General features: G+C 53.2%; 40 protein-coding genes across 40 annotated transcripts in view; 19 read left to right on the top strand and 21 right to left on the bottom strand.

The window, feature by feature from the left end:
• Positions 1-1,098, top strand: part of BDZ83DRAFT_395091 (cytochrome b5-like Heme/Steroid binding domain-containing protein) — a 1,369-nt gene extending 271 nt beyond the window's left edge. Inside the window, exons 2-3 of the mRNA XM_060502813.1 lie at positions 1-245; positions 332-1,098. The exon at positions 1-245 is cut by the window's left edge and continues 115 nt beyond it. Coding sequence (XP_060363269.1) covers positions 1-245; positions 332-838 — 752 coding nt within the window. The 3' untranslated portion in view covers positions 839-1,098. The remainder of the gene's footprint in view (positions 246-331) is intronic.
• Positions 1,099-2,060: 962 nt separating this feature from the next.
• On the bottom strand, positions 2,061-3,067 carry BDZ83DRAFT_581309 (uncharacterized protein; the record flags this gene model as incomplete). The annotated part of the gene is made up of 3 exons (XM_060505444.1): positions 2,061-2,361; positions 2,598-2,937; positions 3,019-3,067. The coding sequence occupies 3 exons, from the start codon at positions 3,065-3,067 to the stop codon at positions 2,061-2,063; spliced, it is 690 nt and encodes a 229-aa protein (XP_060363268.1).
• A 7,026-nt stretch (positions 3,068-10,093) lies between these two features.
• Positions 10,094-10,609, bottom strand: BDZ83DRAFT_581273 (CENP-S associating centromere protein X-domain-containing protein; the record flags this gene model as incomplete). The annotated part of the gene is made up of 2 exons (XM_060505439.1): positions 10,094-10,141; positions 10,214-10,609. The coding sequence occupies 2 exons, from the start codon at positions 10,607-10,609 to the stop codon at positions 10,094-10,096; spliced, it is 444 nt and encodes a 147-aa protein (XP_060363267.1).
• A 444-nt stretch (positions 10,610-11,053) lies between these two features.
• On the bottom strand, positions 11,054-13,489 carry BDZ83DRAFT_626891 (ADP,ATP carrier protein). Its single transcript, XM_060508596.1, has 4 exons — positions 12,973-13,489; positions 12,648-12,669; positions 12,453-12,529; positions 11,054-12,296 (listed from the first exon to the last, which is right to left on the bottom strand). The coding sequence occupies exons 1-4, from the start codon at positions 13,012-13,014 to the stop codon at positions 11,487-11,489; spliced, it is 951 nt and encodes a 316-aa protein (XP_060363266.1). The 5' UTR covers positions 13,015-13,489; the 3' UTR covers positions 11,054-11,486.
• A 4,251-nt stretch (positions 13,490-17,740) lies between these two features.
• On the top strand, positions 17,741-19,890 carry BDZ83DRAFT_626885 (uncharacterized protein). Its single transcript, XM_060508595.1, has one exon. It carries the CDS (start codon positions 17,808-17,810, stop codon positions 19,641-19,643), a length of 1,836 nt encoding a protein of 611 aa, XP_060363265.1. The 5' UTR covers positions 17,741-17,807; the 3' UTR covers positions 19,644-19,890.
• A 1,328-nt stretch (positions 19,891-21,218) lies between these two features.
• Positions 21,219-22,013, bottom strand: BDZ83DRAFT_581362 (NADP-dependent dehydrogenase-like protein; the record flags this gene model as incomplete). The annotated part of the gene is made up of 1 exon (XM_060505449.1): positions 21,219-22,013. The coding sequence occupies one exon, from the start codon at positions 22,011-22,013 to the stop codon at positions 21,219-21,221; it is 795 nt and encodes a 264-aa protein (XP_060363264.1).
• Positions 22,014-27,573: 5,560 nt separating this feature from the next.
• On the top strand, positions 27,574-30,776 carry BDZ83DRAFT_581344 (calcium-translocating P-type ATPase; the record flags this gene model as incomplete). Its single annotated transcript, XM_060505446.1, has 2 exons — positions 27,574-28,201; positions 28,252-30,776. 2 exons carry the CDS (start codon positions 27,574-27,576, stop codon positions 30,774-30,776), a joined length of 3,153 nt encoding a protein of 1,050 aa, XP_060363263.1.
• A 1,988-nt stretch (positions 30,777-32,764) lies between these two features.
• Positions 32,765-33,348, bottom strand: BDZ83DRAFT_581420 (uncharacterized protein; the record flags this gene model as incomplete). The annotated part of the gene is made up of 2 exons (XM_060505457.1): positions 32,765-33,115; positions 33,178-33,348. The coding sequence occupies 2 exons, from the start codon at positions 33,346-33,348 to the stop codon at positions 32,765-32,767; spliced, it is 522 nt and encodes a 173-aa protein (XP_060363262.1).
• Positions 33,349-33,871: 523 nt separating this feature from the next.
• BDZ83DRAFT_753710 (short chain dehydrogenase) lies at positions 33,872-34,711 on the bottom strand (the record flags this gene model as incomplete). Its single annotated transcript, XM_060514384.1, has 2 exons — positions 33,872-34,598; positions 34,650-34,711. The coding sequence occupies 2 exons, from the start codon at positions 34,709-34,711 to the stop codon at positions 33,872-33,874; spliced, it is 789 nt and encodes a 262-aa protein (XP_060363261.1).
• A 1,147-nt stretch (positions 34,712-35,858) lies between these two features.
• On the top strand, positions 35,859-39,286 carry BDZ83DRAFT_394431 (Hsp70 protein-domain-containing protein). The gene has a single exon (XM_060502811.1). It carries the CDS (start codon positions 36,026-36,028, stop codon positions 39,140-39,142), a length of 3,117 nt encoding a protein of 1,038 aa, XP_060363260.1. The 5' UTR covers positions 35,859-36,025; the 3' UTR covers positions 39,143-39,286.
• A 1,649-nt stretch (positions 39,287-40,935) lies between these two features.
• BDZ83DRAFT_720842 (eukaryotic aspartyl protease) lies at positions 40,936-42,447 on the top strand (the record flags this gene model as incomplete). Its single annotated transcript, XM_060512313.1, has 4 exons — positions 40,936-41,182; positions 41,268-41,379; positions 41,436-41,560; positions 41,621-42,447. The coding sequence occupies 4 exons, from the start codon at positions 40,936-40,938 to the stop codon at positions 42,445-42,447; spliced, it is 1,311 nt and encodes a 436-aa protein (XP_060363259.1).
• Positions 42,448-43,398: 951 nt separating this feature from the next.
• On the bottom strand, positions 43,399-44,032 carry BDZ83DRAFT_720841 (uncharacterized protein; the record flags this gene model as incomplete). The annotated part of the gene is made up of 3 exons (XM_060512312.1): positions 43,399-43,711; positions 43,810-43,893; positions 43,965-44,032. 3 exons carry the CDS (start codon positions 44,030-44,032, stop codon positions 43,399-43,401), a joined length of 465 nt encoding a protein of 154 aa, XP_060363258.1.
• A 4,524-nt stretch (positions 44,033-48,556) lies between these two features.
• Positions 48,557-49,361, bottom strand: BDZ83DRAFT_394296 (ribosomal protein S25). The gene is made up of 3 exons (XM_060502810.1): positions 49,273-49,361; positions 49,143-49,171; positions 48,557-48,949 (listed from the first exon to the last, which is right to left on the bottom strand). The coding sequence occupies exons 1-3, from the start codon at positions 49,273-49,275 to the stop codon at positions 48,709-48,711; spliced, it is 273 nt and encodes a 90-aa protein (XP_060363257.1). The 5' UTR covers positions 49,276-49,361; the 3' UTR covers positions 48,557-48,708.
• A 389-nt stretch (positions 49,362-49,750) lies between these two features.
• BDZ83DRAFT_653253 (40S ribosomal protein S5) lies at positions 49,751-50,667 on the top strand (the record flags this gene model as incomplete). Its single annotated transcript, XM_060510602.1, has 3 exons — positions 49,751-49,890; positions 50,050-50,233; positions 50,350-50,667. The coding sequence occupies 3 exons, from the start codon at positions 49,751-49,753 to the stop codon at positions 50,665-50,667; spliced, it is 642 nt and encodes a 213-aa protein (XP_060363256.1).
• A 973-nt stretch (positions 50,668-51,640) lies between these two features.
• On the bottom strand, positions 51,641-52,567 carry BDZ83DRAFT_581352 (acetyltransferase; the record flags this gene model as incomplete). Its single annotated transcript, XM_060505448.1, has 2 exons — positions 51,641-52,029; positions 52,102-52,567. 2 exons carry the CDS (start codon positions 52,565-52,567, stop codon positions 51,641-51,643), a joined length of 855 nt encoding a protein of 284 aa, XP_060363255.1.
• A 2,148-nt stretch (positions 52,568-54,715) lies between these two features.
• Positions 54,716-55,042, bottom strand: BDZ83DRAFT_581297 (heavy-metal-associated domain-containing protein; the record flags this gene model as incomplete). Its single annotated transcript, XM_060505443.1, has 2 exons — positions 54,716-54,879; positions 54,955-55,042. 2 exons carry the CDS (start codon positions 55,040-55,042, stop codon positions 54,716-54,718), a joined length of 252 nt encoding a protein of 83 aa, XP_060363254.1.
• A 1,065-nt stretch (positions 55,043-56,107) lies between these two features.
• BDZ83DRAFT_581393 (transcriptional repressor TCF25-domain-containing protein) lies at positions 56,108-58,279 on the bottom strand (the record flags this gene model as incomplete). Its single annotated transcript, XM_060505454.1, has 1 exon — positions 56,108-58,279. The coding sequence occupies one exon, from the start codon at positions 58,277-58,279 to the stop codon at positions 56,108-56,110; it is 2,172 nt and encodes a 723-aa protein (XP_060363253.1).
• A 1,087-nt stretch (positions 58,280-59,366) lies between these two features.
• Positions 59,367-61,405, bottom strand: BDZ83DRAFT_720837 (Scd6-like Sm domain-containing protein; the record flags this gene model as incomplete). Its single annotated transcript, XM_060512311.1, has 4 exons — positions 59,367-60,770; positions 60,976-61,216; positions 61,273-61,308; positions 61,389-61,405. 4 exons carry the CDS (start codon positions 61,403-61,405, stop codon positions 59,367-59,369), a joined length of 1,698 nt encoding a protein of 565 aa, XP_060363252.1.
• Positions 61,406-62,681: 1,276 nt separating this feature from the next.
• BDZ83DRAFT_753700 (uncharacterized protein) lies at positions 62,682-63,350 on the bottom strand (the record flags this gene model as incomplete). The annotated part of the gene is made up of 1 exon (XM_060514383.1): positions 62,682-63,350. One exon carries the CDS (start codon positions 63,348-63,350, stop codon positions 62,682-62,684), a length of 669 nt encoding a protein of 222 aa, XP_060363251.1.
• A 2,134-nt stretch (positions 63,351-65,484) lies between these two features.
• Positions 65,485-66,577, top strand: BDZ83DRAFT_753699 (3-oxo-5-alpha-steroid 4-dehydrogenase; the record flags this gene model as incomplete). Its single annotated transcript, XM_060514382.1, has 3 exons — positions 65,485-65,521; positions 65,593-65,817; positions 65,907-66,577. The coding sequence occupies 3 exons, from the start codon at positions 65,485-65,487 to the stop codon at positions 66,575-66,577; spliced, it is 933 nt and encodes a 310-aa protein (XP_060363250.1).
• Positions 66,578-66,855: 278 nt separating this feature from the next.
• On the bottom strand, positions 66,856-68,456 carry BDZ83DRAFT_720835 (uncharacterized protein; the record flags this gene model as incomplete). The annotated part of the gene is made up of 3 exons (XM_060512310.1): positions 66,856-67,032; positions 67,057-67,702; positions 68,398-68,456. The coding sequence occupies 3 exons, from the start codon at positions 68,454-68,456 to the stop codon at positions 66,856-66,858; spliced, it is 882 nt and encodes a 293-aa protein (XP_060363249.1).
• A 295-nt stretch (positions 68,457-68,751) lies between these two features.
• Positions 68,752-69,451, top strand: BDZ83DRAFT_581295 (uncharacterized protein; the record flags this gene model as incomplete). Its single annotated transcript, XM_060505442.1, has 2 exons — positions 68,752-68,903; positions 69,046-69,451. The coding sequence occupies 2 exons, from the start codon at positions 68,752-68,754 to the stop codon at positions 69,449-69,451; spliced, it is 558 nt and encodes a 185-aa protein (XP_060363248.1).
• Positions 69,452-69,827: 376 nt separating this feature from the next.
• Positions 69,828-71,072, bottom strand: BDZ83DRAFT_394054 (class I glutamine amidotransferase-like protein). Its single transcript, XM_060502809.1, has one exon. The coding sequence runs from the start codon at positions 70,963-70,965 to the stop codon at positions 70,084-70,086; it is 882 nt and encodes a 293-aa protein (XP_060363247.1). The 5' UTR covers positions 70,966-71,072; the 3' UTR covers positions 69,828-70,083.
• A 277-nt stretch (positions 71,073-71,349) lies between these two features.
• Positions 71,350-71,874, top strand: BDZ83DRAFT_626819 (uncharacterized protein). The gene has a single exon (XM_060508594.1). The coding sequence runs from the start codon at positions 71,396-71,398 to the stop codon at positions 71,630-71,632; it is 237 nt and encodes a 78-aa protein (XP_060363246.1). The 5' UTR covers positions 71,350-71,395; the 3' UTR covers positions 71,633-71,874.
• Positions 71,875-73,034: 1,160 nt separating this feature from the next.
• Positions 73,035-76,561, bottom strand: BDZ83DRAFT_394036 (RAM signaling pathway protein). Its single transcript, XM_060502808.1, has 3 exons — positions 75,802-76,561; positions 75,632-75,743; positions 73,035-75,567 (listed from the first exon to the last, which is right to left on the bottom strand). Exons 1-3 carry the CDS (start codon positions 76,194-76,196, stop codon positions 73,129-73,131), a joined length of 2,946 nt encoding a protein of 981 aa, XP_060363245.1. The 5' UTR covers positions 76,197-76,561; the 3' UTR covers positions 73,035-73,128.
• A 4,911-nt stretch (positions 76,562-81,472) lies between these two features.
• BDZ83DRAFT_702587 (RecQ family ATP-dependent DNA helicase) lies at positions 81,473-83,233 on the top strand (the record flags this gene model as incomplete). Its single annotated transcript, XM_060511462.1, has 4 exons — positions 81,473-81,654; positions 81,751-81,869; positions 81,941-81,975; positions 82,031-83,233. The coding sequence occupies exons 1-4, from the start codon at positions 81,575-81,577 to the stop codon at positions 83,231-83,233; spliced, it is 1,437 nt and encodes a 478-aa protein (XP_060363244.1). The 5' UTR covers positions 81,473-81,574.
• Positions 83,234-84,771: 1,538 nt separating this feature from the next.
• Positions 84,772-86,282, top strand: BDZ83DRAFT_581381 (glutathione-disulfide reductase; the record flags this gene model as incomplete). The annotated part of the gene is made up of 2 exons (XM_060505452.1): positions 84,772-84,920; positions 85,022-86,282. The coding sequence occupies 2 exons, from the start codon at positions 84,772-84,774 to the stop codon at positions 86,280-86,282; spliced, it is 1,410 nt and encodes a 469-aa protein (XP_060363243.1).
• A 348-nt stretch (positions 86,283-86,630) lies between these two features.
• Positions 86,631-87,155, bottom strand: BDZ83DRAFT_753692 (uncharacterized protein; the record flags this gene model as incomplete). The annotated part of the gene is made up of 2 exons (XM_060514381.1): positions 86,631-86,745; positions 86,803-87,155. The coding sequence occupies 2 exons, from the start codon at positions 87,153-87,155 to the stop codon at positions 86,631-86,633; spliced, it is 468 nt and encodes a 155-aa protein (XP_060363242.1).
• Positions 87,156-90,531: 3,376 nt separating this feature from the next.
• Positions 90,532-92,127, top strand: BDZ83DRAFT_720829 (uncharacterized protein; the record flags this gene model as incomplete). The annotated part of the gene is made up of 8 exons (XM_060512309.1): positions 90,532-90,658; positions 90,712-90,731; positions 90,784-90,820; positions 90,876-90,943; positions 90,998-91,249; positions 91,314-91,435; positions 91,488-91,549; positions 91,598-92,127. The coding sequence occupies 8 exons, from the start codon at positions 90,532-90,534 to the stop codon at positions 92,125-92,127; spliced, it is 1,218 nt and encodes a 405-aa protein (XP_060363241.1).
• A 731-nt stretch (positions 92,128-92,858) lies between these two features.
• Positions 92,859-93,992, top strand: BDZ83DRAFT_626788 (uncharacterized protein). The gene is made up of 2 exons (XM_060508593.1): positions 92,859-93,098; positions 93,197-93,992. Exons 1-2 carry the CDS (start codon positions 93,058-93,060, stop codon positions 93,798-93,800), a joined length of 645 nt encoding a protein of 214 aa, XP_060363240.1. The 5' UTR covers positions 92,859-93,057; the 3' UTR covers positions 93,801-93,992.
• A 74-nt stretch (positions 93,993-94,066) lies between these two features.
• On the top strand, positions 94,067-95,527 carry BDZ83DRAFT_626785 (ribosomal protein S8e/ribosomal biogenesis NSA2). The gene is made up of 3 exons (XM_060508592.1): positions 94,067-94,171; positions 94,468-94,542; positions 94,610-95,527. The coding sequence occupies exons 2-3, from the start codon at positions 94,479-94,481 to the stop codon at positions 95,164-95,166; spliced, it is 621 nt and encodes a 206-aa protein (XP_060363239.1). The 5' UTR covers positions 94,067-94,171; positions 94,468-94,478; the 3' UTR covers positions 95,167-95,527.
• A 2-nt stretch (positions 95,528-95,529) lies between these two features.
• BDZ83DRAFT_626783 (TBC domain-containing protein) lies at positions 95,530-99,364 on the bottom strand. The gene is made up of 4 exons (XM_060508591.1): positions 98,808-99,364; positions 98,341-98,683; positions 96,090-98,281; positions 95,530-96,033 (listed from the first exon to the last, which is right to left on the bottom strand). The coding sequence occupies exons 1-4, from the start codon at positions 98,922-98,924 to the stop codon at positions 95,971-95,973; spliced, it is 2,715 nt and encodes a 904-aa protein (XP_060363238.1). The 5' UTR covers positions 98,925-99,364; the 3' UTR covers positions 95,530-95,970.
• A 3,585-nt stretch (positions 99,365-102,949) lies between these two features.
• On the top strand, positions 102,950-115,902 carry BDZ83DRAFT_393459 (HECT-domain-containing protein). The gene is made up of 7 exons (XM_060502807.1): positions 102,950-103,249; positions 103,334-110,594; positions 110,649-111,194; positions 111,249-111,311; positions 111,363-111,524; positions 111,585-115,295; positions 115,357-115,902. Exons 1-7 carry the CDS (start codon positions 103,202-103,204, stop codon positions 115,761-115,763), a joined length of 12,198 nt encoding a protein of 4,065 aa, XP_060363237.1. The 5' UTR covers positions 102,950-103,201; the 3' UTR covers positions 115,764-115,902.
• A 1,203-nt stretch (positions 115,903-117,105) lies between these two features.
• BDZ83DRAFT_581392 (ribose-phosphate diphosphokinase) lies at positions 117,106-118,586 on the top strand (the record flags this gene model as incomplete). Its single annotated transcript, XM_060505453.1, has 8 exons — positions 117,106-117,173; positions 117,246-117,275; positions 117,376-117,402; positions 117,494-117,624; positions 117,714-117,808; positions 117,882-118,207; positions 118,261-118,298; positions 118,360-118,586. The coding sequence occupies 8 exons, from the start codon at positions 117,106-117,108 to the stop codon at positions 118,584-118,586; spliced, it is 942 nt and encodes a 313-aa protein (XP_060363236.1).
• An 818-nt stretch (positions 118,587-119,404) lies between these two features.
• Positions 119,405-120,686, bottom strand: BDZ83DRAFT_753686 (ribosomal protein S6e; the record flags this gene model as incomplete). Its single annotated transcript, XM_060514380.1, has 4 exons — positions 119,405-119,500; positions 119,562-119,729; positions 120,049-120,498; positions 120,681-120,686. 4 exons carry the CDS (start codon positions 120,684-120,686, stop codon positions 119,405-119,407), a joined length of 720 nt encoding a protein of 239 aa, XP_060363235.1.
• A 232-nt stretch (positions 120,687-120,918) lies between these two features.
• BDZ83DRAFT_626780 (chromosome transmission fidelity protein 8) lies at positions 120,919-122,075 on the top strand. Its single transcript, XM_060508590.1, has 2 exons — positions 120,919-121,874; positions 121,930-122,075. Exon 1 carries the CDS (start codon positions 121,155-121,157, stop codon positions 121,602-121,604), a length of 450 nt encoding a protein of 149 aa, XP_060363234.1. The 5' UTR covers positions 120,919-121,154; the 3' UTR covers positions 121,605-121,874; positions 121,930-122,075.
• A 1,186-nt stretch (positions 122,076-123,261) lies between these two features.
• Positions 123,262-125,177, top strand: BDZ83DRAFT_393393 (family 10 glycosyl hydrolase). Its single transcript, XM_060502806.1, has 3 exons — positions 123,262-123,958; positions 124,015-124,650; positions 124,716-125,177. The coding sequence occupies exons 1-3, from the start codon at positions 123,731-123,733 to the stop codon at positions 124,953-124,955; spliced, it is 1,104 nt and encodes a 367-aa protein (XP_060363233.1). The 5' UTR covers positions 123,262-123,730; the 3' UTR covers positions 124,956-125,177.
• Positions 125,178-125,398: 221 nt separating this feature from the next.
• On the bottom strand, positions 125,399-127,084 carry BDZ83DRAFT_753683 (uncharacterized protein; the record flags this gene model as incomplete). The annotated part of the gene is made up of 2 exons (XM_060514379.1): positions 125,399-126,938; positions 127,035-127,084. The coding sequence occupies 2 exons, from the start codon at positions 127,082-127,084 to the stop codon at positions 125,399-125,401; spliced, it is 1,590 nt and encodes a 529-aa protein (XP_060363232.1).
• Positions 127,085-128,372: 1,288 nt separating this feature from the next.
• Positions 128,373-129,784, bottom strand: BDZ83DRAFT_720820 (putative diphthamide synthesis protein-domain-containing protein; the record flags this gene model as incomplete). The annotated part of the gene is made up of 2 exons (XM_060512308.1): positions 128,373-129,526; positions 129,589-129,784. The coding sequence occupies 2 exons, from the start codon at positions 129,782-129,784 to the stop codon at positions 128,373-128,375; spliced, it is 1,350 nt and encodes a 449-aa protein (XP_060363231.1).
• A 1,053-nt stretch (positions 129,785-130,837) lies between these two features.
• BDZ83DRAFT_753681 (uncharacterized protein) lies at positions 130,838-131,489 on the top strand (the record flags this gene model as incomplete). Its single annotated transcript, XM_060514378.1, has 3 exons — positions 130,838-130,849; positions 130,941-131,033; positions 131,243-131,489. Coding segments are annotated over 3 exons (352 nt in total), but the record flags the coding sequence as incomplete, so codon positions are not given.
• Positions 131,490-131,510: the final 21 nt, after the last annotated feature.

The following is a 131,510-nucleotide window of genomic DNA, read 5'->3' as shown; positions in this document are numbered from 1 at the left end:
ACGCCATCGACTCGGACGCACCGCTCGTCACGACAGCAGACAAGAAGAAGAAGAGCAAAAAGTCCAAAAAGGACAACACCTATACGGACGAGTACAGCCCCTACCTCGACATCCTCCGCCTCCTCAGCTTCTTCTTCCTCGCCTCGTGCGCCCTGAGCTACCTCCAGAGCGGCGGCGAGAGCTTCTTCTGGGGCCAGAAGAATAAGCCCTGGTACATGAGGCCCGACTACTGGAAGGCCAAATGGGTGCGTAACCAGAGTCCCTTCCTCCCACATTCTCAATGACAGACAGCCAAATCGAACGAAAGCTAACCATCGTAACACAAACACAGAACGGCCCCCTCTACCTGACCCCCGAAGAACTCCTCCAATACGACGGCTCCGACCCAACAAAGCCAATCTACCTCGCCATCAACCACACAATCTTTGACGTCTCCGCCAACCCGCGCATCTACGGCCCGGGAGGCTCCTACAACGTCTTCGCTGGCCGCGACGCCTCCCGCGGCTTCGTCACGGGCTGCTTCGTCGAGGACCGCACCCCCGACATGCGCGGCGTCGAAGACATGTTTTTGCCGCTCGACGACCCCGAAATCGACCGCCACTGGTCGTACGCCGATATGCAGGCCCTCCAGGCGGAAGAACGCGCGGCTGCGCAGCAAAAAGTGCACGATGCGCTGAAGCACTGGGTCGATTTCTTTAGCAAGAGCGACAAGTATGGCGAAGTGGGCAAGGTCAAGAGGGAGGATGGGTGGTTGGAGAAGGAGAAGAGACGGCCTCTTTGTGAGCAGGCGCAGAAGGGGCGTGTGAAGAGGGTTGTTCCCGGACAAGAGAAGAATTAGAGGCCAGCCGAGACTGAGGTTCTACGGATGCTGTACCACTTGCCGGAATTTGGTGTTTGTGTCGCAAAGATGATTCACTGTAGTATACTAGGGCGGGAGAGAGAAAGAAAGAAAAAGGCTGCCTTTCGTATGACATGAAGCGGTGGACCTTTTGCGATGTCCGATACCTGCTCTGTTTTTTTTTTCCCTTTTGTGGCATATTCATACGGGCGACGTCTTCCATCAAATCGGTGATTTGCTCCCGTCATCATGTGCAAGATCATGCCTGCTGGGGAAGCGGTCAAGTCCGTAATCCCCTGGCTGAGGAATATCGTTTCAAATAGCTCCGGACTCGAGTCCAAGTTTTCGCTGGTAGACAAATTGCACTCATGGCACTAGTTTTCTTGATGAGCTGGGCCCTCCTGTGCTAGGCCACCTTCTTCTCAGCATTGCAACCCACAACCGCATCTGCTCGCTTTCGTCGCTGGTGTTTGAAGGGACGAGGTACTTGTAGAGACTTGAGTGGGGGTTCTCAGTTCGACTATCCTGATGTGTTGTTGGCAGACCATAGAGATACACTCAATATATGTAGAAAAAGGAGTTCAGAATCAGGCATCTGAGGTCTTGCCATGGTCGGTGCTGAATAACACGCATTCTCAAAGTGAGAACTGTCGCAGTCGAACATCAGTATGCACCGGCTCTGGTAGAGATCCTTTTGAGGTGACGATATCCTTTTACTCGCTCTCGTGACACTCGGCGTGTACAGGAGACAGTAAAACGGATGCTCATCCTGAAGTGAGAAGAAGTTAATTAATCTTAGTTGCTTCATCTAACCTCAAAGTACGAGGCTGATTCCAGGCAATGGAACAAAATCCTCTCGCGCAGTATTCGAGTTCTCGACAAAACGCACATAGATGGACTGGAATCAACAATAACTCGATTTAGATGCTTATAGCAGCAAGTATGCGATCACACCGTTTTCCCAGCTCGTGACCCCCTCACAGGAATACGAGGTGTCCCGTCTAGTTTCGTTTCGTTTTTTTCTCTCTTCATACAGGATATGCCACCCATGAGTAAAAAGGAAAAGTGAATGGTATTAAGTTCATCATCACAAAAAATGTTTGTTTACACCGTAGTAGTAGTAGTAGTAGTCCAGAACCAAACTCCTGGCCCGTACCCTCTCTCCAATAACCCCACCCTCTTGAACCGATCCCGAAAAGCACATGAACAGGTACTAAACCTCTTACATGAGCAAGAAGGCAGCGCCGAGAGCGAGCAAAAAGGTGCCGGGTGCGCTGAGGGAGACGGCGCCGGCGGTGGGAGGAGACGACGGGGTGGCAGAGGAGCCGCCGCCGTTGTTAGAGCCTCCGTTGCCGGAACCGGAGCCACCGTTGCCGGAGCCGCTGCCGGCACCGCCGGTGGGGGAAGCGGAACCGCCGCCGTTGGAGCCGCCGGCTGCGCCGCCGCCGGGGATCTGGGCCTGGGCGACGTTCTTTGCGGCCTTTGCGTAGTTCTCAATGGAGCGGGTTGCGTTTGCCTTGGTGCTGTGGTGGGGAGTGTGAGGTTAGCATGGTTTGTGACGTTCCCGAGTTGGCTTGTGTTTTTTTTGTGTGGGTGTGTGGAAGAGGGTGACGGTGGTGTTCATGCGTCTTGTGTCATCGTCCGAAAGCTGAAACAGGGTACAGCCTCGGGGACAGCATACGCCAACCAGGAAAATGCCGACACTTTCGAGGAATTGCGGTGGGAAGTGCAAATGACTAAAGCAGAGAACAAAACTCACTTCTCGTTGATGACCATAACCATGCCGTTCTGGCAGTGCTTGCCCTGGGAGCAGTAGAGCCACATGGGCGTGGTGGAGTTGACCATGACGGTGAAGACGGGGATCTGGCCCTTGGCGGCGGAGGCGGCGACGGGCTGGTAGCCAGAGTAAACGCCCTTTGCCGAGGTGTTGACGTTGGAGATGGGGATGCACGGGTTGTCAAAGGTGGACTGTACGACGGAGTGGTTGCCGCCGCGGAACTGGAACTGAACCATGGAACCGACAGGCGCGTTGATCTTCTCGGGGAAGAACTTGAGTGTGTTGTTGGTCGAGGCGACGGAAACGACCTGGACGTCGACGGCTGTGTAAGGGGTTATGTATTAGTCGACTGTCCTGCTTTCTCCTATGCCATGCCTTCATTCCCCTCTCCGTGAAAGCTTACCCGAAGCGACAGCGGCCAGAGCCGAAACAACCATAGCTGAGATATGCATCGTGAATTTCGAGTTTTTCGGAAGAAACCGGGAAAATAGTGTTGTGAATAGTGGTTGTCGAAAAGACGGAGTCGAGAGAGTGACTACTAAAAAGTTGGAGATATTTCGAAGAAATTGGCGACTCGCGCTCTTGGTAGGACTAGCCTCTGGAAAAAGTTGAACAAAATTAAACGTAAACGGAAGAATAAGAAAAGAGAAGCAAATAGGAAATCCCGCCTCGAAGAAGTTGTCAGTGATGGAATTTCTAAAAGAAGAAGGGAACTCGAAAGGGAGGGGGGTGCGAGGGGACGGCATGAATTTAAGCAACCTTCGGGGTCGTCCCAAGAATTTGTGTCGCACGTCTCGACAACGACGAGATGCCAGAACAAGGGACCCTCAGACCCCTGCTCGGGCGGCCGTCCTAGCCTCTACCCTAGGTGGTGCCTGGGGTGGTCGTCTTGCATCTGAACAACCGTGACAACCAGAATGATGCCCACCCCCGACGGCGCGACATCAGTTGTGTACAGCCGACAGGGAGATAAGGCGACAAGGCGAAGGGATGAGGCATGGGTGGGCAGGGCCTTTGGAACGTGTGGTGGTGTTGCACTGGGGTGCGAGTGGTGGAGGCGAGAACTTGAAGCGAGGCGAAGGGACCATTGGCAGCATCGTGTGTGTGTGCGATTTGCCATTGCGAGGAGGGTAGGAAAAAGGTCAGGGGTGTGTGAGGGAGGCTGATGCAGCAGTGGTTGAAACACGTTTTGGCCATCACAGCCGGGCCATGGGTGTGAGAGCCTACCCTGCATACCCGCCGTACTATGTATGTCTCTTGTGTGCTGAAATTGTGTGTGTATGGACATGAGGATAGGTCAATGATGGACTTGTTGAGTGCAGCCCAGCACAAGCAGAAACACATCAAGACCCGACCTTGCAGGAGATTGCCTGTCTCTTCTGCCATTGAGAGAGAGGAAGAGCCTTGCTTTGCACTTGCTTGCTGCCCTCTGTCGCCGTCGGTGGATTCTTTTCTCAATGCTTGGCAGACAGGATAGGACATGCAGGTCAATCTGGCTTATACCACCCAACAGTAGCTAATAAGATGGATTTGCCGCAAGATGCCGTGTAGGGAGCCCTTGTTTCCCGTGGCCAGACTTGTCAGAAGCGTGGATGGATGATGGATGATGGAGTAAGTAGTACGGGGAAAACCCAAGCCAAGACGCGCGGAAGGACGAGAGTCCAGTAAGAATTGGTGGAAGCCGTTCCAGCCGATCCTTCTCCTACTCCGACATCTTCCAGGGAGAGAAATGAAGGGATCTGGATACGTTGATCCGAAGGATACGCAACATGGTTGGAGTTGCTTAGACCTTGGACTAAGATACACGGAGTCGTAGTCGTAGTTGTGGATGGATCGTTGGGCGCACTACGCCACGCCACGCCACGCCATGCCGCGGCATGCTCAACGTCAACTGATGATTGACGGGCCGGGGATGAGACCAAAGAAGACAACCTGAAGGTTGAGAGAGAGCGAGAGACAGGAAAAGACGGCAATTGGGTTTCGTCAACGCTGGCGGTCTATGCCTTAGCACGTAGTAGACACCTATTTGCGGCTTACGGCAATTCGACGCCCAAGCTCTGGTATGCCTCACGGTGAGGTGGGTTGTAACGTCAACGTCGTCAGAGTTGGGACCAGACCGATCTTGACAGCATGAGCAAGGCCAGACAAGACAAGAAAAGAACAGCAGGTGTAACGGCAGTTCGTCCGCCTCTAGTCCTGTAACGTGTTGGGAAGAAAAGTCATCTCATCAAGACATCAGCCCGTTCTGCCCGTCAAACCACAAGCCACGACTTTAGCGCACTCGCTTTCAAGAAAAACTCACACACCTACCACCCAACATGTCAGACGAGAGAGTGGGTGTGCCTGTGGCGTGTGGTTGTGTGTATGAAGACTGGACTGTGAAGCGACGGTCACATTTCGCCTATGCGTATCCGTACTTGCAGCCTGATGTTCGCAACCAGTCTCGATTGATCGTTGAGGAGAGTTTGGAGAGGAATGAATGGTGAACCCCGGCGGCACGGCGCAACTCTGCAACGAGACCAAGACAAACCAGCATCCTCGAGGCCCCACGCCCCCCGGTTGATGGAGGAGGGAAGAGCCCTAAGTTACTGGCTGAGAATCAGGAAAGCAGAAAAAAGTTGAGACTGACGAGGAGAAGCACGGGGAGAGTACGGAGCAGTCTGTATGTACGGAGAAATGTAGCGCGTGTCAAAAGCGAGTTGACCTTGTTCAAGTTGTCGGACGACGTCGAAGCCGAAATAAGGTTGAGGCCCTGGGCACGGTCCATTCGAGGACCCAGGTACCTTTGTACCCATGTATTCCCGTACCCTCAGTCTTTAGATCTCCGCTTCATTCGACTCAGAGGGGCCTTGATTGGTTAAAGTACCCGACTGGTCGCCAAAAGAGGCTGGCGCTCGGATGTGCTTCACCTTTCTCCTTCAGCCCTCTGACACTTTCGCGACGTACCCTGTTTCATCCACTCCGTTCCTCGACGTTTCCCCCAGGAACTACCCATCTCATTCTTGCCATTCTCGCCATTTCTTCACTTCTCCTCCGCGTTCGCTTCCATCTTCATGGATCTTACTTACACAGACAGACAGACACCATCATGGATCATTCTCCATCATGGATCATAATGGACAATGGTTAATGGATGACATGGCCTCACTAACCCTTCCCGTCCGTCCTCCGTCCTCCGTCCTCGTCCCGGACCACATTGCGTCCCAGCCTCTCTCTCTTGAGTCTTAGCACCGCTCACCTATGCGCCATTCTACCCGTTGCCGTGACGTCGTCCTTTCTGCCCTGGCTAAATGAATTGCCCAACCGTCTCACTGTCTCTCCCTGTCTCTAGTATCCGCCAGTCTGGAGCTCTAAAAAAAAAAAAAAAAAAAAAAAAAGTCCGATTCCCAAATGAAGCGCCCACCAAAAGCAAACAAACGATCCATGCCCCCGGCTCGCCTTGGCCATGTCAAGTCTGCTCAAGACTCCAGCTAGTAGACTAGTCAACCCATCCCGGTGCACCGCCGTTGCTTGTCACTCCTCGACCACTTCTCAAGTGCTCATCCAACTCATCCCATTGTCATATCAGGTCTGTGAGTCTTAACCCAAACGATCAAGGCACACACACACGCAACCCTCGACTCGCCTAGCAGCAAGAGTCGTACTATGATCTATCCTCGTCCTGCCACACTTACGGCCATGCCTCGGTCGTCACAGAAGATCTGCCCCAAAATGCAGAATGGAGACATTGGCGTCTGATGTTCTCGTCTGCCTGTCATCTTCCTCGTTCCATTTCCTCCCATCTTTTCTCCTCGTGCCCGCGGCCAACGAGTTACGAAGAGTGTCTTTAACCCGTGGAGAAAAAGAAGAAAGGAGGGCATCCCCTGTCTCGCACTGTCACTCAAAGTCTCGAACCACGGCGATGCTGCTCTGAGTAGTAGCACCAGCCGCGGCAAATATTGTTATTACTGGCCAAGGTATCCGTACGCAAGATTCGCTTTCCCGAGATCTGACATCCCGGCCTCCACATCACACACTCACACACACCACCGCCTTTCCTTGGTTCCCAAATATGGCACGTCTTCATGCCCTTTCCTGCCTCTGCCACGCCCACAGCGGCTTCTCCGACCTTCGAGTCTTACTTGACTCTCTCGTGACTCTCAAGCCGACGCCTGACCTGCATCTCATACCTCACCTTACGCAATCGCAACCCGCGGTTCGCGGTTCGCTGTGACTAGGAAGAACACGGTGTCCCTGAGATATTCACCTGCATTATCTTGTTCTTCATCGCTCTTCCCCCGACTCCACGTGCCCTCCTCCATCCGCTAATTCGCCTATCCGCGTAGATCACTCATTCACCGCCCGCCATGATGTGCCATCCAGACCCAAAGCTAATCACACAGATTCCAGGGGAAACCTCACGGAAACTATGGCCCCTTTCCCGGAGCCTGGAGGAGGCCATCACTCCCCAAGACCATATAGCCACCCTTTTGATGTACCTCCCAAGGGACCCTCTTTCGCCCGCCGTCTAGCCGAACAGCACGTTTCGTCGTCTAGACGACTGTCACGAATCTCTCCCCTGACAAGTTGACGTAGCCAGTCGGGGCAACTACTCCCCCGTCTCAGAAGAAACGAAACGCTTCGTGGCCCTGGTATCGATCAACGGTGGAATCGAAATCAATCAGCCCCCAATTCAATGACACTCTACTCCGTACGGCTCTCCCCTCTTCATCCATCTCACTCTTACATTTCACTCCTACAAGTTCAAAGAACGTCTAATAATAGTCAACGGCTTTTGGAGGGAGAAAAAGTCAGAGTCGCCTCCGTTCGTTATTGTCGAGAGTTCAACCCATGGATGAAATGACAGGTTTATTCTCGCTCTATTCGGAAACCGTAACCAGTGTTTGGACTGATCTTTTCTCTCCCCTCCTCTCTCCTCTCCTCTCTTCTCCAGCGTCATCCCATCTTCTCTCATCTCCCAAAAAAAGAAAAAGTCTCCTTTCAATGCACCGCCGCCGTTCCTACCCAAGATCTCGGTCAGCGTGCCGTACCAGTACGAGAATGTCAACGGTCCTCGCCTCCTCGTCTCTCCCTCCTCCCTTTCCCTGTCAGAAATGCAAGGCAGGCCAGCCCGGGCAAACAAGCAGACTTTTTCACTACCCCAGGGCTAACCTGCGTCAATCACCCATCGCCAAGAATTTTCAACTACTCATGTTTCGCGAGATAGGTGAGGTTCGAAAAGAAGCACCGAGTCTTCATGGTTGATGGCAAAAAGAAGATTGGGCCAAACCTTTCTTCAACACGCACGATCCCCCCACCACCAAGTCTAACTCGCCTTCGCCGAACATGTGCTCGCATTCACAATGGACGGTATAGACTCTCCCCCTACATCCACAGGCTATATCCCAGTGGAAAAGAAGGTAGCAGAAGGACAGATCCGATCGCGAAGGCGGGGACTTTGCTTCCCCCCAAGATACTATTTGCTTTGGCTCTGCCAAGGACCGGAGAAAGTCGTCAATTTTTCTGAGACTCTTCACTTGAGTCTCCGACCACTTGGCAACTGATTTCATCACCCCAAGTTGGCATGGCTTGAGAGATGCCCATTTCAAAGTCAGCCTTGGCGAGTAGTACGATTAAACCGTATGGCTGGTGCTTTGGTGCCAACTAAACCAAGTCGTGGGATCGAATCCCGCTTCAAACGTCGAGGTGTGGTTTCAATAGCTTTGCCTTTTAGTGAAAGACGGAACAGACCCCGATGATGACTTTTCACGTCTTCATCTTAATCTCTGTCGCTTTAGGGTTGTGGCAACTCGAGTATGGCATTTACAATATGGGGGGCCAAGACAAGTTGTCCACGAGCCCTCAATATCCCCCAGGTACCAAATCCAGAACCGTCATGAAATTAACATGAAATGACAGTTCCTGGCCAAACCCCCTCATACAGATACAGCAGCATCGCTACCGGAGGTATATTTCTCTTTAAGAAGGGTTTTGCCTTTCTTGAGACTAACACAGGCACCACCTCTGACTACCTACGATGATTGAGTGACTAATAGACTACCAAGCCCAAGTACTCTCATACTGTCCTTCTCGAGGCTACATCAATCTTTCATTGAACGACAATGAAATAAGCCACAAGACACGTTCCATGCTCGTCTAACTTAAGATCCTTCGTGAAAGACGAATGATCATTGGATTCCCATCAAGTCGAAAAGAGCCAGAGCGGCCCGCCTTGTGGAACTGGTTTCAACCCCAGACCAATTGCCTCAAATCGTAAGAATGCGGCTTTCCAGCGATCACGCCGTTCTCTAGAAACACCTGTCTCTTGGACAGTTGTTTAGGAGGAGACTTCAACACAAGAGAGAATAGGGATTCCACAGTCGAACGAGGAAAGGCCTCAAGTCCACTGTGTCAGCGTAGCGTTTCGTCCCAAGGTCCCCTCCCCACCAGACGTGAAGAGCCTCATCCTCGAACAAGAGAAAAACGGTGCAATTTTAGCCGATGGTTAGTCAAACTGAACAGGCACGACGTGGTAAGAGAGGCCATGACTTTGTTCCATTTCTGTTTGTCTAGGTAGTATACCCCCCTTCCGCTCGCCCCTTGGCAGACCATCCCACTCCAGGGCCTTTGACATCTCTGGCGTCTAGTCTGCCGTTTCTTCTGAACCTCGCCCTAGTTACATTGTTGAGGCAACATAAATCTCGAATGGCAGTTGACTACCGTTCGTGCTGGTTTTACCGCTGTTATAGCTTTTCCCGGTTTTTCGGCATTTTTATCCGCTTTCCCTTGATCGACCGGCCTGCGGTAGTAACACACCGTGATTGCGCCGCGCACAAGCAGGCCGGTCCAGACACTGCGTGTTCTGTAGACCGTAATGCGTCAGACAAAGACCGGGTGCTCTGGTGTCAGAATGGCCGTGATTGCCAGTCTCCCTCTGCATCATAGTCAATATGCCTGATCATTGCAGCTTGGGCTGTGCTCCACATGATCGACCGGAGCAAAAGCGTGGCCTTCCCGACAGACTACATCGGTCTTTCACGGCTTTGCAGAAATCAGTGGGAAAGACCTGTTCGTAGCTTCTCCACGGACATGACCGCCGCAAGGCTCATGGAGATCACGACGTTGTGTTGTGCAGATCCGACAACAATGCTGCGGTATTTGGTCGACAATGACACCGATCTCCATGTTCCATGTCGATGCCAAGATGGATTCGGGTAGGGCTGTTTTGGCCTTCGCTTATGGTCTGTTCTCTGTTCGATGAGCGCCTTGAGATATCCGGAATTGCAGCATGCTTCGTCGAGAGAACAGAAAGGTAGCGTCGAGTTGATAGCTTCGTTGCCGCAAGTCATCTGCCAGGCACAGGCCCAAGGGCTGAGGCCAACAGTCCTTCATGCCCGACCGACCAACACTTCTCGTCCCTTGAAGGCTGTAGTGTAGTGTAAGAGAAGGGGTATCGTTAATCGTTTCGTCATTTTCTCCTATCTCGCAAGACTCCCACGCTAGAAGTCCATTAGCAGTTGGGGTGCAATCTTTTCCAAATCCTCAACCTATCATCAACCAGTCAGCCAACAAGTTCCCTCTACAAATGAAGGGGAACAGGAAATCCGAGAGCCACTAACCTCAAGAAAGCCGCCAGGCCTCTCATGCACACACCTCGCAATCGCCTCCCTCACAAAGATATCCATATACTTCCCCGCCGCCAAGTTAGCGTCCTTGCTGAGCCTCGTGTCGTCCTTTTCAAAGAACTCGTGCAGCAGCCGCGTCAGCAGTTCGGGCGGTATCGTATTGTCTGGACCTTCGTTCTCAGCCTCCTCTTCTTCTTCTGCTTCCTCCTCTGCATCGTCCGCTTCTTCGCGCCGGCCCCGCGATGCTGGTGCGTCGCTGTCGGAGAGCTCGAAAGGTCCCGACTTTTTCCGTGCCGGCTGTTGCGTTGCCTTGCGCTTCGCGCCCGCGGCTGGCTGCTGGGCTTCACCAGGGCGGCCGCGCTTCGCTGGATCGACTGCTTGTCTCGGCATTTTCGGTGCTTGTTCGTCTCGGCTGGTGTTGCTTCAGGCAGTAAATAATAGTAGCTAGACCGAGGTGGTGGTGTCAGATCAGTAGTGCTGCGCGTGTCGGATACAGCAAAAGAGATTCCACGTGTCGACGGCGTGATAGCCCACTTCTCCAGGTAAACACAGGGCGTGAGGTGTCAGAGGTGCATCCGCTGAACGGCGAGATTCGATCCGGCCTGGGAATCAGGCGATCAGGGCGGGGAGCACGTGGGGGGAGGATTTGTAGATGGAGCGGGACGTGACTGTCACTGTCACTGCGGAGTGCAGGCGCGTCTGGGCGGATTAGCGACAAGAGCTCCATTGGCCAATGAGAACGCGAACAACAACCACCCAGCACCATCATGCACATTAGGTTAAGTCCAGGGAGGGAGATATTTGCATTATGTCACAGAAGGCAATGGCAACACATTCGTAGAATCAAAGAAATCTTCCTATTGTACCGCGGAAGTCTATCGTCATGCAATACCAAGGAAAATCCACCCCAGGATCGACTAGAAGCCGGTAAAGTCCAGCGAGGACAGGTGTTGCGTGAACGAGTGCAATCGGGAATTGCTTTAGTGTACAAATTACAGTGGATTAGGTAGCAAGCAAAGCTCTTCAGGTCATGTAAGAGAACGCCTTGCCGATGCCAGTCTAAACCACGAAGGACTGGCCGATCCAGGCGGGCCACGTCTTGTGGTGCCTGCATCCAAAGCCCCTCCGCAACATCCATCTTCCCCATTTTGTCAACCGATTCCTCATCTGATCCTAACCAGTAACGAATCCCCACAGCCCGGGTATTCGCCAACTGCCCAACCCGCCACCAGTGAAGAGTTTATACACGAAGAAGTGTCAAAGGCATTTAGCCAGAGCCACCCTTGAAGGCCTTGCCGAAGAGCAGAACCTGGAGCTGGTCGTAGATGGACAGGACACCAGCACCGGCAACACCACGGAGAATGTTGGCACCGGCACCCTTGAAGAGAGACTTGACACCCTCCTTGGCGATGATCTGCTTACCAGCGTCGAAAGAAGACTTGTACTTGACGGCCTCACCAGAGGTCATCATCATGCGACGACGGATGGTGTCAAGGGGGTAAGAGGCGATACCGGCACCAGTGGTGACGAGCCATCCAAGGGCGAAAGAGGCAAGGAAGTTGTTGGCGAGGTTACCGGTAAGGACGACGGGCTTGATGGAGTCGTACATGCCGAAGTACAGACCACGGTAGACAACGATACCAGCAACGGAGGGCATGAAACCACGGTAGAGACCGGCAATACCGTCGGAGGCGAGGGTCTTGCGGTAGACGTCAACGAGACCGTTGAACTGGCGCTCACCACCCTTCTTGGCGGACTTGGCGTCGTTGGCAAGACGGGTACGGGCGTAGTCGAGGGAGTAGACGAAGAGCAGGGAAGTGGCACCGGCAGCACCACCGGAGGCCAGGTTACCAGCCATCCACCAGGCGTATCCGTCACGCTCCTTCTTGAAGCCGAACATCTGCTTGAACTTATCGCGGAAAGCGAAGTTCAGGGCCTGGGTGGGGAAGTAACGGATGACGTTGGCAGTGTTACCACGCCACAGGGACATGACACCCTCATCGGCGGCGGTACGGCGGAAGCAGTCGGCGATACCGTCGTACTTGCGGTCAAGACGACCCTGCTTAAGCATCTCATCCTATGAGGCTGTTAGATGCAGTCCGATTGACAGGGTACTAGCAGCTTAGATGGCCAAGGTCACGTGTCATATTGGATAACTTTTTCGACCGGGGTGACCCGGTCCGTCCTTGGCCGGCTAGCTGTCCAGATTGATTGCGCAGTCATGTTTACTAACCTGGTTCTGGATGAGAAGCTTGATACGCTCAATGGGAGCGGCGGCGGTCTTGGAGACAGCGGCGGAGACACCTCCCACTGTAGGAAGCAGTTAGTGATTGTTCTTTGTGGTTATCGCGGTACCGGGATCAGCCCGCCGAGGTCGGAAAGCTGATCGATGGCAAGTGCCGATATCGAAATGGGTTGTGCAACGTACTAAGGAAGTCGGCCACGAAGGGCTGTCAGATAGGAGTTAGTAAATTGATTCATCCTGACATTGATATTGATATCCGAAGGCAGGTCAAAGTAAGCCAGCTCCAGCGAAGTCGTTCCATCAGCGACGATAAGCTGTACAGCAAACCATTGTCGCGTCAAGTCCAGCCCATCAGATTGAGACTCGCAATGTCTCGATGGAATCCATAGCTGGGTGCTATGGCCATTGATGGTAGAATGATGATGGAAGGAAGCGACGTCGCCGGTGAGGTGCATTCTTTTCCCGCAGCCTCGGATAACAATGAAGGGGAGGATGAGTTGTAGCTTACCGGCATGCCCAGGACCTTCTGCTTTTCGACGGGAACAGACATCTTGGCTGTGGGTTTCTTCTCAAAAGATCAACCTCAGAGAAAAGAATGAGCGGAGATGGACGGAGGAATAGAAGGGGATGAGAAGACGGAAGAGCGAGTCGAGAGAATTTAAGTGCTCCGACGGCAGCAGGTTTGAGGGAGGGAAAAAAAAATTCCTGCAGGGTGGCCGAAGAAGGAACAGCTTTTGAGCGAATCTTTCCGGGCCGCGCTAAGAAAGGAGCACCGACCACCCCAGGCCGGGCTCAGGGTGCGTAAGAAGTGGACAAGAGTGGGTCACTCCTCCTCCTTCTCTTTGCTGGCCCTCCAGACTTGGTAGGGAAAGTGCACTGGGTGGCTCTGGTGCAGGTGTCCTCTTTCCCTTCCATGGGTGGGCACTGTGGCACTGACTGGGCAGGCGCGGGTGGGTTGCCCCCTTCCGCTGCTCCAACCCCCAACTTCACTGTGGGAAGGTGCAGCAGCAGCAGCAAAGGCGAAGTTTTTCTTTGGCCCGGCAACTCAGACCAAATCCTGTGGCCTCAGGCCGAAGCGCTAGTTTGCCATGGAATTGAGATACCGGTTCACCCCGAGATTTGCACGGGGACTCCGCGGCCAATGTGTCTGGCTACGCTTGTCGTCGGGAAGCTGGACGGCAGCATCGTCCGCCAGACTTCAGGTCGTTAGTGCTCACTGGCCAGGAACTCTGGGGAGAGTCTGTCACTGAAGCTTAAAGCTCTAGACTCGAGATCCCATTTCGATATTCCCAATATTGTCTACGGTGTTGCAAACAATAGGGGCATGCATACGAGTGTCTAGCACCACATCGGCAGAGTCGATGGCATCAAGGTGCCCGACTTGGGCTAGTCAAAGGGTGCGGAAGAGCATACGGGGTGGACGGCCTGGCCCTTGTTCTAATGAGATTTCATTCCAAGCCTCGTTGTTCATCTGGAGGCCACTCGAGCTATCCCACCTCTCTTGTTCCAGAAACATCGTCATTAGCATCTGCGATATGGCCATGGTATGGTAAAGCATCACTGCAAAGTGGTACCCTCGCTGCTTCTGCTGCCAGCCGGGCAACCTGAGGCCTAGAAGCCATCTCCAGCCTGCCATGGCAACCAGACATTACCGACGGATATCTCATCCGGCCCCGTGGCATCAAAATCCCCCTTCATCCCGAACAATACCTCCATGTCCCGGCGCCAAGCCGCCCAGCTTGGTTACCTGGGCCGGGCACCTCTACAGGCTACTGTTTACATACAGCATAAGCTCGGGGGATCTCTTTGCCTGTGTGCTTGTCAGCTCCTTTGAGCCGCCGCCGCTAGTTCTCATTCGCAATTCGCAATCCGCCAATCGACCTGCATCCGCCGTCCTAGACAGCCGAGCTTAAAAAAAGAAAGAGACGCAATTCACAGGCCCCAGAATCCAGGGGCATGCCTGGCCCGGCCGAGTCAAGGCCCTTCGCTTGCTTCGGGCCAATTCAGCGAGTCTGGCTGGTCTCCCAGTGCGCATCCTCTTTTCAAACTTTTTCTTGCGCGTACCCTCTCCGCAGACCAGGTAAAGAGAGTGACATACTCGTGTACAGTAGTATCCGTACTGAGCAATCGAGGACCGCAAATGGGACACTCACATGCCCAAGGCTGGGCAAGCGGCTCTCGGGTCAGGGCTATGAGAAGAGCTTTGTTTACATTTGATTCGATTCGTACAGGCTCGACAGAAGCGCCGTTTGGAAATGACGGGGCAGATCTATGGATACGGCCCACGACAGCCAATATAAATTTTCGCCATCCTTGATAAGGGAGAGGGATGCGTTTTCGCCTCTTTGACCCTTGGATGCACTTGATAGTTGATAAATTGATACAGCTTTCCTTTTATTCGCATGCCCTACGTGTCGACATCGCACCTGAAGCAATTGACTTTTGTCAGTTCAGCTGGAGTGCTGACCCGGCTGGCCGAGCATCAACTCTGGCGAGACACATGCAACAAGGCCCGGATGGTGGCTGAGAGGTGATGTTGTCATCTTGAAGAAAGTACCCAACTTCAAGTATCCTCAGAACAGACGTCACACTGTCCTTACTCGTACCGGCAGCATCTAAAACTGAGGGCGGCGAGGCCGGTCTGGGAACCTGTCAGCTCTGTTACACTGAAGCGTTTGCGAGCGATCCGAATGGTGCCAGGCCTTCTTTCACTTGAACCATCAAGCACGCATAGCTGAGAATCTTTCCCAGATGGAGCCGGCGGTACCAAATGTCTTCGACGAGGAGAACTCTCGGGCTAGGATGCGATTCCGCAAGCTTCGGGGCCCCAAGAGCGGGAGGCCGGGAGACCGGGAAGAGGGATTGATGGAGACGATTGGACGGAATGCTCCCATGTGGATTGCTCCTCTGCCAGCTCAGCTTTCTCCTATTTGGACATGGGGAACCGTGAAGGAGAAAAAATATTAACGAGACCGATCGGTCTGACTAAGGAAACGAGGAAACAGGGGATAGGTACATTGGCATCTGCAGCCTGCCCGCCTCACCACCGACGACATGACGATGTGCTTGCCAGTTGCCAATTGCCACGCACATGCCATGCTTCGAGCCTGCAGTTTCCTGAACCGGGCTCCGTTTTCTGGCTAACACGACCTGAGGCTAACAGAAGCGCCGGCGGGCCGCGAGCAGCCCCGGTCTTCTCTCCCCGTGCACCTTCTTGTGCCTTTCACTGATGCCTTGGCGCCTCATTCTTATCTGCATCGGACTTGCTGCACGGTGCCATTGGCTGCTTACTTAAGCTGTACCCAGCCATGGTCCTCGGATGTACACTAAACACCACGTGATACGATCCAAAACTTCAGCCTCGTCTGCCTCCAAGCTGATACGCTGCCTGCACTGCGGCACTGCGGCACTGCGTCCTTGGTTCGTTCCGCCCGCTGCGTGCTCCAGATTCCGTTCTCAATTCCCCATCCTCTCTCCAAACCTTGCTAATCGACCAACAAAAAATTTCATCGACCGCCCAGCGGCCCGCCAACAAGCAATACTAGCAATAATCCCACCTCCAAACATCTTGCATCACGTGACCGAAATCGGCGAGCAGACGAAAAAAACACCATCCATACGACACGACTTTTGCGCGCGACGACGAGTGGCTCCCCGATAGCCACCCCTTCCTACCCCTGAACGCGTGCAAGTAGATGCCTCGGCCCACCAAGAGCTCCTCATAGAGGCTGTCAGTACGTCCCGCGACGCGCGACTCTCAGCCTTGTGACGTCTTGATAAGATGACACTTGTCTAACGTCTGAGATGCAGACCCCGGCGCCCATCCACCTTCTCCCGAGACGCGACGGCTCCCTCGATCACTGGCGAGGTGGGCTTTGGGGCATGAATAATCCGGCCGCCTACACTCCTCTCGAGTCCTTGTTTCTGTTCCAAGCTGTCCTTAAGCACGGCGTCGAAGCCACTGCCTTTGTCAAGGTCTCCGATCTTCTCGTCAACAACTCGTTGATCAAAGATGACAAGACATATGACGCTAAACGACTGAGCCCGGATGCGCTTCGACAACTCTTCCTGCACCTGCTGCAGGAAGAGCTGAGAATCGAGAATGCGACGACCGATAAGCCCGATGGCGCGTCGCCAACTTTGAAGAAACGCAAGCTCAGTCATCCGCCGCTACCCACGCTTAAGGAGGTCAAGGAGCAGTCACATAGGTTCCCCGGGTTGGTGGATCGACTCTATGCAAGATATAAGGAAAATGTCGTCAGGGACATCAGGGAAGATGAACGGCGCATCGAGACGCTTGCCAGAGATATCAAGATCCTTGAAACGCAAGAGGCTATCGATCGAGCCAAAGCGAACACACCCCGTCCAGTCGCACCAAACGGGTCCTCAGCGCCCAAGCCTATTCCGACACCTGTCCCGGTTCCCTCTTTGATTCCGACGCCCGGCCAGGTCGCCGCTCAAAACCAAGCCAAGCGATCGACCCCGACGCCTCCCGTTGAGACTCCGCGACCGATTAGGCCTGCGAACGGACAAGGCTCCGTTCCGACGCAGACTCCAGTACCGATACCGAGACATGTACCACTGCAGCCTCAAGCAAACCCACGGCCACCAACGACCGTTGCGCCAGCTCCACCACCGGCCCTACAGCCTGCGCCAGCAAGACGAGATGTGGCTCCGCCAGCAGGCGCATTCCAGCCATCACCTACAGTGCCTACAGCGCAAGCTGCATCTGCTGCTGGGGCATCTGTTGCAGCACCTGCTAGCGGGCCAGATGCCAAGCAGCATCAGAATTTGAAGCCTCCCAATAGTGCCGGCCAGGTCTTGCAGCCCCCCGCTGGTGCTGGGCATCCGCCAGTTCGGCCCGGTCAGTCGACATCGCCGGTCCCTCTGCCGGCAATATCACCACGGCCGGAAAACATACCCAAAACTCGGGTTCCAACACCAGGAACGCCCGCTCAACCCTCAACTCCAGGGACTCTGAAGTGGGAAAAGCCATATCAGCCTGCGGCACCGGCACTTCAGCCACAGGGTCGCCCTGTGCCAGTTCAAACTCCAACACCTCCTGCACCTTCTACCCCAAATCAGGCACATCATCCTGCTCAATGGTATCCTCAGCCAACAGGACAATATCAAGGTCCTCCGCAGCCTCCTCATGTTCCAATGCAAGCAAACCAGGCACAGAGATATGCGCAGCAATCGCAGCCGGTGCTAGTAGCACCTCAACCCCAGGCTCAGCCTCAAGGACAGGCCCAATCTCATCTTCATCCTCAGGCTCAGGCTCAGGCTCAGGCTCAGGCTCACACGCAAGCTCAGGCTCAGGCTCAAGCCCAGGCTCACGTTCATATGCAACCCCAGACTCAGACACCAGTCAAAAGCCAGAATCAGCCTCAGCCTCAAAAGCATCATCAACTCCCGACACCTCAGCCTCAGCCTCAGCCTCAGCCAAAGGGACAGCTGGTGGCTCCAGCTCACTCAACGCCGACCAAGGAGCCTTCAGAGAGCTCTGGGAACCTACCGCGCAGAGGCCGCCCACCAGGCCCGTCGGTTACGCCTTCTGCGCGGCCACACACTGTCCAGCAGCCACGACCTATTGCTGCAGCATCGCCTACCCCATCTGCTAGTCCTTCAGGGCAGACAGCCGTTCCTCCGAGATGGCAGCAACCTCACCCTTCCCCCTATGCACAGCAGCAATTCAGCCCTACACCAGCTCCGGCCCCAGCCCCGGCACCATCCCAGGCGAATGCTAAGCCAAATGATGCTCAAAGGCGGGTCAGCCCTCCCTTCAACAAGCAACAGCCCCGACCTGCCATTCCTCCTCACCTGGTTTCGCAAGTTGCTGCTGCTGCTGCACCTCCGGCACAACGAGCCGCGAATACCCCTATCCAACCGCCACAGACGCCTGTCACAGCGCCTCCCAGCTTCCTTCTTACTGGCTCCGGAACTAAGTGGACTGTGACTTCTACGCCTTCAACCCCTCGGCCGGGTGCATCAGACAAGGAGGCTGCTAGTCCCGCCTTTGAACCACTGAGCCCTGTGCAGCAAGTTGCGCCGTTGCCGCCTGCGCCTACACCTACACAAGCACCGCGGAAGCCCAGTCCCAAGCCGACACCCGTACCCATTCCAGTGCCGAAGTCAGAGACGAAAACTCCCGGCCCTAGAGGCCGAGGCCGACCGCCACGCAGTGCGCACAAGGTCCGTGCCGACAGCACACCTTCGGTTGCGGGTACGCGACGAAGTCAGTCGGTCACGTCGCAAACTGACGAGTTGTCGATGGATCATCATGAGCTGGCGCCCAGAATTAAGGACGAGAACGCCACTCCTAGAGTCACTCCTAGAGCAACGCCGAAACCGCAAGATGACACGGGCGACACAACTGCTGACGAAAGCGTGCCGAGTCGGCGCAATATGATTACACCTAGTAGCGTGTCATCCCGTCTTGCTCATAAGCGCAAACGTCAGGACACTCCAACCGAGCCACTCGCACCGCCGACAGCCCCGACTCACGTACTATGGACACGCCAATTTGGTCGGGTAAGTGCTGCTGCGCTTGATCAGATTGGTGCTCACAGGTTTGCGAACCAATTCGCGAACCCCATTCGAGAGCGAGACGCCCCTGGTTACAAGACTCTGATCATTCAGCCACAAGACATCAAGTCTATTCGTGCAGCCATAACACATGGCAACAGAGCAGCTACTGAGGCCGCCAAGGCCTTGCCAGATGGTGACCCAGGCACAGGCTCTGTTCTTTTGCCAATCAGTGACGATCTGGTGCCACCAAAGAGCATCATCAACAGCGCCCAACTCGAACGAGAGCTTGTGCATATGTTCTCGAACGCCATCATGTACAATCTGAACCCGAGTCGCGGGCCCGGTTCAGCTTTCATGAAGGGCGGCAGTGCTGCTGATGGGGCTGATGTAGTGGGATACGAGGTTGACGAAGATGCCGTGGTGCGTTCTACAAGGATGATGTCTATGGAGGTCGAGAAGATTATAGGAGAGCTCCGTAACGCGGAGAAGGAGCGCACAGGTCAAGCACCCTCGACCTCTGGCAACACGAGGCCGGCTAGCGTCGCTACTGGTGAAGATACACCAATGGCGGAAGACGACGTTGATGAATTGGCGGGTGACGCAGATATAACCTCGTCAACAAGGAGACGGCGCGTGGGCACGAGGAACTAGAAGCTGCCGCGCATCGCACGCAAGCTTCGTTGATTGGTGTGTTATTTCTTTTGCAAGCTGTATGTCGGGGGCCTAGAAACGGCCTCTTTGTAGAGAAGAAGTGTGTAGGATACTCTGAGTAGTCCTTAGCGTCTACTTTCGTATGATAATGTTACCAAGCAGCCCAAGTGTGGCTAAGCCAGTTAACCCAGGGTTCCTCGTCGTTGAGCAATTTTATGATGTGACTCGCTAGGAATAGAGATACGTAGGCATAGAAGGTGACATGTGCTCAAGCTCCGTTGTCGAACAAGAGGTGTCTGAATTCCATGTATTCAAACGGGCCGGTCTCGTCTTCCGCCTCGTAGCCCCTTTGCATCATGACCTTACCAAAGAATGTACGACAGGTATGTTCGAGATGGGAAGAACAGCACCGGGAAGTCTGTAGGATCGAGCGATTGGCTAACCATACGAAGTGTTATATACCGAGGGTTCCAAAAATAAAAAGACCAAAACTACAAAAGAGTTCACCCCCCCGGTGGCGAATGGGGGCTACATCTCTGGGTGCACATGCTGGGACTCGAACACGGGACCTCTTGAAGCCTTCACCGATTAGGCTGTTCGTGGACTTCAACCACTCCCCCACCCAGTCAGTTTTGACCTGACCCCCCAAGGGAGGCGCCTGCTGGCTGGTGGCGGGAATAGACCTGGAGGGCTATATGAGGGCTTCTTTGGTTGTGGTGTATTCGGGTGTGTGTCTTCAGGAGTGTATTCGGGTGGTGGTGGAAGGAGCCGAATCAGGGGCAGTTCCTTCCTCCCTAACTACTCAAGCCCTTTTGCCAGTATCTTTCGGTCGAGGATGGTATAGGTGTTGAGGTGTGTCTATTTGGCTCTTAGCGTATGATATGAAAGGAACCAGACGTCCCGAGTAAAGTTTTGTATGATCGGGTTTATCCAGTAGTTCTCTTTTTCCTTCTTATCTTCAAACATGCAGGTTTTGTCTTTTTCGAAACTACAAGTCTAAGTAATAGAAATCAAGCTCACTACAATATAATGAGGATTTGATAACTAAAATAAAGGAACTATTTATAGGTTATATAATAGGTCCACGTTTTGTAAGTATCATATGTAGAAGATATCTATTGGAACTAACGTACGAAACCTTGAAGTGGGAACCGTTGAATCGTTGGCCCGAAAAGCAAGTCAGTAAGAAGTCAACAGAGGAAGTTCTTAGGACGGATGATTGTAAATTTGGATAGAATGTCCCTGAATGACCTTGTCTACAAAAATTGAACGAAGTAAACACACCTATCGCCTTTCAGGAATCTAAGGCCATTCTCTCAGAAAGACAGCGTAAAGATAAAACATAGTATTTTTCCTCAAGATGTGGAGATATTTTGGGTAATGACTGACCCCTTGAAGGATTACAATACACGCGTTGTAAATCCAACCCGAGATTACCCTTGAAATCTCTTACCAAGTTCTCGACTACTCAGATACTCAGAGTAGAATATGAGAGGGAAATCACTCAAAATAAGACATCAGGTCAAGTCCCAAAAGAAACCTTCAGCTTCCCAAGCCAACATCCCAAAAGCCCAACTACCATGGGACGGACGTCCCATTGCACAAAAAGAACCCCCCACTATCAGCACTCTTGAGCCCAGCCAACAGAGACAATATACCCCCCGCACTATCCTCCACCTCGACCGTCGCCCCAGGCCCGCCAGAAGCAGTCTTGACATGACCCGGATCGACAGCCACCGCCACGATCCCTCGGCCCCTCAACTCTCGAGCCTGATGCACCGTCAGCATGTTCAGCGCCGCCTTGCTGATGGAATAGCCCGCCAGCATCCCCACGCGGCCGTCGCTGGTCCAGCCCAGGCTGCCCGCGCCGGAGGTGATGTTGGCGACCACTGCGGCGATCCTCCCTCCGCCCTCGTAAGCAGCATCTACGCCGTCCTTTTCGCCCTCGTCCCTGGCTGTCAAAAAGGGTAGCAGGACCTGCACCAACCTCGCCGGGCCGAGGACGTTGGTCTCCATGTGCACGTCCAGCCCCGTCTTATCAAGCGTCAGGCTCGTCTGGTGCGCAAATTGCAGCGTCGCGGCATTGTTGATGAGGAAGTCTACTTTAGCCGGCGTCCTGCGGCCCTTGTTGAGAGCTGCTGACAGTCGGCCGGGGAGCGTGGTGATGGATGCCTCGGAGGAGACGTCGCATTCGAGGATGTGCGTCGTGGCGGTGTTGGAGGACCGGATGGCTTCGAGGGCCGAGAGGTCTGTGGAAGGGGCAGTGGAGCGGACCAGGGCGATGACGGTGTTCGATGGGGATCTGCTTAGTTGGTTAATGTATTCCAGGCCGATGCCAGCTCGGGCGCCGGTGACTACGTATGTTGGCATGGCTTTCCACTTGCGGCGGAAGTTAGGAGAGGGAAAGGTTTGGTTTGCTGCGTGGATGATTACTCTTTGCCTAGTCTGAAGGATGCGTATTGTACACGATTTTCGTGGCTTGGGTCAACTCACGACTTCAGCATTCCGAAACACTACCATCGTATGAAGACCCATTAGCCTATATAAAAAGCAAACATTATGAGGAGATAGTTGAAGTCATTTGACGAGACTCAAGACGGATTGGTAATACAAAATGCTCAGTAAGCTCTGGTGAGATCAAGTCTGAATTGCCTAAATTCAACCTGCATAAAGGATCAGTCGTCAGCGACCATATGATCCAAGCTTACAAAAGATGTCAACGTTGGCTGAGTAAAAGGGACTTGGGAGCGTATGTGCTTGGGAAATGGTCATCTACTACTTTCGAAAGGAGGTAGTGACTAGGACATCCGATGGGGCTCCGGCGATGAGCCCGATAATTGTGGAGACCCGACCGGAGATGTGTGCCGGATGTCACTGTCGAGGCCGGAGTGGACTATAATTCTACCCGTACCAAGGGCCTCATGCATGCATGGTCAATGGCAATGAAAGGGAACGGTATGGCCCGGCGTCGTGCGAATCTCCGCGCGCATCGACAGATCATACATAATACGGAGGCGAAAACGAGAAGTCACAGAGTCATTTGGATTGCTGCGCCAGCGCCAAGACCAAATCAGGGGCAAACCGGGGTGGCGATTGGCAAGTCTGAGTCGATACGGATACGTTTGTGTAGTACGAAGACATCACAGCTGGAGCCGCAGAGAAAGAAAGCAAGCGAGCAAGCAAGCGAGGGCCGTGAGGAAGAATCTTTGTTCTGCGGCAGTCTTGGTACTCGAGGCAGTGTTTCTTGCCGTCGGTATTTTCTTCGAGGGCTGGAAGCAAAGCGGCGGCGGGCCTGGTTTCGCGTCGCTTGGCGCGCCGATTGGGCGTATTTTGTACACCTATCACGGTCGATCACCTTGCATGCCTTTGGCGGCCGATCAGTGTTTTGCTATGAGAGAAAAAAAAGGATGCTGCCAGCTGTGCCAGCAAAGTGGCGGTCGGTCCATTGGGCTTGGCTGTCAAAGTTAGGCTAACCTTAGTTCACCTCGTTTCTATGTAAGTAGGTTGGGACCAGACCGCCACGAAAAAAAAACCCTAATGATCCAGCCACAACGAACCCAGACAGCCGAATAACCTTGGTTTGAGAGCGTGAAACTGTCTGTTAGGAGGAACTACCGTATGGATGGGATGGAAACCCAAGTCAAGAAGCTGCGATGAATTACACTGCAAGCTTGGAAAACGGAGAGAAATAACTGGCTGGAACATGCCGTAGCGGGAAGATCGGCGCAGGTTTCCGAATGGAAGCTTCAGTGCCGCCTTCAGGTTCTTCTAATCTGACGTCAGAGGGAAAGGAGTGCAACCCCTGGCATGGAAAAGGTGCTTTCGGAGCTTTCCTCGTGGAGGAACTGCACTAAGAGAGAGGTTGCTCGATAATAAGGTTTTCTTCTTCGTTTCCCGGGTGTGGGTGTGACTGACTGGGGGCCGACTATCAAAACAAAACCAAATTAGGCCGTTCTCTTGGCATTTTCTGCTGCAACACCTGCGCCTCACTCTCTACTTGATCGTTCCAGCTGTTGTTGCACGTGTAAGTTGGTCTTGGTTGTGTTGTTCAGTGTGGGTGTGCCAGCTCTCAGAGGTATTCGCTGGAATTCCCGTTCCATCAGACCATCGTGACACCCCACCAGAGCATCGAGGCACATGGCTGGTTTGCTTGGGGCTTCCCTTGTTTTCCCTTCTCTGTAGCAGGAGAAAGTGAGCAAGTGTGTGTTCTTATGTGATTTGAGATGATGTCAGTTTAAAGTCTTGGCAGTCTCCCACATCCCCCATCCCCCGCCCCTTGCTATGTATGTGTGTGTTTCTTGAGTCTGCCTGTGGTCACTGAAGGAACTGTGGGAGACAAATCGGAAGAGGTGGAAAACGACAGAGGGTGAGACGACCAAGGGAGGCAGTGCAGTTCTCGGTCCTCACAAAGTCTTTCTCCTCTCAAATCCTCCAACAGCCAAGTCTTTTGCTGCTCATCCGAGCCCAGAATCAGTCCAAGGATGGGCGCATCCCAAGACGGTAGTTACCTGTTCGTACCTGTGACAGCGCATTCGCAGTACGGTGTACCTGACGGGGGGCCCTCTGCCTGCCGGCGTTTCTGTTCCGGGCTGTTCTGTAGTCTGTAATCGTTGGGTTGTCACTGGCTCCGGGTATGCAGAAGGCCTGGACTCTTCCGGGTGTGGGTGCCATAATGAGAATCCCTCGACGCGGGATGGCTCCCATGGTTGCTCCAATGATGATGAGATGCATCCATTATCCATAATTCCTCATGGTTGAGAGTTGAGTTTGGGACACCGCTGCATGGCAAAGGCCAAAATTGCTTGTTCGTACCCGATCTGACCTTGTGGGCACGGCCACACAAAACGTGGAGAAGCTATGATGAAAGTTGGGATGGAAGATGTCGCCCCAAAGATCGTTCTTTTTGCCTCAAAGGCTCAAACGGTTGACAGAACCTAAGCGCATCTTTTCTGTCGCTTCGCTGTGTTGCTCGGGAGTGCTGCTGAATCAAGATGGCCGCTGTTAGGTTCCTGCCAAGAGGGCCGGACTGTGGCTCATCTCTCCTTTGCGGTTGGCGGCCTCCTTGTTTCTTTCCTCGGTTGTTATAGAGAAACTTGAGAACGGAGGAAGACAAATGTCTCGGCGGCATCCAATCTTTGCTGGATTCATTCGGGTCTTCAGGCGACAAATGGATCAGTCCACTGTTTCTGGGGGCTCAGAGTGGCCAAAGCTCTTCATCCGGTGAAGCGAACACCGGGCCCGTGGTAACTGGAGCGGTAACTGGTCCGATGCATTGTTCTTCACCTCGGTCAACGGACATGTGTTGGGCCCCGAGTTTTGTCATAAGTGAGTGAACAAGAAGATGAGAGTGTGAGTGAGAGTAAGAGCGAGGACTGAGAGGGAAGTGAGTGAGTGAGATGAAGGTCAAATAAGGTATCCGCACACGTGCTACTGATACTGCTATTTTACCCAAGTGAGGTAAGGTTATAGCCCATAATCGATAGTCAAGAGGAGGGCGACCAAAGAGGGAGAGCGAGGTCCTCGTATCTAACCTGATTGAATGCTTTTATTTTGATAGATTGAATGTAATTCCACCACCCACCGCAATTCAAAGACATGGCTTGGCGCACCCCCTGTACCACTTGAACAGCACTTTCAATATCCAATGAGCTGCTCCCCGTCTTGGCGATGAAATAACCCGTCACCCCGAGTACTTTGCAGATTACCCTTATGATGTGGTCTATTCTCCATGAGCGAATAGTGAGCGAACAGTGAGTGAGCAGTGGCAGCAAAGAGCGCGAATTAACGTAGATGACCACTCGCCTGCACGTTTACGTACTGGGCGTGAGCGACGTCTTGGCATCTTGGGATTTCCTTGGCCTTTGGTCGAATCACCGACAATGGTGGCTGTGTAAGTCTCCTGTCCTGATGAATGCTCTATAGCCCAAAGTACCTCACCCGTTGGCTAGGCGGCCTAGAACTTGCCAAGCCCAGCTGGTGAGGCACCTACGATGTCCAGACTCCAGCGGCGTGTTGTTTCTTCTCCTTCCCCCATGCTTCTCGTCCCGAGCTTGCAACCCTGTTCCATCATCAATTCCATTGTAACTTGCTTGACGTGGGTGAAGCTGGCGGCTGTTGCGGGCGCTTGACCCGTTGTTGATTGCTGCCCGTTGTCAGTCCACAACCGACAGACCATCGTCCATCACCACTATCACGCAGACGCTTCCTCTCATTCTCACACCCACGTCACTACCTAATTCTCTTTCTTTTCCTCACCCTCGGCATCGTGACTTCATGTACCGATGACCGTTGTCTTTTCTGCCCAAATCTGCCCTGCCACAGCCCACACCTCTATCAGTCCCCCATCTCCTCTTTTCATCCAACTTTGATCTTCCATCATCCGGATAGACTCGCCGGAAGACACGTAACGAATCGATACCTCAACGGTCCAAAAGAGAAAAGTCAACGCTTCACACAGCCCTGTTCTATGGCACCTTGGATGTCATGACCCCATCAAACCTAGCGTGACGCCTTCTCCAGATCACCCTCGCCTGAGGTTCTACGTCTGGACATATCAACTAGCATCCAGGTCCCATCTCGCAACCCGCATTGCTGGCACCAATAATTCTCACCGGGAGGTAAACGACGAACCGCCACCAACAACCAGCAGCGAACAAGCTTCAGCTCAACAAGCTCCCTCACCTCGATCCATTGTTTTCTCTCTCCCTGCCTCCCTTTTGACACTAATCTACACCGCCTCCCAATCCGAACCGAATCGTCAACTTCTACTCAGCCCGCAGAGGTGCTACACTCGATTGCCACTCGCTGAATAACTGGCTCCCTCTTCTTTGGGTCCATTTACATACTCCGTGTGTAACATCACCATCCTTCTTTGTTTGCACCACCACAACCCGCGCACCCAAAGTTGTTCTGCAGCTACCCATTCACCAACGCCCATCGCAGAAAAGCAGCTGCCAATCACTGCTCCTTCCTTCCCCAAAACGAGGCGGACAGACCGTCACTGTCCTGGAATTTTTCCACATTGTCCTCCAAGCTCCTACCGCTCCCCAGGAACGCTCCTTGGGACCGACGAGGCAGAAACGCCAACCAAACCCCAAAGATTTACACCAAGGCATCACCATGCCACGGAATCCTTCTCCGTTAAGGCGGCCACGGGCGCCTACTATCACGCTGGATACTTCAGCCGTGAACGACCAAGGTATGACGCCATATTGCATTTCTCCTCCCTGGACCGGTCATGAAATAATCCTTCTCCCACCGTGTCCAGCCGGGCCAAACTAACCAGGGTTGCGTTCGAATTACAGAAGACGACCAACGCCAACAAATCACATCGTCACCATCTTCATCGGATCACGGCGATGAAATCAATAATACGTTATCAGTGCCCACGAGAAAGTCGCGGTCCCAATCTTGGGATTCGAACAATACGACATTAGCAAAGTCGAAAACAAATGAAGGTACTGACAAGGACACTGCACACCTTTCCAGCTCTCCCAAGGGCTACGGCGCAAACCCGGACGAAGCCCTGGCACCGAATCCAGGCGAAGAGGCGTCTTTCCATGTTGACAACAACCCGTTTGCCTACACGCCTGGCCAGGTTTCCAAGCTCATTAACCCCAAGAGTCTAGATGCCTTCGTCGCTGTTGGAGGTCTTGTTGGCTTGGAGAAGGGTCTACGGACAGACAGGCGCGCCGGTCTGAGTCTCGACGAATCGAGACTCGACGGCAGCATTAGCTTCGAGGAGGCCGTCGCCGCAGGCAAGAAGCTCCCGTCGTCCTCGGACGCTGTGCCAACGGATGCGCTTCAACAGGATGCCGCCCACCATGGCGACGGTGCCGGCAAAGGCTTCGACGACCGGAAGAGAGTATTTGGGCAAAACATTCTGCCAGAGAGGAAATCGCTATCACTACTGCAACTCGCATGGATTGCAATGAAGGACAAGGTTTTGATTCTTCTGAGTGTGGCCGCCGTCATTTCTCTGGCACTGGGATTGTATCAGACTTTTGGAGCGACTCATCATGGAGACGACACTGCCAAGCTCGAGTGGGTTGAAGGTGTTGCCATCATCGTCGCTATCACTATTGTCGTGGTCGTCGGTTCACTCAACGATTGGCAAAAGGAGCGGCAATTCCGGAAGCTCAACCAGAAAAAGGAGGACCGCATCGTCAAGGTTATTCGATCCGGAAAGCCCGCCAACCTCTCGGTTCATGACATTCTTGTCGGAGACGTCATGCTTTTGGAGCAGGGTGACATCATCCCTGTGGATGGTGTTTTCATCGATGGGCACAACGTCAGCTGCGATGAATCGTCTGCAACTGGAGAGTCGGATCTTATCAAAAAGGTACCGGCAGACGCCGTCATGAAGGCGCTGCACGAGGAGGAAGTGAACCCCAAGAAGCTTGACCCTTTTATTATCTCTGGAGCGAGAGTCCTGGATGGTGTTGGAACATTTCTGGTCACTGCTGTCGGCCAAAACTCGAGCCATGGCAAGACTATGATGTCCCTTCGCGACGATCCTGGAATGACTCCTCTCCAGCTCAAGCTGAACATTCTTGCGGGTAAGTTAATTTTGTGATCTAGCTGAGGAGCTTGCTAACAACACTTTCAGGTTATATTGCGAAGCTCGGCAGTGGTGCCGGTCTTCTCCTTCTTGGTGTCTTGACGATCGAATTCCTGGCTCACCTTCCTAATAATAGCGACTCCCCCGAGGAGAAGGGCCAACGCTTCTTGCAAATTCTCATCACATCCATCACCATCATCGTCGTCGCAGTGCCTGAGGGTTTACCCCTGGCTGTTACTCTCGCCCTCGCCTACGCTACAAAGCGGATGACCAAGGAGAACAACCTCGTTCGCCACCTGCAGTCCTGCGAGACAATGGGCAATGCGACTGTCATTTGCTCCGACAAGACTGGTACTTTGACGGAGAATGTCATGACTGTCGTCGCTGGCACTTTGGGTACAGGCAAGTTCCGCTTTGTCGCCTCTGACGATCAATCATCCGAGACCAGCCAGGAGGATGGGGAGTCGGATGTACATGCTGCTGGAGATGACAAGAAATCCCAAACTACCACCGAAGTCCCAATGTCGAAGCTTTCATCCGCAATCGACGCGGCTTTCAGAGATCTTGTCAAGCAGTCCGTGGCGATGAACACGACTGCTTTCGAAACGGAGGAGAACGGAAAGCAGGTATTTGTAGGCACGAAAACCGAGACTGCCCTGCTCGACTGGGCTCGCCGATGCTTTGCCCTTCAGCAAATTGCCATCGAACGTGAGAACTGTCCCGTTCAGCAGCTCTTCCCATTCAACTCGAAGCGAAAGGCTATGGGTGCCGTTGTGCGCCTACCGAACAACAAGTTCCGTTTCTTCGTCAAGGGTGCCCCTGAGATCCTTTTGGGACAATGCACCAGCGCCGTCTCCGACCCTACGAAGTCACCTATGACTGCCTCAATGGCATCGGATCAGCAGGAGCACATTCGCCAAATCATTACCGATTATGCCCGTCGCTCCCTCCGCACGATTGCCCTCGGATACCGCGATTTTGAGCAGTGGCCCCCCGAGAACGCCCGCAAGGAGGAAGGCTCCCAGAACATTGAGTTCTCCAGCATCTTCAAGAACCTAACGTGGCTTGGTGTTGTGGGTATTCAGGATCCCGTCCGAGCTGGCGTTCCGAAGGCCGTGGAGGACTGCCGTACTGCCTCTGTTTCCGTCAAGATGGTTACCGGTGACAATGTCGAGACGGCAAGAGCCATTGCGAAGGATTGCGGCATTCTTACGGAGAAGGGTAAGGTCATGGAGGGAATCGAGTTTCGCCGCATGGACGACCGCGAGCGTGTCAACATCGTTCGGGATCTGTGTGTATTGGCACGATCCAGCCCCGAGGACAAGAGAATCCTGGTCAAGGCTTTGAGAAGTTTGGGCGAGGTCGTTGCCGTAACTGGCGACGGCACGAACGATGCGCCTGCCCTGAAATCTGCGGATGTCGGTTTCTCTATGGGTATCACCGGAACTGAAGTCGCCAAGGAAGCCTCCGATATCATTCTGATGGACGATAACTTCTCGTCAATCGTCAAGGCCATGGCCTGGGGCCGCGCCATTAACGACGCCGTCAAGAAGTTCTTGCAGTTCCAGATCACAGTCAACATCACTGCTGTCGTCCTCACCTTCGTCACCGCCGTAGGCAGCGAGACCCAAGAGCCCGTCCTGAACGCCGTCCAGCTTCTTTGGGTTAACCTCATCATGGATACCTTCGCCGCCCTCGCCCTTGCTACCGATCCTCCTACCGAGAGCATGCTCCACCGCAAGCCCGAGGCCAAGACCGCCGCGTTGATCAACACGCCTATGTGGAAGATGATTATCGGCCAGTCCATCTACCAGCTCATTGTCACCCTGATCCTCCACTTTGTTGGTCCCAGCTTCCTCAACTACCCCAGCGGCCAGCAAAAGACGCTCGTCTTCAACGTCTTCGTCTTCATGCAGATCTTCAAGCTCATCAACTCGAGACGCATCGACAACAACCTCAATATTTTTGAAGGCATCACTAAGAACAAGCTATTCGCGCTCATGATGTCCATCATGGCCGGCGGTCAGGTCCTCATCGTCTTCGTTGGCGGCGCCGCCTTCAAGGTCGAGAAGCTCAACGGACCGCAATGGGGCATCTCCATAGTCCTTGGCATCATCTCGATACCCGTGGGCGTCCTCATTCGCCTCTTCCCCGACTCATGGTTCGTCGCCATCGTCAGCCCCCTCGTGTGGGTGTGGTCCAAGATTCCCAAGTGGAAGCGCAAGAAGAAGACGGACGAGGAGGACAGCGAGCACCTAGGCGCCGGCGGTGTCAAGGATGCCCTGCTCGAGATCAGGGACGACCTCGCCTTCCTCAAGCGCATCAAGGGAGGCAGAATCAGCCAGATCAGCGAAGTCATTATGAAGCCCCGCGAGTATCGCGAGAGAACGCGCAGCCGGAGCGGGTCCAGATCGTCGAGCAGACATAACGCGTCGCCTATGAAGGCCGCCCTGGGCATGCCCGGTATCTTGGCGGCTAGCGTTGGAGGCTTGTCGCCTGTTGAGCGACCAGTGTCACACGACAGCCGGAACACGGATGGAGAACGCGATCAGGAGGAGAGTCGCAAAGACTGAAAGGTTGGAAAGGAAACCAAGGCAGGTCCTCATCACCAGGGTCTTCCGCGGTGAGCCTTTCAACATGCATTGGGTGCCCCCCTGGTGTGAGGGACATCTAACCCTGTTTGTCTATCTTAGCGTGTGTTGGCTTTTTTTCTTTTCTTTTACCCTTCAATGTTACGAATGGCCCGAACCGATCGAGATCCGACCTGTACTCTTGCCCTTAATTTCCTTGGACCGATCGAGAGATATGACATAACCACCCCCTGTACGATAAATTCCACCAACCAAACCAAAAGATATACACACGCCTGATAGACCCGACGATCGTGTACGGTGCCGGACCGAGAGAGACAGAGAAATAGTTAATCCAATGATACCAATTCTGCATCATTCAATGACTTTATGCAAAGCACGCAAGTGACTAAGTATGTGTGGTGCAGAAACGTGTCCCATTTACATTTCTCTGGTCGGAATAATCCACCTCTATATAAAAGACGTCTGGTGAGACAATACACAACGTCACGTCCAACAAGGATTGATGTAACAGATGTATATACGTAAGTGGGAGGGAGAGTAGCTGGTTCCCTTATACAAACGACCAAAACACTACAAAAAAGAAAGGTAAGCAAGATTGACCAGAATAGCAAAAGAGTTCACCCCCCCGGTGCTGAACTGGGGGCTACATCTCTGGCGCTCATGCTGGAAAATTTTCTGGGTGCGCATTCCGGGACTCGAACTCGTATGCGCTGAGCCTGTCGTCGAGTAAGGCTGGTTGGCGATTTGATTGTCGACCTTAAACCACTCCACCACCCAGCCAGTTTGACCTGACCCGTCGACCTAGACGGGCGCCTGCTGGCTGGTGACGGGAATGGACTTGGAGGGGTATATGAAGGGCTTCTGCCTGTCTGGTGCGTATTCAGGTCAGGTGGGCGGGCGGTGATAGTGGAAGGTTATGGGATGAAGGTTTTGGGCAGGTATGGTTGGCGCGCCCTGCCTGCCCTCCAGGCCCATTTTTCGGGAGCAAGTCGTTGAGTCTGGTTCAGGGATAAGGAATGAAACGACGCCTTAGACGTATAAGTGCGCGTTCATATGGTACCTTGTCTTTCTCTGTCGAAAAGTGATGGCGTAGTGCTTTATAGAATCAGATATTTCCCTAAGAAGTGGTGCTCTTAACGGCCTACAACAAGACTACTAAGCAAACACCAAATATTCGTTGTGCTTTCATTACTAGCAACTCGTCGTCTTACATAAACAGCTTCTTCAAGATGTGAGGGGGCGTTCACTATTGAGAATCTCTGTAGAATAATTCAACATGACTATTGATGCTTTGTTCTTTAGGTTCGAGAGGACTGTGTAGCTAGCTGGCACCTCTAGTCTATGGTCCTGCTCTGTTGCGATTGATTATATAAGTCAACAGGATATCACAGGCTGAAGGATTATTATTACCAGACGCGCTACGGATGCGTTCAAATCAGTTCTGTTGAGATGGAGGGACTTGAGGAGGTGATTAGCGTGGTAGGGGGCATCCATAGTCTTCTACGATGGGCGAAGGCAGCTGTGGATTAAAGCATTAGACCACCCTGTCGGTCGCAAGTTGGATGTGATACACCATGGAATAAGCATCCAGAGGCGTCGGCAGGCTCATGGTGGCCGAAAGGGGCCTATATGTTTCGGTCTGCGAGAGATGCCAGCCTGTCCACAGAATTTCAGACCAAACCAGCCCCCAGCAGAGATCCGACTTTTGTTATCCAAAACGAGGATATGCTTACATGGCTGTACAAAAGATGGGTTCTGTGGTGTAGGGGCAGGCTTTTAGCAAACTCGACTGACTACCTAAGACGGAGGTCCAATTTGTGATTAGATAGGAGTGAGCTAGCCGTCAGACACGAAGTGCTCTTTCAGCCAGATGTGTCACGTGAGAGAAGTTTGCATAGGTATGACAAGTGATGGAAGGGTTTTGCGAGGTCATCCTACCTGAGGTAAACACGATCAACTCAATACTTTCAAGACTCAAACTCTGGCCAACTTTGCATCTCAGCAACAAGATCCGCAAAATCCTCATCCCCCGCCTCCGCCCTCTCCTTAAACGCCGCGTAATTGTCCTGAGCCCACGCAAGCTCATCGCCAGCCAACGGTGTCGGGAAACTGGCTTTCAACCCGGCGATGAGCTCCCCGGTAATAAAGACCGACCTCAGTTCCAGATCCTGAGGCGGCAACTCGCCTTCTTCATCTGCCGTCCCCGGGTGCACGATCCGGGCCCATGCGGCTCGGATCTCGTAGCACAGAGAGGTGAAGTCCTCCTGCGTCCGGGAGGATCCTCGTCGGACGCGCCCGACGATGCGGTTTGATTTGCGCTGGGGTTGGGATGAGGATTTAGTGGATGGGTTACTCTGTATACGATATGATGGGGACTCACTTGTTTCCCGCCGACGTAGGATGGCGTGTTTGATGAGTCTGTGAAGATGATGTTTATGAACATCCTGGGGACGGTGAATTTGGTGCTGTGTATCGTGGTGATTGACTCGGCGAGGTCGTCCCTCTGGCTTTGGCTTAGAGGGGTGGCGTGAGATATCTCGTACAGAGGCATTGTGTGTAAGTGCTATCAAAGGTTGCTGGAAACAATCACGTCTTACTGAGGATGTTTTCTTCTTTGGTGAGGGGTTATGCTAGTTGGAAAACTTCACGAGGAGAGTATTTGGAGGGAATGTCAAGATGGCTTTGGGCTTGTTTCGTTCGACACTAATGAAGATCATGTGTAATCACATATCGGGCATTACACCGCGGCCCGGCAGCTGACAACAACCCCGCAGAAACCCTTCCGAAGCAAAAGTACGGTCGAATTCGGGAAGAGTAATCACAAAATCTCAAAATTGTGGAGATGTAAAGTGTTTCCATCGCAGAGATGATTTTCGCATCTTGAAGATATGCAGGAGATGACCTTCGTTCCTGGCGGTAATGAACACCACAGAGTGCGGTGCCCCTCTTGTCCATATCTGCGCGGTTGACTTGGATACAATGCTTCAAGGCCGCTTTCATTACAGCTATATCCATAGTGCTCCAAGCAACCAAATTCCATTGAAATTAAGGAAAGAAAAGAGGAGGCCGAGACTTCACTTTAGCCCACCACTCAGCAAAATGCTTTGGCCAGTCAAATACCCAGTCTTACACAGCATCAATACAACATTAGCACACTCCTGCGGCGTCCCCAGCCGCCCAACAGGGATATTTTTCACATCACCAGGCGTGCCCTCCACACGCTTCTCGTTGGGAATCATTCCCGTGTCGCCAATCATGGCCGGTGCGACGTCGTTGAGCGTGACGCCGTCCTTGGCATGCTTGGACGCGAGGTTCTTCATCAGGCCCGTCATGCCGGCCTTGCTCGCGGCGTAGTGACAGCCGTTGATGCCGCCGCCAATGGCCGAGATGGAAGACACGAAGACGATACGGCCCCAGCCCTGGGAGACCATGTGAGGCATGGCGAGCTTGCACAGCAAGAAGGAGGCGCGCAGGTTGATGTTGATGGTGAAGTCGAACTCTTCAAGGGAGATGTTCTCCAGGTAGGGGTTGGCTTTGTTGTTGAAGCCTGCCGTGCCGGCGTTGGATACGAGTATATCGGGGGTATGGCCGTGTTCATCTATGATATTCTGAAAGAGTTGTTCGATGTCCGTGGTGGAAGACATATCCACTACATGGCATGTAACGTCAGTGTCGTCGTTTGTTGAGTCCCGAAGCTCAGTAGCGAGGTCTGTGATTTTGGCCAATGTATTCTCGGATGAACATGTCAGAGCTAGACGCACTCCATTTTTGAAGAGCTCTCGAGCGCAGGCTCCTCCGATTCTGGGGTTGTCAGGCACCAACTTGCTCGATGAGGTTGTCGCCTCAACTCACCCACCAGAGGCACCCGTCACCAAGGCCAGTCTGCCTCTGACTTCGTTATCCACATGAGCCATGGTGACTGATTGGCCTCCACTTGAGCGACTATTGAAGTCGGAGCCTCCTAAAGGATATAATCCCCGAGATATTCCACCGTGATGTGCTGATGGCAGTTCTTGTTCCTTGTCGGTTGGTGTGGTTGCAGCTGGGAGGTTATGCAAGGGAAGCTGGATTGTACCCCGCCATAAGTTGCCCCACTGTAGCTTTATTACCCCGCGATCTCCAACGATGTGAATGGCAAAGGGAACTCAGAGAGATTGTATTTCCGATTTCGGATGATGTTGAGTAGGACGTTTGATAGGAGTAAGTAGCCGTAATTAGTGTCATATATGCAAAGTCTTTCGTGCGAGAATTGAACTTCAAATTCGTACTTTACTATGTAATTCCATACTGAAACACTCAAGATGAAGGCTCGGCATTCTACCTGTCAGTCAGGCCCTTTCACAAAAGGTGTAGTTTGCCTGGTCGACTCGAAATGGGCTGGCTGTCTCATCTCGCTCATTGAATCTGAGCAACTCGGTTTTGTTGCTAAGAAAGTCTGCCTTGTCTCCTGTGCAAGTGTCTCATCCTACAAACAACTCTGATGTAAGACTGTCCTGTTGGCAGTGGGATAAGACAGTATGAGCTGCTTAGGGACACTTGTCCACAAACAGGCCGATAGTAACATGTTGGATCTGCGGTGACTGACCGCTCCGTGATGGTGTCATAATCCACGTAACCTTTAGGTAATTCTCAGTCCGAAAGAGTGTCCATGAGTTGCTTGGTCAAACAGGAATTGAAGATGAGAAGCTGGGCGTTGGCCCCTTTAATGTGGCTTGAAAGCATTAAGTGGACCTCACGCTCCACTCTTCTCGGGACAACTGCCACAAATCCCAGTGCTTATTCTTATCGCACCAATGGAAAGCTTATCGTATGGTCAGCCTTGCATTTGGGGGGAAGGCGCCACAACTTTTTTTTCTTACAGCTGTCCTCTTCGCCAGGACAGGTAATCCACTAGAAGGTACCCAGCCCGAGGACGACCTGGACCCAGTCTGGGGGGGAGAACGGTACCGAACCCAATAGAGGACACCTTCACGAATCTCCATTCAACGACGCTCCGTTGTCCATATTTGTGCTCCTGGGTCGCCATTGTCTCAAGGAACTCTCCTTCTTTTTTTGACTTCTCCTCTTTTTGTCCTTGGGTATTTCTCGCTCTCTTGATTTACAACACTCCTGCGTCTCAAGTCTCATACTGGGACTCGTCTAACAATCCGTGTTAGTTTCGACCTCTGTCACTCCCACACGAACCTGCCTAGACGACCCTCCACAGCGCCATTGGGCGCAAACCACACATGATGGCGCAACGAACATTCTCGCCATTGACAGTAGTCCTTGGCTGCGTCTTCTTCTTTTCCGCACACGTCTTTGCCGTCTCCGCCGTCCTTGGTGTTGACCTCGGTACCGAGTACATCAAGGCTGCCCTCGTCAAGCCCGGTATTCCTCTCGACATTGTCCTGACCAAGGACTCGCGCCGCAAGGAAATCTCCGCCGTCACCTTCAAGCCTCTCCAGAGCGGCCCCAAGTCCGGTTCTTACCCCGAGAGACTCTACGGCTCCGACGCCATTGCCCTCTCCGCCCGCTTCCCCCACGATGTCTACCCCAACCTGAAGACCCTCCTCGGCCTCTCCGTCGACGACCCGATTGTCCAAGAATACGCTGCCCGACACCCTGGCCTGCAGCTCGAGAAGAACGAGGCGCGAGGAACCGCCGCTTTCAAGAGCAAGGTCTTTACCGAGGAAGAAGAGGCATGGCTGGTTGAGGAGCTCTTGGCCATGGAGCTGCAGAGCATCCAGAAGAACGCCGAGTCTGCTGCTGGAGCTGGTACCTCTGTCCGCTCCATGGTCCTGACGGTCCCTCCTTACTTCACAACCGAAGAAAAGCGCGCGATCCAAGCTGCCGCTGATCTCTCTGGCCTCAAGGTCCTCAGTCTCATCAGCGACGGTCTTGCTGTTGGTCTCAACTACGCCACCTCCCGCCAGTTCCCTAACATCAATGAGGGAGGCAAGCCTGAATACCACCTGGTCTTCGACATGGGTGCCGGTTCCGCCAAGGCCACTGTCATGAAGTTCCAGGGCCGTACGGTCAAGGACGTTGGCAAATTCAACAAGACCATTCAAGAGGTTTCCGTCATCGGCACTGGCTGGGACAGGACTCTGGGCGGTGACGCACTCAACTACCTCATTGTCGACGACATGGTCGCCCAATTCGTCGAGTCCAAGGGTGGAAAGAAGATCTCTGCCGATGCCGAGAAGGTCAAGGCCCATGGCCGCGCCATCGCGAAGCTGACCAAGGAGGCGGAGCGTTTGCGCCATGTTCTCAGCGCCAACCAGCAGGCTGGCGCAAGCTTCGAGGGGCTCTACGAGGATGTCGACTTCAAGTACAAGCTCACTCGCCCTGATTTCGAGAAGATGGCTGAGACTCACGCCGCGCGTGTCGACGCCGTTCTCCTCGGAGCTCTGAAGACTGCTCAGCTTGAGCTCTCTGACCTGACCTCTGTCATTCTCCACGGGGGTGCTTCCCGGACACCCTTTGTTCAGAAGCAGCTAGAGCAAATCGTCGGCTCCGCCGAGAAGCTTCGCAGCAACGTCAACTCTGACGAGGCCGCCGTTTTCGGTGCCGGTTTCCGCGCTGCCGAGTTGAGCCCCAGCTTCCGTGTCAAGGAGATTCGCATTTCCGAGGGCGCCAATTATGCCTCTGGCATGAAGTGGACCAACAACAAGAACAAGCTCCAGCACCAGCGCCTGTGGTCCGCCGTCTCCCCTCAGGGCGGCGTTCCCAAGGACGTCACTTTCACCAACCACGAGGACTTTGATGTCACTTTCTACCAGCAGATCGAGTCTGCCGAGAAGGATACTAAGGTTTTCTCTACCAAGAACCTCACCGCCTCCGTCGCGGAGCTGAAGGAGAAGTACTCCTGCGTTGACAGCGACATTCACTTCAAGGTCGGCGTCAAGCTGAGCAGTGAGAGCGGCGAAGTTGAGGTCACCAAGGCTACTGTTGAGTGCGAGGCTGAGGCCCCCGAGAAGGAGGGCTTTGTCGATGGCGTCAAGAACCTGTTCGGTTTTGGCAACAAGAAGGGAGACCAGAGGCCTCTTGATGGAGAGGAAGACGACGAGTCTTCAACTACGGAATCCGAGTCCTCCACCACCGCCTCAACCAAGACTGAGTCTACCACCGCCTCCTCATCGCCCGTTCCCAGTGACCCTGCGGCTGATGGCAAAGAGCCCGGCCCCAAGAAGAAGGAGCTCGTTACCGTTAATGTCGAATTCACTCTCGAGAAGGCCGGTCTGCCTGAGCTTTCCCGCGATGAGCTAGTCAAGTCCAAGGATCGCCTCAAGGCCTTTGAAGCTTCAGACAAGGCCCGCCGCCTGAGAGAGGAGGCCCTTAACCAGCTCGAGGGTTTCACTTACAAGGTCCGCGATCTCCTCGAGAGCGACTCCTTCATCGCAGCCTCTACCGCCGAGGAGCGTGCCACTTTGGAGAAGAAAAACAGCGAGGCGAGCGACTGGTTGTACGAGGAGGGTGCCGACGCATCCCGCGACGAGCTCAAGAAGAAGTACAAGGAGCTCAACGACCCCGTCACCAAGATCCAGAAGAGAAGCGAAGAGTCCGAGAAGCGCCCTGAGCTCATCAAGGCTCTCAAGGAAGCCCTCAACTCCACCCAGACCTTTGTCGGCACAATCAGGAAGCAGATTGATGAGTACGATAAGTGGCACGCCTCGGCAGCCACCGAGTCTTCCTCCAGCACCTCTACCGAGACCCCCTCAGCAACTCCCTCTAGCGATTTTGACGGTCTCGAGGATGAGGACTCCACCGGCAAGGAGCGCACAATGGAGGACGTCGTGAAGGAGAAGGGCCCCGTCCCACCCCTGTACAAGCGCGAAGACATCGAGGTCGTTGAGGACGTTTACGAGACCACCAGCAAGTGGCTCAAGGAGATGGAGAAGAAGCAGGACGCCCTTGCCGCGACTGCGGACCCCGTCCTCCTCGTCAAGGACCTTCAGGCCAAGCGCGACAAGCTTGACAAGGCGGGCATGGACCTGGCCATGAAGGGCGTCAAGAACATGGAGGGCAAGACCAAGAAGGCGAGCAAGGCGGCCAAGGCTGCTAAGAAGACAAAGTCCACCGCCACAGCCTCGACCTCCGCGACCGCCTCCCCCGAGGACGGCAAGAAGTCTACCACCACCATCCCCTCCAAGAGCTCAACCACCGGCGAGGCCCCCGCCGGTCGGACCGTCGAGCTTCCCGGTGGCGGAAGCTACGTCCAGTTTGGCGGCAGCGACGGCGACACGCCCAGCGAGGCGGAGATTGAGGAGATCCTCAAGAAGTTTGACCAGTCTCAGCAGGCCCAGCAGGCCGCCGCCAAGGAGCAGGAGCAGGGTGATGCGTTGGAGCACGACGAGCTTTAGAGACAATTGGATGGATTGTAGATCGGTGGGAGACAGAAGACGGGCTTTGAAGTTTTTTTGCGCATACCATACCTAGGCGTTTCTACAGATAAAATGAAATTACAGACACATCAAGACGACTGCCAACTTCCCTTTCGGGTCGTGGCTATGTTCCTGTGCAAACTGAGTGTCAACGAGGCGGACAGCGTCGTGAACGTCAATTTCGCCTCAACTCGTACGTTTCCACAGCCTCGATCTCGACGGATCCCACTGTTCACATGCTCCAGCAGCAGCAGCAGGAGGAACCCTTCAATCGTGCCACATGAGAGTCGAGTCAGGCAACCGAGTACCCGAGGACCAAAAGCCACGAGAAAGCAAACGTGTCCATTGGTGACCGGTGGCCAGTTCATCAAATCTTTTCAACATTATCAAACGTTCTACAGATGGCAGCACCGCCACCTCGCCTTGCCACCGTCCGCCTCGTTTCCCAATTGCTTTACGGTTGGTATTCTCATGATCAGAAGGTTTTTCAAAACTTCTTACTACGAAAGTCGACAAGTAAACACATATCAACATTCCTAACCACGAGAGAAGGCAACCCGTAACACACATACGACCAACACCGCCCATGGTCCCGTCGGCAGACCACATATATCTTACCCGTACCACCCAACAACCCAATCTCGCCGAAAAAGTTACATTAGTCACCTGTCCTGTTGTCAGCCTTTCTTAACGATCTTGTAGCGCCCCGGGGCAGAAGAGTATGTAGCTCCCGACATAGCTTCAACGGTCAGCTCATTGGTGTTAGCCTCGTTCAAAGTGACTACAACAAGGAGGAATCCGGTGCAATCCTCGGACAAGTTGTTTGCTATAGTAGAGACCTATATTTGTAACCTCGAACTTACGAACCGCTGCTACATTACACCTCTCACGTGGCTAGCTTCTTTCTTCTCTAGTTCCTTCGCCCCAAGCATGGTGCTTGTCCTCTCACTTTCGGTATTCGGTGTGCACCGGTGTAAGGCGAGACCCCCGCGCCCCTTGTGATGAAGTCTCACTCCAAATTGCCCATCACAATCGAACCATGCATAATCTGCCTTTTGTTCTTGTCCCATCCCAATTTCTCATTTGAGTCACCAAGGGTATGGTGAGGATGTAAGGGAGAAACCGAAGGGGATACGGGCAAAAGGTCCGGAATAGACAGCATGGAACCCCATGACCAACAAGTCGGTAACATCAACCCATCGGCTTCCCTTCCGGCCATTCTCATTCTTCGTCTTTCTCTTCCTCCTGCGCCATCTTGTACTTCTTCTTCTTCCTCCTTCTCCAAGACAAAAAAAAGTTGAAGACGGGTATGCGCACAACCCGGCTCTCTTTTTTTTCCCCTCCCCCCCGGCCGCCGCCTCAAGATCCGCGAGGTGACACATGTTGCACTCTCATGTAAGGAACGGTAAAAGTCACGCAAAGAAAGGGGGGGGGCAGGGGAGAGGCAAAGGAAATACCCGAGAGAGTGAGAAAGTGAGAGCGACTGAGAGAAAAACAACAAACAAGATCGTGTTGCGACATAGTCACTAGTTGTGTTAGCACCAAGTCTCGGTACGAAACAAACATATTGCCTTGTCAACACTTGTCCCCCGGAACTGAAGAAAATAGAATCATACATCCGTAAAAGCAGAAGCTGGATGCATATAGAAGCAGAAGGTCCCCTCCCCCTTTTCCCAGAAGAGAACCTCTCTGGCATCCTCATGTAGATCAAAGCCTTTCGAACCAACCTCGATCGCAAAAGACTCCCATCCAACATCTGATAACACGCAACGATGATCCCCTCCGTCGCCTTCCCGCTGCTATGGTCGGCATTGGCACACGCCATCCCGACCGGTCCTCAACAACAGCAACGCGCCGAGCTACCGGGCCTTCAACGCCGCAGCACCAGCACCCTCACGGTCTCCGCCCGGTCGAACCCAGACTTCATCCTAGACGGCCCGGCCGCCCTCGCAGCCGCCTACGAACGGTGGGACATGCCCGTCCCGGAGTCGCTCGCCAACCACAACATGTTGACCCGGCGCGAGGGATACGAATGCAAGTCCCTCTCCCCTCGGAACCGCAAACCCCCAAAGTAGACCCCAATGCTGACCCCGTCCATATCTAGCCGCCGTCGTTGCCGCAAAGAGTAGCAATGACTTTTACTGGCTGACAGACGTCTTCGTCGGGTCAGCGATGCAGAAGATGCCCGTCATCATCGACACAGCATCATCCGACTTGTGAGTCCTTTCCGTCCTTTGAACTCTTGAAAATTCCCAACTCACACGACGAACAGCTGGTTGATGACCACCGACACCGAGTTCGGCGACGTAGCCGTGAATGGCAAGCCCGCGCTCTACGACCCCGCAAAGTCTGCGTCGAGTCAAGAGATCTCTGGCGCATCTTGGGAGTCATCGTACAGTACGTTCTCACTTCATCCCACCATCGCCAAGTGTCCCAACTGACACACAACCGCTATAGTCGACAAGTCCACCAGCTCCGGCAAGGTGTACATAGACACCGTTGGCTTCGGCCTGGTCACGGATAACAACCACTTCACCATCGCCAACACAACAGTCCAATCCGCCGTCAACGTCGCCCCGCGGTGGGCCATCGAACCCAAGATCAGCGGCGTCATGGGTCTCGCCAAGAGCAAGCCTTCGTCCGTCAAGCCCGGTATGCCGTCCATGCTCGATCGCCTCAAGCCGGCGCTGCATTATGAATGGATCGGTATCGACATCCGAGCCAATTCGAATAAGGGCTTCTTCTCCTTTGGATACGCCTTGGGCACGGTGGAGACCAACGAGCCGCCCGTGGACGACGACGAACACTGGAGTTTCGAACTCAAGGGAACGCGCACGAGCACCATGGACAGCAAGCAGTGGAACGTGTTCAAGAAGCGTAACATTGCCACCATCGATACTGGAAGTAGTTTTGTGCTTCTTCCTGGCGACATGGTTGCGAGTTACTATGCTAGCATCCCGGACTCGGCTCACGACCCAAAGCTGAAAGCCTGGGTGTTCCCGTGCGCTTCGGCCGCGAGCATTCCTGACATGCTCTTCCTTACGGCAGGCGACTACGTAGGCACGATTCTCAAGGAGTCTATCAATCTTGGCCCTGCGCCGGGGAGCTCCGAGATGTGCTTTGGTGGGATTCAGAAGAGTGCCACTGATCGTTCCATCTTTGGAGGCGTGGCCCTCAAAAGCATGTTCGTCCAACTGAATTATGGAGCTTCAGGAACCTTCGTCAGCTTTGGGCAAAAGAGCTCGTATGATGTTTGCGCGACGACGACAGCCTGCCAATCATAAGAGTTCGAGGCAAAGGCTACTTCGTTAGCCAAGGTTGGCAGAGGGTCCAATATGTCATCCAAGTGGTGTTCGTAGAGTTCCTCAAGATGTCGCCTAGCTAGAATAATCAGTTCATCCATTCGCGTGCACAGCTCTGGTCACAAGGGAACCACAAAAATGAGATGCCGCGTGCGCGCAGATGCACGACTCAAAGAATCCGGAATTTGCACAAGGTGAAGCTAGTCGTGTAATTCGAAAACCCGAGGATACTGTGACTAGGCAGCCGTGGAAAATGCTCACTGTGCATCTCGAACGATTGAGGCAATTTAAAGGTGAATTTCCACTTCATCGTCTGGTATATACAGATGTCCCTCTTCTCTCAGGGACGCGCCATCAATGACCAGAGGCAATCAATCCACCTTGGATGATCCGCTCAGGCATGCTCAAACTCCATGAAACTTGGTGAAAAATGCGTAACCACTCAGGCTCGTAAGAGAAGAAAAGCCAACTGCAAAAAACATATTGGGGTGCTGAAGAATTCATGCTTCCAAGTCTAGGAAGTGCTCTGGGAAATGTAGCGAGCGGCGCCCCGTCACGGGTTGTGGTAGCCGGCATGGGTATATGCCAAAGGTGAAGACCCTTTTCAGTCATGCTCAAGCCGAGAGTGCAACATTGCTACTATAGCTTGGTGAAGGCCTTAAATCGAGGAGTGCGGGTATATGCGAGAATGAGCTCGAGCCGGTGCAAGTAGTCTGGTTGTGCAATCTAAAAGGGCAAGTCTACCCTCATGCCTGGTCGCGGTCGCCGTCTGAGTGAGCAGAAAGAAGCATCAGTCAGCATTTTGTGATCTCAATTACATATGTGACTGGTGGTTTGCTCAGTAGAGGCGGTGGTGCTGGAAGAAAGAGAAGAATCGGGCGGGACGTGGTATCATGGGTATTTGTATGGGTTGTGTGGGAAACATGCAGCGATCTAGTGTCGGGGTGGGCGGTCGTCAAGGTCATCCTTGCCGACGAATTCGTATTCACCTTCGCTGGCAGTAGGCGTGGGCGGCATGTTCGCCGAAGACGGGGCATGAGGCTGGTTCTGGCGCGCCGTACCTGGTCGTGACCTGGCCTTCTCTTGGGCTTCCTTTGACAATGCTGATGCAGCATCTCCCGCGGCAGCAGCAGGCTGTGTGGCGGCTTGCTTGTTGACGTTGTTGCTCTTCAACCGCTCCTCCATCTCGCGAATGCGACGCTCGAGAGCTTCAAGCTCGCTAGTCTGGCTCTGAACATTCTGCTTTCTGTCACGATTCTCTTAGTTTTCTGACTTTACTCCTTTGGGTGTAAAGCTGCATGTCGTAAGGTGAAACATGATTCTGGATGATGCGGCTCTACATACCGTTGGTCAAGCTTCTCGTCTGTGACGGGTTCGTCGAGGCGGAAGATGTCGGCAAGCTCCTGGGAGAAGGAACGAGCAATGGTACTGCGCGACTGCGGGTCAGCGACGCATCTCGGAAGGTTTTTGGTTAACTGGGGCGGGCCATTGGAACGCACGATTGAGGGCGGCGGCCATTGGGCTGCCAGTCGAGGTCGAGCTCAGCGTCGGTCATGTTGTGCGCCATTTCGTGTGTAGGAAGGAGCTTCGGATAGGCAGAGGAGTTGAGATTGTGAGGTTGCGAGTGGGAGAAAAGACGACTCGCAATCAGGGACTGGAGACGGTTGGGTTCGTGGTCGACCAAAAAGGGAGGATGATCAGCGGTTAGTGGTTGACAGTGTCGACAGGGTGCGTGTCACACCGATGTGGTAATCCAAGCAGGCGGGTAGTAATGTGTGGTGGATAAGGGGCGGTAAGGCGAGTTGGCTATGCAATGCTCTAGAAGCAAGATGGAAGATGTCGAACAAGTGCGGTGGTGGTTTTGTCGCGAAAGATGGATGGAGCAAGGCACAGGCAGAGAGGGGTATCTTTGATGCGCCGGAGAGAAAGACCTGAGAGCAGAGCTGAAGGGAGGTGGGCGAGTATTTGTTTCGTCTGTGGTTGTCTTGTCTGCAAGCGGCAGGGAAAAGGGGATCGGAGATGGTGGGAGAGGTGGAGGCGGGAACTTGGAAGGGGAGGAGGAACAAGGAAGTCAAGTCGGGACAGGAACGGCGGAGGCTTTTGGATGCGGGATGGACTTGGACTTTGTAAGTTTGAGGGAAGCAACAAGAGGAGAGGCGAGACAGGCGGATGTGGGCAAACCTGGTTTGGTCACGGTCCATTCAGATGGGGTCAGATCGAGACAGTGCAAGTTGGGAGTAAGGAGGGGAGGACTGAGCAGGAGAGAAGTCAGAACGAAGATGTAAGACAGGGCGGGTGTGGTGCCTGACATCAGGGCCATCATCTGGTGGTGCGCATCATTTTTGGTTGGCACACATGGAGATCACAGGCCGGGAAGGGGAAGGGGCCAGGTACGGGCGGCACACACACACATGCGGACACAGTAAGGAGGGAGGGGCCTGGAGACGGTGTACCGGATAATTACCAATTATATCTGCTGCAGGTCCATGAGAAGGCGCAACGAAGGAAGGGTAGTGAGAGTTCGCCATATCCAGTTTGAGTTCCTTTGGTGTTATTGTAAGTACCTTTCTTTTACCTCACCTATGATCCAACGGAGCTTTTTGAGAGGATAACACATGCTGAGAAAGGTATCTCTCTGTACAGATACCTCAACTCGAAATTGAGGAACCCGTGTGGTCGAATTGCATCTGGAGGAAGGAGGCAAGCAGGTTGCGATTGCCCTGAGGTAAGTGGACGGAGTCAAGCCGGAGGTTGGAAAGACAAGAGGTACGTCGGGGGCTCCGCAGTCTCGCATCAGGAAATCAGGTACCTCGAGTCCTGCACCTGCTCCTGCTGTCTTTTTTTGGTGGTCCTATGTCCTATGGTGGAGTGTGCAATTACCAGGTTGCCATCTGTAATCAGCTGCAAAGGGAATGGTCTCGAGACCCAGTCAATTGGGCGCAGAAGGAGTGTTCATGCGACCCGACCGGGACAGGCGATCCAAATCTAAAAGAGCACCTACGCTCTCACCCTCTACGCAGTACTCCGTACGGATACACGCGCTGCAAGTTGCATGGAAGTGCATAAACCAGGCTCCTGACACCTCAGCTCCTCTCTTGATGCTTCCCCACGCCGCCTAGCCAGCGGCAAAGTTGGGGGAACAGGCTTGACAGGCGACCCCCGAGAAAGCCAGATGGTTGCAAAGCATGAAGTGGAGGGGGCATGTTTGAGACCATGTAGCAGCCTCGTCAATGGCTGAAGTCTTGCGAACACTGACCTCGAAATACACCTCGAGACCTGGTCTGGCGAGTACTGTCCATACTCCATGTTCTGCCTGGATTGAAGGGATCTCAAAGTTAAAGAACGCTAGAGCACTTGCCACATAGGAGCAAGAAAAGATATATTCTATCTTGCTGGTGAGGGTATCCGGCACCACCATGCATACTGCAGAGCACCTATCCATCCCTTGTCTTCGGAGGACCTATGCACCTGCAGCTGGCCTGCATTCATCCATCCATCCGTCCACCCCGGCCACTAATTAAGGTAGACCGTAGACGACAAAGGCACGGTATCCGTACCTGACGGCATCGGCATCCAGGTGGGAGCCAACTTCCTTCCTTCCTTGGAGGCTTAAGCCTTGAGTGCCTTCCATGTGCAGCTCTCCACGACCCTGGAAATCCCACTTTCACCATCTGTCACTACGACCAACAAGGTAAGGTCATTTGCTCTAGGCCCCTCTGTCACTTCCTCCGTTACTTTCTCCAAGATACCTTAGCTTCTCGCCTCTCTACCTCACGGATACCTAACCTCAAGCTAAGGAACCTATGGAAGCAAAGGAAGGTGCTCATGATACTCAACGACTCCCCGTAACTACTTCGCACCTTACCAGCACCTACTTACTTTAGGTACTCCGTACACAGTAAGTGCCTAAGCGGCATTGGTGCACCTACCAAACAGTGGCCGGGATGGACATCACGACGAACCAAGGTTCCTTATGCTCCTTCCCTTCTCCACGAACTCGTCCGAGTCTTGACAGCTAATTTACCTAGTACTATGGAGTAGGTACCTTGGCCTGCCGTACCTGCCTTCCATTTCATCCCACCAACATACCATGCCTTAAAACATGCCTTCAATCCCCATCCTACCACTTCTCACCCTTCATGCCCGCAAATTTACAAGCTTCTTGGGTCTACGCTCCAACTTCAAAGTTGAAACGAACCAAGTGACCCGGTCCATCCTCTTCACTTCTCGTCTTATTCGTCTTTTTGGGGGGGTTCGTCAACCAGTCAGCTGCGTGTTGAGTCTCTCGATCCCGCTGCCATATGGTCTGCCTGTTTCTGCGGCTTGTCATTCGTCAGCTACCACATGACGTTCACGTCTGGCTTACAGCCGCATCATGTGCCGCTTCTTTGTTCAAATGAGACCCTGGAACTTAACCTGTCGACTAGCATTCAACAAGGCATCTCTGGCATTCTTCGGCTTCCCAATCAATGTTCGACCAGTTAATGCTCACTACCCCTCGAAAACTCGATGCACGCAAACTCGCACGCGAACCGTGCTACCACCTTACAGACTAATCACTTCTCATCTCCATCAACCCCTCCAAAAATCCAACTCCAATTCCCCTTGTCGCAGAAAGAGAAGGGGAAAAGGGGCATTTCGTGACGCTGCCAATTTCGACATGACATCAAATTTCGGACCGCCCTAATCAATTTGCCTTCCTGGTCAAACACCCCCAAACTTGATCAAAGCGCCTGGGAAGTCCCGCCGTAGCGCCCAGCCGCCAACGACTGGTTTAATCTCATCAGCCCGAACCACTTCCGAGTCCATTCCTACTGCCAGCCCCTTGACGTGTCCGACATCTCGGGCTCCGGGCTTGGGCCCCGGCAAAGAACTCAAGAAGCCCTTAAACTGTATCCCCGCACCCGGCCTTTGCGTCTTCAAAATCATGAACGCGTGTTCTTAGGCGCAAGACCAGGGAACGGCGTGTTACTGTCAAAGTGGCAGCCAGAGTGATAGCGACATTGACGCTCATGCCAGTACCCATCACAGCGCTGACGCCGATGTCTCCGGAAACCAAGAGCGCGAGTAATTCGTCAAGCGAGTGACAGATTAAAGGGAGCCTCCACTCCGTATGCACAAAATTATTATTACGTTGTCATTACTACCGAAATACGATGGACGGCAAATGAGTCGACCAACGAATATGCGTACAAACCACGATATTGCATTCCATCAAAGAACAATGGTTTTATTCTAGCGTCAGCCTCTCTGGTGGCGGTCGACGAGGCTCAACTAGTGTCGCCATCGTCAAGACCGTAGTACAAAAGCCATCAACAGATCCTTCTGTACTACGAGGGCTTGATGCTCAGACCTCTGTGCAACGGGAACACTTCATCTCAGCCCAGCAACCGTTGTCCTCAATCTGCACGACATCGGGCCTTTGTTAGTCTCTAGGGCTGGATGGACTGCGGGCTAAGAAGCAAAGCAAGCCAGTCTTTCGCTTGGCTCTCGAGCTCCCAGCGCATCATGAAAGTGGAAACACGTAGCGGACGATAATAAGTTGTGTGTCACAGCCCTATAGCATCAGGTGCAGCTGTCTTCTTCGGACGGAAACAATATCTGCGGGCCTCTGGGCGGGCGAGAGTTGTTGTTGCAACATTATTGAGTCTTTGGAGACCGTGAATATCGAAGCAACGACCGCCTTGCTGACGAATGAAATGATTCGCACGGCGATGATTACAGCAATCGGGTGCTGACGTCGAGTTCAAAGCCGCTTCCATCTCACAGTTCACACCCCCGAAGAACTCCGCTTGCCTTCGCACATGGGCTTCAATAGGCGAACCAGCATGGCAAGGGCCACTCACTGCAGCAAGACGAGACTCGACTATGACGTCTGAGGGGAGGACAATGCATATGGGCCGCATGCACTGGGGCGATAACCTTTGGGCCGGTATCATTGGGACGTCAGGACGTGATCATGGTCTATTTGACGACGCAGCAGATGTACGATCAACTCCGTTCCATTTGCGGTGCTAAGCAAATCCGATCCCTAAGGCCCAAGGTATAATGCTTCATTGAGCATCCGAAAAGCCTCCTGACTAGGCAGATATGACCAAATCCGTCCCTGATTCCCGTTGCTTTTTGTTTTTGTCGTCACGCGTACCACGTTCAATGGCTGAGCGGGTTTAGTCAGTACCACCGACGGCACGGGCTGGTGATGAATGTTAGCTTTGGTGCTCCTCGTTGGGTTCTCTCGTAGCACTATAGGTTCGACGTACTGTAGATCTTCATCTTGCTGTGCTGGACGACGGGCTTAATGATGCCCTTCTCCTCAAGGTCGGCAAGGCATCTGCGGGCCAGGGAGCCGTTGATCTTGAGGCGATCGACGAGGACGGCGACGGTCACCAGGCGGTAGGACTGAACATCCTTGTAGAGCTTGTCGGAGGTGGCCTTGTCGAGGATGACGGCGTGCTGGGCCTTGTCCTTGACCTTTCCCTTGGACCTATAACGATGGGTAAGTCGGGTGATCGATGAACGGTATAAGCATTGGCGTCCGAGGATAGAGTATCGTTGGGGAATATTTCGACAAGTTCTTTGTGCGTGTGTGCATAGAATCATACGTACCACTATCGCGACAGAGTCAGCACTTCATCACTTCAAGACACGTTTATGGGAACACGGGTTTTGCGACGAACCTTCTTCTTTTGCTTCTTAGCTCCTGCAGCTGGCGCCTTTACATCCAATTCAAGTCAGCATCGTGATCCGGCCAAGTCGCGAATTTGTGCGTCGCGCACACGGGAGAGGGGCGTCGTTTCGCGTGCGTACCATTTTGTCTGATTTGTGATGTCGTCGGTCGGAATACCAAAGGCACCTAGGTCGTCGGGAGTAGGAATTTCAATTGTATGAGGTTGCGGGAAGAGGTGCCACTCCAGAACCACCCCTCCAGGCCTTTCGGTTGGAGGGTTGGCCAACCCTAACAAATTGCACACGGGCGGGTCCACTTGGCCTGCTTTGAGGGCTCTGATTGGGTGCACACCACCACCATCGCGGGTTGAAAAAATATTTCGCCCAGTGGCCCAGCGAAGAGGACCAGAGCCCGGACCAAAAGCCCTTGGTGGTTCCGTTCCTTGTGCACCAAAGTCACGGTTTTCGAGGAGCGAGCTGGCAAAAATCGAAACCCACTCTGCGGCGTACTTTCGCACTTGGACAACTTCAACCCACGACCACCACATTTTCCCACCCCAAGCCTTTCTCGATCTTCCTTCCCAACAAGGTCTACTAACCCCCCAAAGGTCGAGCGAAAATGTCTGACGGCGGCGATATCGAGGTCGAGAGCGTGGGCAACTACGATGTCCTCCCCAAGGACGTTGTCAAGGAGGTCGGCAACGTCAAGCTCTTCAACAAGTGGGATTACGATGTTGAGGTCCGGGACATCTCTCTGACGTGAGTCCACCTCCCACGCACATTTTTTCTTTCTGTCTGCGCAGGAACGCGATCGACGACGACGACGACGACGAGAGGAACATTATTTTACAGAGGACTCGCAATTGGGAACTGGGACTTGGAGAATTCAAGAAGCTAATCGCGAACCGACTCGAATAGTGACTACATCTCCCTCCGCAACCCCGTCTATGTCACCCACTCCGCTGGCCGCTATGCTGTCAAGCGCTTCCGCAAGGCCAACTGCCCCATCATTGAGCGTCTCACCAACTCCCTCATGATGCACGGCCGCAACAACGGAAAGAAGCTCATGGCTGTCCGCATCGTTGCCCACGCCTTCGAGATCGTATGTCACCCACCCTACCGAGCCCGCACCCACAAGCCAAAAAACCTCTTTGGCCAATCCGACCTACAGACACAATGAGGAGGTACAACACACAAGACTAACACATGCCACTACAGATCCACCTGATGACCGACCAGAACCCCATCCAGATCGCCGTCGACGCCATCGTCAACTGCGGTCCCCGCGAAGACTCCACCCGTATCGGTTCCGCCGGTACCGTCCGTCGCCAGGCCGTCGATGTCTCCCCCCTCCGCCGCGTCAACCAGGCCATCGCCCTCCTCACCACCGGTGCCCGTGAGGCCTCCTTCCGCAACGTCAAGTCCATTGCCGAGTGCCTTGCCGAGGAGCTCATCAACGCCGCCAAGGGCTCCAGCAACTCCTACGCCATCAAGAAGAAGGACGAGCTCGAGCGTGTCGCCAAGTCCAACCGGTAAAGGGTTTTTCATCACTCCCTTTTGTCTATGTGTTTTACCCCTCGTGGAAAGGGCTATGAAACTCTGCTGCTGGGATTTGGAGAGGCGTGTGTCTGGGGACTGTGGGTGGTTTTGTCTTTCTTTCCCCGGGAAATAGTGGGAAAAGGCATAACCTTCTCATGCTCGTTCCCCGTGAACACGCTTGGTTTGGAGAAATGAGAGAAAGGGGAGGGAGCTAAGAAAGGGCGGGCAACAAAAACGTGGAGGAGACCTGTTGAAAAAATGGGGGTTCCATCTACAACCTCCCCCTTTTCCCTATTTCTCTATCGAGACGTCAAAAAACTGCTTTCTGGGGGACAAATCAAATCGGAGGCGTGGTATTACATAACAGGGCAATTCAACGTCTTTTTTCTTCAAATCATGAACGAAAAGAAAGCGGTGTTTTGCGCTGGTGACCCTTTTTGTTTTGCATTTGCGCGCGTTTTGGGGAAATGGGGGAACGCAGCTGCTACGGCATCTTGTCTCTTCACGGCTTAAAAGGTGGTTTATTCCAATACAAGCCGAAGCTCGTCAGAGCAAATGAACAATACCCCGGCGTTTCCCCACGGTGTCTAATGTGAGATGAGAATGATATCCCCTTTGTCTTCCTCCCAGTATCGTCATCGTTGATTGTATGAGACGCCCTGACATCGTAACGTCATAGCATGTCACTGCTTCATCCCACATTATGGTACCCTGGAAACGCATGTATGAACTCGACATGCCCATATCGTCTTGACGAAACTACTAAGTAATATTAAGGGACCATGGTCCAAAAAGCAGAAAGTCATCATGGGGTATCGTAAACCATCAAAGATCCCCCATCTCGATCGACCCAGATCCCCATCATCAATCATTGCTAAGCCAGGCGATGATGCCTCCCCAGCCCTCTATTCTCTCCTTTTAAGCAGCCACCCTCCAGTCCAGCATCACCTTTCTTTCCATCAAACCCCCTTCAAAGAATGGGCTTCTCCTCCTCGACATCCAACCGCATAAACATACCCTTGTGCTCGATCCCCTCCTCCCACCACGTCCCCATCTCCTCGTCGACCCGGAACCCAAACTTCTCCCACGCGCCCACCACGGCCGCCTGCGAGTGCACGCAGACGAGCCCCCTCCACTTGGGCACCTCCTCTGCGCTCGTTGCCCCGATCGCCTCGAGTCCCATCTCCTTGATACTGGGATCAAAGTAGCTCGGGTGCGCCCGCAGCCACGCCAGCGCCGTCGTGACCAGCAGCCTCGCGATCCGGTGTCCCCTAAACTCCTTGACCACGGCCAGCCGGCCCAGTTTCACGTACGGCTCCCGCCCGTCGTGCAGCGCCGTCGCGCGGTCCGGCGCAAAGACTTTTGTTGCTGACATGCGCCTCTCCTCGCCCACGTGCTCCGCCGCGCTCTCGGCCTTTTCCTCCACGGGACTGCTCGCCGACTCGGAAGACTCCTTGTCCGCCACCACCTTCTTCTCCCCGTTCGGCGCAGCATCCGCCGCCACGGCTGGGTCCTCCTTCAACACCCCGTCCCAGTAGACGCCCCCGTTCTTGGGGTGCGGGGCGTGGGGAAAGGGCACCAGGCGGATGGTGCCGATGGGCGTGCTGCGGGTGCTGCTGCGGCGGGGCCGGACGACGTTGCCGGCGTCGTCGAGCACCTCCTGCTCGACGACTTTATTGACGGACGCGTACGAGACCCAATGGCAGGCGCGGCTGTCGTCGGCGTCGAACTCGTTCTCGGCGGGGACGCCTTGCTCCGCGACGAAGACGGCCTCGCGCACCTCCATGGCGTCGCAAATCTCCTTTGGTATCGTCGCCGGCTGCTCGTCGTGCGGCGCGCCGCGGATGTAGGCGTCGAGCCGGGTCGGCTCCAGAAGGGACACGAACGGTGTTCCCATTGTGAACAGTGTTTGTGTATGGAAAGAGCTGCGATGGAAAGAATTTGGTTGTGTGCGAATATAGGACGATTTTTTTTGTTTCTTCCTCGGTGGTAGGTATAGAGATGAGATGGCGGCCTCCGAGATGACTTCTGGAAGCCGGTTCTTCTCCTCCCTCAAATAGTGTTGCCGGTTGAGTTTGAAGTAGAGTTGTAGTCGGATGAAGTGAAAAGTGTCCGTTTTGACTTCAAGGCAGCAGCAGTATGTTTTGCAAAAGCTTGAAAATGCATTAGTGTCGAGAACTGCAACCCAGCGGTCTCATCTTTTGATGCAAGGAAAAGGCAGAAGTGTTATGAGAGGTTCGGGCAGCTAACTAAGGGTAAGGGTACGTGCTCTGTACTTCGTGCATCTCACCAAATAATTCGTCTGGCAAGACCCCGTGGAAGCAAAAAAAAAACGGGGAACGGTACAAGCACCGCCACCCACTTTCGGGTCCGGTCGTCATCTGGCAGGGCCGGACGGTCATCTGTCTGTGTGACGCTTTCCCTTTTCACTTGTCTCTCCCACCTCCCACCATCCTAGACAGACCTCAGGCGCGCAAAGCAAAGAAAACACCGATGGCCACACCGCAAAAACGTATCCAGCCGCTTCATCGGCCGGCGCTTTGTGCGGGTTACCCCCCGTGGCCCCCAGCCCTTTCTCATCGCCCCCCACCACCCACGGCGCAAAAATGACGTTGGTAGGCACTCCTCCCCGGCTCCCCGGGTGGCGTTGGCGGGTGTGGGTACCCTTGGGACTGAGGTGAGCTCCGGGTGTCGACAGCCACTGCTGGATACCTTACCTTACTACCTGGCCGCCCTACGTAACTAACCAGACGTATGCTTCCAAACATGCTGCCTATCTCTTTCTTTCAGGGTCCTTACTTCACGTTTTCTCCCGTCTCATGCTCGATCTAGAGGCTCCCATTGGGCAAGGCACCAAGATCGGCGGTGGGAGATCCCCAAGGCCCTTCTAATGTGTCCCTTGATGAGACGGCGGCGACCTTATTGCAGACCGAAGTAGGTAGCAACCCTGCCATCCATGGCAAAACTTCATTGAGGACAAGAGGGGCACGTCCATCCCGGGCCAATAACGAAGTTTCTAGATAGGAGGGGCAGCTTCTTGTTGTCTCGGTAGCCATCTGCGGTCCAACAAAGCTTCCCGCCGTTCCATGTTGAGATGACATATCAATAAAGCCCAAGCCGATCAGCTTGTTCATGCCGCATTACGCGTGCTGCTGCAGTTATGCGAAATCTTCAGAGAGTAGCTCGGAGCAGGCAAGGCCTTATATTAATGTCACCTAGATGAGGGCGGGTTATCTCTTCTCCACTGCTATTGGCATTACCACCATCATTTTGAGAATAGGTGATGAAATGCGACGATAAGGACCCTGATCTTAGGCTGATATGGTAACATTGGCATCGTGAGCTACAATCTAGGAGGCAACAGATATGGCCCTGATTCGCCCAGTTCCGACGCCTTGTTTGCAAACAAAGTCCAAAGAGCTCCGGCAGTGATATTTGTTAGGAGTATACTATGTTTTGTGGGTAGCGATGCTCGAGTGATAGTACGTACCTCTGTGTGAGCCGGTGACAGCAAACATTCACTGGAAAATCTTACAAACTTCCCCTTCGCAATGAGATCTTGCGCAGCTTCAAAGTTTCAAAAGTTAAAACGCCAAGATTGGCTGGACGGTTGGCAAGGAACCATTGAAGATGATGATCTATAACTCATAAAGATTATCGGGTGGGCTGTGGCTTCACGGCAAAGAGCACAGGATATGGCCAGAAGAAGACCCTAAAGGCTACTCCTCCAGCCATTGGCATCCAGCCATGAAAAGCTATTCACATGTGGCCACAGTCAAGCAACAACACAGTGCTTGAGCCATATACCTTTTGGGGCCTTCCATTCTCGATAGCAGAAAGTAGACGCAGACAAGTGTGAAAAGTCGAAGCGACCATAGTATATCTATTTTTGATGAGGGGTTTCTCCAGTGCGCAAAAGCAAAAAAGTCCTCCGCAGCAAAAAACGTAGTGTCGCACCACGTTCAGTCGCAGTGGTCCATAACATTTCCATGTAAACTCCTTGCCCAAACAATGTTCCGTCCGCTACTCAGATCGAGAAAAGTGTTTATGCGGTGACCTCGATGCTCTGCTCAACACCGTCGGCGCTGCCAGAGTTGACCTTCTTGCCAGTCTTGGAGATGGTCTGGAGAACCTTCTCGTAGGGCAGGCTGTCCTCAGCGATAACGGTGGCGGTCTGGCTCTCGAGAGAGACTTCGTACGACTTGACGCCTGTATTCGGACAAAGCTTCGGTCAGCACATGTTCTTTCGGCATGGGGAGGGAATCTGTGGGGAGGGGGACTAACCATCCAGCTTCTTCAGGACACGGTCAACGGCGCCGGAGCAGCCGCCGCAGCTCATGCTGACGTTGAACTTGTAGGTGTGCTCAGCCATTGTGTCGGTTTTTGGTGGTGGTGTTTGGAAGGAGTTTGAAAGGTTGGAAATTCGGTGGGTTGCAGGTGGGAGAGTTTGCGGTATGGCGTTTGGCGGGGTAGAAGAGAGCTATTAAGGAGGGGCAAGGAAAGCTCCAGTCGTTTATAATCCTGTGTGGTTTACGGTGAGTCGCTTGTATTACGAGAACTGTTGAAGGAAGGGGTATCTTTAAGTCGAAAATAGAAAATCAGAGAAGAATCATCGGCAGTCCGAATGAGATGGTGGTCATCTGGACGATTATATATCTGTCCTCCTTGGTGCTGCTAAATCGCATTATTAATTCCCATAGGAACCGCCCGTCGATGGCGCAAGAGAAGGCCGCGCAGCACGCTCACTGACATCCGAACCCTCCACTCTGGTACTCCCACCTACCAACCCCCCAGTAGCCGCTAGCGCCTAAGTTGAACCGACCACCCCCAGAAGGAAGAGTTCCCCGTCTCGCTTCTGAAACTTGCTCACCTCAGCCCTTTGCAACTTCCAAAATGCTCTTTTCTGATTCTCTCCCCGAATCACCCCCCTGAAACAGAGGGACCCCCCCCCCCCATTCCCGCCGTGAGGTACTGAGTGAGCGCATTTCATTTCAGAGTGTCAGTGGTACAGATAATTGCACAAGTGTATTACAAAGTGAAGTACCTTACAGGACAGATATTATGTCGCGGGTTGCGACTACAGACCCTTCACACGTGAGATGTCCCAGGATCCAGGGAACCGCCTCCGTTTCTCTTTCTTCATACTTGGCAGATCGTCCTTGCTTCCGCCCCCTTCTCTCGTTCCGACCTTTCATGGATGTCGCGTGCGGTCGAACCCGCAAGTTAGTCTGCTCGCGCTAGGACAGGGGTCCGTGTGCATGTTGAGGACGACTGCAAGTTGATTTCGGGCTGATACGTAGTAGTATGTATGGTAAGAATAAACGAGGTGGACATCATTTGATCAATTCTCTTGTTTGGGTATCCTCTATACCTCTAAGAATCTATCGAGGGCAACAAAACCTTCATGTAGATAGGCACAGCCAGTTGATCGTTGCGGCTAGTTTGCCCCAGGCTGTTGACGTGCCTCATCACCACCAGCACCCTCGTCGCCGTCAACCAGAGGCGGCATTTCCTCATCCGTGCCTTCCGCCTCATCGCCAACGGTTGGTTCAGCGGGCCAACCGCCGGGTATCATAGACGCCAGCAAGTCAGCAAGCCGCTGCACCACGCCAGCCGATGGGGGTTGCCCTCCTTCGCCCTCCAAGAAATCGTCGTCATCGTCGTCGCCCTCACCTTCAGAGAATGCTCCCTCCCATGCATCACCAAAGTCGCCATCGCCATCGCCGGCGTCATCTTCGTCTTCTGGGAACGCACCCATCATTCCTCCCATAGCACCAGCTCCTGCGGCCGCGCCGGCTCCACCGCCCCGGGCATCTGCTCGCTGACGCTGTCTGCGAAGCATGTTGAGAAGTGCTCGCTCCTGGACGAGCATGCCTCCACCCTGCCCGTTGTCTTGCCGCCACGGCATCCGAACTCCCTCACTCGAAAAGATGTTCTCATCCTCCAGAGGCGGGAGCGGATCGAAGGCGTAGTTTGGCTCCCGGGTGAGAATGGCCCTCGGAATGCCACTCAACAAGGCCGGCGTGTCCTCCAACCACGTCCATCTCGCTGTACGGGTTGTTGCCGGCATATCCTCAGGAAGCGTCTCTGTCGGCTTCTTCGCAATCTTGACGGCCTCTTTGAGCAAATCGATTGCTTGCGTGTTGTTCCAGATGTCCTTTGCCTGGTGAACGTACAGCTTCGTCCAGAACTCGCGCTCGTCCGTGTCAGGTCGAACTCCCCACAAGGGGGGCGGCGCTTCCAGGTTCAGCGCCTGGAAGAGGGCACAGTATAGCCACGGCAACCGCTCCATGCCGGCCACTGCAGCCATCTTTGCTCCCTTCGTGTCACCCACCTGAAGCTTGGCGAGGACCATGGTTTGCTTGATGTAGGTGTCGTCCGTCTCATCGGCCACGAACTCACCAGTATTGAGGAACTCAATGAGCCACTGCGCTTGACGTGCTCGGATTGCTAGAGTGTGGATGAAATACTTCATGCCGTAAGGATCATTCGGGTTGAGACTGAACAGAAGCTTCGCCCACTCAAGAGCCGTCCTATACGTCCCCTTGCGGATGAGACTCTTGAGATATGTATATCCTGCCAACCAGAGTTCGCGGTTCTCGGGACGGCGGAAGTCCAGGCGAGCCTTGCCCTGCTCCAATTTCTGTCTAAAGGCGGATGTCGTAGATCGGCCGAATGTGAAGAGTGCTCGCTCGCAGAGGTCTGCAGCCAGTGACTGGTTCTGGTCCTGGATAGCCACCTTGCTCACTTGGAGCAAAGTCGAGATGTGATAGGGATACCGTATCAACAGGTTCACCATCTGCATGGGGTCACCAAGCTGAACGCAGCTGAAGAACATGATCTGGACGTTGTCGTAAGCCTTCTCGTGGACAAAAGCGAACTCGGTAAGACCATCGGAGCCCTTTCTGATCTCCTTCATGACCAGGCCCACGGCAGTAGCGCGGGGCCACGTCTCCTTGCCTTGGATGAAAACATTGCGTCGCAGCGAAATCTCAGGCAACTTCTTCCGCGGGTCCCCTCGAAGCGCCGTCTCCAGATCGACCTGCTGAGTCGGGCCTCTTTGTCGGCGCGCCGCCTCCTGCTCGGCTCTCTCTTCATCTTGGGCAGCTTGAATGGCCTCCTTTCCGAAAAGAGCTCGCATCTCGTGAATCGCTCTCAGGTATTGAGTGTTGATCTGCAACAAGTCGTCGATATCGCGGCTGCGCTGGGCAAGGTTGTCCGAGGCATCGGTGCTTGCATTGCGGGCTATTTTGAGCTCCTGAAGGGCCCGGTCAATCTCATCCTCCTTGTCGTCGGCTGGTTTGGGAGGTTCGTCCTGGGTCGCAGCCCTCTTGGTCTTCTTCTTCTTTTTCTTGTTCTTCTTTTTCGCAGGCTGCGGCACTACTTCTGGCTCAGGCTCCGGTTCGTCTTGCGCATCATCAGACTTCTCGTCGTCGTTCTCATCGTCGTCGTCATCGTCGCCTCCGAGAGCTGCAAATAAACTCTGTCGGGGCTTGATGGGCGCTGGCTCGGGTTCCTCTTCGCTGGACTCGTCTGCAGTGGCCTGGGCTTCTTGGAGCTGTTCGAGCTCCCGCTGCTTTTGCAGCTTGCGTAGCTGACGGCTCGACATTGCGCAATAGTTCAATCAGTGAGAGCTTCTCAGTGGTGAGGTGAGTGTTGGAGGGGAATAACTGTTGTCGTGGGAGATTTTTTCGGAATTGATTAGCGACAGTGGCACAAGTCTTGTGTGCCTACTAGAGGTTTACAAGCAGAGTGCGTCACGCCGAAAACGTGTCTGACTGAGGTGCATGACGTTTGGCGGGGTGTGGCGGGGCAAATTTTATACATCAATTCACGACCTATCTCCAGTATCCGCACCAGCAACCTATCTTCGGCACTTGCAGGGCAAACACACTTGAGAGTTCTCCGATCCAACAATCGACAAGGTGGAGCTTCCTTGCAGCGCAATGTATTACCATGGCTTTCTTGGCATTGTCCGCATCCTTCCGTTAATTTCTGCCAACATTGTCACAGTAGAATGGACAAGGTGCACTTGAAAATTGGTGGCTGGCGTGATTGCATTCGATGATGGAAGACCCAGAGTCTTTATCCACGTCGCCTGATTCTAGGTTCTACCACCAAAAGAAATCCTCTTTTTCTCGTACCTTCTCCAATCCTGATCGCTTGGATTCAGACCTTCAGGGTACTCATGCTCCCTTTCATATGCCAGGTAGAAGACCTGTCTCTACTGTCGTATCGTGTTGTTCCGGGTTGTCCCCCGATCCAACGAGTAAACGAGAAGTCAATGCTAGCTACTCACGCCTGATATTCCCTTTTTGTCGTCACCGCGCATTCATGAGACCGCAGCTCCCATTGCTTGCGGCTACCACTTGCCAAACTCCTTCCGATCCCATGCGTGTCAAAATAGCAGTCCTATGATTCCTGCCCATCTGGCAAAACCAATGCAGAGGACTTGCCTGCCCAGTGCTCCATCGCCAAGGGAATCCGAGAAAAATCGAGAATCGAGGAGTGATAATACATCGTATAAAGTGTTGCATGATTGGCATGTCTTGAAAGGACGCATGCTCCATTCAAAAATCGAGTTACGTCCGTTAAAATCGTGAGTCCTTCGCCCGATCCGGAATCGCAGTGTCCGAAGACAGATTGCTCCAAGCAGCATGCGAAACCGTTCGCGATGCCCTGGCCTCAAGAGGCGTCTAGTTCGCAGCCGGAGACGGGGCACCTTGGCCACCACGACCACGGTAGCTGCCTCTTCCGCCACGACCGCCACTAAAACCGCGTCCGCGGCCACGGCCTCTGCCACGGTAGCCTCTGTATACGCCATCAACACTTCCTTGGCCGAAGGTCTCCATGTTCTTGCGTTGTTCCTCACCGCGCCATTCACGACCGCCGGGCTTCTGACCGTTGTTGTCTGCCCGATCTTTAGCCTCGCTCGAGATGTTGTCGAAGAATGATCGGGTCTTGTTGTACGCAATCGGCGGGTTAGTGCCTGGGACCTCGGGAGCAGGAACTTCGGCTGCAGGTCCATTGCTAGGAGTCTCGTTCAGAGGCGATCCAGCGATCGCTTCCTTCACCAGGTCATCCTTGTTGAACTTCGCATTGGCTTGAGCGAAGTCAAAGTCCGCATCTGGCACGTCGACCTTAGCCTGGCCCTGGCCCTGGGCTGAACCTTGGCGGCCGCCGCGGCCTCGTCCCCGGCCTCCTCCTGGCTGGGTTGTTCGGGCAGCGTTGACTCTCATTTCATTGACCTTCTTAGTCAAGTTGTCCATCGCATTGCCGTTGCCCTGGGGCGCAGCCGGAACTGCAACGTTGCCAGCATTCATGTTCGCCATAGCCAAAGCGACGGCGGCCTTTGCTGCCTCAGTCGCGTCGCGTACAGAAGCGGCAGTGGGCGCCGCGGCAGCCTTAGGAGCAGATTGCGCAGCGTTGCTATCGTTCACAGGCACCGGGAAGGCCTTGGGCATAGAACCAGCCAGGGGAATCACAGGCTGGACGCGGCCAATGTTCTTCGGTCCTGTGGGCACAGGAAGCTCGACAGGCTTAGCGGGGCCAGCTGCGTTCAAAGATGCAGCAGTCGCCTTGACCTCTGCCACAGAGGGCTTCGAGTCGACAGGGGGCGTCGGGGCGGGTGCCTGGAACCCAGGCGGAGGTGCCGTCTTCGGTTCGCTTGGTGCACCTTGAGCGGCCGGGGTGGCGGGCTTCTGCTTGTCACCAGCAGCGCCAATCGGCGCAGGCTTTCCATCCTGAGGACCGGGAGTGCCACGGTTCTCAGGAGCCTGACCAGGTACACCACCAGGGCCGTGAGGTCCGCCGGGACCTGCAGGTCCACGGGGACCGGGAGGGTAGTTGTTGTAGTTATTCCACTGTTCAGGGCCGGGAGGGAAGCCTTGGCCCGGGGGACCGGGAGGGAACCATCCTGGCGGAGGAGGGTAGGGCATGCCGCCCATCCCAGCGGGAGGAACGGGACCACCGCGACCAGGACCGGGGGCGGGACCCCATGGGCCAGGTGGGGGGTAAAAGTTGTTCTGGAAAGGAGGTTGACCGAAGCCAGGCGCAGGAGGCGGCTGGTTGTTGGGTCCCTGGCCGGGGCGAGGACGAGCCTGCATTGCGCATCATAATTAGCCATGTTGTCGATACATTGTATCAAACAATTCGAGAAGTGACGCTTCAATTCAGAAGGAAGGCAACGGAAATTTCGACATCGTGTAAGTTGCGCTTTTCCGACAAGACGATAAAGATTTACATCCGCAATATTTCATCATGAAATGCGTCGAGGGGGAGGGGTTACGCGGAAGTAATACTTACGTTGACAATGGCAGGGTCCTCAGGCATGGCAGGAGGCTTGTTCTCCTTGATGCCTGGGTGGTCTTCGATCCTCAAATCTTTGACATCGCTGCCACGGAAAATGATGTAGTCATAAACCTGATCGGAGGGTGCTATCTCTTCTTCGGGCCTGTTCCTTCGACCCTCAGTTCCGAAAGAGCGAACATTCTCGAGCGAGACGGTAGACTCGTCTGAGTTGATCTCGTGAAGAACGCCGACATATCTAGAGGCGATGAGCAAGGGGACTGGGGAGCAGTGCAGAGTCCTCCAAGTCCTTACCGAATGTCGCTCTTGGAGATGAGGGAGATGCGAGATCTATATATATATGTATGTGGTTAGCAAGGATGTCGAGCGAAATTGCGCTTGAGATTGGGAGGGTCCCCAGGTCTTCGTACCCTAAGAATTCTGACATCTCGGTTATGAGGGTTGCGTAAAAGACGCAACCAAGCTTTGGATTCGCGTCTTTGGGAGAATGGAAAGGAAAGAAAAGTCAAGCCGCGAACCAATGCGCTCCTGGAGAAAAGTAAATACAATGCCGGGAAGAGGACGCGCAAGAGGAAGGAAGATGGGATTGGAGGTGGTTGGGGTCGTTGAGAGAAGAGGAGGAGGGAGAGCGAAGCAGGTAAGGTATTTGTGTGGAGGAAAGGTTTGATGGCGGGAGGTGGAAGGACAGCAAACAGAAAGCGAGAGGCTGAAATCCCCACTTCTCACCGCATTGGGTTGGAGCCCTCCACCTTTCCTCGTTCCTGCCCTGCACCCCACGGCTGAACCTCGGTGGAAGAAGCTCCTGAGCTAAAGAGGGGCCTTTCTCACCTTAGGTTCCTCAAGGTACCTATCCATGGGTTGGTCACCTTAAAGGGTTCCTACCTCACCTTGGCAGGTGGCCCTAGCTGTTGCTCCTGCCAGGGCAGAGCTTCTTCTTCTTTAGGGTTCTTCCACCTCAGAGAGGCGCAAGCGATGCTATTCACAAACAAGATATTGCTGCCTCAACCAAGGCATTCCGCTTCCAATCATTGCATAGCTAGATTCTTATCACAGCATTCTGGTCACGCTTTCCATTGCAAGTATCTTAGGAACGAAACTTGCCACCCTAGAATATGTTGTAAGCTCCTTCCAGTGTCATGGGCATACGGAGGTAATTTCATTCCTGTTAATATGCAAAACTTACAAAATACCACGAAGCATCGGTTTGGTGCAGAAGTGTATAGGACAGGGGCTGTCAACGTGCACCTCTCATGGTGGACGGAAATTATTCGAAAGATTTCACATTTGCGCTAAGCCTTTGCTGGTGGTTTTCCTTGAGGCTACTTGCTCTCTCTCTCTGAATAACCTCCCCGTATTTCCGTGCTTTGTGCAATACGGATTCCAAGTTAGACTTGTTTCGACGGCCCTAGCTACTCAAAAGAATTTCCGCTGGTTTCTTTGCAGCCCAAAGTCCGGCAAAGAAGGTCGAATTTCTCAATGCTTCATACGTCTTTGTTTCCTTCCAGGTGTTCTGGCCACCAATAATAACCGCGCCGAAAGCCAATGCGGCATATTCAATCCATAGCCAGCACTGGTTTTTGCCAACTGCAAACTTTTTTCCAATGCACTAGAGCCATATAACATGTCTTCGTTCCACCTCCTCTTTCTGCCTCTTATACTGATTGACTTCGACAGCATCTCTTTCTTCTCTTGTTCAACGCCGCCTAAGCTTTGTCTTCGTCCGTGATCGATGTCTCGTTGCCCTCTGTCTCAAGGATGATTTCGTCAATGATTTCTCGGGTCCAATCGTTGAGACTATTCGGATCTATGTGGTTGTTTGGACCAGTCTCGGTTGAAGCATCGTTCCCAGGTGAGAAGATGCCCCTTCTGTCATCAGAGCCGATAACATGTTCTTGGTGAATCGATGCATGCTCTTTCCACGCCACATCTCCAAGTGCCAAGTCTATTCGGTCCTGAACGTTGCGCTGTTTGGGAGGAGGCAGACATTTGTTGTTCGAAGCCCTCCGACTCGCTTCCTTGTACACTGCAAGCGTAGGCCATTCAGCACATCGATCTTGTGCCCTATCCGTTATCTTGGTGTACTGAATGTTCCAACATGGATCAGCTCCATACAATGGGTTGGCAGTGGCCAAACTCGGCCCTGAACCGGAGGCCGGATCTTGAATCGAAGCTGGTTCTCTGCTGGAAGGAAGACCCGGGCCGCCGCCTCCTTTCTGTCTCGCCATCTTCTGTTGTTCTGTCTTCAATCTAATGGCCTGTAACACAGCGGCGTTTTGTTGTATCTTGCGGTCTTTCTCGGCTAGGACAACTTCCAAGTACTCCTCGAATGTGGCCGGGGCAGCAGACGACCTGCTGAAGCCAAGGCGTTGCATTTCGAGCTGCACTCTCGAAAAAGCGTCCGTCAACTCCGTCTTGGGGCTCCGCCAGACCTTAGACTGGCAGTGACTGGGTACGGCTTGAGGAACCACTTGAAGAGGTACTGGGGCAACCTTCGCTATTTGTCTTCTGTCGGCTGCAGGGTCTTTTGGTGCATTTGGAGGGGGTCGAGTGTGAAAGACGCGACTATGATAGACTGGGATATGATGCAACTGTATCTGGCGTCTTCGGTCTGCTGCTGGGGCTGTGGGTGTGCCAGGAGGTATGCCGTTCTTTGATGGATGGATGTGGTGGTCTTTGCAATTTTCGACGCCATCAAGAGCAGAACTCGATGTCTCTGTTGACTGCTGGCTTGTGCTGGATGAGGCTGTCGGAGAAGATGGGACGTTGATGACCTTGGGCTGGACTTTCCGACTGCGTTGTCGTCGCAAGGAAAGTGTCTCTCCATTGGAGGGCATGGTCCTGTTGGCGTTCGTGGAGCATTTCCCCAATCCAAGGTGGAAAGGACGTCCCGGAATAAACTCCGGAGTCGCACCTAGACTATTCATTTTCGACACTTCGAGTGGCTCTGAGAAGGAAGTCTGCTTGCCGGTAGCTGAGTGAGAGCGATGCTACTACGCTACTGAAAAGCTATTGTCGGTACGTGGAATAACGAATGGAAAAGGTGTTTTGCCCACACTGAGAGAATGGAACTCATTTAATCGTACTCGTAGGCGTTGTAGTGTTGAATCGACGATATTGCGTAAATGCGTGAATGAGTGGTGAAAGTGATAGAGTGCTCACTCTCTTGGGGAGAGGTGGATCACTCGAACCACTAGGACTGCGAGGATAAGTGACGGTGAAGAGTTACAAGGAGAGGCAAGGTAGAAAGCAAAGAGCTGAAGACAGAGGCAGGGCAAAGGAAGGCAAGATTCGTAGATCGGAGTAGTGGGAGGTGGGAGGCATGATGTGGGTGCACCTTTGCTAACGGAAGGCAGGCACCTTCCCACGCGCCCTCTCTATATCGACCAGACGGTCGGAAATAATTTATTCTGCTTAGACCAGCCTTGAACAATTGTTTTCATGCTACAAAATGCGATCACAACAATTAAAGACTTGGTCTGCAAAGATTCACTTGAAACGCGGAACCCAGGGACCTTCAAGGACCTTTCTATCTTCCGAGAACCATCTCTTTTTCTTGCGACCAGATATAAAGGGTCTCGAATAATCACTTCATGGGAGTACTCGACAGAAATTTCTCGACTGAAGATGAAGTTGCCAGAAGAAAGGCCAGAAGGAGACAAGCAAAGACAAAGCCAACGGCAACTTCAAACACTGCAGTGTAGCATGAGTAACACTCGGCTGGATCATCAGTGCGGTGGATTCCTAAGTGAAAGGGACCTGTTTTGAAACCTTGGCCCCCAAGATCACAGGTTAAAGCAGAACCACGGTCGATACTGTCCTGAACAGTCCATCTAAGGTAGTCTCGAAGGCTACATCTTCAGAGTCCGTGGTCGTACAACGAGCGGTCGAGAGAGAGATCAAAAGGCGATATAGTCGGAGGAAAACACCAGAGGTCCCAGATACAGCCTACTCAGATCCCGAAAATCTCCAGCGCAAAAAAAGTGATAGGGCGGCAAGCAAGGTTCCCAAATTCGCTGTTAGTTCATGAGGTGCCTTCTCGAGAACCTTGAAGGGACTGGTGTCTAAGCGGCTTTGATTCGAAACTCACATTTCTTGGAAAACTTCAGGTGTTTTCCCAACAGAAGAGGAGTGTAGTAGAAATCTACGAGCTGCTTGCTAAACATTTCTATGTTGAAGCTACGTGCGCCAGTTCAAGGACGACTTGTCGCAACGGGCGGCCAGGACTGTATGATGTTAGTTATTTTTGCGGTTTAAAGTGATGCGTCCGACCTCCATGCATAGAGAAGCATTATGCACCTACAAGGTACAAACTCAAATATGCCAATGCACCAGAACCCCACCCATCCCGAGGCACATCGAGCGGCCGTGCAGTAGCTTCTCAACAACTGCTCCGAAATCCAGCACCGTTGAAGCCCTTTCTCTCCCAAGCTTCTCGGGCAGACACAAAAAGTGCATTTCGAATTTCCCAGCGACAACTCCTCGTCTTACCCAGAACAATCAGAAGCCATGGTAGCCAAAATCACGCTCAAGCTGAGCAACCGCTGTAAGTGATTACTTGCAAGACACACTAGGTGCTGAATACCCTGAGAAAATTACTTACACGTGTTTCCACAGCACCGAAGCAACCGATCAAGAAGCTCCCCGAGTCTATCGAAGTCCCTGCCGATGCCACCGTCGAGGATGTCAAGCACCTCATTGCCCGCCAGGCCGGGTTCAGCGACTTCAACCGCGTCGGTCTCTTTGACCCATCGACCCAGAAGACTCTGAAGAACCGCAAGGCACAAATCAGCAGCGAGGAGGCTGTTATCTCTGCCGGCCAGGTGTTGGTCAAGGATCTCGGTATGTTGCGATCCAGCGCCCGATTCCGAATACGATGGTTTGGACAGGATATAGACGAGATGTCTGAACTGACTTCTTTCTTTGCGCAGGACCCCAATTGGCATGGAGTACCGTCTTCGTAATCGAGTACCTCGGACCCATCCTCATCCACATCGCCGTCGTCGGCCTGCGCCCCTACATCTACTCGGGCCCCGGCACCAAGAAGGCCCTCTCACCGACCCAGCTCCTCACCCTCGCCATGTTCCTCGGCCACTTCCTCAAGCGCGAATACGAGACCCTCTTCGTGCACAAGTTCTCCGCCAACACCATGCCCCTCCGCAACATCTTCAAGAACTCCTTCTTCTACTGGGCCTTTGCCGGCCTCCTCAGCGCCTGGCACGTCTACTCGCCGACCTCGCCCACTGCCCTCGCCCGCAACGATGCCGTCGACGTGATCGGCACAATCATCTTCCTCTTTGGTGAGGCCTCCAACGCCATTGTCCACCTCAACCTCGCCAGCCTGCGCTCCCGCGGCGGCACCGAGCGCCAGATCCCCCGCGGCTACGGCTTCTCCCTCGTCACCTGCCCCAACTACATGTTTGAGATCCTCTCGTGGATCGGCGTCATCATTACCAGCCGCAGCTGGGCCGTTGCCGTCTTCATCATCATTGGCGCTGCCCAGATGGCTCAGTGGGCTAAGGGCAAGGAGCGCGCGTACCGCAAGGAGTTCCCCGAGACGTACAAAAAGAAGAAGTTTGTCCTGCTGCCCGGCATCTTCTAGATTGTGGAATATCTTACATCCGATGGTATAGCTTGGTCGCACTGGCTCTAACTCAAGCTGCCGACTCCTTTCACGAGGTGATATCATGGCGAATGGTGATATTTGATATGTATTAAAAAGAACCTAGAGATATCTAGTACGGAAAGGCGTAACAAAAGAGGAGGGTAAAAGTTTTAAAATCATCAAACTTTGTCGTTCATATTCCTGTCCGTTTCGTGGGTAGGTCATCATCTTCGTTCAGTCGTGAAGGAAAAAGGTATCATGTCTGTCCACCATCATCACAATGTCGAAATCGACGTCGTCTCTGACCCCTTTGCTCGGCCATCCGTCCCCGCACTCGACTCAGCCTCAGTCAAACTCTGGCTCTCCGAACAATCCTCATGGCCCCCATCAATCTCCATATCAACAAGCCCGTCGTGATGCTGCTGCTGCTGCTGCTTCTTCCTCATCTTCCCCTTGCCATCACCCTCCTTACTTACATCACCACCATGCCCATCCTCCCCCATCCTCACATCCCCCTCCCCCTCCCCAACCTCACTCCCGCTCCAGCTCCCACTCCCACTCCAACTCCCCTCACTCCCACAACTCTCACACCCGCTCCCACAACTCCCCTCCCGCACAAGTCGTAACGTTTCCTCCAACACCAAGAAATCCCGCTCCAGCACCTCGGCCCAGTTCTGCACGTTCCCCAGCTCTTTCACCCTGCGCGCCGCGTCCCCCGAGAACTTGGCCAGCTTGTCGTTCTCCTTGCGCAGCGCCTCCGTCGCACGCACGACGTCGCGCTCCTGCTTGTCGAGCGCCGCCGCGTTGGCGTGCAGCATCCGCGCGCGGGTCTGCAGCTCGCCGTCGAGCATGTTGCCGATGGAGGCGACGACGGCGGCGCGCGCCTCGGAGATGTGGTGTTGTTGGTCTGGGGAGGGGAGGGTTTGGTGGAGGGGTTGTTGGGGCGGTGAGGAGGCTGATGCGGCCGCCGCTGAGGAGGAAGAGGCCGGGGCCGGTGGTGCATGTTGCTGTTGTGGTTGGTGTTGTTGGGCGGCACCGATGAGCACGTTGTGAGGGGCCGCGGGGCCGGAGACGGAGGTGTTGGAGGACTGCGAGTGCTCTGCGCGGGACGCGCTGGATATGCTGGGATGTTGCGACGTTGAGGTCGTTGATGAAGAAGGGGCCGGCGGAGGCGGCGGTTGCGCATTCCTACCCGACCAGGATGATGATAGCGAGGCGAACATGATGGGCTGTTTGAGTCTTTCTGGTGTACGGTATACGGTATACGCGCGCGTAAAACACTCGAGAGCGCACGGCACTGCCTACTCCGGATAAGAATATGGGAGATATGCCCTTTCGTGGACCTTGTGGGCTTCCGGTTCCGTGGTGTGGAGACGAAGAGAGCTCTCGAAAGGATCGTGGGCTAGGCAAGTGGGAGAATATGCGGGTGGCGGGGGAGAAATGTAAGGTAATCTGCGTGTCTGCGTAGCCACGTAGCCTTGGACCTCTAAGACTTTTGCGCGATCTATGGTACGGTGCGGTACAGATACATACACTAGAGAAATCATCGGTCCTGCCTCGATCAGGTAAGTCGTGGTCACGGCGAATCAGAGGAGCTGACGGGATCGGCTGATAGCTCCCCGCATGAGATGGCGGGGTAGTGGGGCCGGTCGGTCCCGGAGGGTCAAGTGCGAACTCCACGACGTCCTATCCTTTGAGACTCGACAGCTAGAGTGTCTCTACACTGACCCTAAGCTGTTTACCATATCGAGTCTCGCGCGCGCGAGAAAAAAAGAACTTTGATTTCAAACAACCCCATATCTGTGTTGTAGTCTCACGTCAGCACTTGAGAATCATAGATCCCCAATCTGTTTCTTCTGTTCCACTTGAAAGACATGATGCCGGTAGCCGGATTACAAACGGGTCTTTGGTATGAGGTGTACCTGAAATTAGCAAGACTAAGAGCTGGACTACTATCATGTTGACGTAGAAATGTCAACTCAACGGGCACTCACCATTCAAATAGACGGGTTTCTCGGGTTAGGACCTGATGTGGAATAAAAGGGACTCCTTTTCTCCGCTCACATACCTCCCCGTTTTCTATCTTCTTCCTTCATCAGCCTTCCCATTTTCGTTTACATGCTCAAGTGAGGATCGTGAAGCTCATAGTCATTGCAACCAACACCGCCAACATGGTCTCACTTTACCATGCCTCCATCCCCATGATGCTCAAATACCTGGGCAACCTCAAAGTCATCCTCACAAAAGCCGAACAGCACTGCATCGCCAAAGGCCTCAATCAGGAAGAGATGATCAAGTTCAGGCTCATAGAAGATATGCGCAGGTGAGCTTTCATCCGACTTAATCCACGCTCCCCTCCTCTCACCTTGTCCCCCTTTTCCCTTTCGACACTACTTCTTCCCCAAGTCCCAATGTCGACAACTAGACAAAAATCACCAGCTAACCAAAACAAACCCCAAATACAGCCTCGACTACCAAGTCCAATCAATCTCCAACACCGCAAAATTCCTCGCCACCCGCGTAGCCCATGCACCAGACACCTACTTCTCCGACGACGAAACGACCTTCCCGCAGCTCCAATCCCGCGTCGACGCCACCGTCGCCATCCTCGCCGCCCTCGACCCGGAAACCTCCATGCCCGCCGGCCGCGAGGACGACGAGATCCTGATGGAGACGAAATCCATGGGCACCTTCCGCTTCACGGGCTACTCGTACGTCGTCCAGTACGCCTGCCCAAACTTCCACTTCCACCTCGGCTCCGCCTACTGCATCCTCCGCCATCTGGGGGTGCCCCTAACGGCCTTTGATTACCTCGACACTCAGCGAGATTTGTTTGTCAAGGTCGAGGAGAAGAAGCAAGAAGAAGCCTGAGGTGTCATCTTCATAGAGAGGTGTAGAACTATTGTTGCCGGCGTCGGCGAGGATTGCATCTGGTTTGAGAAGGAAGCAGCCGGCCTGATGAACCACTTTCCCTGTCTCGTGATCCGAGGAACATGTGCCTACGCCGACTCCCACAAGAACGATCGATGGCAACGCTACGCCTCGACCATGGCCGCTGCGTATGCTAAGGAGCTCTTGGCCTACGTGTCGGTCGCGGAGGTACAGGAGACCGAGAGAGCACTAGACGTGCTTCACTTGGGTCACTTCTTGAAACTATAAACTAGTAAACGCACGAGACTGAATGAAGGTTGAACACTTTCCGACTGTGAGTAGCTGAGCAATAGATATATGACGTGGAGGAGATCACCGTTATAACGACAACTGCCAGAATATGGCTTGATTGAGTACGCTTAATTCTCACTTGATTCTAGAGTTCTGATCAAACGATCTTCAGGATCAGACGTATTTCTTGATTAAGGCTTACTTCCAAATTCAGGTCGTTCTTGACGGCGAAATAGAGGTATTTCCCAGATTAGAAAATGTAAGATTTGCCTACTCAAGTCACCACAGAAAACCATGATGAGCTGTGTCATGTCCTTAAACAGCTAAGCTACATCAACTTCTTACGAGAGCCTCTCAGCCTCCTCAAGCAATGTCTTTGCAGCAAGCTTCCCGAGATTGTTTGACGCTAATGGCGAATCTCCAGTAAGAAGGAGACGATCTCGGTGAGTAGCACCGGAAATATCCTTGTTGAGGACCGTCACACCGAGATTGCGAAGCCGCTCGCCCACGAACCATTCCATCTTGCCAGGGATATATCCAATATCAACATTGGCGCCCTTATCCAAAGAGTCCGGAAACACATCTACTGCGTAGCCATTGTATATGAACTCACTTCCATCTGGCTTACCAACATCGGCAGCAAGCATACTTGCTGGACCGTGACACAGAGTTATGAAGAATCTCTGACTGTTGTGAGCCCACCGTAGAACTTTGCCGACAGTCTCGGAAAAGGGGATGCCGTTCAAGACCCCGTGTCCACCGGGAATAAAGACAGCGAGATAAGGGGTATCCTTGGTGAACCCTTCACCCCACACGTCGTGGAGGTTGAGTGGACTACGGATCTTTTCCTTATACTTGTCAAAGATCTCCTTTACCGCAACATCCTCTTCTGGGAAAGCCCACATCTCAAATTTGACCGGGTCTCCCGAGAGTGTCGCAATATCGATATCGAAACCAGCAGCGTCAAGATGGATCATGGGCAGAAGCATCTCTACGGGATGGTTTCCTGTTGAGAAGAACTCGCCACCGGCCATTTTAAGATATCGTTCTTGAGTTGCAATGAGAAGTACTTTCCACCTGCCACCGTTATAGGCATTGGGATAGTCGGCCCCATCAAAATCGGTCTTGGGCGATGTGTACTTGGTCAAAGAGAAAGGCGATGGAAACCAGGCATCCGCCTCAGCCCGGTCTCGTACGGGAGCGCGATCTGACGCGTTTGACATTGTGAGTGCTGGAAATTTGTTGGGCTTGTGGGGGCCACTGGGATCTTTGGTGAACTCCTAAGATGAAGGTGCGATGATCTGGAAAATCAGCCTGTTCGCAGGGTAGTAGCCTGCTTCTTATACACGATTACCACACGATTGGGTTTGCTTTTACGCCCATGATTAGAGGGGATCACGATCAATAAGGTTTGGAGTTGAACCTTATCATACCCCTATGCCGATAGGGGTTGAGATAAGTGCCTTAGTACGTGGAGGGCCTCACGTGGTGACGTCATCGGCCACTACGTGCCGTATTTCGAGAGAGGGGCGAATGTATTGCCCGCTTACATTGTCATGTAAGTCCGATGGAACCCCCGCGTCTTCGGACTCTAAAGTCAGCCAAAGTACACGGAAGCCCGCAACCTCCGTCAGAAATATATATCACAACAGTATGGCGACCCTTCGAAAGCCTCAGAAAGTTTCATCAGCCTGCCAGAGATGTCGTCAGCGTAAACTTAGCGTATGTACATTCGGAGGCTCATCTTTTTTGGTCACAATGAACCAACGCAATGCCAGTGTGATAAGGCAAAACCCTTGTCGAGGATGCATCCTCGCAGAAGTGGAATGTTCCCCCGCATATAAGGAACGAAATATTGGGCCTATTAAACGAAAGAGCTTTCAGGGCTAGCTACGTAAATATGATAGCTTTGTAGTATTGATCTAGCCAAATCATTAGTATTATTGACCGACCTAGAGCTAGAAAGTCTAAGCGTGCTTGTTGTTTAATAGCCATACTACTCTATTGAGCAAACAAAAAATACGGTCAAGATTCCATATCCTGATTAATTTGTATTTTCTTTACATTTTTTTTTAAAAAAACAGACTAAGCTTTGTGTAATGCAATTTATTACTTGGTTGGTTTATCTCTCTAATATATATATTATTTGAACTTTATATTTTTACTTACTTTTTAAAAAGTTATTAAGATTAATTTTTATTTTTTTTTTATTTTTCTAGATTATAGTTTTTATGATACTTTTTATATTTATTAATTATATTATTATTTATAAGTATAATTAATAATAATAATAATAATAATAATAATAATAATAATAATAATAATAATAATAATAATAATAATAATAATAATAATAATAATAATAATAATAATAATAATAATAATAATAATAATTAATTATTTAATTATAATTCATGTATTAAAATAGCTTGTTTATCCTAATTTATATAGCGGTTTTAATATTGGAATTATTGTATTAAGTTAAGTATATACTTAGGGTATACCATATATATCATATAATTAAAAAATGTATTATATTATATAATTTTTTTTTTTAGAAAATCCAATCTTGTTAAAGTGATTTTTTATACTTATAATACTAGTAAAAGCCATTAGATAATAATAATAAAGATATGAAATAAACTAATTTTATTTAAATAAGTTAAATAGTTTAAAAATAAAAAATTGCGTGATATCGCTAGGAGTAAGACATTGCCGGGTACTATTCTAGAACCCAAGTTTTTTAGGATCCCGCTCTCTTGAATAAGCTTACCCTTACTGATTTATTAATAGGAGAGCGGGTAGGATCCCGAGTTCTCCGGTAAGTATGGTCGTGTATAAAGAGACACAGGCGTGTTTCGTGCATAATGCTTAGCTTGAGCCAAAAGAAATTCAGTAAAGGGCCACAAGCTGCCTAAGTCACATGTTTTTTCCAATTAAATCTCAGGGTGAACCTTTTGCTCGTTAGGTTTGCCTATTTGCTAATAGGCCAAATCTAGTATACAGCTGACAGCCATAGTTGATGTGTAACCGTGGCACATGAACTCGTAGCGGTCTTTCCTCTGGTGCCCGCGCTCCCCATGTTCTGTATGCAGGGAGATGGCATCCACTTTGCTTCGTGACTATAACATTACATGCGCCCCTTGACCTGCGTAGTGATCCGTGACGTGTTTTTTCAAATGAGTGTATGGCTACCATCCGTGAATGAGTCCGACCGTGACGCCAATGCTATGCGTGAATGAAGGAATGAGACAAAATGCGGTTGTTGGTCATCCAGACCACCGAATAAAAAAAATAAAAACAAGATGGATCTACTTTGATTGCGATCCGTACTTTTTGCCCCAAAATGTGCGGCGAATCCAAGGTGTAGTGGCTCTGCGCTTCGACTAGAAGGCAACTTTGCTACCGTTGAGTCGCAGTGGCACCGGGCCAGGGCCGAAGCCATTAGGGCTAATGACTGATGCTGGTGTCATGGCACCGCCATCGGATGAGAGCGATGACATGGAAGACATGGTGAAACTAGCGGCCGAGCTGTTTGTCATCGTACCGTTTCGAGACATTGAGAGGCCACCCATAGATATGAGAGCATCCGCACGCTCAAAAACACCGCCGTTGAAAGCCGAGGCAAAGGAAGCACTCTGCGGAGTGGAAGGAACTGTCGCCTGGACAGCAGGGCCCAAAGCTGCGCTCTGAGGGGTCATTGGCAACTGCATGGGTGCCAAGCCTGGGCCACCGTTCGGGCTGAACATGTTGGAGTTGGAAGACTCTCGCAACAAATAGCTCCAAGGCGATTGAACAATAGTATCCGTTACTTCCTTCATGGCTTGTTGAATAGGACGTAGTCGGGACCTGGTATCGGGTGGAAGACTGACTTCATTGAACGCCTTGCGAATTTGGCCCACAAATTCACACCAAGAGTCCATGAAGTTGCTGATCAAATTTCTGAAGGCTGGTTGGTACATAAGACCAGGCTCCTTGAGTTTGATTAGTGACAAACGGCTCTGCAGCATCTCCGTCTGCTGCACTGCCGTGCCGCATCTGCTGATCAGAGCCTTCCACCACATCATTTCGTGCTCGGGTGCGCGACGTCCCATTGCCCTCTTCGCGAGGACCGACATGTGAGTCTGGAAACCAGGCAAAATGTGCGAGACAACCTTTGACGATTTCCGCAGGGAGAGGAAAATCCTCTCAAAGTGTCTGTCGTCCTCGGTGAAATCGGATACACCACGCCCCCCGGATGACGCCGACGCAAACGATTCTCCTGAGCGTGGCGTTGCGGAAGTGAGCGTTGCTGTACGGCTTGCTGCGTTTCCATTCATACCGTTCATGCCATTCATACCGCTGATTCCGTTTAGGTATGGAAGGGGCACGTCTGTCGCAACTCTGAGATTGCTCGGGTTGTGCATAATGGGGCCGGGCCGTGGTCGCTGGGCCAATCCAAGCCGGTCAGCGGTAGGCGTGATGGAGTTGTCGCGTGAGTGGGGTTTGATTGTATCGCTCATGTTCATGGCCCGCGTAGGGGGCTTGGTCAAGCCACCCTCTGGTGTCAGCGCGGCAAGAGTACATCTGATCTCCATGATACTGTTATATATGAGCATAAGAAGAGTGCGGATATAGCGCGGATCCCCGTTGTCGATAAATGAATCGATATTGCCGGCGAGGAGGGTGCAGACATGGGTATAGGCCCCGACTAGAGTCTGGCAGGCCCGATGAACGTTCTCATTCTCGCGGCCCGCCATCTCGTCTCCCACCACCATGGGGTCGTGCTTCTGAATCTCCTGCTCCAGTTCCTCCACATGAGAATTCGTGTTATAAAAGACAATCTCGAGACTAGATCTCTTGGAGGAACCATCGCTCGTCAAGCTCATGAGCATCTGGATCATGGGATGGATCTGAAACACGGCATACAGGATGCCCTTGGCGGCCTCGAGAATAGGGTCGTAGAACTTGGACTCGCGTCTGCGTTCAGGGAGGACAGAGAGTCTTCTAACGTAAATCGGACGCTGAAGAAAAGGTTCTGCAGGGCTGTTGGGGCTCTTGACCGACATGCTGGGGGGAGGCGGCTGCATGGCACTACCATGGCTCAGGCCTCTGTAGTGACTGAAGCGGTTGTTGGCCTGGGTCTCATCCAAGGTGCCGAGCTGAGTAGCCTTCTGAGATACCACGCCCATGCGTCTTGCTCGAGATTCGGGGCGTTCTCCGCGAGTTGCCTGCAACAACGTCTCTGAGTTGCTTCTGAGGCGCTCGTTGACATTTCCTATGGTCAAGGGCATAACACCAGGACGGCGGATGGCTGTGTTCTGCTGAGACAAGCCTCGGTAATGCGACCGGTTCGGAATAGGAGGAGGTCGGATCAGGTTCGGGGATCGAATATCAGGCACATCGGTACCATTGACCTTGATAGGAAACCGACCGCTGACAACTCGCTTGATTGGTGGCATACGTGGGGTTTCCACGCCTTCGCTGGATTCTTCACCAGCTGTGTCTGACTCTGCACGGCCGTTCATGGCATGCTGTCTTAGAAAGCGCTTGATGTGTGCAGTGACAGCCACCTCGGTTACTTCGCTTTCTTTCAGGTAGCCCTCGTTTGGTGGGCTGCTTGCTTGCACCTGCAGGACCTCCCGAGGCGGAAATGTGATTGGGTTGCCATCGAATTTGAGTACCTGCAATGAAACCATGTCGGACAAAGCAACGGGCAGCTCTTCGATCCTGTTCTTCTGGACGGAGAAGACCTTCAGAGAAGCAAGCTTGACAATGTCAGGGGGCAGAGCACGAAGCTTATTTTTACTCAGATCAAGAATCTCGAGGGATCTCAGATCGCAGAGCTAGGGTATTGGTCAGAATCTGCCAGAGTCCCAATGATGTATTTGCCAATAGGAAAATACTAACCGGTAGCGGAAACTCCCTGATCTGATTATTCCGCACATTGAGATATCGTAGAGATGTACATTCGGAGAATCGAGCTGGGAATGAATTGACTTGGTTGTGCGATAGGGCGAGGCTACAGAAGCGCGTTAGAAAAGCAGCCCAGTCGGACAAGGTATGTGAGGTGCACGAACCGCTCCAACTCATTCTTGATAATATCAACAACCTCATCTGGGAGTTTCTGGATGCCCTTGCGACTCAAGTCGATGGTGACGCCGGGTTTCAGTTCGTTGCTCACGGCACTCGCTTCGGCGGCCTGCGACTCGTTCTCGTGAAGGGCACTCTGCATCGCATCGCGGGCGAGGGCGATGACTTGGGCTGAGGTCATGGGCGAGGAAGCCGAGAGGCTCGCGCCGGTGGAAAGATTTCGGAGATCCTTGGGCATCGGCGGGAGGGGAGGCGGGGGAGGGATGTTGCCGAGTGCTGCATCTTTCTGGAGCTGTCGTCGACCTTGGGCGGGATTCTCGGGCAAGCCGCGAGGCATAGGCGGCCCCGATGGCCTGTCTGGCCGTTCCATTCGTTCAACCATGATGAACTGCCGGCGATCGACAAAAGAAGGATGGGAGAGGGCGAAGAGTGACGATTTTCTATTGTTGTCGCAGACTCGAAGGTTTTGGTCGACTGCAACGTTTCAGGGTCCCCTTTGAATGTTGGATGGCCGGCCGTGGGTTGGTCGGGACCCTCAAACAATTGGAGACGGAAGCCGGGAGTTTAAGCCAATGGACTTTTGGAACAGGACAGGCTGAGCTGCAAGACGCACGAGATCATCATGAAGAGTCGAGCATTCGTTGAAGTAAGGCGCGACGAAGTCGGTGGGAGCAATGATGTTTTTTTGCGGGTAAGGTAGGCCAAGGTCGGGTAGGTGTCCGGTAGAGAAGAAGGAGGTGGAGGCGGACTTGTGCGATTTGGAGGAAGTCGCCAGTCGGGGACGAGCGACCGAAGATGGAGCCGAGCCTCCCAAGCGCGGTCAACAGTAGTTGGGCCCGGCACACCTCGCACCAGCTAGCAGGCCAGACAGACGGGGGTATCCGTACCTAGGATACAGGTACAGATCCTGCAGTCGTGGGTGAGGCAAAGTTGGGTTTCTTCGAGGAACTGCAATTCGGGCTGCTAAAGTTGTTGGAAGTAGTCAAGTACTGTAGGTAAGGTAGGTACTTTGGGAGCCTACGGTGTAGAAATGGCGACGATTTCAGTGTAGAGGAATGGTACGGTTGGTTACAACTTGCTAGTGGGCGTCGGCAAAAGGAAGGAGACATGAAATTAAAAGAAGGCAGGCAAGGGCTGGCTGGTTGGGTACGCGGGTGCCCTTTCCCTTTTCCTGGCTGTGTCTCTCGTCGCCGGGATGGGTGTTTCCCTGGAAGCAAAATGGAAGAGGAACAGAAGACTGTAAAGGCAGGAACGTTGGACCCGACAGGAACAGAAAAAAAGAGTGGAGATGTTGTCAGGTTGTGCTACGATGAAACTGACATCTTGCCAACCGGAGCTTCTTTTGGGAGGTGGTGGTGGATGGGCAATTGGGGAGAAGGGATGAGGATTATTTCGAGGTCTACGTACGAGGATACGGAGTACGGAGTACATGGTCACTGTTGTCATTCGCTGGCTTCACGCCCCCTTGGGGAGGTCTAGAGCCGGAGCCGCACGCCCTCTGATGTTATTTGGGAACCGGGGGGAAACAACCTCAGCCAGTGGGAAAGAGAAACACTACGAAGTACTCCGTACGGTAAGGTGCTAAGGTGCCGTCATCCCTCGACCAGTCACCAGTGACTCCAGCCCAGTACCCAACGTGCTAACCAATGACCACAGATGGCGACGAGAATGGGGGACCAGATCTCAGTCAGTTGGACGGGAGGGAAGCCAAAAAAGGGGGCGGCGGGGTGGAACCATGGTGGAACTGCTTCTTTCCATTCCTGGCTCCAGTCGTGGTAAAGATAAGCAGGCACAGCAGGGCACGCTGCAGGCACTTTCTGGGCCTCACATGTGCAGAACGGAAGACTGAGGTACCTTACTCCGTACAGCCAGATATCCGTCTGCAGAATCCCGACTGAGGCGAGCAGAAGCTCTCCCGTACTACGGATACCTATGCTAAACGCTTAGCACCTACCTTAAGGTCAGGCAAGCAAGGTGAGTGAACCAGCTGCTTTACATTTTGAGGGTCCCTTTTGGGGGTTGAAGCTTGGCGCACAGACAGCTGGCTTTAGCAGACTTCATTGCAGAGGCTTGTGCTTCGGATAGATGCCATCATGAAAGACCAATGAGAAGGGACATCAATACTCGATTTTATGGTTATGGGTGAGAGCGGCTGTTTGGTGAAGAGCACGCGAAAGGAGAGGCACGCGACTGGCTGGAACCTGGGACATTGAGCACTGGCAGGAGGGAAAAGGAAAAGATGGAAGGAAAAATAAAGAAAGAAAAAAAAAAGGAAAAGGGAAAGGGCGGGGTGTGTAAAAGTGTAACGGGAGGCAAGAAGGAGGGGGCGTGGATTGAGTATTTTATCTTTACTGCGCAGCAGGTGGGAACGGAACACTTCGTACCTACCTCACCCTAAACGCTTCTCTAAGTGAAGGCAGGCAGGCACGCCGCTCGTCGCACTTCCGCCATCAGCACCTTACTGTGTTTGTAGAGACTTAGGTAAGGTACGGATACCTCCACAATGTAGCTTTCTTTCGTACAGTCGCGCACCCCAAATGCCAAAAATGCAAGGCACAGGGACGCATCGCGGCTCGCAGTACGGAGTAGCTTGGCTAGGTTTTCTTCCTGCTCACCCAGATCTCGCACGTCGCACAGTGCTGCAGATGCGGACGGGCGGGAGGACTTGACCAAAGCGCATATGACAGTCTGACAGAACTCTCGACATATCCCCTCCCTCTCCTCGACTAAAACTGTTGTACGTAGGACTGACTACCTCATGCAGCACACCTCATTGTTCTTGTCCCTGCCGCCTCAACGAAACTTTTATTGACGACATGATCGACTCGGGCATCAACGTGACACGCCTCGTTTGAAATAAGGCATCGGGTGGCTACACACAACCACCAACTGCACATGGGCCACACACCATGATCGATATCGAGGACTGTGGCCAGCTGTTCCAGGACACTCGGACGCTTCGACGAACGACTCTGCTGCGGCTTGATGTCACGCCGAGAAACATCTCTCCCCACTGTGCAGATTGTGTGTCACCCTATGATACCCAACAGTCAAGAAACCAGGATCACACCTCGCGCCTCAATGCTCCTTAACCGTACCGATACTCTGTGCGAGACGGGTCGACAGGGACTCTGGGAGAGACAGATGCGGCACTGGCATTGGTGGCCTGCCGCTTGCTGGTCAGAGGTCTAGAACAGATCAAACGGGAAACGACCGGGGCGCACACACAGACAAGCCAGACCCCCCAGCCCCTGGGAGTAATTCTGGCGCAAAAAGGGCGAGAAACAGAAACAATGGCAGGGTGCCGTACCGGGAAACGCAGTTTGCACAAGAAAAAGTCTTCCGTGTCAGCGTCGCATTCCATTCAACCTGCCACGCGGTTTCTACATCTTCTCCGACCCCAGTATTTTGGCTTACTCTGTTGGATCTTATTTCCAAGGGCATGCGGCTTGCCTTCGTTTACGGTTACTTCTTCCACGCTACAGATACACTTACAGAGTAGCAGTCTCCGTACCTACAGGCTACGCACCCTGCCTTTTTTTTCAGTCTCCGTTCGCCCCCACAGTCACCCGCACTCAATCTCGCCCTCAATGATCCCTGGCGGCCAGGTTTTTTTGTTGCTGAGATGAACTTTGAATCAAGAGGCGCGACAGGCTAGCCTGAGGACAAATGGAAACGAACACATCCAGTTCGCTACTAGGGTGTTACAGAGTCGGGATAGTTCGTATCAATCCACGGAAACCGAGAAGCGATGACGAGAAACGGGGGAAAGCTCTAGTAGTGTACGACGTGCTTTCGTACGGCACATATCCGTATGGGGTAACGGAGTATGGAGTACAAACACTTGTGTCTGTTTGTCTCCACGACGAGCCACTGGGCGCATCGATGTATTGATCGGGTTGGTTCTGCTAATATCTGTCCGTACTGTAGGCATCTCTTTCGGTATCTGCATCTGCATCTGCATCGTCGAGATTTGAGCTAAGGTAATAATAAGACTCTTCTTGCAGATCTGGGGCCGTGTGTTCCAACGGCCTGTCAGACATGCCGCCCGGCGTCAATCCCAAGGCAAAGTCTGCTGGAATAAGCACGGAAATCCCTTACAAGTTTGCCTTTCGCCTTGCCCTTGCTACCCACGGCGTTCCTCGACCATGGCCGTGAAGACCATGAGCCCCGCCCTCCTCTTCACTAGATAGATGACCGGCCGGAGGCAACGAGATTGGAGATCCGGTCCTCGTTTCAATCCACCTCATTGAGTGGTTGAGGCTTTCCCACAGAAGGGGGCCGGACTAACGACAGGCACACACCTTGGCACCGTGCCAGATACCGGCGAATGTTTGTGTGCGATTCATCACAACATGGCCCTAAATCAGCAAGCAATGACCCCCAGTCCGTAACACTGACGCCCAGCCCGAGCGAGCCCACCGTGGGAGAACCTTCACAACGTGGGAAAAGCGCGCCTGCTGCACAATGCGCCGACTGTGATCCTACCGATGCTGGCCTTGGGGTCGACTGTTTGACAAAGAGGTAGCGTAGGTATCCCGCCAGCAATAATTAATTCCTGCTGAGCCCTGACTTCCTATACGACTCCAGTTACGTGCTATACCGAACAATAGTCATGCTAGGTACTTTATACGGAGTCAAGTCTCTTTCTCTCCTTCACCTACCTACCTGGGTGGTCCCCAGTGTCCCGGCTGGACGGGAAGGGGTGGCCTGGGCTGCGCAATGTTGACAGCAGAGCATCGGTTGCGAAGCTCACCGAATTAGGAAATGGCCGAGAGGTTTGGGCTACTCCGTAGAGACTGGCAAGACTGGGAACTGGCCGCTTGTTTCTCTTTTTGTCTCTACCTTTACAAACATGACCCCTCGAATCGCCTCATATTGACCCCCGTATGAAGCGAAAGCAAGTACACGGTGCACTACCCTCAATCGTACCCGCGGCGGCAACGGTTACCCCGTTCACCCTTCTTACTTTACCTGCTCCGTGTCCTGGTCTCGGTGCCTCCTTCCTGCAGTTGTCCCTGCTTTTTGTTACGAGCCGGAGAAAAAGAAAGCCAATTATCCATGATACTCAAGGAAACAACTTACAAGGTATTTGACCCACGGTCCAATGTCTGTTCTGCTTCTCCTTCGCCCGACCTCAGAAGGTGCCTGTATCCGCAGGTTCGTAGGTGCCCTCGAGTCTCGACAACAAACGCAGCAGAGGAAATGTCACATCTCTCACCCTTGCAGCCTAAGGCCTTCGTGTCATTGGTCAGCCCTGAGATCCATTTCTGAATCTGCTGTGCGTTCGTAGTAGCTTCGTTCCATGAACCCGGTCTGCATCTCCCCTGCTTGCCTCTCTTTTGAAGAAGCACAGCCACGCGTGACAGCAACCACTTGGACTAGGTATTCGTACGTCTGTCATAATCTTCCGGAATTCCCACGTCGACCCAATTGATCGGTTGGTGGTCCGCCTGTGCGTAGATACATCCACTGAGAAAGCCGACTTTCTCGCTCCGCTTCCCGTCTGAGGGTACTCGGACAGGCCGGCTGTCCAAGGCCCACCAAAGGCCCAACGCCTGACGGACCACCTCCGGACCCGAGCTCGATCATGACCACATCCGGGCCCTCTTCTTGGTCTAGTGCGACTTTATGCTTCCGCGCCCTGCAATAGAAGCCATCCAGAAGCTCGGCCAAGCATAACCCCATCGAGCCTAAGACACCAGTCTTGTTCACGTCAGGACGACACCCCTCATTAACTCTCGACAACGCATCGTCATCATGCCTCCTCTGTCGCGCTCCAACTCATGCGTTGACATAGACTTCACTCTCAGACGCCAGTTCAATAAGTCGACTTTCAGGTGAAGAACTATTCCTCGTCCCATCGCCGAGTTCACAAGCTGCATTCATGGCACGTACCCGTGATCACGCAACACCGACTGACAAATCCGCCACAGGCCCCAACAGCGTGAAATCATCGTCGCTGCCCTAGACGGTCATGATGTCTTCGTTCAGGCCGCGACGTCGTTCGGCAAAAGTCTTTGCTTCCAACTCCCTGCCTGCATTGACCAAGGGAGTAAGTACCCGAAACTGCTCCGAGCTCGGATGCACGCGTCGTCGTCAACTAACGTGATTTCGCTGCGGCAGTCACCATTGTCGTTTCGCCACTGCTCAGTCTCATGGTGAGGGGTGTACCCTGCAGCCTTACTCAAGCGCGACAGCTGACAGCTCCGTCAGATGAATCAGGTTGAAGCGCTGCGATCGGCGGGCATCGATGCCAGCTCCCTCAACAGCAATACGCCGCCCGCTGAACGAGATCGCATCAATCAGGATCTCGCTAGTGGCCACCCGCGCATCAGACTACTCTACGTGACACCGGAGCTATGCTCAGGAGATTCCTTCAGGAGACGGATCAAGCTGGTCCACGAGCAGTGTGAGTTGGCACGCATTGCAGTCGACGAGGCTCATTGCATCTCAGAATGGGGTCACGATTTTCGGAAAGACTTCAAAAAGCTTTCGTGGTTTCGAGAGACGTTTCCCAAAGTGCCCATCACGTGCTTGACGGCAACAGCAAACCCCACGGTCCGTCAGGACTTGCTTAAGACGCTTGGTCTCCTGGAACAACCCGATAGACTGAAGAGTTTCGTCATGACGGCTCATCGGCCCAATCTACACATTGAGATCCGATACACCAAAGACCAGGAGGACGATCGCCTATCTAACTTTCTAGCTTGGATACGTGGGGTGTACGAAAGGAGGAAAACAGAGCCACGTAAATCAGAGTTGGAGGCCGCTGGAGAGCGCCTGGACAACGTCTCGGGAATCATATACACCATATCAAGAGATGAGTGTGAGTCACTTGCGGCGGCACTCAGAGACGAGGGTGTAGGTGCGATGCCCTTCCATGCGAAACTCACCAAGGAAAAGAAGGAACAAACGCTGGCCCGCTGGGTAAACAACGAGCCTGGCTACGATATCATCGTGGCCACGACAGCCTTTGGCATGGGCATCGACAAGAACAATGTCCGTTTCGTTGTACACTGGCGGCTGCCCAAGTCGTTTGAAGGCTATTACCAAGAGGCAGGCCGCGCTGGCAGAGACGGGAACGCAAGTTTCTGCTTTCTTTATTACAGCCGAGAAGACTTGGAGCGCGTACAGAGTATGATCAGGAAAGGGAACCGTGATGGATCGAACTGGGAGGCTCAGGCCAAGAGCCTGCAGAAACTTGCGCTTTATTGCGAAGACACAACGGCCTGTCGGCATGCGCAGATTTGCAGGTATTTTGGCGAGAGCGAAACGCCGAATTGTGACTTTGCCTGTGACTGGCACAAAGATGCCCAGGCTCTCCAGAGGCGTATGATGCGCGGCTTGGCGGATGAGGAATGGGTCAGTACTCAGGCTCAGATTGGAGAATACGACGGTTACTACGATGAATACTGAGAAGGAGTATGGTTATGGTCAAATATGATACCCCGATAGAGGCTGTCTAACAGCATAAGGAAACAAGGAAATATATGATTGATGAGACGCATTTCACCTTTGGCCCGTGGCAGACTTACGGAGACTCAGATGAATTGGCGGTAGAAGTCTCATTCGATGGGCTTGTTATCATGGTTCTAATAATTCCCCATGTTTTGAGACCTACCTATCTAAGCTTACATGTATCGAGCTTCGCCTTGGTGGGAGTCGACGATCTATTTCTGAGGCCCGAGTTACCAGTCCGAGGTTGCGCTACAATTCAGGAGCAGCAATTATTAATGACGTCTGCTTGCATCGGGCCAATCACCTTGGGTGCCAATTATCAAACTAGATAAAGGCCGTCTAGAAATCCGACAGAACCATGGTTGACTATCCATATTCAGTTAGGTACTAATGATTTTGGAGATATCGAATACCTTGTCTGCTTGGTAAGTTGCCCGGCTCGAAGTCATGCTCTTGTTCCACCGAAGCTTCCGGCTTAGCTCCCGTGCCGGGTTGAGGACGGCGGGGGAGGACTGCCCCTGGGACGGTCGTGGATCTACCTACCTTACGTACCTCGGCCGAGGTTAGCTCTAGCGGACGGGGGTTGCATTTGGAATAACGACCCTAATTACGTCAATTTGTCAAAATGTTTATGATGACGGATGATGGTTGATGGTTCTCTTCTTCATCATTCGCAGATTGGACCCCAAAGAATAATGTACCCTGCAAGTTGCAACAATTGCGAATTTTACAGATGCCCGCCGGGCTTCAGCTGTACGGTGCTTAGTTATCAACTCAAATTCCACGGCTTTCTCCAGCGGGGACCCTTTTTTTGTTGTGAACATGGGCGATTGATTGGTGATGATTCATCCCCGTGCATACCTTACTCCATCTCTTGTTCAACAACGCTTTTGGACAACAGCACCACCTCACCACACTAGGCACGCTACAGCTACAGATACTCATGTCACGCAGACGCATCCATCCATTGTTCTAGAGCACCTCAGCTATAGGAAATACCCTGCCGTCGCGCGCCACCGACCGACCCCGGTACGCCGAATTTGAGATTCCCCAATCCACCAGCTCACTCTCCCCCGACTCGCCGAACAGCAACAAACGCCGCCGAGGTTCTGGACACAACGAAAAGAGAGAGAGAAAAAACTTACATCAGCTCCATCCCACCATAAACCCATTTCCGCGTCCGTCGTGCCACACACGTGTACAAACACACGCACCATACTATAAACTGCATTTGTCAGATACTGATAGCGTAGAGGTTGCGCATCTAGAAGCATATAAGACGTCACTCAACTCGGCCCCACCACCGTACATATCGGAAATCTATTTACTCTGCCTGCCCCCCTCCCCCTCCTCAGCTTTGCTTCCTTCGCCCCGCGATTCAGTTCCCCATGCAAGCCCTCTACCGCACATCTACCGCAGCAGCATCACGAGCAGCAGCAGCAGCACCCACACGACTCGTTTCCATACAGAGGCACCTCTCTTCCACAACGCGCACCATGGCTCCCATCACAAAGGAGACCGACTACCTCGTCATCGGCGGCGGCAGCGGCGGCCTCGCCTCGGCGCGCAAAGCCTGCGGCCAGTTCGGCGCAAAGGCCCTCATCGTCGAGGGCGCCAGGCTGGGAGGAACCTGCGTGAACGTTGGGTGAGGATACCTCTGACCCTGTCTCTGTGTCTCTGGCTTTCGAGGGATCCAAGCAGAAAACAAACATAAGCAAAGCATATGCTAACGTCCTGGTGCTACAGCTGCGTCCCGAAAAAGGTCACCTTCAACGCCGCCGCCATCGCCGAGACGATCCACCAGGCCAAATCCTACGGCTTTTCCGTCAACGAGACGGCCCCCTTTGACTGGCCCACCTTCAAGACCAAGCGTGACGCCTACATCAAGCGCCTCAACGGCATCTACGAGCGCAACCTCAAGAACGACAACGTCGAGTACCTCCACGGCTGGGCTAAGCTCACCTCCCGCAACGAGGCAGAGGTTACCCTCGACGACGGCACAAAGACCCTCGTCAAGGCCAAGAAGATCCTCGTCGCCGTCGGCGGCAACCCCACCATCCCGCCCACCATCCCCGGCGCCGAGCTCGGCACCAACTCGGACGGCTTCTTCGACATTGAGAAGCAACCCAAGAAGGTAGCCCTCGTCGGCGCGGGCTACATCGCCGTCGAGTTCGCCGGCATGTTCAACGCCCTCGGCACGGAAACCCACCTCTTTATCCGCCACGACACCTTCCTCCGCACCTTTGACCCCTTGATCCAGGAGACCGTCACAAAGGAGTACGAGCGCCTGGGCGTCAACCTGCACAAGAAGTCGCAGCCGACAAAGGTCGAAAAGGACGCCGACGGCAAGCTCACAATCACCTACAAGGACGCTGACGGAAAGGAAACGTCCGAGGGCGGCTTCGACCACCTCATCTGGGCCATTGGCCGCACGCCCGCGACAAAGGATATCGGCCTCGAGGAGATTGGTCTCAAACTCAACGAAAAGGGATACATCCCCGTCGACGAGTACCAAAACACAAACATTGACAACATCTACGCCCTCGGTGACGTCACCGGCCAGGTCGAGCTGACCCCCGTCGCCATCGCTGCCGGTCGTCGTTTGGCCGAGCGCCTGTTCGGCGGCGCCGAGTACGCCAAGGCACACCTCGACTACTTCAACATCCCCTCCGTTGTCTTCTCCCACCCCGAGGTCGGTAGCATCGGCCTTACTGAGCCCCAGGCCATTGAGAAGTATGGCAAGGACAACATTAAGGTCTACAAGACCAGCTTTACCGCCATGTACTACGCCATGATGGAGCCTGAAGAGAAGGGCCCCACCGCCTACAAGCTTGTTGTCGCCGGCCCCGAGGAGAAGGTTGTTGGTCTGCACATTGCTGGCCTTGGCAGCGGAGAGATGCTCCAGGGCTTCGGTGTTGCTGTGAAGATGGGCGCGACCAAGAAGGACTTTGACAGCTGTGTTGCCATTCACCCGACTAGCGCCGAAGAGCTGGTCACGCTGAAATAGAGAGATGCATAGAGAGAGGTTTAGTAAGACTTAGAAGAGGAGGAAAAGATACCAATTCGTAAAATTTTAACTTGAATCGCACGCCTTGTCCTTGAACGCCAATGCTTTTCGTGAGGTGGTTCATCAATTCCCTTTTATCCGAAACGCCGCCAGCTATGGCAAATGCCCATTTTCCTGCCGCCAAGTCCCGAGGCAACCTTGGTTGTCCTGTGTTACCATGATTCATCTGTCGATATTTGGCCTGAAACGAATCCCCGAGAATTCGTGTGCTGTTTGACCACGAATGCAACGCCGAATTCCAGAAAAAAATCAAATGCTCGCTTGTGTTTTGGCGCAACTTGGTTTCCCCTACAGGAATACTATGCTGACGAGGCCAGTCGCGGAAAGACCGAGCACAGTGAAGAGAACGGCATGAGGAGCAATAGCACCAGCAGCGCTGGGCTTGGACTCCTGGGGGGCATCGCTGTTACCTTGTGTCAGTCTGGCATTTCTGACGATGAGTCGGCAGGAAAGCACTTACGTCGGAGTGGCTGACGACGGCGCTGAGGTAGCATCAGGACTGGGGCTACCTGAAGCCTCCGGAGTCGAGGTAGGGGTGGCGCTCGTGGTAGAGGCCGAGGGTAGATCAGCAACCTTGACGCCGATCTCAGCGCACGTAGATGCGTAAGACTTGTAGGCTTCCGTGAGGTTGTTGCCCTGGCAAACGCTGGTCAAGTTGCCAAGCATGGTCGACATGAAATCGGTGCACATGTCATCGATTGAGGAGATCTTGGGTTGCTGGCCAAGAGCTGCAAGAAGGCAGGCAGGAGGGCTTGCGGCGGCAGTGATATTGACCATGCCAGCAAAGGCTGTGATGCAGAGTGTAGGCTTCATTGTTGTCGGTGCAGGTGTGCGTAGCTAGGTGTCGTTTGAGTGTGAGGTGGTTTTCTTAGGAATTCTGGCCGCCAAAGGAAATTGCTGCAAGACCAGGCAAAAGAGAAGTCAGTGTCTATCCGCAAAGAGAGAGTGCATTAGGCGGATTCTTCCATGGGGATTGTTTTACATACCAAGGAAGGATACAATCTTTTTGTTTGTTTAGATTGATCTTAGGAAACCCTAGGGCGAGGCGAAGCCGACTGAGGTCGTGATGAGGCAAGGTGAAGTTTGACGACGCAGTGGTGGCAGCAAAATGTGGTCGTGTAAGTGCCTCACCGGGCAATTCTTCAGGAAAGACGGAAGGAACCCCTGTGAGTGGAGAGGGAAATCGACGGGAATGGCTCCGAGGCAGGTGGTATTTCTGGGGAAGGAAGGGACCGGTGGGTGGGGCCGGCGCGAACTTCTTTCCTTCTGGAACAACTTCAAAACACCATCCTGAGATCGTCTCTTTCCCGTCCACAACACCAAGCTGCCAGCCCTCTTCGGGCGTCACGATCGACTCATTCTTCTACTTTGGATGGAGGCATGGACGTCTTGTCTGCCAACAGCAGGAATGATTAGCCCGATTTCGATATAGAAGGGAAGGTAGCACAGGTCTACGTCTTGTTACGCCGGCAACTCAAAACCACCCGCCGACGGGCCTTGGCGACCACTATGTTGGCACAGACGATGTCTTCTGGACCGTTCTGGCCAATGTTACCCGTTGCTTCGTCTTTATGATCAAGAATACTCGAAAGACAACAAGGACCAACGACCGAAAGACCCTTCTTTTCCAGGGTCTCTCAGCCGCAGACAAGTAGCCAACCGGCAGAGGAGGCCCTACTCCCTCTTGATGATCAATGTCAGTCTTATTTTCATCTTCTCAAACCTTCCTACTCTTGCCGCCAACCTAAATAGGTGTGCCGATTGTCTGTAGATGATTACTTATATGACTTGGTAGCACAGAAATATCGCCGGCAAGGCGGAATTAGGTTCGAGTCGAGGGACTCGTCATCTCATCAGACAATCACATCTGGTGGCCGTGTTTGTCCCATCCACTCGGCAATCATGACTTTGACTTTTGACGCAGACTTCAACACATGGATACGTATCTCTCAGCCTCCAAGTCCGATAGCTTCTCGTCAGCCGACGTCTCTACAGGCAACTGATGGCCCGGCACCTTGGCTCGCCGCCACTGTCGACAACTGGATGCAAACTCTCAACGCCCATCTTTGGAAACAAGCGGCACCCTGTCAGTGAAAGGATAAACGGCCTTTCCGCCTGAACGGCGGCTTTGTGACAAAAAAGGCTCGTATGATGGCTTCCTGAACGCCTGGATCCCTTGGTTTAGTCCTGCCAAAACGAGATCTCAGCAACGTCGTCGTGAGCTGTGACGTTTCTTGTCTCGAAATATGAGATGAGTTTCGCGTCGTCCACAAATAAACAGCGAGTCAGTTATGCCGCCTCGAAGAAGCTGAGCCTCTCAGGCCACTCTTCGTTCTCGTCTACTGTCCATGCACCAACAAGAACACAACACAGACATCAAAGTCATGGTCGTTACACAGGCTACCCTTTCCTGCCCTCCCGGCCTGTGGGAGGGTATTCAAACCGCTTCTATTGTTCCATTACGACGATGCCGGCGCAACGGCGCTTACTCGGCTCCCGCCCACTCACACTCAACATCGGGACTGCCCCGAGCTGTCGGGATTCACCGCGGCGTAGATACTGAAACCCATCACACAGAATGCCTCTGGCACACAACGCGCCGCGATTCTAACGGAGACCGCACTTTTCCCACATGCCGCTGTCCACTCCACCGGAAGATTCATCTCATCTCGATTTTTCGACGTTCTCCCGTTGTTCTGCCGTCGACACCTGAAGCTTGTGTTCGTCGCGGAAGGAGACCGGAATGTCTGGCATTATCATGGCCAGCTAGTCACCGATCGGCTTCAAGTTGCCCAAAGAGCAGATCAAACAGCGGCTCGGGGAGCGCAAGTGCCTCAACCAAGCGGACCCAGAATGCATTGAGGCAGCGTTTCCTCCGTAAACAAACCGACCTTCTCACGATGAATCGTTTGCCTGACTAGTCTGTTCTGGTCATAACTAGTAAATGGGTCATTCGGAGGATAGAAACCCGCACAGACAAGTTTGTCATAGCCAGCTCGTGGCTCTTTTGTTGTTTTAGACGACCAACATGGAGCAACACGGGGCTTGACCAATGGCCTCGCCGCTAGAATTTCCCAACGCGGCCTAGGAAGAGGCTCCCAAGAGGTCGGTGTTCTGTCGTCTCATGGCCACAGCGGCTACGCCTGGCCAAGCTTCCCTGGGCAAGTCTCTCGAATATACGACTTTTCGAATGCCACACGGATAATTAAGTTGGCTGCTATTGGATCACACGAGCATGGCTATTGCACTGCTCTAGCATCAGGCTATTTGAGGTCCTTAGTAGAGTTTGAGGCTATAGCTGACTGGCAGGTTCGGACATGGACAGCTATCCGCACCTTTTCCGATGTACGGACGAGTCATTGGTGGTACAATTCTCGGCAGGCATACATAGGTGTTCTCGAATTTCTTCTGGATTGCCTTGACGGGCAGAGATCACGGCTCGCCAGCCCTTTGAAGGACATATGTATGCATGACCTAATCCACGCAGCATGGCTCCGCGACCCGATTCGCCTTCCCCGGATTCCCCTGTGGGTAGTCGCAAGGGCGACCCATCGACGGGTTCAAGCCGTTGGGCTTCGCGTCTCGCCCTACCAATCACGCCACTGGATCTCACAGATCCGTGGGCCATCTTGCAGCAGAGCCTGATGTTCTGAACGGCCTTCCTTGCGGCGATCAACCAGCCCTTGAACTTTGAAACTTGGCTGTTGGAAGTTTAACCTCCAAACAAGGGGCTCGCAAGTAGATTTCTTCACCAGTCCATCCGCGGAAAGTCTATGCTCGTCCCAGACAGTTGGCATCGAACGAGGTTCACAGTGAAGCGTGCCTCTGTTCGGGTGGCCATCCGCAGCCATTACCGCACACGCATGACCCCGGGTGCCCGTTCTGGATGCCCAGTCCGTCTCTTTCTTCAGACTATCTTGACAAAGTCGTCTGGGGACATCGCTGAAGAGATCAGACAGCAGTGGAAGGACCGGGATTGGGTTCGCATTCGTAGTGTGTGTCCAATGCATCAGAGTTCGATGGGCTATGTCAAGCACATACATACGTAGGGGACCACCTATCAGTCATGGTCCATCCTGTCACCCTTCACTCCGGTCCTCTATGTCGGACTTTGAATATCTATTCAGCCCCCCGCTGTCTTGAGATCCATCGAAAGGCACTCACGACCTGAATGTAACCATCGGCAAAAATGGCGGACACAAAGGTCGCTCAAACGGCGAGCGTGACCATCATGCTGATGACTTTTATCACGCTGACAGTCGTGATGAGGACCTTTGTACGAAGTGTCCTACTACGGAGCTTGGGCTGGGATGACAGTGAGTATCAACGACTGATGAACTATCACGACTATCATGCTGACCATTTCTAGCACTCGTGCTCATCAGCTGGGTATGAAGCAACGATAGACATTTGGAGGATGTTGCTTGCTAAACATGAACAGGTTCTTGCCATGGCACTATGCAGTGCAATTCTAGCCAGTAAGTTGCCACCATTTCTGAGGCTGGAGAGGGACTTCAAACTAATCTCGAATAGTGACTGGCGTGGGCTTGGGCTCCCACTTTCAAGACGTTTCGAAGTCAGACTTTGCCGAATTCTTAAAGGTAGAAAACACCAAAAGAGACTTTCCTCGAACCGCACTGACAAACCACCTGCAGTTCCAAGTCGTCACACAACTCACATACATCTGGGCATTTGTGACTGTAAAAATGTCTTTCGCAGTTCTTTACCTTCGGCTGCTCCCCGATCAGGTCTACCAGCGTATTAACAAGTTTCTCATCGTTTTGCTGCTCGCGGAGGGAATCGAAGAGACTGCCGTCGTCATCTTCAGATGCACTCCCATCGAAAGAGCTTGGACACCGTCCGTACCAGGAACATGTCTAGATTTGACCATCTTCTACTACTCTGCTGTAAGTTTGACTTGAAAGAGAGGTAATATGAAGTGATGCGCGCCAGTCAGCTAACCCGAGCCAGTTCGTCATCAAACTATTGACAGACTTGGTATTGTTCATTCAACCAATCCCGACTGTCTGGAAATTGCAACTTCCGATGGCAAAGCGAGTGGGGGTCATCATTATGTTGTCTCTGGGCTTATTGTGAGTTCTTGGCATCGCCTCCACCTGCTGGACAAGCAACTAATAGCCATAGGGTTTGTGTCATTTCCGTCATCAGAGTGAGCTACATCAATGCTTTTGACCGCGACGTTACTTGTAGGTCATTTTCATTTCCCGTTATCGTTCACTAGCTAATTCTCGTAGTCTTGGTCGCCGACCCCTTACTCTGGTCAGAAGTCGAAGTCTGTGCCTTGATCATTTGCTCCGGCGTTCCATCTTTACGACCGTTGATAGCCCGTTTCCCTGTCCTCAACAAGGCTCTTGGCCTGTCGACGGGAAAATACTCCAAAGTATACTATCCCAATCAGCGAACGACGATAGGCGGATCGAAGCCATACTTGGGCCAGAATGCGTATGCACGAGCAACCCAGGGGAAGGCCGGCGGAAAACTCTCCGTCAGCTCGAGTTCGTACGGGACTTCAACACGTGCGACTACTGAGAGTATGGAGAATATCCTACCTCTGGACCTCGACAAACCATCATTAGCACACAGCGTAGAGATGGGCATCATCAAGGTGAAGAACGACATTCCTTCATCGCAACTACAGATGACACCGTCACAATACGTGATGGAAGATCCATACTTTCCCGCCGGGCGGCCAATGGCCAGGCGGAAAAGTCGAGGGAACATTGGGAACATCCGCGACGGCACAGGCTGGATTTCCGATGATTGATCGCACCCGAGGGTGACGACGCCTGAGCAGGCTTCTTGATGGTTTTTTACCTAGTACATACGCAAGCCACCGGAAGAGCTTCGGCGGCTACATTAATGTATATAAACACAAGCACTTGGCATAGAGGCACGCCAACTTTGGCTGTCTACGGCCCCCTTTTTTGAGGTCGCTGCGCGATACATTGCCTACAGTAGAATAGGCCAATTCACTTCTTCACCAGTTCAAGATTTTCAATTCCTAGTGTTTCTTAGTCCAGCGAATTCTATCCGTTTCTGTGTATTCTTGCCGCTGCCTGGTGATCTGGAAACTGCACAGGGCACTGGCGGCGGATCGCAAAGCGGTTCGGATGTTCAATGGGCTGTCAAGAGCTTGGTGTGAGCAGTTTGTCTCTTCTTGACACAGTCTATGCGTGAGAGACCCGACATTTTCCCAGGCGGGCCGGGGGGAGTGGTGTTTGTCAATAAGGCAGGGAATACGTAAAGGCCGGATATGCCGTGAGGCCCGACGTGGGAAAAAGCTCCGGCTATTGACCATTACAGAGTAGATCCCGGACCCGATGAACGTCGGCCTTTGAACTCGCGTCTTTGGGTGTTACAGATGGATATGGGACTTCCCTTTCCCTCCAGTGTATGTGTCTCTGTTTGATAAGAAAAACAAGTGCACAGTTCTTGGCCAAAGACAGATAAACATGGGATGAAGAATGTCAAACCGATCGTAGATTGCAAATTACTGTCGTGTTTGATCATGTCTGACAGAAGTAAATACGCGATTGGGTTGAGATGCTACTGCAAACCTTCCCATACTTTGTCTGCTTGGACTACGAAAGACAGGGTCGTAGGAACAGGGAGGTGATGATATGCAGACGCAAAGTCAGGCGCCGATCGCCAAGGACCCCAAGGGTTGCGTCTCTTAACATTGTCGATATCGAATATGGGGGATTTGACATCCGACAATCGGATTCTTGAATTGGTCTGGAAACGTGAGAAGCGTCAGACTTGTGGTGAGTCTAGAACACGGCCAAGAGTTGGATTGGCTGTCCACCCCTGGCCCTCGATTAGATGCTCTGTACCTTTTTTCCAATCAATGGCTTTGCTATGCCATTAGGCTTTCTGGCATCTCCGTCTTGGCTGAAGTCGCGATCTGAAGCGCCCTCACCCGCCACCCGCGCGCATATCGTCGAAGGCAAAAAAAAGGTTGGTAGAGATAGAAATGCCTGGCCAACAGCCTTTTACATGTGTTGTTCTATCCTCAAAAGTTGCCGAGTACATTGCCGAATATTCACAAATCATCATTTTTGCACTTCACTCGATCTTTCCATGGTGAGATTACACAGCTGCGACAGGCTACCGAACACACGAGGAGAAACAGTTCCAACATGCGGGCGTCTCGATCGAAGTGAAGAAGGATCCCTTGGGGTTGAAGCGGGAAGATTGCGTATCAAATTTGCGATGCTATCAAAGCAAGCTCTGAATGATGCGTTGGCACTGCTAGCTTGCTTCAAATACTTGATCGGCAAGTGGTTTAGTTTTGGCCGTTGGTTCCAATGGCAGTCGACGATCTCGAGAAGGCGCCGTGTTGTTTTGCCGATTAGAGTTGGGAGGCAAACAAACTCCAAAAAAACAGGCCGGCATAAATCCTCTGTTGTCGATTGTCGGCATGGTATCTATCACTAGGCAATCGAAGGCAAAGTCTGGCCGAGGTGCGTTACCGTGAGGAAAAGTAGAGACCTTCGGTGAAGCGACCTCGGCCAGAGTTCTTCACCGAGGAACTCCCCCATGAGAAGCCGCGACCAATCACAACCGCCCACCGAGAAAACCCCTGATTTATGTCAAGCCTCAGGCCAAAAGCATGCCCTAGCCTGGACCGTGCACTTTCCCCAACTTTTGCCAGTGGGGTTAGCGAGCCCGCACAAAGTCCAAATTTGCCAGGTGCTGTTTCCCGAATCTCCTCAACCTCCCGAAAAAAGTTCATTCCCGACAACCTCGACAATCAACCACCCAACGCCGGCCAGCCACCAGTCGATTGTCCCCTGAGGAACCATCAGGTTAGTTACCGAAACGAAATAGCAGCTGCGAAAATTCAAGAGACCCCGTACCTCGACGACGATATCCCACGATCTTCCCAATATTCTTTTCGCTGGTTTCGACCATCCGTCAGCGTAAGAAGAAAGGCATTTCGCGATATCATCCTTGGTGGGCATTGAAGAAAGACTTCGCACCCCTCCTCCAATCCCTTGCACCAATCCCCCTCTTCAGGATCTTTCATGATTCCGAAGTTTTCTTTTGTCACTCGTCCACTGTTTGATCAGAACCCATGGGCTAACTTCTTCTCCATGAACAGCATAAGCAATCATGGGTATCTCGAGAGATTCCCGCCACAAGCGCTCCGCTTCCGGTGCCAAGCGCGCCTACTACCGTGCGTAATACAATCGAAAGCCCGTATGCTCTAATCAAGCATGCGTTCTGACCTTTCTGCTCAACAGGGAAGAAGCGCGCTTTCGAGGCCGGTCGCCAGGGTGCCAACACCCGTATCGGCCCCAAGCGAGTCCACACCGTCCGCACCCGCGGCGGCAACCACAAGTACCGTGCCCTCCGCCTCGACTCCGGTAACTTCGCCTGGGCCTCCGAGGGCTGCACCCGCAAGACCCGTGTCATCGGCGTCGCCTACCACCCCTCCAACAACGAGCTCGTCCGCACAAACACCCTAACCAAGTCCGCCGTCATCCAGATCGACGCCGCCCCCTTCCGTCAGTGGTACGAGGCCCACTACGGCCAGAACCTCGGCCGTCGCCGCCAGCAGAAGCAGCAGGCCGCCGCCGGCGTCAAGGAGGAGGAGACCAAGAAGTCCAAGTCCGTCGAGAAGAAGCAGGCCGAGCGCTACGCCGCCGAGGGCAAGGTCGAGAACGCTCTCGAGAAGCAGTTCGAGGCCGGTCGCCTGTACGCCGTTGTCTCCTCCCGCCCTGGCCAGTCCGGTCGCTGCGACGGATACATCCTCGAGGGCGAGGAGCTCGCCTTCTACCAGCGCAAGCTCCACAAGTAAACGTATCGCCTTCGTTTACAAGGGGTTCCCTGTTTGCTGCGTGAAAGCCATGTCTTAACGATACAGCGTCGCGCGTTGGGGGCGTATGGATGTGGATGGGGGGAAAAAACTAGATAACTGTGACTCTCTCACGGATCACGTTTATGGGAATGAAAAAACATTTTATCGGGCTCTTAGGTTGTTCTTGGTGTTGAACAGGTTTTGTTTTTCTCGTCTGGCAAGCCATCACGGGGCGTGATTAACTTACAATGAAATGTAGGCTCGGGAAAAGCAACCGAGTCCACGGACGGATATGGGTTATTAGGAAGACTCAAAAAGACTATACCACCAAGTTTTTGCCTGCCGTAATCACTGTTCATCTATTGTCATCAACTCTGCTAATTGCCTTGTGATGCTTTCTGTATTTGATGTTGTAGCTGTCAAGTCTACCTACGGAAGCTAGAGTATGCGCCTTGAACCCCTTCTCCATGCTCACCTGGCCGCTGGTCTCTACTTCGAGTCTTGCATAGAAAACCCGATGGCCACTAGCCAATTCCTCCTGGCCTATCTAGGCCGGCATGCTTCTGCTCACTCTTACCGCGTGTTGCTTCTCGGGATATCAGAAACCTGTGACCGCTTCAAGGGTCTGTCTGGTTGATCGATACCCGTGCTTCTACCAGCTGGCCGCGCCGCCCAGATGTGCATTAGGCCAGCAAACACACACAAACCTCCATACTCAATGGGAAGCTATCATTACTTTGTACATTAAGGTATTCAGAGAATTCTGCTTCTGGGTTACCAGGGTCGTATTCCTCACAGACTGCTTCAAGCAAACTGTCGCTTGAGGTCTGTCCACTTGCGGTTCAGCGTCTCGTGCTGAGAATTGATCTATCGTAGAGTCAGTCAAATAATGCTTCACGAATGTCAATGTGGCATTCTCTTACCTCGGCGTACTGCATCTTGGTCTGCACAAGCTCCTCCTCCAGTTCCGCCATCTCCTTCTCCAACTTCTCATTCTCTTCGTGAACCTTAAGGTTACGCTTCATGAGATCCTCTCGCTCAGCCTTCCACGCGTTCTCGAGCTCTTCCGGCTGCTTTTCGATGACATTTCGCAGCTCACGGACCTGGCCCTTGAGACTCTCATTTTCATCCTTGAGTTCTTCGTTCTCAACCTTGGTGTGGACCAGCTCAGTCGCGAGAGCAGCCTGCTCACTATCGTACGCTTCGACACGCTCCTCGAGCTTACGGACCTTGACGGCAAAGTTGATGTTGGCAGTCCGCAGCCCTTCCAGTTCGGCCTCACGGTCCTTCTCAGCCTTTGTCTTCTCCTCCCATTCAGTCGTGTAGGTCTTGAGAATCTCGGGAGTGATATTGAGATCACAAGCATCTCTGACAAGTTGATCGGCGCGGTAGACCTCCTTATCCATGCTAGCGCTTGAGCTTCCGAAGAAACCGTTCTCCAGAATGCTGCCTGCGCTCGGTGCGGTATCGATGTAGGCGTCGAAAACCTTGTCTTTGAGGAAGACCGTCAGTTGCTGCATGTCCGAGATGGCAAGCAAGTTGGCGGCGTTCTTCTGCATCAAGACGATGCCAAATCGCAGAATAGCCGAGAGGCCTTCAGACAGGATCAGGTCGTAAATGCGGAGTACCAGTTGCAGGGGAAATCGATAGGCGAATAGTGTCAAAAACCACTGTGTGGCGTAAAGATGTGGTGAAATGCTGCGGCGGCGCAGATGGCAGTACAAAGCTGGCTCGTAATCTTCAAGCAAGCGCTCAAAGATGTACAAGTTCTTGTGAAGGCCGGGCATGTCCTGAATAAATAGGTCGCGTAGGTGGTAGTGGTTCATCAACCGGACCAGCAGGCAGAAGGCTTCTTCCTCTGTCATGTTGAACAAGAGGGGCATAATCAAGAAGTTCATGCCTTGAGCGTAGCCAACACCCTCATCAAACAAGGCATACGCCTTGCACACGCCAAAGAGGCCCTCCTGAAGCCCAGCAGCGGCGGCGTACTTGGAAAAGCTGGTTCTCGCACCCATGTCTCGTCGAATCGTCTTCTCCAACTTCTGGAGCATGGCGGTATCTTCCTTTTGCTTCTTTTGTCTCGCCACCGTAGCCGCCTGCTGCGCCTTTAGGACCGTCTCCGCGCTCTTCTCGTGAGGAGAAGGCATGCCATTCGCGGCTGAGTGTTCCGAGTGGACAGATGATGAGGAGGAATTGACAATGTCGTTCTGGATGCTGAGAGTACCGTTGCTGCTCGAGCTGACAGTGCTATGACTGTTCCTGTTGATTTCCTTATCGGTCCCCCTGGCCACCAGCTCTCTGTACATGATCTCGAGCTCTTCATTGTTACTCTGGGCCAATACTTGCCAGACTACTCCACGGATAGCGTTCGGAATACCACTGGCAATGGCTTTGTTCAGTTCCTCGGCGCTGGTCCGCTGAACAACGGCCGGGCCTTCGTAAACGACCGACTGCCAGAGATCCCAGTCTACCTGGGAGTCTGACATGTCAGAGGGTCCAGCCGATACACCAGATACTGTTCCTGGTGCCAGCGCCGGGTTCGGGGTTGTTGGAAGAGGCGATTTGGGAGCTTGATCGGCTCCAAGCTCCTTGTCGGTTCCATTGTGGGCGGGCGGTGTGATTAAACCCAATCCTTTGGGAGGCGGCACAGGTTTATCGTCGTCGGATGGCAACGTGACGCCGGCCTCTTCCCGTAATCGGACCATCTTGAAGCGGTCCTTCAAGCTGTGTCGCGGGATGCCACCCTCTTTCTCTTCGTCTAACCTGCCCAGGGACATCTCGGGGTTACTCGTTAATGTAGCGATGGAGCTGGCTGTGTTTCGGCGAGGAGAAGCCTGTGGAGGCGGCGAGGTCTCCTTCTCCTTGCTTGTGCTGTTTCGAGACAGCCAGGAGAAGGGGCTGGTGAGCTTCCTGGTTGGGGGACCAGGGGGTGGTGGTAGGGCGGCAGAGGAAGCGGCTTGCGGTGGGGGTGCGGCTGGGATTACGGGAGATTTGGCAGGCGATGGCTCGGCTGGCGGCGACCATGGCATGGATGGAAGTGCGCCGGTGATGCTGCTGATGGATATTTTCTTGGGCGGCAGTGGCTTTTCTTCGACCGGGCTAATGGCTTTCGTTTCTTGGGTTTAAAATTAGCATTACTGTCACACGTCAATCAATTCATGCGGCCAAACAAACCTGGTTCTTCATGTGGGGCAGGGTGGTCGTCGTCGAGCTTGACATCGTCCAAATTTGAGGTATTAGAAAGTCGATGGGATACGGGAGAAGCTTTGCGCTTGATATCCACGTCCTCATGGTCGCTCACAAAGTCCTCGTCGACAAAGTGATCGTCTGGTGTTGGTGACAGCGGAGCTGCTGGTGCTTCCACCCTGTCCTCTTCAATGTGCTCCTCCTTTTTCGGGGATTCAGGGTCCGTTTCCTCGGCGGGTGGTGGTTTGGAGAGGGAGGGCGTTCTCTGAGTAAGAGAACGCACCTCAGCTACCTCGGCGACATCGACGACGGCATCTTCGAAGGCATCCTGCTGCTTATTCGGCCATGTCAGCGAGTGGCTCTTGTCCTGTCTGCACTGCAGATGCGGCTTGTTGTCGAGCTTGGAAGGCCCAAGCAGGTATGTATGCATCAAGGGAGGATGAGGGGAGCGTTACATTCTCCTTATCGGAGTCGGAGTCGGAGTCAGTCGAGAGTCTCTTCTCCTTGGTCTCTTTGGTCTCCTTGGTGACTTCAGAAGAAACGGTCGCGACAGGCTCGTCTGGCTGGGACATGGCGAAATGAAGAATCGTAGGTCAACTTGCGCTGACCTATGTGGGTGTGTGCGGTATGGTGATATAGCTTGCGTCCAGGTCGAGGTCGGACTGTGTAAAGGACCTAGTTGGTGTCCATGGAGATGGGGGGGACTGTAGCACCAGGCAAATCTGTAGACTGTGTCGTCTGTGCTACTGAAGAACACCTTGTGATACGGGTGCTGCACTCTGGGCCTCGTAAGGTATGATGCAGGGTTGGTTGCTGGGAACTGCTTTTGTCGTTGTGTGTGTTGTTGTTCGTCTCTGAGATTGTCGGGACGGAAGACGGGGAATCGAGAAGGCGAGTAGGTCAAGGTCGAGGGTCGAGGGTTGACAGTTGAGCATCGGTTGTGGCGCGCAAGTTGTGCTTCTCTCTCTCCCTTTTTTTTCCTTTCCTATCTCCTGGCTGGGGGGTGCCGGGCATGGGGGGATGGGATGGGGAATTGAATTGAATGAATGAAGCTGCCCGAGCCTCACCGCAGATGGGGGGACCCCTTTCAGATGTATCTTTTCTCTTGTTCAAGGTGACACGGTACTTCAGTTAATCCACCTACCTGAATGGGACCTGGAAGTAGACCCCCGAACGGTGGCTGAGAATACTCGAGTCCCGTCCGTATTCGCCCAAACAATCGACCCTCAGCACTTGTCAAGGTCCACCACAGATGAACGTCCAATTCTATGTAGAGTACTCCGTACGGATTCAACTTTTGGGGGCCAGGGGGAGGCAAAAGGTGAGGGACCCGGCCAACCATTGATAGCTTAGCGCGCCGCTGCGGAACGGGATCGCTCTCTGTTTCGGGGGGCTGCACGAGAGGGGCGTCTTGCAAAGTTGCAAGTCTGGATGCCGTGAGTTCCTGAGTTCCTCACCTGGAGCGCAGGACTTGCCAGCCCCAAATGCCATCAATGACAGGGGGCGCTCCTCTGAAAATGCCAGCCAGTCACGCCAGTCTGGAAGGGCCAGCCAAAAGGAAATTGCTGGGATCGACGCGACAGGGAAGCTGATGTTTCTTAATAATTGCCCACCACCTCCCACACCTTTTCCAGCCTCTTCAACGTCTTTTGCTGCCTCTGTCACTCTCGCTAAGTCACTTTTATCAGGTGCGTGTCCAAAAAGACATGTCAATATGCGGATAATAATATCAGATACGACGGCACTGTCCCAAAGCTTTCTGTCTTGGGACGAAAAGTCTCCAATAGCATCTCGTTATCCGTTTTGGGAGCTTCAATCTCGTCAAAACGAGAGCTAGAATTGCCATTTCTGAGTAATCCCGATCCTCGTCCGATCTTTGGAAGTTTGGGGCATCCTTTACCTCACTATCTCATGTGAGCAATAGCCAACAATGATGTGAACTTACTGTTCAGCCGTCGCTACACAGGATTATTTGTTTATCTGCCATCTTGGCTTTTTACTTTGTGGATGTGTGCGCGTCTTCCGAGACGACCTTGTCTTTAAAGAGTTTCGTTCAGTCCAACAGCCGCTGCCCCTGCAGCACAAGTTTCTTGGATGGCTTGGAAAGTTGGACTGGCTTGATGGTTGACCATTCGAGGCAAAGCATTCGTGCGAAGTGGTTACTTATCCAGTACTTGCCCTCTACCATGTTTTAGCTGTGTAAACTGAGTAGACCCTTGGTAGCGCCAGCCTTTCCCCGTTGGAACGTTATGATCTGCGCATCTCTCGCGCCGTTGCAATCGGGGGTAGATCTTTTCAACCCCTGGTGCCCTTCCCCCTTTTCCCAACTCTAAGAAGGCCGGCCGCCCGCCCGCAGACCCGGCGTCACGCCGCCTATTTGTTGATCGGGTTGCACCCGGGTTCGGGGGACAACGGCACCGAGGCCGGCTTCCTCACTCATCGTCGGGGCTCAGCAGTCACTATGCTTCTGCTGCCTTTAGGTTCGATCAGTGTTGGGTTCGGTCAATTTGATCCGAATGTTATGATTGGCAGCTATTCATATGGGGTCTTCCTGGGTCTCAAATGGCTCGTCTGGTATGCCTGGCACGCTTGGATCCTATTTTTACCAGCCTCGGACCAAGCACCGGTTGGTGTTCTGGTGCGGATGAACTGGAATGCAACCCAGGCCTTTTATATCGGCTGCCCCAATTCTTTTGTGCAAGCTGAGCCACAAGCAGAGATGTCGCAGGTCGCGGGACTTGTGGTGACGAGAACCTGATGAAAACAGATGAACAGGACGCATTTTGTTTTTACTTGACGTTTGATGTTTTCGTAGTGCTCTACTTTCGATGTCGATTCGTACATTGCTTTGCCCGAATGATCAATCCTACTAAGAAAGAACATGTTATACCACCTACGAAGCTGAAGTATTAAATACTGTACATTCATCCCTCACTTACGTACCAAAGACACTGCTTAATGCCACTCCTACTATATCGTGCTCGAGACGGGGAGATTGTTGTCGTACCCAGAGGGTTCAATCTGAAGAGCCAGACAGATACTCTGGTTCACATTTTCTCAAGCTATTTGTTAAAACGGGATTCGAATCCAGCGTCAAAATCAACACCTGCCCGGTCAATTGAGGCTTTAAAGCCCCAATACCTCACATTGACACGTGCATTCTCGGCAGCCACGTGGAGGAGCGACAGCCTCTGGAAATTAGCATGCCATGTGTTGGCAGTGACTGAGTTTTTTGACGTGAGCCAGAAGTGCCTTCCGGCCATCACAAGTCTATTAGGAGAGGAGAGTATTTGGGAGAGTTCTGCGCGAAAAACCTGTCGAGGAAGGCATTACTTCCCAAAAGGCGATGGAGAAATTTTCCTTTGAGCTATCGCTGGCCAGACCCCCCGACTTTTGCTCATCATCAACACTGCACACGTTTATTGATGTTGTGAAGTGGGAACAATAGTCTAGTAAGGCTCCAGTCTTTAGAAGCCCCGTTGCTAAGGTATTAAAAGTCCACTTGTTTGACGCTGAATGCTGTCATAAATCTCCAGGACGTAAAGTGCTATCATGTAAGAAGATGAAACCCTTCCTTTGCCAAATGTACGGTCGCGAAGGTACCATATACAACATTGATGTAGCAGCAACAGTAAGATTAGTTGTTACCTTAGGCAACATGAAATGCACATTATCTTACGGATACTCATTCATGATCTGATAGTGTGTACTTTGTGGTAGGTATCAGGACAGCATAACGACGGGATTGCGTTGGCCTGCCTGCCTTACCTTAGGTAATGGAAGGTAAAGGCAGTAACGGTTTCCAGAAGCGAGTGGAAGATTGAGATTATTAGGTACCTACGGAGTACTGTGTATGAGTGGTTCCATCTGGTCGCCTTGCGGCGCGGTACGTACTGTTGACAAAGATGCTGATGATGCCGCCTCCACACTGCCGCCTGCGTCCCGCCAACAAAATCTAAGTTGAACCGTGCACTCTCCTCCCCGCTATCCTCCCGTCATAGGTAAGGTAGGAACGAAGGTAGACAAAACAACCGCGGTCACTGTGTCTGCAAATAATTAGCACTATTCTCAGTGTGGATGAACACGATTAAAAACAGTGCGAAACCGGGGGGGGGGGCGCGACGTAGGGTGTCCAGCCCGGCAACTGCCCGCCTGCTCCTCCCACCTTAGGTTGTCTGACCGCTCGCAAGGCGGCAGACCACCACCCCGTCCGTCCATGACCTCCAACCAAACAGTGACTGAGCCGTACCTTACGCCTGGCAAGCTGGCAAAGCTACCTCTACCTACCTTGCTATTACGCAAAGGGCCCACTGTAACCGCACCTACCTTTCCTTACCGATTTGACATCTGCAACTTCTTTTTCCACCTCACTCTCCAACATCCCATCCCGCCTTCCGCCTTCCACCTTACCTTCAACACAGGCACTCGTTGCGATCGACGGCTTGATCTCACAGCCTGCTCCTCGCGAGGGTTTTACGAACTTGAATCTGAGCGACACGCACACTTAACACGACGACCCGAACAGACATTGCTTGGCAAAGCTATTGTCACGGAAGCCCGTGAGGACGACCTGCACCCGGCCTCGCACTTCTGTGCCTTTCTACCCCAAGCTTTCCGTCATCACCTGGTCGATTTTTTTCACTCTTTGACCACACATCAGACCGTCGACCTCTTCCGCTACACGACTGTACAATACCGTAAAGGGATACCCTCTTTTGCGACGCGTCTATTCTGTTTGCGCAAACGTCTACGAGATACCCTGCTGCGCTATCTAGACCTTCACCCTCCGGCACGGGCTAGCTAGCAAGGCTGCGCATATGAACCTGCGGCCCTGCCGCGCTCGCCCACGATGGGGAAGATAACGAAGCAGATGCAGCCCAAGCATGCCGAGACTCTGGTAAGCCATTTCTCTGCCTGTTCTTCTCTTCTTCTTTTCCCCTTCTTGTACAAATCAGGCCAGTTTCACTAACCATTTTCCTAGTCTCCATGGCTCAAGGACTTTGTCACATCGGCATGCTCCACACCCTTGCCTCTCCTTCCAGACCACCTCCACAAGTTCCCGACAAGATGGCCTTACCCGAGAGGTGATTTATACCACTGGATCCCTCTTCTTAACCGATTCGACGACATCTTGGACTGCTTCTGCACCACCTACAACCTGGATCAGGGCTCCCAGAACCGCGATTTCGGTCACGACCTGCTCCTCAACCAAGGCGCCAAGACTGAACAATATGGTGACCAGACCTGGGACAATGATGGTCTTGTCAAGTTGGGCTATGATGCAGATGGAGATAGGCAGCTGATCGAAGCTGTCCTCAAGTTCACCCGTATACTCCTGCAGCACTGCGGCAACCGAAGCATCTACTCTAGTAGCATGGTCCTGAACAAGCTGCTCAACACTACAGTTCTGTCGCTTCTTCTTGCAACTCTGCAGGTCAGCGCCGAATTGGCCCAGCGCTACCAAGCTTCTGTCAAGAGAATAGGAAGCGCCTCCCGCACAGTGAGCACTGCTCTGCTGAGCAATCACTACCAGATCGACCTCGACCGCGTGAACAGCGTCGCTCTGCCCTTCGCCAAGACTCCGATTGTTAGTCTTTCAGACTCGCTCGCTACTGCAACGCCCACGTCGAGTGTCAAGGGCAAGGAAAAGCCTCAAGCCCCGAGCCATAAAAACGCCGCAGCCATGTTTGCCAACGACTTGGGGTCCATTCTTACACCCGACAATGAGCGCTGGAATGGATGGGGAGACATCAAGATCACCTATACCGTGGCCTCGACCGCAAAGGACCACCCTATCTCGACGGCTCATGATCGCATTGGTTCCAACATGCCCTCTACACCGACCCCTCTGAGGCGCAGCACGACAGCCGGCTCTCAGCATAACACTCCAAGATCCGCTCGTCAGGCCGGCGTTGACGAGGCTTCGCCATTGAGTACACGAAGCCCCATCGTCGCCAATGACCATACCAAGTCGAGTCAGCGAATCTTCGATTTGCCGCAATCAGTCGTTGCCTCCACGCCCATCTACGAGCTCCTTGCACGATGTCCTGCGGATATGCCCGCCTCAGCCAAATATGAGATTCTCAACCGTCTGAGAGTAGCCAAGGCTCTTCTTGAGGGTGCGAAGTCTAGACAGGAAGCACTTGCCGTCCGTCTACTCGCCATCACAAATCTGGCCTTCATCCATCCGGAGACGACCTTCGTTGAGAAGGTTCTGCGTCATGACAACGACGAAACGCGACGCTATCAGTTGGCTTATCAACTGGCGGAACTCATTCACCCGCCGGCCGATGGTTCCATTCAAGTACCGCTGTGGCTTCAGTCAATTGTCTTGGGTCTCCTTGAGGTCATCTCAAACTATGCTGCAAGATACCAAGATGTTTTGTCGGCCCTGAATGCGAATGTCAACCACGGAATTCTCTTGTACGTCATCCGAAAGGCTGTCGCAGGGATGAAGACCAGTGAACCCGATCGCGGTATTCATACCACAGAAGTCGACGAGTGGCGTACCAGTCTTTTCTCTTTGACGACTCACCTGGCCATGTCCACTAGAATCGGAGCTGAGATGGTGACGGCCGGACTGATGGACATCCTGGTGGAGATTCTGAAGATCAGGTCTGATGTCGCCCAGCGCAATCAGTCCATGATTCTGGCTTTCCTCGACGGACTGATTTGGACGTATCAGAATGCGTTTCAGTCGTTCTTCAGCGGATCCGGTCTTGATGCCATCTCCGAACTCCTTGTCACAACGGTGGCCGAATCAAAGCAACTTGTTCAAGCTGGACAGGGCAACACACCTGAACACTATTGCCAGGTTGTTGACTATGAGATCCCCTATAATCAACAGCAGACCCTGAAATGGGTTCTCAAGTTTGTCCATCACATGATGACAAACTCTTACACCTATGGCGGAAACACTGATCGACTTCTCCGTAACCTTGTTGACAAATCGGAGCTGTTGGCCAGCTTGCGAGACATTATGCAGAATACTAAGCGCTATGGATCCGTCTTGTGGACGACTACTGTCACGGTGCTCAGCGACTTTATCAACAACGACCCAACAAGCTTCGCTGCCATTTCTGAATCTGGAATCATCGTCGCCTATTTGGAAGCCATCACTGGCCATCCAGTCACCTCTCAGCCCACCATTGCACCTTCGCAGGACGCTGAGGAGCAAGCGGCAGACACCGCTGATCCTGGTGACAACAATGGTGAGAACAACGCGGATCGAGACAATAGAGACCGCGACGAGGATGACGAAGGCAGCCCTGAATCCTCTAATGCTTCCATTCAGATTGACGCTGATACTCGGCCTCATCCGCCCCCTGAGGAAGAAATTGCCCAATCACATGAGCGTCGCCCGCTGGCCCAGGGCATCTTGCCAACATCCGATGCCATCAATGTTGTCCCGCAAGTTCTCAACTCCATATGCTTGAACAATGCAGGCATGAAGATGGTGGCCTCCTCTCGCGCTCTTGAGTCGTTCCTCGAAATCTTCGAGAGCCCTGCCCACGTCAATACCATGGAAACCGACCCTCATCTCGCTAGCAATGTGGGCGCGAGCTTTGATGAACTCGCCCGGCACCACCCTAACTTGAGGCGTCCGATTTCAAATGCTGTGATCGACATGGTTGCAAGAGTCAGATCCTTCGGTATTTACAAGGCCAAGACTGCTGGCTGGGGCGCGAAACTGTATATCAGTGACGGTTCTCAGAACCCTCCTTCAGCGGATGAGAAGTACAAGGATCTGGTACTGCACCCAACCACTGAATCCGGTACGGAAGTCAAAGGAAAGGGGAGGGGTGACAATCCTGACGTCGAAATGTCAGATGCCACGGAAATTACGGCACAGAAGGGAGCTCTGGGTACCGATGAGCCGTCCACGTCTGCGACAGCTTACAACGACATAACACCCTACGTCTATGCCTTGTCAAGCTTCCTCTCAGCTTACCTCAACAACAATACGCTCAAGGCTTACTTCATTACCCATGGAGGGCTTGAGCTACTGCTAGACGTCGCAGAACTGCCCAGTTTGCCGCACGACTTTTGCGACTCCCATGCAGCCCGAACCCTACACTTAGTCATTTCCCAGCTCGTCGAGCAGTCTCCGGTTCTCGGCTTGCCCTCCCTACTCAGGCGCGCACAGGCTTCGGTTGATACACTCAAACCTTTGGCTGAGTACAAGAAAGACTCTCCCTACTTTCACCCTTTCCTCGGCCTCGACGGCAGCATGACTCTTGATGAAGTACGCAGCCTTGACCCTTCCGTGCAAGAACGCATTTTCAATGGCAATAAAATGGTCAAGGCACTACTTACTGCGCAGTCGCTGATCAAGACACTATATGAATGTTTCACGTCTTCACCACGCTCCAACTCAGTTCAGTTGTATCCCATCAATGTCTTTGACTACTATCTCGAATTAGTCAAATCACTGGGGCCGCTTCTGAAGGCTGTCCTGGCAGAAGAGGGTGCTGGGCATAATGTGCTTCCTCAACACTGGTGGGCTAAGCGGCCAGCCCCTGGGAGTGACGTTATGGTTTCCATCACCGGGGTCGCTGGAGTTCAGAGTGTTGGCGAGGGCGAAGGCGAGAACGAGGCGGCATCGGCCCCGACCGAGCCGTCGGATTCTGCGCCCGGTGCTGCTGTGCCTGCTACAGCTCCTGGTACTCAGCTCAAGACACCAACCAAACAAGAACAAGCGACGTTCCGGTACAAAAACTACGAGACCCTTCGCATCCTACTCCACTCAATGGTTCCGTCGACCTTTCCCTTCTTCCAGCAACTTGGCAAAGCTCTCTTCCCAAGACGTGAACGCGATGCTTATTCACGTCCAAAGCACATTGATATCGCCAGAGAGTTGTCAGGGACGATCCTGGCGCAGCTGGCTCCTTCAGTTGACCCTGCTGAGCCTACAGGCAAGGAGTACCACTACTGGATCATCATGCTTCACACATTGACAGAGATGTTGATGGACAACACTCGAGCATCAGGGGAACGTTCATCAGTCCAGGTCGTCATCCCGGTGCTTGTTGCTTTCCTTGATCAGGGTGGTTTCCAGGTTCTCACAACCATGGTGCGTCGGTTTTCGGCCGAGATCTGCAAAGACGCTGGAGACTCAGACGTAGGCGCCACTGCTAGCGCTCGTGTTGCCTCGTTCGGCCTCGGAAAGATCTTCGAGTTCTTTGCTGCTCTTGTCAACGGTAAGAACATTTCCGACTCGACCGCGCAGTTTGGCCTCCTGCCTCGTTCAGCCGAGAGACGCCCAGACACACCGATATCTCACCAAATTGTCGTTGAAGTGCGAATGGCTGTTCTCCCGGTCATCCGTGAGATTTGGGAGTCAACACTGATCGAGAAGTTGCGACCGGAGGCAGTAGCAAAGGTGATTGAGATCCTTAAGATCATATCTGCGGGTGACCAAGAGCCATCTCGGAACACCCCAGCTGTCGAGCTGTTCAAGAAATCGACAGTCTTGTTCAACTGGCAGGCCCATACCCCTCTGATCGGTTTGCTTGAAGAGGATGGGGCTGATGTCGAGTTGGCCCGCGAAGCTGTCTTCAGAGCTAATTGGAATCAACCTTCGGCGACGGAGTATTGCCGTTCTCACAAGGCTGGCAAAGCCGGCCAAAGGAACCCGGTCCCGCCTGAAGATGCTTACAGTCCCGAACGCCCTGAGCCAACAAACCCTGCTAGTCAGTCGGACAATACGGCACCGGTACCTGCACCCGCTGATGCCGATGCCATGGCGGTTGACGTGGCGCCGGAATTCGTTACTCCGGAGCTGGACCGTCTGCTCGGTGATGCTGTACAGAGCGACCTGGGAAACAGAGCATCTGAGTGGACTGGCAACAGCGACGGACGTCCTGCTATAGCTGGCGAAGCTCAAGCGAGGCCCGATACCTCCGTGCCAGCAGCTACTGCCGAAGAATATGCCCGCACTAGCACCGAAGCTCAGACAACAAGCAAGGAGAAACTCGATGAAGAACGATCAAAGTTGCGAGACAATCTCATCGACAGGTCTCTCGACGTCGTCAGGGCTCATCCCCACTCGGCCATCGAGCTGTCTGAGCTCATTAGCGCCATGGTATTCCGCCAGCCGAACGACGAGGCTCGGGATGAGGTCGGTGCGACTCTGGCAAATGCGTTGACCTCCCTGTCGTTCGACGACAGCGATTCCAAGTCGAATGGCACCAGCATTGCCGCTTATGCCCATCTTCTGGCTCTGCTTATGCAAGAGAAGAGTTTCTTCAAATGCAACATTGACACTCTGAGAGAGAAGGTGGATGAGTACATATCTTTCCTCGACTTGAAGGGGTCGTCGACTTCAAACAAAGAGCTCCCTCCCTGGATTCCGTATATCCTGTTGATCGTCGAGCTTCTGCTGTCATACGATGAGCAGCCTATTGAAGCGCAATGGAAACCTCCAAGCAATGACAACGAGACGATTGCGCCTGCTGTGCTTCCTCAACGCAACTTGATTGTTTCTGATGAACAGCGAAATAGGCTTCTGGATGTAATTCTGGAGCTACTTCCCGGCCTCGGGAAGGAGGAGACACTCGCAACCTCTGTACTCCGTGTCATCGTCATCTTGACACGTAAGCCCGCCATGGCGCAAAAGGTCGGAGACAAGCATAACCTCGGGAGGCTGTTTGCCATGGCCAAGCAGCTTGCGGGTGTTGGTTCAGCACGATTGAAAGAAAGCAAAACGACAGGCAGCATCATGTCTATCCTGAGACACATTGTGGAAGACGAGGAGACACTGAAGCAAATCATGCGAGCTGAGATTCGTAACCTATTTGACAACCCTCAACGAACTCAGAGAAACCTGGACCTCAGCACATACTTGCGTAACATGGCACCTCTTGCTCTGCGATCCCCAGATCTATTCGTCGAAATTACCAATGAGATGACCAAGTTGTCTCGTTGGACTCCTGGGAGCGAGGGTAGCAGCCGTGCCCAACAGTTGGCACTCAAGGAGCCTGACTCTGATTCCAAAACTAAAGCCCACGAGGAAGAGGCGAGCGTCGAGCCGGCTGTGCAGGCCACGGAGGACTTGTCTATCCATGATGTCAAGCAATCTACAGAAACGGACGACAAGGAAATGGCAGACGCGCCTAAGCAAGTGGCTGAGCTGAAACGGCCGGTTGTCGAGAATCCCCACGGCATCATTTACTTCCTCTTGTGCGAGCTGCTCAAATTCAGAGAAGTGGATGACAATGAGCCTCCGCAGGTCTCGAAGGACACGGAGAGCATTGCGCCATCAGGAGGCGCTCCTACAGAAAGCGCTTCCAAAGAGACAACGCCGGACAACCAGGATGCAGCCGATAATAAGGACAACAATAAAAAGTCCACAAAGCCGGTTTTCAGGGCTGAAGATCATCCGCACTTCATCTACCGGTGCTTCTTGCTGAACTGCCTCGCAGAGCTCCTCCAGAGTTACAATCAGACCAAGGTGGAGTTCATCAACTTCAAGCGTAGCGTCTCTTTGCAAACGAACACGCCCGTCAAGCCTCGATCGAATGTACTCAACTATCTCATCCACGACCTCTTGTGCCAAGGCAACATCAGCGACAATGCAGACAGCATCGTATCAAAGAAGAAAGCCGCCACTTCTGCCCAAGCCCAACAAGTTCTCGTTGCGCTCGTAGCCAAGACAGGGGAAAGGGTCATTGACAAGACACGAGATCGCTTCGAATACGACGACGAACCCGATCTGCTTTTTGTTCGGAAATTTGTCTTGGACACTATTCTCAAGGCATACGAGCGCGCCGCCACACCCGAAGAGCCTGTTGACACTCGCTACCTGAAAATGCAGTGTCTCGCCGAGTTGATGAACCATATCATTGGCGAGAAGGACAAGGAAACAACATCTCAACGGGCACTTGACTCCCCGCAAGGACGATCGCAAGCACAGCTACGCAGGATGATGTACGAGAAGGGCTACCTCGACAAGTTGACTTCCTCTATCGCCGAAGTCGACCTGAGCCATGCTGGTGTCAAGAGGGCCATTAAGTATGTCCTCAGAGTTCTGCGCGTTCTGACAGATACCGCCAAAGAATTGAGCCGCTCCCATGTCCTTCCCTCGACATCTCTTCCCGAGAACGCCGAAGACGACATCATCTCGACATCTTCAATGTCTGACATGGATGACGATCGGGAAGAAACGCCGGATCTCTACCGTAACTCTACTCTTGGTATGCTCGAGCCTCGTGGAAGCGATGACGAGTCCGACGACGAGGATGGTATGTATCATGCACTAGACTTGACTTACATGCCATTACTAACTCAAGGTGTAGAAGACGATGACGAAGAGATGTACGACGACGACTATGGCGACGAGCTTGATTATGGCGAAGAAGAAGTATCGGATGATGGTGAAGATGGCGTCAGTGACGAAGACGAAGAATTGGGTGAGATGGGTCACATCGAGGGCCTTCATGGAGATCCTGGCGTCGTTGAGGTTATCATGGGAGACGAAGATGACGACATGGATGAGGATGACGACGACAGCGAGGATGACGAAATGGATTCCGATGACATGGATGAGATGGAAGAGCACCTCGACGTTGTGGAAGAGATTGTCGACGAAGACGGCAACCCTCTCGAGGACGATGGCGCCTCGGATTGGGAGAGTGAATCAGAGGAAGAGGAAGAGGAAGACGATGAAGACATTGATTATGAGGCGGAAGCTCAGGACCGTGAAGAGGCTCACGTTCATGGCATGGAGTCTGAGGACATGATCGAAAATCTGGCACGAGCAGTCATGGACCCCGAAGACTACGACGGTGACGACATGGACGATCTTGGAGATCACTACATTGATGATGGTCGTGATGAAGATGGTAGGTTCAGACAGCCTGACCTGTTCTTCTGTAATATTCTAACACAAGGCGTAGACGATGAAGATGATGACGAAGACATGGAAGAAGATGAGCTCATCTATGACGAGGCCTACCCTCGTAAGTATCTGTCGCTGTCTACGAACGCTACGATTACTGACGCTCATCTAGATGACCACCAATCTTCCAACCTCCCTTCTGCCCTCGGATGGGATACTTTGGTCGTCGAGCCATTCGGAGGCCAGCCTCAACACGCTCATCGCCATCGTCATGGACACCGTAGCCCATTCCCCCCCGGTTTCATGGTTGGCGGTGGCCGCGATCCTCTGGGCGGTATGTTCTCCTCCACCAATGCAGTCTTTCAACAGAACGAACAGCTGACAGGCCCTGCAGATTTCCGAAGCTACTTCTCTCCCCGTCACAGACCAAATGCGGTGCCTAACAATGCCGACGACGGGGTCAATCCTCTTCTGCGCCGAAACGGCCAGGGCCGCGAAGCATCACCCCGCCCTGCGCCGGGTTCTGGTATGATTGGCTTGCGTCTGCCTCCTGAAATCTTTGGTCCGGGTGTACAGCATTTGTCTAACAGCCCAATCGCTATCCTGAACGATCTCGTCGCATCTCTGCCGGTCATGCGACACGGTCAATCTGCCGTCCACTTGTCCATAACTCAAAATGGACGCGGCGAAGTCAGAGAGTACCATGTTGCCCCTCGCGAATCTCGGGCAGACAGCCGTCGTGAGACGACTTATCACGAGCCTCAACAGGCCGTCGCCTTTACCCCCGAATCGACATTCGAGCGTTACCAAGAAGAAGCTCGCATGGTTTTCGGCGGAGCTCACTTCATCGAGAAAGCCCAGAAGCTCGTCAATATCCTTCTCTCCAAGCTGGTTCCTCCCGCAATGGAGTATGAGAAGAAGCTGAAGGCCGAAGAAGAGGAGCGGCGTAAGGTGCGAGAAGAGGAGCGCAGAAAGTTTGAAGAGGAAGCTCGGAGGCTCTTGGAGGCCAAGGAAGCCGAGGAAAAGGCACTCCGTGAAAAGAAAGAAGCGGAAGAGCGCGAAGAACAAGAGCGTGCCGCTGCTGAGGCCGCTGCTGCTGCCGGAGAGCGTGATTTGGCATCAACCCAAGAAAGCCACACTGACAGTGCTGGCTCGCAAGCCATGGAAGGGGTTGAAACACAAGAACCGTCTGCGGCCTTGGCCGACAACGACACGGCAGACGATGCTAGTCGCGTCATGACAACTATCCGTGGCGAAGAAGTCGACGTCACTGAACTTGGCATTGACCCTGATTATTTGGCGGCTCTACCAGAGGAGTTCAGAGAAGAAGTCATCGCACAAACGGTCAGCACCAGGAGATCTCAAGCTCGAGAGGAGGCTGCCACTGGCGAACAGGGTGAAGTCTTCCAAGAGTTCCTCGACGCCCTCCCGGAGGACCTGCGATTAGAAATAGTTCAACAAGAACGTCAGGATGCGCGCCGGCGAGAGAGAGATGAGCAGCGCCGCCAGGCAACAACCGCTGGTCAAGACCAGATAGCAGTCGACATGGACCCGGCAAGCATCCTATTGACATTCCCTCCTGAATTGCGACAGCAGGTTCTCATGGATCAGGGAGAGGACATCATGGACCACTTGCCTCCTGAAATGGCCGCTCAGGCCCGTCTGCTCGCCCAGCAGCACAGTGCTCACCCTGCTGTCACAGGTAGAAGCCCTCCTGTGGTTGCCCGCCGGCCAGGTGCTCCGCCAGCCGAGTCAGGAGAAAACAACGAGAACAAGGTACAGCGGCGGACAGTGGTGCAGATGCTGGACAAGCCAGGAGTTGCTACTCTGCTTCGGCTCATGTTCATTTCCCAGATCGGCTCCATCCGCAACTACCTCTTCAGTGTTCTGGCCGACGTCTGCGAAAACCGCCAAAATCGCCTCGAAGTTATTAGCACCATTCTCTTGATTCTACAAGAAGGAAGCACAGATATGGAAGCTGTTGAGCGCAGCTTCAGCCAACTCTCTGTGAAGGCCAAGAAGTCTAAGGATAAGGACGCAGACCCCAAGACCCCTCAGAACCTTAAGCGGACTCTGACGTCGCTGAGCGCTGCTGCGCACCAGCAGTCCAACTCGGAAATATCACCACTCATGGTCGTCCACCAGTGCTTGGATCTACTGCAAGATCTCTCCACCAAGAACCCTCACATCCCCATGCTCTTCCTGACAGAGCATGAGGCGGTCGGATCTTCCCTCAAGCGTACACTCAGCCGCAAGGGCAAGGCCAAGGACTCCAAGGCCCACAAGTATGCAATCAACTCACTCCTCACTCTTCTCGACAGAGATTTGGTAATGGAGAGCTCGGTGGTTATGGCCTACCTCGCCGATTTACTGAATAAGATCACGGTACCATTGGCTACGATGGAGCGACGCCGCCGGGAAGCCCTAGAGAAGGCTGCTCGGGATGCCAAGAAGAAGGCAGCGGAAAGTGCAGCGGAAGCTGATCCCGCTTCAACCTCAGCGGCCCAACCTACTGAGAACGCAAACGTCGAGACTACCGTCGATGTTGAAGCCCAGGAGCCCAAGGGTGAAAGTGCCGAAAATGCCAAGACCACTGACAAGTCGACAACCCAAAAAGCACCTCGCCAAATGCAGGTTCCGATCATTCCCCCGCACAATCTTACCCTTGTAGTTAAGATCTTTGTTGCTCGAGAGTGTAGCTCCAAGACATTCCAAAACACCATCTCAGCTATCAAGAATTTGTCTGCTATCCCAGGCGCCAAGGCAACATTCGGACAGGAATTGGTCCGCCAAGCTCGTGTCTTGAGTGAGAACATTGTCGCGGATCTCGATGAGCTGCTTCCTCATATTGAGAAGGCTACCTCAGGAACTGAGATTCAAGGCGTTGCGCTTGCCAAGTTTTCTCCCGGTGCTTCTGAGCAGAACAAGCTCCTCCGTGTTCTCACGGCGCTCGATCACCTATTCGACAACAAGAAGAAGAGTGACAAGGCGGATGAAGATGCCGAGACCGGCATCAACGAAAAGCAGGATCTCGTTACTTCACTGTATCACAACTCGACTTTCTCCATGATGTGGGAGAAACTGAGCACCTGTCTCAGCGCTATTCGTGAGCGGGAGAACATGGTTAACGTAGCGACGATCCTTCTGCCACTGATAGAATCGCTCATGGTCGTCTGCAAGAATACCGCTATGAACGACGACTCACAGACTCAAAACCAGACAAGCAAGGAGATGTTGCTATCAAGCCCGCCTCCAGAGAATCGCATGGCCGGCCTTTTCTTCACCTTCACCGAGGATCACCGTCGCATCCTCAATGAGCTGGTTCGCAACAGCCCCAAGCTCATGTCCGGAACATTTTCGCTTCTAGTCAAGAATCCAAAGGTTCTCGAGTTCGACAACAAGCGCAATTACTTCAACCGCAGTGTTCACAGCCGTTCCAGTAACAATCAACGGCCGTCGTTCCCTGCGTTGCAACTCTCGGTGCGTCGCGAGCATGTGTTCCACGACTCCTTCAAGTCGCTTTACTTCAAGACTGGCGACGAGATGAAGTATGGCAAGCTCAACATTCGCTTCCACAACGAGGAAGGTGTCGACGCCGGAGGTGTAACCCGCGAGTGGTTCCAGGTCTTGTCCAGGCAAATGTTCGATGCCAACTATGCCCTCTTCATTCCGGTCTCCTCTGACCGTACCACATTCCACCCCAACAAGTTGAGTGGCATCAACGACGAGCATCTCATGTTCTTCAAGTTCATTGGCCGCATCATCGGAAAGGCCTTGTATGAGGGTCGGGTTCTCGACTGTTACTTCAGCCGCGCTGTGTACAAGCGTATTCTCGGCAAGTCGGTATCCGTCAAGGACATGGAATCTTTCGATCCGGATTACTACAAGTCTTTGGTGTGGATGCTCGACAATGACATCACGGACATCATCACAGAGACGTTCTCGGTGGAGGACGATGAGTTTGGCGTGACTCGTACTGTTGACCTTTGCCCCAGCGGTCGTGACATCGCCGTCACCGAGGAGAACAAGCATGACTACGTGAGATTGGTAGTGGAGCACAAGCTGCTGTCATCTGTTAAGGAACAGATGGAACACTTCTTGAAGGGTAAGTCAGATCACCTAAGCAAGACTGGAAAAAGAAGTCATTTTGCTAACTATTGTACTAGGATTCCATGATATCATTCCCGCGGATCTCATCTCCATTTTCAACGAGCAGGAGTTGGAACTTCTCATCTCCGGCTTGCCCGACATTGACGTTGACGACTGGAAGAGCAACACGGAATACCACAACTACACTCCGTCATCACCGCAGATCCAATGGTTCTGGCGAGCGATCCGTTCATTCGACAAGGAGGAGCGCGCCAAGCTGTTGCAGTTCGTGACTGGAACCAGTAAGGTGCCTCTCAATGGATTCAAGGAGCTGGAGGGTATGAATGGTATCAACCGCTTCAACATCCATCGAGACTATGGCAACAAGGAGCGCCTCCCCAGTTCGCACACATGCTTCAACCGTACGTTATCCCTCGGAACCAAGTTTGAGATGCATCCACTAACCAATTGTCACAGAACTTGATCTCCCTGAATACGAGAATTATGAGATGCTTCGTCAACAACTCATGAAGGCCATCACAGCAGGAAGCGACTACTTCGGCTTTGCATAAGAAGGGAGCGAGCAAACATAGACAGTTTTGCGGTCACGTCAGCATTTGCATTATGGATGGTAGGCGACACAGGACATTGGAATGGAGGTGACGGGCGTGATTTTTGAGTGGGAGGGCATTGTGAATAGATGCCGAACCACATGTACATACTTATGGCGACTCTCTCGGCCTTGGCCTAGGAAGTACCAGGTCAGGTCTGCTTGCGTTCATCCTCTTTCGATTCTGAGGCCTTCATATTACGAGTCGTCGGTGGGTTCTTTGCGGAGTGCAGGCCGCTTGGAACTTCAGCTGGCTGATGATGGTATGGAGGTCCAGTATGTAGAGTATCCAATTCGAAGCTCGTCAGATGATAATGAACACATGAATACCAAAGTGGAAAATCCAAATGAACATTCTGTCTTGGTTCCATGGCTTGCTCTTGGGTTTTAGGGTGTGGGCCAAGATAGAAATGTTCGACAGGTAATTGGCAGACTCGACCATAGACAGCACGAAACTGATGCATCCGGGCCATGCATTGCAGCCATGACAGGTGATGGTCCGATCCTCGATCCACTTCGAGTTCTATCATCAAGATGGCTGAGTCTAATTCAAAAGGTACTCTGGTCGCTACACAGTAGAAAGAAGCATTGTTCTTTGAGTAGGTATGTTGGCTAATCGCATTTGCCAAGGGATCAGGCAAGGTACGTAGCTAATACAGAGGCCTTGAGAGAGTAAAGCAAGAGCCGAGGACGGATCCATGCCTTTCTCCACATAATGTTGACCTCTCAGGGATTGCGGAACAATGCCGACAAAGCACTAGTTTTTTTTTTCGTACTTTTTTTCCCAAGCAGTCTACTCCGATCCCAGCCGGTGCGAATACTCAAGTGGACAGGCACACGATAGACCCGACCCGGCCATTACTCACAGTGAAAGCTGTTCACAGATTCTTTGCTCTTGCAACCCCACGTAAACGGCAATCCCGCTGTCTCACTCAACCGCATATCACCACCAAAAAAGCCTCTCTACTCGACCTCGACCATAGTGTGTGTGACACTACCAAACCAACCGACCGATAGCCATACCCCTCCATCGTGACCCCGCGCTGCGATTCGATTCGTCCAGACGACCCCGACCGTACCTTAGCCTGCCAAACCTCAGCAAGGTGCCGCAGCAACAGCAGCAACCCCTTTATAGTCGGCCGATTGCCCCTCCTCGAAATCCTTCTTTCCTTTTTTCTCCCCTCGTCGTCACACATCGACCGGCCTCATGGGGGATATGGCAAACGACATCAAGCTCCTCAAGGGCAGCAGCCATGGGGAATTGTCCGAGAAGGTCGCCCAGCGGTATGATCCTCCGTGGCATAGAGGAATGGGCAAGAAGTAGCGGTCGCTGACGTATGGTTGCGAATATTGCAGACTGGGCATTCCCCTTGCGAAGACCATGAGGTAAGCTTTCGCCTCTCCCCGAGACCTGCCCTCCGGGCGCGGGCGCGACTTTCTTTGGAGAACAGTATAATTGACCGCTTTTTGCTTTGCACCTTTACAGCTTGAACTACTCCAACCAAGAGACGAGGTTAGCGAACAATCCCTCGAACCCCGGCAGTCTCCGGTCGTTGAGTGGCCTGTAAAAGCTGACTTCTCTACTGTGTCACCGTTGGCGAGAGCGTCCGCGACGAGGATGTCTTCATCGTCCAGTCCAGCGAGCCCGGCAACATCAACGACGGACTCATGGAGCTTCTCATCATGATCCACGCCTGCAGAACCGCGTCGGCCCGCCGAATCACCGCCGTTATCCGTCAGTCAACCCAACCCCGTATCCGAACGATCTATAGGGATGTCGCATTGTTGCGAAGGAACGCTCGCTGACTGGAGATTCAAATACAGCTTGCTTTCCTTACGCTAGACAGGATAAGAAGGACAAGAGTCGTGCTCCGATCAGCGCCAAGCTTGTCGCGAACATGTTGCAGGTTTCCGGCTGCGTAAGTCTAGAGTTCTTGCGGGGGCAGGGAGGAGGGTCGAAGTGCAGAGAGGCTGACCCACGGCGCAACATAGAACCACGTCATCACGATGGATCTTCACGCCTCGCAGATCCAGGGATTCTTCAATATCCCCGTCGACAATCTGTACGCCGAGCCGAGTGTCCTCCAGTGGATCAGACAGAACATGAACGTCGAGGACTGCGTCATCGTCAGTCCCGACGCGGGCGGCGCCAAGCGTGCCACCGGTATTGCCGATCGCCTGGAGACCGGCTTCGCCCTCATCCACAAGGAGCGCCCGCGCCCCAACGTTGTCGGCCGCATGATCCTCGTCGGAGACGTCACTGACAAGATTGCGATCCTGGTCGATGACATGGCTGACACTTGTGGCACCCTCGCCAAGTTCGTATAACCCTCGTGAGATGATGTTGTGGCACCACTAACAGATGCAACAGGGCTGCGGAGACTCTCGAGACCGGCGGTGCGCGTGAAGGTACGTCATCCGTAGTATCAATAAGTGAAGAGCCACACACTAACAGTGAACAATAAAATAGTCATCGCCATCGTCACCCATGGCGTCCTCAGCGGTAATGCCGTCGAGACGCTCAACAAGAGCTGCCTGTCTCGCATCGTCGTCACCAACACGGTGCCCCTCGGCGACAAGATTGAGCGCTGCCCCAAGCTGCGTGTCATCGACATCAGCCAGGTCCTGGGCGAGGCCATCCGCCGCACCCATAACGGCGAGAGCGTCAGCTACCTCTTCAACCACGTTCCCGTCTAGAAAGGGGTTCCGTGATGGAGGGTTTTAAGAGTTTTAAGTAGCAATTCTAGCGGCAGCAGAAGCAGCAGCAGCAATAGCCTCGAGGGCTTTTCCATGGCATATTGGGGGAGGGTTTCCTTTTCTAAATAAGGTGGGCGTACGGTACAAATGGGCATTTTGCGGGTTTCCTTTTTTACCGGCAGGAAGACCTGCGTTTAGAGAAAAGTTCGGGTCAACCGGCAGATTCAAAAGAGAAGAACGAAATGAGTTCTCTATGAAGTTGCGTACGAGTATACGTGAATGCATGTGGCGTGGCATCCCTTTGCTATACGGTCAGTCGGCTGCGCCAAAGATTTACAGGGTCCGGTGGGTCTGCCTCGATGCCAGCTCCAGACCGAAAGTTGATGGCCCCCGCTCTGGAAGAGAAGGAAAATCTAGGCAGTCCAACCCCAGAATCTTGTGCGGGGCAGGGCTGATAGAACGTTCTCCTGCCTCGAGAGGCTCATACTCCAGCAAAGTGTTCCAGCCTTGTCATGGATACTGCGGTTACGATAGGCTGTTTGGGAGGTGGACATTTGGCACGAGCAAGGTACAGTATCCAATCTTTTTTTTAATCATAAAACAATTGCTGGTGGTATTTCGCGTGTCAAAGGATGTGCATTTCCATTTTTTGAATGCCCTATTACATTCATGATGTTGACCGAAAACTTGTTTCATGACATGAGTTCCCAGTGCCCCATTGCCCTTTTTCCACGCCAATGCAAGAAAACCAGAAGACCCGGGTAATCTTTCACTTTTTTCATGATTCCCAACGCAACACCGCCGCCATGACGACGAGCTTACTTGCGCATGGAAGAGGCGCGGCGCTTGCGGAGCTCGGCCTTCTCGGTCTTGCGCTCGGCAACACGCTTGGCGAGGACCTGAGCGTATTCGTTCTAGGTAAGGGGTTAGTATGACTTGAAGCATCAATATGAGATGTATGATGGGTAAACGTACGGCCTCGTCCTTGACCTTCTCGGCCTGGCGGCGCTTGAGGGCAATGCGGTGGCGCTTGTGCTGGAGACGCTGGGGAGTGACGAGTCTCTGGATCTTGGGAGCCTTGGTGTAAGGCTTCTTGCCCTCGCCCTTGGGCTGGACCTCGCGGCGGATGACGTACTTGCGGACCTATAAGTTGCAGCAAAGAATGCCTCGTTAGCCACTTGCAAAGGGTTTCTGTGATATGTATAGCATTGGGATTAAAGCCCGACACATGTTCCCACCTCTCCCTTCTCTCTTGTCTCTCTCGCTCTCTGATGTATCTGGCGCACTTTCTCAAGGCATTCAACAGATATCGTCTGCTGAAAGAAGAAGTTCGAAGGCAGAGGGGAAACACGGTCCCGTCTCTCACACTCTACCTGGTCTGCTCGACCCTCCGCCGCAGAACCAGGTAGGCGATGACGAAGTGGCTGTTGGAAGGGTGGACCGCAACAGGGAGCACACATACATCGTCATCCTTGGTGAGGCTGAAGAACTTGCGGATCTTGGTGGCGCGCTTGGGGCCGAGGCGCTTGGGGTGGACGACGTCGGTGAGGCCGGGGATGTCGGCCTCGCCCTGCTTGACGATGGAGAGGGCGAGGACGGAGAGGTCCATGCCGACAATGCAGCCACGGACGGACTTGCGCTTGCGCTCACCGGTGCGGCGGGGGCGGTAGCAGGAGTGTCCCTCGGAGAGGAGGAGGCGGACACGGGTAGGGTGCATGACACCCTGCTTCATCGGGAAACCCTGCTTGTCGTTGCCTCCGGTGATGCGGAAGATGTAGCCCTTGAACTCGTCGCCGACGGAGTCACCGGGGACCTCAGCGCCCATGCGCTTCTCCATGAAGACGCGGAGCTTGCGCTCATCCTCAATGTCGATGAGCTTCTGGCTGCCATTGGCAGGGTAGGAGATGTTCAACTGTTGTCATGAAAAGAATGTCAGCAACCTTGAACCGGACTTTTCCACCCCCTCCAAATATTTCCAAATATTCGGGACGATGATCAGACCGCCAGCGATTTCGAACTCGACTTCGTTGACATGGCAGTTCCATCGCGTTCGATTACATCGCTCTCGTCTGTCGGGACATGATGTTATCGTACCTTCATCTTGCCGGCGTTGGGTGGTGCAAGTGTTGTCGACTGCGGCTGGGCGTTGGGCGTGGATTGTTCAGTGGGAAGGAGGAAAAGCGGAAAGTTACTCTTGAATTTTCGAGAATGTGTGCGTCGCTAGAGCCCTGCTGCGAAAAAAAAATCCCTGAGCCAATCACAGGCCGCTGGAAGTTCCATCAGTGAGTTTTTCCATGGACCGTGCTTAAACAGCCCCGGGTCACGTGTCTGTCCCGTTTAGGAAGGTACACGGGCCGGGATACGTACCCCCACTACAGCCGCCGTTTTCCACCTCACGTTCAGATGCGCGACTCCACTGTCAAAGGGTCCCGCTTCACATTCGCGATCAAGACTTCCGTACCTCATATCACGAACAAACATCATTCCTGCCTCTCAGTCAACCTCTCAATCACGGTTCTTATCACGTATATCGCCAAATAAAGTAACACATGACACCTACTCGCGACAATGTCATCAGTCAAAATCCATCCTCCTAAGAAGGGCTCCTCAGCTTCAGAAAGCCCATTGCCCCCGCTCATCAAGACACCCTCTGGACTTGCGCTGCTTGAGATGCAAGGAACTGTCAACGTGCCTCACTTCAACCCCGACGAGTATGCCAGCAAAAAGGAGCCGGAGATTTCCATTGGCAAAGTGATATTCCCTGACTATCATCCCGAAACGCAGGAAGAGGGCAGCACGGCCTGGATGAAGCGCGTCTTCCTCTACGTCGGCCAGCATCAGAGACTGCAGGGCGAGGTCAAGAAACTGCCGAAGGCCATGGCTATCATCCGGCGAAAGGGAGATGCCCCCACTGGCGGTGAAGGAGAGTCTGAGGAGGAGCTTGAGATTGCGGAGATCGTCAAGTACAAGATCATGTTTGGGAACCGGCCAGAGCCCGTTGGTACGGAAAACACATAGGAGAAGTCTTCATTATCGACGGTTCGAGGCCGCCGGGGCGATCTTTGAAGAATCACACCACACCGACGAGGCTTGGCATGTTGTGGCGAGAGGGCGAAGGGTTGCTAAGGACGATAGCGATTGCGGCGTTCATCTCGTCGTGTTGCCACGATTCCCGACCAGAACAACTATGACTGGCACGGCAGATCCCTTGCCGTCTATATTTTCCGTGACACTTGTTCATTGCGGCGGCTCCGGTTTCATCATAGCCGGTCATCAAAAGTAAGACTGGTATGCCACCTTGGTCAGCCTGTGGCAGATGACCTTTGACTCAAGAAACTCTCAGCAAAGATTGTCAACCTCACACTCATCCCCGCTACATCTTGGTCAGTGTCATCACCAGGAGCACATCTCATAAGCTCGTATGTCTTTGCGACAGAATGACAACTACGGCTCACAAATCATACAGCTGCGGTCCGAGGCATTGGTAGGCTGCGGTCAAAGCGACGAATGAGACAAGCAGCAGCTTCCCCGGATCCACGGCAGTTGCATCTTTCTGAGCAACATCATTCGAGTGCCGCAGATATCACTGGTTGTTTGAGTAAGTCAGGTTGGCTCGAGTAGCATCAATGACCCCAACCTGTCGACTTGTTCTGCCCAAGTACCTTTATTGGCGGTGCTTCATGGTAGTTATTCTCACAATCAGCGCCATTTATTTGCTTGTTGGATAAGCGGCAACAGGCAACTGGCGCTTGGTTCACGAGTCTCCGAATTACGTGGCCGTTACTCCGTCTCACCCATTAGGCTGCGTGCTTGTTGGTCTCCTCTAAAGATGCAAGTCAACACGGGTCCTTTTGATGGCATTTTAGTCGGAAGAATGAGACCTTACCTGCATTTAGGCATCTCTCCTTCATAATCGCATAGCCAAAAGTCCATGTGTCATCAAGCAATGAGGCGATGAAGGATTTCGGAATGAGACCAACAACCGAACAAGATGTAATTCGCTGTCGCGAGGTTATTGAGAGACGACGGCCCGTCGTAACAAACACCACGCAACATACGTCAGCAAACAGACAATTTATCCCAAGGCATGATTTTATTGGTCTCGCTATTCGCTTCCGGAAGCATTCCGCAGCAGGCTCAGTCGCCCTGTCGACTTCACTCTGGTTGAGTTCCCTTATGAGGGACCTCGCAGGTCATACAAAATAGGCTGACTGAAGTGGGTATCAACACTAGTGTTACTATGCCCATTGTCTTCGTCACTGTTGATGAGCTTCCTTCATATCGATGACCTGTTCAATTTCGAACAAATATGCGTTCCAAACAACCTCATCCCAGTGTGGCACCATCACCGTCAAAGACTGTTATGGGTAGCCTCGGCTCTCGCCGAATGCTCGACCAAATAAATGCACTTAATAGCGGTCTCGACAATAATCGTAAACGTCGAAGTTGTTCTGACAGTCAGGGATTCTCCACGCCTCCGCACCGGCCGTGAGGGGGACTCTGGAGACTACCCGAGGAGGCTATTAGGATAAATGCTCACAATCCAACTCTAATTTAACCGCAGACAGCCTGATTGAACGGTTCCCCATTCCGCCCCAGCAAAAGATGGAGAAGGTCATGCCAGGGACGATCCCTGAAAGCCGCTAATTGAGAGCACCATTGGTCCTATCCAACCGCGACCATCGCGTCTTTGGTTCTCACCGGAATGAGCTCCTATTCCAGCGCACTTGTCCCGGTCCCCACATCACGGGACTTGACCTTTGAATTCCGAAGCCCTTCGCTCTTCCAACCAACGCCGTGTCACCTAGGCTTGCAGGTCTTGGGACCAAGGCGCCGGTACATGTTTAGGTCGGGTTCCTATCCCTTACGCAGTAGAGGACGTCACCCCACGACGGCAGTCCTTGCTAGCTCGGCGCTGTTGCATTGGATGATCTGGAGATTGCTCTCGTCCGTCCGCCTGGAAAATTGGGGTAATCATGGGGAAACGGAGTCGCATCGCGGGCCGGATCTTGCATAAATGAATTGCGTCGCCCTCGTTATGGAGTGTTCATGTTGATCTCTTATTCTCGTCCACGCCGGCCTCGGTCTTCTAAGATAGGTCCTCTCGTTTCTTGCCCGAGTTTCATTGTTACCAGACGGTCAAGATGCATATTCAATCCCTCACCGTTGCCCTCTTGGCGGCGTCCTTGCCCCTCGCCTCGGCCCAGCTTGACTACTACGCGAAGAAAGCGGGCTTGCTGTACTTTGGTGCTGCCACGGACTCCCCGGGACAGCGCGAGCGCGCTGGTCTGGAGGCATCCTACGAGCAGTACGACGCCATCCTTGATGATATCAACGAGTTTGGCCAAACCACTCCGACTAATGGCCAAAAGGTTGGTGTTGAACAAGTAAACCAGGAGTTGTAGCTTCGAGCTAACGTCTCACTCAGTGGCTTTTCACCGAGCCCTCGCCGGGTGTTTTCAACTTCACAGAGGGTGATATCGTGACCTCCATCGCCGAAGAGAACGGCCAGATCCTCCGCTGCCACGCCCTCGTCTGGCACAGCCAACTCGCCCCCTGGGTTGAGAGTACAACATGGACGCCCGAGGAGCTCACCGAGGTGATCATCAGACACATCCACGAGGTAGCTGGCCACTACAAAGGCAAGTGCTACGCCTGGGATGTCGTCAATGAAGCCCTCAACGAGGACGGCACGTACCGCGAGTCCGTGTTCTACAACGTTCTCGGCGAGGAGTACCTCAAGTTGGCCTTCCGCACCGCGGCCGAGGTCGACCCGGCGGCGAAGCTGTACTACAACGACTACAACCTCGAGTCGGTCGGTCCCAAGAGCGAGGGCGCCAAGCGCATCGTGAAGCTGCTCCAGGACGACGGCATCAAGGTTGACGGCATTGGCATGCAAGCTCACCTCGTAGCTGATAGGGCGCCTAGCCTGGACCAGCAAGTCGAGGTCATTCGCAGCTACGCCGAGCTCGGAGTCGAGGTTGCCCTCACAGAGCTAGATGTCCGTATCGAGCTCCCGGTCAATGAGACAAACTTGGCATGGCAGAAGGAGGCGTACAAGAACGTAGGTGTACCCAGTTCGCCCCCATCTTGGGATGCATCGAAAGACGCTAATTCACCCGGCTACAGTCTACCAGTGCCTGTCTTCAAGTAGCAGCTTGCATTGGCATCACGATCTGGGATTTCTACGACCCCTTCAGCTGGGTTCCCGCCGTCTTCCCGGGTGAGGGTGCTGCGCTTCTCTGGTTCGAGGACTTCAGCAAGCACCCGGCCTATGATGGCGTTCTCGAGGCATTGAAGAACACGACTGCGCCTCCCTGCAGGAGAAGGCGGTCCTTGGGGTCTGGCAAGAGCAAGAAGTTCTTTTGATCAGTTATGAGTGAAAGGCTGTTGACTGAGCTTTGTACCAAGTGTCTTTGTCGAAAGTCTAGCTGAAGCAAAGTAGTAAGGGCAAGATGAAGTTTGCATACGCACTTAGCATAGCGTTTTTTGCATCAGCAATAGCTAAATCCGCCGTCATGACAAGCCTATCCAGCTCTAGAACAGAGAATGCCATGTCTAATATGATGCAAAGAATATCAAATGGAAACACATCTCAATTGAGCCAATGCTTCCCAGATGTTCTTATCACTCGGCCTGGGTCAACTGCCTCCGATCACCTTGGGTTTGCCCAAACTACAAGCTGGCAGGACCAGTTTCGTGTTCTCAAGCGCAAGTCGTCCTTGTCATCATGTCAGAGAGCTCTTCACCGCGGGCCAGTAGACTATTGTTTGCATTTCTAATTTGGTTCATTAATGTAATACTATTGCAGCCTATGGGAAAAGGACTGCCCCTATGTGCTCCTGACTCACATCGTCAGACAGTTGAGGGTCCTCCTCAAATAAGGTCTCGGGCCGAAGATATATCTCGCCGCTCGCCCTCCGCATAAATAAAAGAGCCTTGAAGCCGCGTACTTCATGCCCATAAAAGTTCTTTTGTCGTCCACTTACGAATTCAACATTGAATTGTTGTATCCGCGTCGTCTCCGGTGGCAGGCCCGGGTATTTAGGATGTACCCCTGAAGTAAGTCGACCGTCCATATTCAGCTCCACCCCGTGTTCTATCTCGATGATTCTTCGAGCCAGGGCGCACATGCCGTCCCTATCCCATAAGTTCTCTTGTGGTGCGGCGAGAAGCTTGAGAAGACGCAGGGCCTCTAATCGGCAACCCAGGTCCCTACACCGCTGTGCACAGAAGAAGAGCGGCACGATAAAGCCCATTTCGAATGCGGGGGCCGTTTTGATCTCTGTGCTGTTTTGTTCGGCGGCGGTTTGCGCTGTCTCCTCGACGACTTTGCGAAACTCGTCAAGGAAATCATCGTAGCCCATCTCGGAACGGACGAAGGCGTTGTTCAACCAGATCAGACAGATCCGGTATCTCGCTAGAGCAAATGCGCGCGCGAAGCCCGGGATTTTGAATGTCGTTTGCCCCCGCCTGGCTTCGAGGTCTGTGAACATGCCGTACCACCGATTTAGTTGGTTTAAGACTATGTCCTGTTCCTCTAGGAGTTCCGATGGTACTGGAACGTCTTTCTTTTGTCCTACGCGATATGTGTCACCGCGGCGGATAATTTGCAACGCTTGGTTGAAAACGTCATCAATCATGGCTTCGGCTTCGGAAAAGGTATTGAAAAAGTCCGGTATCGAGTATTGTGAAATGCTTAGATCGAGCATGTCTGATGGTCCGCTCCCAAAGAAGAAGGGCAACGCGCTCAATCTTCGAAACAATGGCGTGAGGTATTGCCTCACCCACTTGTACGAGGTAGAGTCGGAGCTGGCGAGTATGGCAGTGCCGTGAGCGCAGTGACGAAGTGCAGTCTCCCGGTTGGACTGTAAGAATTCTATACAAATGAAGAGGAGGCACACCAACAACACCAGCCCCTGGTTCTCCATGACGGTCAATTGGTTGATTGCGGCATTGTAGTGACGCAAAGCGAGGGCGTTATCCTGGATCTGCTCGCTGCCCACGTCAAAGGGGCTATCCTGGACCCGGATGACGCCCTCGTACAACGAGCTGATTGCGACGATGGAATGCCTCACCGCAGGCTCGTAGCGGCTGAATTGCATGACGAGATGCGTCCAGAAGTAAGGGTCGGTGGCGCCGGGCAGGTTCGGCCCGACCATTTCGCAGAAGAACTGCAGCGCCCTGCTCTCCTGCCTGGTGATGCTCGGGAACATACTCTGGGCTCTGAGCAGCCGGGGCTGGTCCAACGCGGCGGCTTGGGCCGGGTCCGCGTAGCCATCGCATGTGCGGCCGGTGCTGGTGCACCGTATACACTCTGGCTTGGCCTCGTCACACTTGACTTTTCGGACCCTGCTCCGGTGGTGGTGATTGTTAGAAAGGAATGCAAACCTTGCCGTATGGAAGGGGGTGGGGGGGGGGGTAAATGAATCTATGCGGGGTGCCTACTTGCAGGTAATACAGCCGGTCCTTGTCTTGCGACTGCCTTTGCGGGCCATCCTATTATGTGCGGAAAAGAGAAGACGACGTGGGCAATCTCGCTCCTCGACGACAGAAGCCGATTGATAACGAGATGTGTTCCTCTTCTAGTTCCTTCCCCTCATTTGACTTAGGCAGCGAGTTGTATGATGTGAGTCGGGAGTTGAAGATTGAGGCTAAGCAACGCCAGTGTAGTAGTTCTAACAGGAAGTTCCCTAAACCAACCGACTAGAACGAACCAATCAGCGGAACGCTTTCAAGACATGCCTGTTCTTGGCGACGTTGCGCACCAACGTAACCGGTGCAAATGACCCTATTCGGAAGGGTGCGGTGGTATCCTGGAGAGTGCTGGCGCTCCGGCCTCACCTTATCGCAAATAAGGTGAAGGAGAAGAGTGTCGGTGCGGGACTTCCAGGGATAAGTACGAACTCGCCAACGATGTCACCCCTGGAACTTTTGGGGCACAGTGATGATTTTGAGTGGCAAGATTTCTGACCGGGTTTGGATATAGGGAGCCGTTCGCCAAGGATGAACGACCAACGAAATGATCAGAGTCTTTGTAGGAAGTACGGATTTGGTTGGCAGCTTCAGCCCTACCGCTGAAGACTCGTGTTCTCGAAAGGAAGTGGACAAAAGACACGGTTGAGATCCCCTAACCAGCACCGCATGCAGGCGGCGTAGCGAGGTATTTAGCGTTGAATCAGCTGCCAACTGTACCAGCAGCAATACGAATGAGTGAATTAACTAGATGCAGCAGGTCTCAGAAATTATAAATTGGTCATCGTTCCTCTTTGTGATGTTTATTCGACGTCTCAGTCTTGTCAGCACGTGATGATGGGTAAAATGTCAATCAACGCGTTCGAAGACAATTTTGTTAATCGCTAGGCATGAACTCTCTTGATTTCCGGTGAACACAACTTTTCAAAGGGGTAAGGCGCATCTATGAGGAACTTTACGTCAGATGAACTTGAGCTCTCACGCCTGCATGCTCTGCGTCGAAGTAAAGAGTAGAAAGAGAGCCGAATTGAATCATTCTCTTATCTCAGACACCTCATAAGATACCCCCAATGATATTCGAGGTCATTTTAAAAAGGGAGAATTCTCGTCCAACAGAACCCCCCTCCTGAAAAAAAAAAAACTGGCCGATTTTGTCGGTCAATATGGCAGAAAATCAAAAAGATGTCATGCCCATAGTCGTGTCTGGAACGCTCTCCAGATTACATCGAAAAGAGGTATCATTGCGTGCTCCTAAGTAAATCATAAACTTTTGTTATTGGCTTTTGCCCCTCGGCTTTTCCCTCAAGATGGTTATGCCGATGCCTCAAGCTGGCCAGGCTTCACGCGTCCGAGACCGTCCTTTCCATAGTAGTCCATGGGATACACCCCTTTGCCCCAATCATCGCGCACCTCTAGCGCGACCAACGCCTCGTACGGCGTCAACAGCGGCCGCGGGAAGGCGTAGCCCCAGTCGATGCTCAACCGCGGGCACGCGACCTGCACCCAGCACTCGACGTCGCTCATCATGGCCAGCTTGCCCGGGAAGATCTCACTCAGCAGCAGGTTCACCCACGGGATGCCGCGATCCTTGAGCCGCTTCTCGATGAGGCCCATGGTGTGCGGGTTCCCCTGGCGGCCGAGCGAGCCCAGGATGAGACCCCACTTCTTGGCCGTCTTGGCCGTCCGGATGGCGGTCCGGCGCAGGTCCTGCATCTCGTCGTGGCCGTACGTCTCGCGCGTCAGCTTGCGCGAGTACGGGTCGTAGCGGTAGGCCGGGATGCTCGGGTTGTGGATCATGATGCTCTCGAGGTGGAAGCGGCCGTCGCCGAGGTAGAGGATCATGTCGACCTTGTCGTCGTCGTGGAGCTGCGGGCTCGTGCAGCCGAGGATCTCGCCCTTGCTCAACGGCGCGATCTGGGGGACGAGGACCTTGAAGCCGGCCTTTTCGAGGGTGCCGCGCACGCCGTGGATGGTGGCGTTGAACTGGATGGTGCCGACGACGGCGACGGTCTTGCCCGAGGCGAAGTTGCGCTCGAGCGAGGCTAAGAGGTGGGAGGTGTCGATGCTGATGTCGACAAAGACGTAGAGGGTCTTGATCTTTGTCACGTCGACGGGGATGAGGCAGCTGTGGGCGTAGTGAACGAGGAGGTCGCAGCCCATGGCGCGGGCGGTGTAGTCGTCGATGCAGCAGGCGCCGTAGGTGACATCGCCCATGATGAGGGTTTCGATGCCGGGGCAGAACTCGGTGAGGATGTCGGAGATGGTGGTTGCGAAGAGGAGGAGACCCTCGGGCATCTGCAGGGCGACCTTCTTGGCGCCCGAGGAGCGGATGCGGTGGATGGTTTTGGGAACCTCGAAGCTGTAGTTTGAGGGGAGGATGGAGATGGCGGACTTGAGTGCCGGATCATTGAGGATCTCGGGGGGTACTTGGTTTAGGAGGCGTGGGCCTCTTCTGGGTTGTGCGACTATGAGATAAGAATGAGCATGTGCTGTTCTTTCTCATGTAACATGTCGTGTGCGTCCTCACCTTGAATCGACTTGCTGTCCTCGATGGACCCGTTCTGGCCTCCATTCTTGGCCGCGGTCTCGGCTGCTGTTCTTCTTCCAACGAAGCGCTTCTTTGGTTGCTTCAAGACTGGCTGAGCCGCAGCCTCCTCTTGGCGATGAGCCTCTTCAATATCGGCGGCAATGCCCAAGTCGGTTTGCGCCCGATCCTCCTCCATGGCTGAGACACTTATTCTGCTCTGGCTTCCGCTTCACGTAGGGGTCCGCTTCACGGCAAATTTGATGCTTCGTGAGAGGAGTTTATCATATGAAGCCAAAAAAGCATCAAATAAGACATAGGCAGCTTTCAGTAAAGGCTGTCTGTTGTACCGTGAGTAGGTGAGTCTCGTTGAATTTGCCCCGCGATCTGGTGCTGTTGCCCCGCGAAAAATTCAGTTAGAAGAATGAGCCGATAAGGTGGTGGGCTAAAAGGGTACATGCAGGTAGTGAGGTAGCCAAACGTCCCCATGTCCATTGGCCACAGCTCACAAGTGGGTTCACACCTTGAGGCTTTCGGTGAGCCCAAAAGTTTTGAGAACTCACTTGAGGACTCATTCTCACCTTAAGGACATGATTCAATCAGCTAGACATTTTCAGTCTTCATTATTCACATTGGGTGCACAATGTATGTCTAAGTTCAGTCTTTCTCAACTAAGCAATAGAGGCATATATGCTTGCCTTGGAGTGTTTCGAAATGTTTAGAGAAAATGGAAATCGTCATTCGGAGAGATCATTGTCCTCACATAATGAAAAGGCATATTTGTGATGGAGGCTCTCCGCCAACGTCGAATCAACAGCGAGTAGTATATCAGATCAACAAACATGAAAATGACGGGAGATATCTTGGATATGGCAGCATCTTTCCTTTCCTTACCTTACCTGACCTTACCCCGCTGCATCCCACCATCAAATAAGGTAAGCGTTAGCAGGCCCACCCGTCAAAGCAACGAATGATGCCTCCTCTCCCACTCCCACCCGACGTCCAACCATCCAAAAAACCATTATAGCTTGCATGAAAGATCGCCAACCCTTCACACCCTACAAATCCTCAAGAAAATCATCCGAACGGCTTCATCTGCTCTGCCACGTGGCCAGCATACTTTCTCCCTCCCTCTCTCCAGGATCAGTCCACACGACCAACCCCTACCCAGGATTCCCGCGCCTACATTACCTTAGTATCCCTCATTCAAACGCATCTCTCCAAAAAAGTTCCATCTCACCGTATCTTCAACATGGCGATCGCGGTATGGCTGCCCAACACACACCCCAAAAAAGACCACGTGTCTCTGCAGATGACTTACTGATGCGGTCCCCTCTTCCTTTCGGCGTGAACAGGCTGTCGGTCAAATCTGTTCCACGGCCTCTCTGTCCCACAACCTAGAGCAGTGCGTGAGGCTCGTCGCCAAGGCCGCTGTCGGTGGTGCCAAAGTACGTTCGTTCCATTCAATCCATCCGTAAGAAAAAGGGGGCGTCGATATCAAAACACCTCTCACCGCAAACCCATCCTGCTGGCTGCAGATGAGAGAGACCTGCAATGCAAATGCAGCTTGAAGCACAAAGATGGCTTCATGTCTGCCTCCCTTCCACCCCACTATACCACCAACAACACCAACAACACCGCTCACCGCGTTTCCTAGGTCCTCTTCCTCCCCGAAGCCGCAGATTACATCGCCTCAAGCCCGCAAGAGTCCCTCTCCCTAGCCCAACCGCAATCCCAGTCCCCCTTCGTCCTCGGTCTCCAGGAAGCAGCAAAGACCCACTCCGTCGCCGTGAACGTCGGCATCCACGTCCCCACAACAGACGCCCAGAAGCCGGCCGGAGCAGCAGCCGTAGACGACGCCGCCACCACCACCACCACCACCACCACTCCGAAGCTCCTCAACCGTAGCCTCTGGATCAACGCAG

Source organism: Colletotrichum acutatum (assembly GCF_030867785.1).
Source record: "Colletotrichum acutatum strain CBS 112980 chromosome Unknown BDZ83scaffold_68, whole genome shotgun sequence".
In the NCBI taxonomy this organism is placed as follows: Eukaryota; Fungi; Ascomycota; class Sordariomycetes; order Glomerellales; family Glomerellaceae; genus Colletotrichum; species Colletotrichum acutatum.
Note: the sequence above shows the minus strand (reverse complement) of the source record. Positions and strands in the feature narration are given on the sequence as shown.

Excerpts from the sequence above, each read along its gene's own strand:
- BDZ83DRAFT_626885 (XM_060508595.1), top strand. The coding sequence starts at position 17,808 with ATGCAACCCCAGACTCAGACACCAGTCAAAAGCCAGAATCAGCCTCAG.
- BDZ83DRAFT_394296 (XM_060502810.1), bottom strand. Across the intron at positions 48,950-49,142 it reads CTAAGAAGCAAAAGAAGAAG|GTCCAAGGGAAAGGTCAAGG; the intron begins GTTCGTCGCAAA and ends CCATCGTTATAG.
- BDZ83DRAFT_626780 (XM_060508590.1), top strand. The coding sequence starts at position 121,155 with ATGTCATCAGTCAAAATCCATCCTCCTAAGAAGGGCTCCTCAGCTTCA.
- BDZ83DRAFT_393393 (XM_060502806.1), top strand. The coding sequence starts at position 123,731 with ATGCATATTCAATCCCTCACCGTTGCCCTCTTGGCGGCGTCCTTGCCC. Across the intron at positions 123,959-124,014 it reads CTCCGACTAATGGCCAAAAG|TGGCTTTTCACCGAGCCCTC; the intron begins GTTGGTGTTGAA and ends CGTCTCACTCAG. Across the intron at positions 124,651-124,715 it reads AGAAGGAGGCGTACAAGAAC|TCTACCAGTGCCTGTCTTCA; the intron begins GTAGGTGTACCC and ends ACCCGGCTACAG.
- BDZ83DRAFT_626819 (XM_060508594.1), top strand. The coding sequence starts at position 71,396 with ATGGCGACCCTTCGAAAGCCTCAGAAAGTTTCATCAGCCTGCCAGAGA.
- BDZ83DRAFT_393459 (XM_060502807.1), top strand. The coding sequence starts at position 103,202 with ATGGGGAAGATAACGAAGCAGATGCAGCCCAAGCATGCCGAGACTCTG. Across the intron at positions 103,250-103,333 it reads CCAAGCATGCCGAGACTCTG|TCTCCATGGCTCAAGGACTT; the intron begins GTAAGCCATTTC and ends CCATTTTCCTAG. Across the intron at positions 115,296-115,356 it reads GATGGAACACTTCTTGAAGG|GATTCCATGATATCATTCCC; the intron begins GTAAGTCAGATC and ends CTATTGTACTAG.
- BDZ83DRAFT_626785 (XM_060508592.1), top strand. The coding sequence starts at position 94,479 with ATGGGTATCTCGAGAGATTCCCGCCACAAGCGCTCCGCTTCCGGTGCC. Across the intron at positions 94,543-94,609 it reads TGCCAAGCGCGCCTACTACC|GGAAGAAGCGCGCTTTCGAG; the intron begins GTGCGTAATACA and ends TCTGCTCAACAG.
- BDZ83DRAFT_626788 (XM_060508593.1), top strand. The coding sequence starts at position 93,058 with ATGGGGGATTTGACATCCGACAATCGGATTCTTGAATTGGT. Across the intron at positions 93,099-93,196 it reads AATCGGATTCTTGAATTGGT|CTTTTTTCCAATCAATGGCT; the intron begins CTGGAAACGTGA and ends GATGCTCTGTAC.
- BDZ83DRAFT_394054 (XM_060502809.1), bottom strand. The coding sequence starts at position 70,965 with ATGTCAAACGCGTCAGATCGCGCTCCCGTACGAGACCGGGCTGAGGCG.
- BDZ83DRAFT_394036 (XM_060502808.1), bottom strand. The coding sequence starts at position 76,196 with ATGGTTGAACGAATGGAACGGCCAGACAGGCCATCGGGGCCGCCTATG. Across the intron at positions 75,744-75,801 it reads ATCAAGAATGAGTTGGAGCG|CCTCGCCCTATCGCACAACC; the intron begins GTTCGTGCACCT and ends GCGCTTCTGTAG. Across the intron at positions 75,568-75,631 it reads TCAGGGAGTTTCCGCTACCG|CTCTGCGATCTGAGATCCCT; the intron begins GTTAGTATTTTC and ends CCAATACCCTAG.
- BDZ83DRAFT_626783 (XM_060508591.1), bottom strand. The coding sequence starts at position 98,924 with ATGTCCCAGCCAGACGAGCCTGTCGCGACCGTTTCTTCTGAAGTCACC. Across the intron at positions 98,684-98,807 it reads CCGACTCCGATAAGGAGAAT|CAGGATGCCTTCGAAGATGC; the intron begins GTAACGCTCCCC and ends CCGAATAAGCAG. Across the intron at positions 96,034-96,089 it reads CCAAGATGCAGTACGCCGAG|ATCAATTCTCAGCACGAGAC; the intron begins GTAAGAGAATGC and ends ACTCTACGATAG.
- BDZ83DRAFT_626891 (XM_060508596.1), bottom strand. The coding sequence starts at position 13,014 with ATGTCTGTTCCCGTCGAAAAGCAGAAGGTCCTGGGCATGCCG. Across the intron at positions 12,530-12,647 it reads CTTCGTGGCCGACTTCCTTA|TGGGAGGTGTCTCCGCCGCT; the intron begins GTACGTTGCACA and ends TGCTTCCTACAG. Across the intron at positions 12,297-12,452 it reads AGCTTCTCATCCAGAACCAG|GATGAGATGCTTAAGCAGGG; the intron begins GTTAGTAAACAT and ends ACAGCCTCATAG.
- BDZ83DRAFT_394431 (XM_060502811.1), top strand. The coding sequence starts at position 36,026 with ATGATGGCGCAACGAACATTCTCGCCATTGACAGTAGTCCTTGGCTGC.